Source organism: Podarcis muralis, chromosome 2 (genome assembly GCF_964188315.1).
Source record: "Podarcis muralis chromosome 2, rPodMur119.hap1.1, whole genome shotgun sequence".
Lineage (NCBI taxonomy): Eukaryota > Metazoa > Chordata > Lepidosauria > Squamata > Lacertidae > Podarcis > Podarcis muralis.
In genome coordinates, this window is record NC_135656.1 from 28,190,359 (window position 1) to 28,331,286 (window position 140,928).

General features: G+C 47.3%; 6 protein-coding genes across 8 annotated transcripts; 4 read left to right on the forward strand and 2 right to left on the reverse strand.

Moving 5' to 3' along the window:
* Positions 1–7,098: 7,098 nt before the first annotated feature.
* Positions 7,099–12,355, forward strand: PDE6G (phosphodiesterase 6G). Its single transcript, XM_028721004.2, has 3 exons — positions 7,099–7,276; positions 11,265–11,305; positions 12,123–12,355. Exons 1-3 carry the CDS (start codon positions 7,131–7,133, stop codon positions 12,197–12,199), a joined length of 264 nt encoding a protein of 87 aa, XP_028576837.1. The 5' UTR covers positions 7,099–7,130; the 3' UTR covers positions 12,200–12,355.
* Positions 12,356–14,194: 1,839 nt separating this feature from the next.
* TSPAN10 (tetraspanin 10) lies at positions 14,195–20,129 on the reverse strand. 3 transcript variants are annotated; one of them, XM_028714183.2, is made up of 5 exons: positions 20,029–20,129; positions 18,285–18,482; positions 17,814–17,872; positions 15,864–16,465; positions 14,195–14,923 (listed from the first exon to the last, which is right to left on the reverse strand). In XM_028714183.2, the coding sequence occupies exons 3-5, from the start codon at positions 17,847–17,849 to the stop codon at positions 14,554–14,556; spliced, it is 1,008 nt and encodes a 335-aa protein (XP_028570016.2). In that variant the 5' UTR covers positions 17,850–17,872; positions 18,285–18,482; positions 20,029–20,129; the 3' UTR covers positions 14,195–14,553. The 3 variants fall into 3 exon arrangements, with proteins under 3 accessions (XP_028570016.2, XP_028570025.1, XP_077780188.1); XM_028714192.2 differs by having other exon boundaries at positions 18,209–18,482; XM_077924062.1 differs by lacking the exons at positions 18,285–18,482; positions 20,029–20,129 and having other exon boundaries at positions 17,814–18,184.
* Positions 20,130–20,220: 91 nt separating this feature from the next.
* On the forward strand, positions 20,221–73,292 carry NPLOC4 (NPL4 homolog, ubiquitin recognition factor). The gene is made up of 17 exons (XM_028714172.2): positions 20,221–20,360; positions 26,570–26,650; positions 29,980–30,092; positions 34,520–34,702; positions 36,972–37,020; positions 37,817–37,911; positions 38,634–38,757; positions 40,025–40,204; positions 45,754–45,840; positions 47,145–47,216; positions 49,880–50,006; positions 51,000–51,160; positions 64,098–64,169; positions 65,709–65,804; positions 68,203–68,319; positions 70,326–70,428; positions 71,296–73,292. Exons 1-17 carry the CDS (start codon positions 20,346–20,348, stop codon positions 71,451–71,453), a joined length of 1,833 nt encoding a protein of 610 aa, XP_028570005.1. The 5' UTR covers positions 20,221–20,345; the 3' UTR covers positions 71,454–73,292.
* A 2,572-nt stretch (positions 73,293–75,864) lies between these two features.
* LOC144326911 (uncharacterized) lies at positions 75,865–81,234 on the forward strand. The gene is made up of 4 exons (XM_077924063.1): positions 75,865–76,067; positions 78,254–78,358; positions 79,516–79,645; positions 80,512–81,234. Exons 2-4 carry the CDS (start codon positions 78,259–78,261, stop codon positions 80,786–80,788), a joined length of 507 nt encoding a protein of 168 aa, XP_077780189.1. The 5' UTR covers positions 75,865–76,067; positions 78,254–78,258; the 3' UTR covers positions 80,789–81,234.
* A 6,034-nt stretch (positions 81,235–87,268) lies between these two features.
* On the forward strand, positions 87,269–109,468 carry FAAP100 (FA core complex associated protein 100). The gene is made up of 9 exons (XM_028714221.2): positions 87,269–87,958; positions 91,312–91,430; positions 93,425–94,353; positions 98,104–98,257; positions 99,501–100,300; positions 102,925–103,061; positions 105,641–105,757; positions 107,038–107,124; positions 108,406–109,468. Exons 1-9 carry the CDS (start codon positions 87,794–87,796, stop codon positions 108,529–108,531), a joined length of 2,634 nt encoding a protein of 877 aa, XP_028570054.2. The 5' UTR covers positions 87,269–87,793; the 3' UTR covers positions 108,532–109,468.
* Positions 109,469–117,192: 7,724 nt separating this feature from the next.
* On the reverse strand, positions 117,193–139,451 carry FSCN2 (fascin actin-bundling protein 2, retinal). Its single transcript, XM_028714235.2, has 5 exons — positions 137,793–139,451; positions 124,067–124,223; positions 122,111–122,232; positions 120,431–120,598; positions 117,193–118,627 (listed from the first exon to the last, which is right to left on the reverse strand). The coding sequence occupies exons 1-5, from the start codon at positions 138,610–138,612 to the stop codon at positions 118,422–118,424; spliced, it is 1,473 nt and encodes a 490-aa protein (XP_028570068.2). The 5' UTR covers positions 138,613–139,451; the 3' UTR covers positions 117,193–118,421.
* Positions 139,452–140,928: the final 1,477 nt, after the last annotated feature.

The window sequence follows — 140,928 nt, forward strand, 5'->3', positions numbered from 1 at the left end:
CGATACTGCAATTGGGATATACGGTATAGCACGTGGGTAGGTAGGCAAACTAAGGCCCAGGGGCCGGATCCGGCCCAATTGCCTTTTAAATCCGGCCTGCGGACGGTCCAGGAATCAGCGTGTTTTTACATGAGTAGAATGTGTCCTTTTATTTAAAATGCATCTCTGGGTTATTTCAGCCTGCCTGGTGTTTTTTCATGAGTAGAATGTGTGCTTTTATTTAAAATGCATCTATGGGTTATTTGTGGGGCATAGGCATTTGTTTGTTCTTCTTTTCCCCCAAAATATAGTCCGGCCCCCCACAACGTCGGAGGGACAGTGGACCGGCCCCCTGCTGAAAAAGTTTGCTGACCCCTGGTATAGCACGTGTTACAAATTCTATGAATAAAATACATGGAATCTGGCAGGTCACACCCTGGGATGGATGGGAAGTACTGGAAATAAGCAGCCGGGATATAGAAAGGGTTTAATCCATTTGTTTATGTTTTTGTTCTTGCTAGGAATGCATCTATCTATTCAGGCACTCGCACAGTAGTGGTACTGCAGTGCTTTTGCACAGATCCCATCACAAGTACTTAGTTAACATGTGGAGGTTTCCTGCAATGCTGATGGTCGATGGACGGCGGTACATGCACGCAGATGCACAGGGCAGTGGTTCCAAAAATGCTACTTCCCTGATGGGCAAGGAGCCTGGCTCCAAGGAAGAGGCTGCTTCTTCAGAGGACAAAGATTCTGCTTTTGCCATCCCTCCAACACTTCTCCCCCCCACAAACTGTTGCATGAGTGGATGCCACAACTGTGTCTGGATTGCATACACTGAAGAGCTTCTGAAGTATTACCAGGACGGTGGAGAACAGGCATTAGCAGCTGTGGACAAACACATACAGGATGAGAATATAAAAACGATCTTAAAGATGGAGATCAGATTCCGAATGAAGAAAGACTGAAACCTTTTTAAAAGGAAAACAACAACACTGTCACAGCTACATACCTCATGCCTGGTCTTGGGCCATAATCTATCCTGATTGTTTATTCTCCCTTTTCTGAAGTAGAAGGGGCAAGTCTAATTTTATACAGGAGTCCCAGTATTATTAAGCCTATTGGGATGATATGCAGTCCTAATATTCTGTTAAATTTAAACTACCTGTTCTTAAAAAGATGTCCTTATCCTGTATCCAATGATGATTATTATGTTTAACTGTATTTATTATTTAATAATGAAAAACAATGCTGGTTTAAGATTGGAGTTAAGCCTATCTCAGGTTGGCTGATGACTCTTGTTTTGAGTGCCACTCAGTAGGATGATAATGTTATTTACTATGACGATTCAAAATGCTTAAAAAGGTAAAGGTAAAGGACCCCTGACAGTTAAGTCCAGTCACGAATGACTCTGGCGTTGCAGCGCTCATCTCGCTTTACTGGCTGAGGGAGCCAACGTTTGTCTGCAGACAGTTTTTCCGGGTTATGTGGCCAGCATGACTAAGCCACTTCTGGAGAAACCAGAGCAGTGCACGGAAACGCCATTTACCTTCCCACTGGAGTGGTACCTATTTATCTACTTGCACTTTGACGTGCTTTCGAACTGCTAGGTTGGAGGAGCTGGGATCAAACAATGGGAGCTCACCCCATCGTGGGGATTCAAACCACCGACTTTCCGACCGGCAAGCCCAAGGCTCAGTGGTTTACACCAAAGCGCTTAGCCTACATTATTTCAGTAATCCTTATAGCTGCCCTGTTACATAGATTGAGGATGAGCCATAAAAGTGTATGGCTTCCATTGTCCTCTACTTTTCCCCATAAAAGGCCTACAATCAGCAGTGCTGCTAAGGATGCAGCAAAACAATATTGAGCAGGGCAGAGGGCTTGGCAGATTTTGTCTCCATTTCCAGCAGTGCTGCCAATTGTAGCTCTTACTTTTCCCCTTCGATGATAGGAAGAGCTTTTCTAGGCTTTTGTGGAAGAGAACTAGCACCCACAAAAGTGCATGCCCCTTCTAGGCCAGAAGGGGCAACCAACTGGAAACCCAGTGTATCAGAGGCATATATTTCTGTGTAATATTATTATTGGGGAGCTGCCTAGTCATGTGATACCTGCGTATAGAGTACTGCATATGATTGCCAACTGACCACCAAAAAACTGGCAAAACTGGCTTTGTACCTTTAAGATCACTGTTAACTGGCACAAATCTGCCAGTGAACCTTTTTTGCAGAATGGATGGACATTGTGCCTGCTGTTAAAGGAGCCAATTAAAAAGATGGCATTCCTAAAAAAGAGAAATTTCCATTTGGCTGTGTTAATTCCACTTAATTCAGACCAGCTAACAATAGCCTTGCCTCATCGGTAAAAAGCCACAAACTGCATTTCAAAATCCCAGAGAAGGATCTTGTGCAAAGCTTTGTATTTCCTCTGGCCCCTTCTAGAAAAGCAAACCGCCACCCTTGTCCTTGGTTTGCCAGGATAATATCACTTACGATCCTTTCCTAACCCCCTTGCTCTAAAGGATTTCTCAGACAGCCTAATCGCAGGTCACTTTAATGGAACTGCTGAACGTTCCACGAATTACAGCTAGCTAGACTTTAGCAAATAGGATTAAGCTACATTCTGTTAAGTGAACACAGCTGGATCACTTTGTGTACCAACTTTTTTTTAAAAAAAATGCTTAATTTGGTGCAAGTGGCGTGAAACTCATTGTACTGAAATTCATTGGTAGGAATTCTTGCCTGTGAGAAAGAAGGGCATCAGAAGCCTTTAATTCACCACGCCACCTTATGTTTACACAGACAGCCCTTTGTTTGTGATTTTTGCACAGAGTATAGCTGCAGCTATCTTCTTACTTTAAGATCACCAACTCTCTTTTTTTAACCAGTTCCCGTGGCAGAGCCTCCCAACAGCAACCTGATGGGCATATATTTTAAGGTGCAAAAGCAGGTCAGGACAGGTTTTGTTTTGTTTTCTAGCCAGATGGCAAGCTTACTTTCAGGACATTTTGCTTTGTAATGATCTCTGGTGTAGAGGAACATTTTGCAAGCAATATAGACCATTAGGTGGAAATGGCCTTAGCTCTCTGTAACCTACAGTTTCCTGTTGCTCTGCTGAACAGCTGATCATTAAAGCGAACCTCTCTGCATCCTCTTGCACCCTTCTCTGCCCCTTAGTGCAATGCATTGAGAAGTCTTGCTTGCAGCCATCATCTCCCACAGTCACTCAGCACTTGGTTATTGCAGATCTTGTTTGTACAAGTATTCCACAACTGCTGTCTAAACATAGATAACACTTGTATTAGACTACCGGTAATTTGGGTCGTTCTGCTGGATGCCTCCAACCTCCTCTCACTAAGCCTTGCCATTCCTGCCCAAACCATATAAAACAGAAGTGGATGTGCAGCCCCTGCAGGCCCAAATAGGATATTTTGATTTCCTATGGCGACAATGTCTGCTGGCATAGGAGTATATGAGCCAGTGTGGTGTAGTGGTTAAGAGCGGTAGACCGGTAGACTTGTAATCTGGTGAACCGGGTTCGCTTCCCCGCTCCTCCACATGCAGCTGCTGGGTGACCTTGGGCTAGTCACACTTCTCTGAAGTCTCTCAGCCCCACTCACCTCACAGAGTGTTTGTTGTGGGGGAGGAAGGGAAAGGAGATTGTTAGCCGATTTGAGACTCCTTAGGGTAGTGATAAAGCGGGATTTCAAATCCAAACTCCTCCTCCTCCTCCTCTTCTTCTTCTTCAAACTGCACAGAACACCACTGGGCATGTAGTGTCGTGGAAGCGCATTTGTCTACTGGTTCTAGAGGCAACAGGCAGATGCTGAGCCTATCACAATTGATCTGGAAAAATTTCCATACATTTCCCCCACTCCTCATGCTCTGAACATCCAGCCCACAATGTACCTGTCATTGAGGTTGATACCGGATTAGAAACAAGAGATATAATCCTATTAGGAGGAGCAGAATAAATCTAGCAAACCCCTTTGAAACCTCTCCAGAGTGTTTGCAAGCTAGAGATACACTCACTGGCAGCTCTTAATTCTTGCTGCAGTGGTTCAGGCAAACGTTAACACTGGCGCCTGGTGAGTAGCAGCCCCCTTATGTTTTTATTTGGCTCCTAGTTACTGACCCAGTGGCGTAGTGTGGGGGGTGCCAGGGGTGCCGGCCGCACCGGCCGCAACATCTGGGGGGGGCGCGAGTCCAGAGGGCCCAGCCCCGTCGTGCCCTCGGCCCACCCCTATTGTCAGAGCGGCCGGCCAGCCTCCGCCTGCTCCTACCTTGTCCACCCGAGGACTGCGGCAGCGCCCACCCCCGTGGCCACCTACCCCCGCCTCGCCCATTGGCTTGCCTCCCTCGGCCCCGCCTCTCTCCGATTGCCGCGGGGGTGTCCTGCTCGGCGCCGGCGCCTTTTTTCAGGAGGTAGGGAGGCTGGACGGGGAGGTGGGGTCAGAAGCGGGCAGAGAAGGAGGGGAGCTCGTAGCCAAAAGGGCTGCGCCACCGGCAAAGGGCCGGGGAAAGTTTGGAGAGGAGAAACGCACCGTCATGATTTCCCGGTGGAAGCGGCAGGATTAGGGATGGCGAAGCGTAATTACGCACGAATTTCACTGGGTGAGAGCTTCGGGGATTGATCGGCGGAAATGGGAATCAATTGGAATATGAGAAAGAGAGAGAGAGAGGGACCATCATTCATAGGCATAGATTTGTAGGGTTAGGGGGTGCAAATCCATGGGGTAGGGGGCGCAAATTACTTGCCTTGCCCCGGGTGCTGACAACCCACGCTACGCCGCTGTACTGACCTGTTTAGTCCACCCAACTTGCCGCTTCTGCTTTAATGTGGGTCCCGTTGTGGTTGTATTCCTGGGAGGATAGACCCAGCTATAGGCCCACAGGTGCAACAGACTGTGTGTTGAATTTCATTCTAATGCTTCCTCAGCCATGTGATGTCACTGGGTAGCTTTGGGCAAATACAGTCATATCTCGAGTTACAGATGCTTCAGGTTACGTTTTTTCAGGTTACAGATCCGCCGAAACCCAGAAGTACCGGAACGGGTTGCTTCCAGGTTTTGGCAGTCGCACATGCGCAGAAGCACTAAACCGTGATTTGCGCATGCGCAGAAGCACTGAATCGCAACCTGCGCATGCGCAGGTGTGCCACTCTGGGTTGCAAATGCTGTGGGTTGCGAACGTGCATCCCGCACGGATCATGTTCGCAACCCGAGCATCCACTGTACTGCCTTTCTGCCATAGGGAGGCTATTAGCATGCATAATATTAATAATTTTATTCTTTGTACCCTGCCTATCTAACTGGGTTGCCCAGTGTCTCTGGGCAGCTTCCAACAAATATAAAAGCATCATAAAACTGACTGATCCTGCAATGCTATGCATACTGACATGAGAGGAAGTGAGACTTCCAAGGAATAGCAAGGCAGCAAAAATAAAAAAATAAAAATGAACAGCTTTTTGTAGCTTGATGAGACAGCTTGGCGTTGGCAAATAACAATGAAGTTAATGGATACGGGAGCATAAAAGTAGATGTGAGAGTTGTGGCTAATTTTGTATAATTAAACAATGGGGTGAATGTACGCATTTATTTGATTGGCTGCATATATGAATCATAACTTTTTTAATGCTTCGGCTTTTTAGATACAAGGTGTGGGAATCCTCAGAAAAGCAATTAAGATGCTAAATCTTCCGTCATTTGCTAGAATAGCTGTGGAATAAATATCATGTTCTGGAAAAATTAACATTACTGAGACTGGGAGTAGCAGGGCTATGCAGGATATGCAGCAGTTTTCAGAGAGGGATGGTAATAACTAATGAACAAAAATAAAATCCTCTCCCCCTGAAATAATAATCCTGTAAACAAGTGCAAATATTAGCAAGCTTGTTTACTGGAGAGGGGGAGAAAAGGTTTAATCAGATTAGCATTTGTTTAGGGATTTATCTACGAACAAAATAAACGCAAGAGTGCACCAGACCAATGGCCCATTTATCCTAGTGTCCTAACGACAACAGCCGGCAGCTTTTCTTTGGCTAGGCTGTGCGATCTGCTGAGGGCACATAAAGCAACAAACCAAATTTAGCTCTCCATTGGGTGCGCATGGGCAGATTCTATCTGCACTGCCGTGTGTCAAGTGCATTGCCATGCCAGGTGCGTTTGGCACGCGTCATTCGCCGAGAATAAATTTCACATGGCACTCTCCAGTGCAACCTCATTCCAGTGTCTTCTTGCCTTCATTCCTAGGGATGAAAGTGAAATAGAAAACATCGGGTGAGTTGAACAGGGAGCGGCTTCTACAAGGCCACACCCAGACAAGGCCGAGATAAATCAGGTATTTCCTGGATCCTAGCCAGCTACTTTTTGAACATTATAATCTGAAGTTTCAGATGGAATAATGAGTGTTTCAACATCAAAGCTTGGTCCACACATGGGTTCCAGTCCAAGTGTAGAGATAGTCAAGTCGCATGAACTACAAACTAAATACAGTGGTACCTCAGGTTAAGTACTTAATTTGTTCCGGAGGTCTGTTCTTAACCTGAAACTGTTCTTAACCTGAAGCACCACTTTAGCTAATGGGACTTCCTGCTGCTGCCGTGCCCCCGGAACATGATTTCTGTTCTCATCCTGAAGCAAAGTTCTTAACCCGAGGTAATATTTCTGGGTTAGCGGAGTCTGTAACCTGAAGCGTATGTAACCTGAAGTGTATGTAACCCAAGGTACCGCTGTATTTCGCTCTGTGCTACTTAAAGAGTGAATGGTGATAAACCTGGAACTGTTATGTATGGAAATATCTGTGAGGAGTTGTGTCTTAGAAGGCAAAAGCATCTTCAGGTGAGTTTGGGTATGCCCCCTTCCTGAAACCCTGCAGAGCCGCTACCAGTTAGTATTAACTTCACTGGATTAGATGAGTTAATGGTCTGACTCATATATATATTCTGGAGTTAAAGATGTTACACCTCATTTGTTTCTCTTTTTAGAACACAAACTCAAGATGTAATGGAAGTTCAACAGCTGACGTAATTAGCTGTCCACAGAAACACTAGACCTGGGAGTATAATTCTTTTCCCTCCTTCCTTTCTTCACAACAGATTAAACCACAGGAATCGGAAGCCATTTTTGGTGCCACAGCGTTTTCACGGCAGTCATGAGCCTCGAACCTCCCAAGCCGGAAATCAAATCGGCCACCAGAGTGACTGGAGGTCCTGCCACACCCAGAAAAGGACCCCCCAAATTCAAGCAGAGGCAAACCAGGCAGTTTAAAAGCAAGCCACCAAAGAAGGGGGTCCAAGGGTGAGAGATGGAGACGTTACTTGGGTGAAGAGGACTGATTTCAGATTTGTAATCTGGTGAATCAGGTTTGCGTCTCCGCTCCTCCACATGCAGCTGCTGGGTGACCTTGGGCTAGTAACACTTCTCTGAAGTCTCTCAGCCCCACTCACCTCACAGAGTGTTTGTTGTGGGGGAGGAAGGGAAAGGAGATTGTTAGCCGATTTGAGACTCCTTAAAGGTAAAGGTAAAGGGACCCCTGACCATTAGGTCCAGTCATGAACGGCTCTGGGGTTGCGACGCTCATCTCGCTTTATTGGCCGAGGGAGCCAGCATACAGCTTCCAGGTGATGTGGCCAGCATGACTAAGCCGCTTCTGGCAAACCAGAGCAGCGCATGGAAACGCCGTTTACCATCCTGCCAGAGCGGTACCTATTTATCTACTTGCACTCTGATGTGCTTTTGAACTGCTAGGTTGGCAGGAGCAGGGACCAAGTGACGGGAGCTCACCCCATCGCGGGGATTCGAACCGCCAACCTTCTGATCGGCAAGTCCTAGGCTCTGTGGTTTAACCCACAGCGCCATCCACGTCCCTGTTTGAGACTCCTTAGGGCAGTGATAAAGCAGGATATCAAATCCAAACTCTTCCTCCTCCTCCTCCTCCTCCTCCTCCTCCTCCTTCTTCTTCCTCCTCACCGCTATCAACAGCTAGCATCCCTACCAGTTCCAGGAGCAGTTTTAAAACCATTGTTTTGTGTATAGGCAGCAGGGGCTGCCTGGGGCGTTTTGTCCCCTGAGGTGAAATGCCCTGCTGCGTACCCTCCAACATTCCTCCAGTAAAAATAGGGACGTCCCATTCCATAATGATAATTTTACTATTTACATCCCAAACATCTTACTGGGTTGCCCCAGCCACTCTGGGCAGCTTCCAACATATATAAAAACATAATAAAACATTAAACATTTTTTGGAAAAAAAATCCCTATACAGGATTTGTTGAATAGTGGGTAGACATGGCAGATGACACAGCGATTTCTCCAAAGCAGCTCTTTATTTTGTAAGCTGGAACAGAACTGAACAGCAAACAGCTCAGCCGGCCTGCTTTTATAGGCAGTCGGCTGTCAACATTGTAGCAACAACAACCCAGGGTTTCCCCTCCTAAAATAACTGACGTGGACCTGAGTGAAAACTATCTACAGTATCCCCCTGCTGGCCCAGGGTGAGAACTTCAGTACATAACAGGATTGCCTTCAGATGGCTCGGGAGTTGTAATAACTCCACACCCTCCAACGTTTCTCCAATGAAAATAGGGACGTCCTAACGAAAAGCGGGACATTCCAGGATCAAATAAGAAACTGGGACGGCTTCTCTAAATCAGGGATGTCCCTGGAAAATAGGGACACCTGGAGGGTCTGCTGCTGCCACCCCTGTGATGAGGGGCACAAACTCCAGAAGGGCTTCTCCTTGAGACAGGAGGGGAGGCATTCTGCAGAACTTTGACACTGGTCCTTCTCTGCCCCTAGAGGCTGGGGAGACCAGCAGCAAAGCTGGGTGGCAGAACATGGCTGTCACCCCTTGGGTAGGTGCCGCCTGAGGTAACCGCCTCACCCTGCTTCATGGGTGGGCCACCTTTAGAGAACACATTCAGTCTATAGGTCACACATTTAGTTCCAGTCTTCACAGCAGGTTTCAAAAACATTCCTGTTTCTCCTCTCCTGCTCCCAGATGACTCAAAATGGGAATTTCTGTGTTTGCCACAATGCTAACAATTTTGGGGGATTTGGACAAACCATGGTTTAGGGTCCCCCAAAATAAAGGAGAACTTTTCTGTGAGTGGAATTCAATGCAATGCTAAGTGGGATATGCAAATAGGGAACAAGGTCTGCTCACACCTAAATAACTGTATTTTTCCGTGTATAAGACTGTATTTCCCCCCAAATTTATAAAGTTTAAAATTGGGGGTTGTCTTATACATAGAACGTTGCAATTAAATATTCTTAATTTTGGGCTCAAAAAATAGTGGTCGTCTTATACATAGGGGCGTCTTATACACTGAAAAATACGGTACCTTCCTTCTCCTTACTCCCCTCCTTTCTTGCATGTACCCCCATACCTGTCTGGGTGTCCCCTCAACCTTCCAGTGCAGATTTATGGGGTACACATGGGCAAGGGAGGCGAAGTTCTGTTGCATGATTGGACCCTGCTCTGCACATGTAACACCTTGAATCCTGCCCTGGGATAACAATTGCCATCCATACACATTTTGGATCTGACGGTATTGGGATTTAAACTAGTGAAGCTATCCAGTTTGCACCCACAAGGAACAGAATGATTTCTTATGAGTCAGCATGCCAGCCTGCTATGTGGAACAGCAAGCCAGAATGCTGACTCATTAATCAATCTGTTGGTAACGGAGGAGACAGGTCCAATCCTGCTGCTTGTAATATTCTTCTCTCTGCCAGCAGATTTTTCTGGCTGGGAACGATTCCTTTACAAGCAGCAGGTTGGAACCTTTCCCATCAGTGAATCTAGTCATTTGCCTATTCAGGAACAAATCTCCTTCACAATGCCTCTTCCACTATCATTTTTCTCAATTAAGGAACTCACTTTCTCACTGCCAAACCCAGAGTTAGGGCACTAAGTTGGTGATGTGGTGCAAATTGTTATTCTGGGGAAATGGCTGGTCCAGATATTTGACAATGATGCAACGATTAACATGTATAGAAAATACTAAATAAATAAAAAAATTCCTTCCAGTAGCACCTTAGAGACCAACTAAGTTTGTTATTCTTCTGAAGAAGTGTGCATGCACACGAAAGCTCATACCAATAACAAACTTAGTTGGTCTCTAAGGTGCTACTGGAAGGAATTTTTTAAAATTTTGTTTCGACTACGGCAGACCAACATGGCTACCTACCTGTAACTAGAAAATACTAAGCTAGACAAACAACTGGCCTCACTTCCTATGTTCATTTGGAAATGCAGTGTACTTTAATATTCATCCATCTTGCCTTATCGATGCTGCAGCAGCTAGAACTCAACGATGGCATGCTGCATTGCTTTCGTTTAGGTTTCAAAAGTGCAAGGTTTGCCAGTCCGAGACATGGTTGTAATGTTTACCATGGATCTGGTTTTCTTCTTCTTTTCTTTCTTGATTTGTGCAAATGCAGGTTAATGAGCAAAAGATATTTAGAATATGATTAATATGTCAGGTGAGGGACGCGGATGGCACTGTGGGTTAAACCACAGAGCCTAGGACTTGCCGATCAGAAGGTTGGCAGTTTGAATCCCTGCGACAGGGTGAGCTCCCGTTCCTCGGTCCCTGCTCCTTCCAACCTAGCAGTTTGAAAGCATGTCAAAGTGCAAGTAGATAAATAGGTACCGCTGCGGCGGGAAGGTAAACAGCGTTTCCGTGCGCTGCTCTGGTTCGCCAGAAGCGGCTTAGTCATGCTGGCCACATGACCCGGAAGCTGTATGCCGGCTCCCTCGGCCAATAAAGCGAGATGAGCGCCGCAACCCCAGAGTCGGTCACGACTGGACCTAATGGTCAGGGGTCCCTTTACCTTTACCTTTAATATGTCAGGCACCATGGCAATAGTGTGTATGTGCCTTTTAGACTGTGTTTCGGTTGTGTCCCTCAAGGAATCTGCAGCAACTTTGCCCAAAGCTGGTGAGTGTTCTGCCATGTATGGAATTATTGAATCAGTGGCTGTCCTGAGACTTAAGGTCTTGCATGGGAAAATCACCATCCCGCCTTAAACTGCTCCACGTGGAGCCCTATAAAGAAATTATATCAGGGATAGACCACATGTTGCCCTCCAGATTTTATTGGACCACAATGCTCACCATCCCTGGTTGTTGGCCAGGTTAGCTGGGGCTGGTGGGAGTTGTAGCCCAACATCTGGAGGGCATCACATTGGCCATCCATGGATTATATAATGTGGAGGAATGATCCGGGTTGGATGAAAAAGCCAAATGCATCGTAGACTGCTCTTTCTCTTTTCCTTTGCAGATTTGGCGATGACATCCCTGGTATGGAGGGCTTGGGGACAGGTAACAAAGATTCCTATTTTTAACACACCACACACCATTAATCTGTACCTTTGTTCGTACAAAAGCTGCCTGGTTTCTCTTTATTGACGTTTTCCGCCTACCAAGGAGTCTATGTGTTTTGCCTAAGGATGGAGGCAGGCCTGGGAACCAGCTTGTGTTTGTATGTCCTGAGATTGTTTCTCCTTCTCAGAAGGACTTAGTGCAACCCACTACCTCCACAGCACTTGCAGCGCTTTATTTGCATGTCTACTAGCGCTACCTCCTGCCATTCATTGGTTGAGGACTGTTTTTAATCGCTCGTCTTGGCATCCCCACTTTTGGGTAAGGCCATGCCAACATACCATACAGTGTTTTGATAGAGTCCCTTCTCTCTAAAGCACCACTGTACAGAAACTGAAGTCCTTACTTCACATGAGCTACATTTATGATTATGAACCCCCACAATTGCTTCCTCGACCAGTGTGAGAGCCAGTGTGGTGTAGTGGTTAAGAGTGGCGCACTCGTAATCTGGTGAACCGGGTTCGCGTCTCCGCTCCTCCACATGCAGCTGCTGGGTGACCTTGGGCTAGTCACACTTCTCTGAAGTCTCTCAGCCTCACTCACCTCACAGAGTGTTTGTTGTGGGGGAGGAAGGGAAAGGAGATTGTGAGCTGCTTTGAGACTCCTTAGGGTAGTGATAAAGCGGTATATCAAATCCAAACTCTTCTTCTTCAGTTGTCACCATAGGCCTTTGGGGCAGATTTCAGCCTAGAAGCACAATGACCTTTGGCAATAAGCATATACATAGGTTGCCCTGATGCTTCTCTCTTTCTTTCAGATATTACTGTGATCTGCCCCTGGGAAGCCTTCAGCCACTTGGAGCTACACGAGCTGGCCCAATATGGCATCATATAAACAGAGGCCAGAAGTGGGGCTGCATGGATATTTGCCTTCCCTCCAGTTGAGGGGGCAGCTTCTGTGACCTTCCTTTTATCTGTGCTCCTAGCCTTTCCAAATCAACCAACTTTGCAGAAATCAGCTCTTGACCTCCAGCAGTTTATAAAACCAAAATAAAACCCACGTGAGCAAGTATTACGCTTGACTTTATGCTATTGTCTCTATCTGCGATGAACCTCCCTCCATTGCAGCTATAGTTTGCAAAAATAGACATCTTTACATGTATAGTAGTTTCTCCATTTTACTATGACATCATACCCTCCCAACATTTATCCAAGGAAAATAGGGATGTCCCATTCCATAATGATAATTTTACCACTCCACACATCTTACTGGGTTGCCCCAGCCACTCTGGGCAGCTTCCAACATATATGAAAACATAATAAAACATTAAACATTTTTTAAAAATCCCTATACAGGATTGTCTTCTGATGGCTTGGGAGTTGGATAACTCCATACCCTCCAATGTTTCTCCGATGAAAATAGGGACGTCCTAAGGGCATGGGTGGCACTGTGGGTTAAACCACAGAGCCTAGGAGTTGCCGATCAGAAGGTCAGTGGTTCGAATCCCTGTGACGGGGTGAGCTCCTGTTGCTCGGTCCCTGCTCCTTCCAACCTAGCAGTTTGAACCTTGCACATCAAAGTGCAAGTAGATAAATAGGTACCACTCTGGCGGGAAGGTAAACGGCGTTTCCATGCGCTGCTCTGGTTCGCCAGAAGCAGCTTAGTCATGCTGGCCACATGACCCGGAAGCTGTATGCTGGCTCCCTCGGCCAATAAAGCGAGATGAGAGCCGCAACCCCAGAGTCGGTCACGACTGGATCTAATGGTCAGGTGTCCCTTTAGCTTTACCTTTAAGGAAAAGCAGGACATTCCAGGATCAAACAGAAACCGGGATGAGCTTCTGTAAATCAGGGACTGTCCCTGGAAAATAGGGACACCTGGAGGGTCTGTGACATTCTCTTCCTTCTTATCTATTCCCTGGAAGTGGGGTGGTGGTGGTAGTGGGGAGGTTTAAAGCAGTGGATGCAATGCGGCTAGCAACCACTGGACCTGGTGGGGCAGTCAAGGAGTTCACCGGAGGGAGGGCAAATTTGTTCCGGTTTTCTCTCCCTCCTCCCTTGTGAAGATGCTGTGGACACGTAATCAAAGACCAAGTAAAAAAAAAAATACTGGTGGGCCTTGCCTGAGTGATCAGCCTCCTGTGAGCAGATGAACTCATGCAATGAAGGCTATTGCAGCACTACTTGTTGGGCTCAAACAAGGAAGCACGAGGGCAGGGAGAGAGACTTTATTTGCAACAGGGAACCTTTAAGATGCAGTGTGATGTGAGTGGAATACTGCAGTGGAAAGGAGTATGGTTGAAAACATGGATTCTGCACATATAGAATAGGATACAGTTTCTCCAGAGAGGTTGTAGTGTGGCCATAATAGGTTTGCGGGCTTGTAATCTCCGTTTTCACTGCCTGTTCAAAGGCATACAGAGAGGGGACAGGTAAGATTCCTACAGGAGTATGTTCCCTAAATCTTGCCACCACAGAGGAACACACCTTGGGAATGTTGGTTTTGGGAAGGCTGGGGGAAGCCGGTGGTTGGGCCGAAAGTGCTTTCTAGGCACATTGCAGAAACCGGCTTTGAGAAAGGGCTACAGGAAACTAATGGACGGAATTCCACAAGAACTTTCCACAACACATGGAGATCAGATCCTGAAAGGGAGCTGCTCTGCTGCAACACTCTTCTTCGTTCTCTATGCATATTTGGAGGGTGTGTCGGAGGAAGAGAGGCAGTACTGATAGAACAGGATGCAGCTGGAGGAGAATCAGGGACAGTGAGAATGAGGAGGAAGGGTATGACGTAAGCAAGAGAAATCCAAGCACAAAGGGTCTCCCTTTTCCTTATACGAGGTGCAAACCCTGCTCTGAGGAATATACTCAGAGTCCTGTAGTGATTTCACGCTCTTTATTGCAGCTTGTAAAACAGTGATTGAATTGCCCCCCAAACCTCAGGCTTTTATATACATTATTTACACAATGAGTCCAGTCTGATTGGCTGATTCTGCTTCCCTCCTGGAGCCTGATTGGTCTTTTCCTGCAGGCCAATCAGTTGTTGCATTCTACGATCCTACCAGCCTAATAGGCTGATTAACTTCCTCCTGGAGCCTGATTGGACTTTTCCTGCAAGCCAATCAGTTGTTGCATTCTAGGATCCTACCTGCCTATTGTTCTAGGATCCAAGCTTAGTACATAACACCCCTCCCCTCTAAGTTCCCATTGCTCTCAGAAGATTATTCTGGATTCATAGTTTGCAGCAGATCATGAGCAAAATCCCTTTTGTCTCTGATGATAGGAGAGCAAATATGTTTCCTCCCTCTCACTGAAATCCCAAGTCCTAGCAAGGGCAATGCCTGCCAGGAGCTTAGAGGTCAGTAATAAGCTTCCTACTTCAATCACAATCAGAAGCACACAATACAAGCCAATCACTCCTGCATGATTATTAAGCCATCTGCTCAGCTGGGGAACGCAGCCTCCGAGATAGACGGTGCTTTGAGCCACAAACTCCTCCAGGGCCAGGGTGCCAAAGCCACACTGGGAATTCGGGATGGTGCCGTTTTCCAGCGGATCCAGGCAGCAGGAAGCTGGGACGCCGCAGGCTTGCACTCCTGGAGAACTGCAGTTAAAATATCTGGAATGTAATAACAGGAAGAATCATTTCACCTGCTGCTAAGGCACAGAGGTTCTCCGCCTCTTCCAGCACACCCACTCCGTTTTCTGCACGTGAATGCAGAAGATATTCAGGCAAAGGATGGCATTCCTGCTGGTAAGGATGGTCTGCACATGGATTCGCTAACTTGACCAGGACCAATGCATGCAGAGGCGTACTTTGCAAAGGGAAACTGCATACCCAGCACTGTGTGCACAGTGTGATCCGTGCGTAATTGACTTTAGGCATGCATTGATGAATGGATGGACGGCAGCAGCAGGTTTGACACTGCCTGTTAGGGTTTGAGCTCACAGCAATTCTTGAACGGAGTACCAGAGAGGTGGCAGGTGTGGATTCAAGCTGTGCACCACTTACCAGCTCACACCAAAGGAGGGGAGCACAGAGAGAGACCAGATGCAGCAGCTAAGGAAGCCTCTTAACAAGAACAAGCCAGAGCAGCTCATACAGTACTTCCTGCCAGTGTTAAAGCCAATTGTGCCAAGTATCCGTGGGTCTGCACATGCAGGTCCTGAGTAAATACGTTAAATCTGTGCTTGAACGTTGCCTTGGAACAAAAGATGAGACTAAACTGACACAGCCTTAGAAACTGTCTAGCACTTCTTGCATTTACAGACAATAACATGGCACAATATGCTTTTATAAAGGCCCTCAGCACTGGACCTCAGCGTCTGGGCAGAATGATGGGGGAGGAGACGCTCCTTCAGGTATACCGGGCCGAGGCCATTTAGGGCTTTATAGGTCAACACCAACACTTTGAATTGTTGAAAACAGATGGCATTATTAGCAATTTTGATTGATGGGTGATGATGACGATGATTGGGCTACATTGTGCTGTGATGTGCTGCTGTTCTCCCACCTTTCCTAGGTGTTAACAGAACAGGGCAAGTAGGCTCATACTCACAAATTTGTTTTCCAGTCTAGGTAGGATTCCACCCCACAGCACTGCAGGCCCATCTGGATTTCATCCATGATGAATTTGAGATCTGGGTCATCCTGGTATCGTAGCACGGCCACCGTGAGGGACTCTTGCAAGGAGGTCTTGATTTGGCGTCTCAGAGAAAAGAAAACGATTCCACCCAGAGTTTCCAGGATCACAAACATCATGATTCCTCCCGTGAAAAGCTTCAAGAGGCAGGTGTTTTCAAAGAGGGCTCCTAGGCAGCCCAAGAGAGAGATGGTGCTGGCTACAAGACCCGCTAACACAAAAAAGAGCATGGGGTCGCTGCCCAAATAAGTTATCTGCTCACTTGCCAGTGACTCTTTGTCAGAGAGACCCCAGATCCCTATGGCCAAAATGAGCAATCCTGTAATGGAGGTGGCCAGATTCCAAACAAAGGTCAAGTATTTAACACAGCGGCTAAGTGAATCCAGAGGGTGATGGGAAGATGGGCAGAGGTGCCATTTTCTTGTCCGTTTCCTAAGATGCCATGCTTTTCTTCCTCTGCTGGGATTCAGCAGGGAGCCCTGTGCATCAGAGGGGCAAAATATGTCCACTTTGTCCGCCTAAACAAAGAAGAGAACCAAAGAAAACGTAGACCAAGCGTCAGAGATGAGGAACAAAACCAAAAAGGGACGTACAGTAAGCATTTCCCTTCTCAGAATATCCTGTTGTATAACTGGAGGCCTTTGGCATAACAGTAGGGTAGAGAGCAGAGGACAGGGCAGAAAAGAGATTTTTGATCGACTTATATGGCAGGGGGGAATAATACATTATGGCTGGGTTATCATCTAGTTAGCAAAGACTTGATCCCCTGTGGCTCTACTTTATAAGACAGCTGGAGGCAGAAGCATAGATTAAGGGAAGATCTACACCATACATTTAAAGTACAGTGGTACCTCGGGTTACATACGCTTCAGGTTACATACGCTTCAGGTTACAGACTCTGCTAACCCAGAAATAGTACCTCGGGTTAAGAACTTTGCTTTAGGATGAGAACAGAAATTGTGGTCTGGTGGCGCAGCAGCAGTGGGAAGCCCCATTAGCTAAAGTGGTCTTCAGGTTAAGAACGGACCTCCAGAACGAATTTAAGTTCTTAACCTGAGGTACCACTGTACATTCAATGAACATTTAATATACACGACTCCCCTCAGAGAATCCTGGGAACTGTAGTTTACCCCTCACAGAGCTGCAATGTAATAATCTACAGTCCCCAAATTTCTTTGGGGGGAGGGGGAAGCCATTTGTTTTAAATTATGACGGGGATCTGCCCTATGCGTAGTGATGACAGAGGTTTCTGATGTATCACTGCTGAGCTATAGTGGGCAGAGGGCAACATTATGGGGAAATCTGATGGGAAGGACAAAGCATATGTGATCCATTCAAGAGAGAGAAGAGGCCATTTAAAATGACTGAGGGAAGTGGCAGGCAAAGTGATTGATGGTGTGACTGAACTTGGAATAGAATAAAAGGTACGTATGTAAGACCAAGGAACGTCAAATTGTCATTTTAAGGCATTCTTCTTAGTAGACATGCTAATACATAGTCTTAAGTATATTTCATTAGAAGAAAGTCTGACAGAACTCAGGGGACTTACTTCAACGTAAACTTATTTAGGATTATTCTTAATATTTTCATATTGATGACCATGCAACATGATGGACTAGGGAAAAATTCGGTCTCTGCAGAATTAGGTCATCAGTCTTTCTTTCTTTCTTTCTTTCTTTCTTTCTTTCTTTCTTTCTTTCTCTCTCTCTCTCTCTCTCTCTCTCTCTCTCTCTCCCCACGTTCTATTAGAAAATCTCATTTGTTTTCCCCTCCACACAAATGGGAAAACGATGCGATATATATAGGACTAAATATCTCCAAAGACAAGGGTAAACTCAGAAACAATATGCAAATCAAAATAATTACCTTTGGTAGCAATGCACTGGTTTCATCAACTTCCATCTTGTTGTCCTGCAAAGATAGTCCTAGCAAAAAAGGATTTAAAAATGCAGCAAGTTTCTCTTTCATATTTCTAAGGCTGTAAAAGCAATTAATTGGATATCATTCTGCCCTTCTCCTGGCTAAGCAAGCGAGAAAGCTGCAAATGCTATGTGCTGCATGGGGGCGGGGGGGGGGGAGTTTCAGGGCAAACCCCGCTACAGTCATACTTGTATCATGTGAGAAATCACATTTCCTGGCTCAAAGAGGCCACCTTTGTGTTGCTTATGAATTATCCACTAAGTAGTTATATGTTCCATGCTATATAATTAATACCACACAACTGAATGCATTTCATACACATATATAATATTCAGACTTACAAAGATAAGGGTTGCTGCTGCACTGTAGCCTTCCACGACAGATAAAATTGCAAGATCAAAATGAGATTCACCTTACCCTGAAAATTAGCTATGTCTTTATTTGGCACAAACTCTTAACTGTACCGCCAAACAGGAGACACACTGAACATCAAAAAGAGCATCAAAGCATCACAATTTTACATTCTGCAGAATCTGTAACATATGGATTCAAGTTCCAATTCAGTCATGGATTTGCTGAGCGGCCATAAAGAAATTCCAAACTCTGGCTTCCCATCTGTAAAATAGAAATGTGACAGATCAGGGGTGCCAACTTGAATAAAATATGGAGGGGGGGGGCAAGCTGATAAGCCCCACCCTACATAATTGATCACATGACACGGTGCACACTCACCATTTGAATACCAATGCCCATGAACTGGTGTGGGAGGGTATCAACCCCCCTTCATACGGCCCTGTGCGTGGGGCGCTGGCACCCCTTTTGGTTGGCGCTGTGAGTTCCACAACTGTTCTAAAGGTTTTAAAGGTAAACAACTATTTCCTTAAAACAAGCCAACAACTTTAGGGTCCCCCCCCTAAAAAAAGGCCGACAACTCTGGGCAACCTAGGGGCTGGGTGGATCTTTGTACCCCGGTGCCACATATGCTGAAGATGCCCCTGTGAATGTGGCAGTTCTCTCCTCCTGTTCTGCTTAGAGTGTCTCCTTCTTTCCTCTTTACAGACTGTAGTTTCAAGGATGGGACTGGGGCAATGACAAGAAGATTGTCACCTCCACTTGGGTTGACTGTGTGCTGTAAGACTGGTCTCCTCATACTGCAGGGTCTTCCATTTTACAGAGTGTACATTCAAGAAGGGGAGGGGAGGGAAAGTGCTCTGCTGCAGGAATTCCTTTAGCTAATGGGGCCTCCTGCTGCCGCTGCACCGCCGCTGCATGATTTTTGTTCTCATCCTGAAGCAAAGTTCTTAAACTGAGGTAATATTTCTGGGTTAGCGGAGTCTGTAACCTGAAGCGTATGCAACCTGCAGCATATGTAACCCGAGGTACCACTGTATGTGTGTGTGTATATATATATATATATATATATATATATATATATGCAGGTTTTGGTGTCCTCGGGTGTCTTCCCGTGTAAAAGTTGGGGTGTCTAGGCGACGTTTCGACGAGGTCTCACTCGTCATCTTCAGGCTGGTGCTTTCGGCTTCTTCACCAGCCTGAAGATGACGAGTGAGACCTCGTCGAAACGTCGCCTAGACACCCCAACTTTTACACGGGAAGACACCCGAGGACACCAAAACCTGCATTCCTGTACCCGTGAAAATCTACGAAAGCAAATATATATATATATATATATATATATGTGTGTGTGTGTGTGTATAAATCGCTTTGGTTCATGCAATGCTGGTCTGTCAGTAGAACCAATGTTATATATATGTTATATATGATTATATGTATAGACACACACACTCACACACACACACACACACACACACACACACGTGGTGTGTGTGTGTGTGTGTGTGTGTGTGTGTGTGTAACAAAAATCCTAGATCAAGCACTGGGATTGCTATCGCTAGTTAAAACAGTTTCCCAGTCTGCCATAAGCCATGCTCAGGCAGGAGAAGGGAAAGCATGAATGAATTGCGACTGGAGAGAGCAGCTTCCAGAGGACATTTTGCAGCAACTCCGCGCATTACAAGACATAGGAAGCACAACTGCATTGAAACTTAACGACGAAACAAAACTTGCCAGGCGGCTTGCTACCTTTCTAAGAAACTTATCTTCATAAACAAACAAACAAACAAACAAACAAACAAACAAACACCTTCTGGCAGGGCGTGTCACGTGCGCGGCGTAGAATCCGCGTGGAACCTACGATCTCTCTCGTGAGAGACAAGAGACAGAGTCCTGAGTGGGCGGAGCCTAAGCGCAAAAGAAGAAGAAGAAGAAGGGGCGGGGGGAGAGCAGCGCCCGCATTCGACGCCGGACCGTTTCTCCCCCGGAACCTTGTTGCCTCCGCTTGCGTTACCGGGCCGGGAACGGTGACGCGGCACTATTGGCGGTGCACAAGCTGGCTGGCAGGCAGGAGGCGGCGCTACCAGTGCCGGGGCAGGACGCGGGGTCGGGAGCGGTGGCGAGGACATGGCGGAGACTATTGTAAGTTGGGTTTGAGGGGAGGGGAAGAGAAGAGAAGGGGGCACGTGGGGTCACCTGTCGTCGTCCTATTCCCCCCCCCCCAGCCAGCCCTGGGTTGCCCTGGGTTCCCCCGACGTGAGGCCTGTGAGGGAACAGGAGGCGCCGCCGCTCCCTCCCTCCCTCTTTGTCATGGTGAGGGAGGCGGCGAGTCTTGGGAGTGCCCCCCCTGCCCCGACTGCCTCGCCCTGCCCCTGGATCCCCACCCCAGTGGGGGGGGGGGTGGCACTGGCCAACTGGGTCTGATTCCCCTCCAGCCTCTCCTTGCAGGTCCTGTGAAGGAGGCGGAAGAATGATTTCTCCGTGGGGGATTCCTCGGCTCTTCTTTCTGAGAGAGGGGGGGGCGGTCCGGCCTGGGGATACTGGCACTGGCGGTCGCTTGCGTCCGACCTCCCCCCCCCAAAAAAACAACCAAAACAACTTGGAAGTATCAAGCGATCCCTCCCCTGCTTTCACCAAAGGGAGGAGGAGTGAGGAAAAGACGGGGCACCGCAGGCCTAAGCCGCTTTAATTACAATTTCTTCTTCTCTCCCCACCCACCCCCAAAGGGAGAACAGTGGGAGCTGCAGTTCCCGAGGTTGTGGGGGAGGGGCCGCGAACTAAGAATTCCCAGCACAGTACCAGACTACAATTCCCAGAATCCTCTAGGTGAAACCATGACATTTCAGCTAGCATAAAATTTTTTTAAAAAAACAGCGTGCATGTGCCTAGTTAGTCTCCCTTAACTTCTATCAAAAACCCGTGGAAGCGGGGAGCGTGTGTGGCCAGTGTGCAACCCACGGGAACATAGTTTGTGCGACAGCAACTGTCTTTTTTGTTTTGCCTTCGGTTTAGTGATCATTTTATTTCTCAGCGTCCAGGTTCAGTTGCTATTTTTTCAAGATCGATGTGCTGTTGGGCTATTTGGCGGCCTGCCCAAAATGCATTATGTCTTGTGTGTGTGCATGCGTGCAAGTGTGGGCATAGGGGTGAGTGGGGCAAGTGGCGTTGGATCCTTAATATTTTTCAGAATTAAGTAGGAGGCTAGCTCACAGGCTGTAATTGTAATTCTGTGCCTCATGAGATCAGTAACTCTTAATGTATGGTCATAAATAGCTGAGTTGTTTTCCACTTGAAGCTTTAGATGCATTTATTTCCATCTGACAGTACCCAGTTAGGTTGGGTACAAGGCAAAAAGCAACAAACCCTGGATTTAACTTGTAGAAAATTCATAAGTGTTCTTGGCTTAGCTCCAGTTGTAGAATGTCAGAGAATAATAAGGGAAACTTAGTTCATGCTAGAATGTAGGAATACTCCAGCGGTTGCCTTACATTAAGTTGTTCTTGTGAAGAAGCCTTCACATTGTTTTCCTATGTCCATGCGGAAAAGGTGAGAAATTAATCCTTCACATATAAGTTGAGTTAAGGCATTTTTTAATGGGACGAAGGAAGAAAATTTAGGGTGGTATTTGAGGCATTTGGGAAAGAACAGATTTATCATAATGCCATATGCAACATAGGAAGCTCTCTTGCACCAGGACAGTCTATACTAGGCAAGTATAATCTCTTAATTGACAGCATCTTAGACAAAAACCTCTCATGTTACTTGCTGCTTGACCCTTTTTTAATTGGAAATACTACAGACGAAATGCAGGACATTCTGTGTGCAAAGCGTGTGCTCTACTTGTGTGCTCCATCCTCTTCCTATGGATGTTTGAAGACTCTGAATGTTCCATAAGAGCACACACGTCTGAAGGTTGAATTACATATAGTGTGGGTGTATCCCTCCCTATGGTGCATACAGATTAATATCACATAGGCATGAACACATAATAATGAGAAACCATGGGCAGCTTGAAATGCTGTCTTTTGAATTATTAGGTCACTAGTACTCAGTTTTCTCAACAGCCTGGTCCTGTGAAGATTCAGGTGTATGTAACTGCATAGGATCGGACAGCACAAGTTATAGTAAAGTGTGTGTGTTAGCTAGACGTAGCTTATGCCATTGTTAACAAATTGTTGCCAGTATCTATGATCTTGACCATATGTATCAATATTCATTAATTGTCCCTACAAGTAAACGAGGCAGGGCCTTTTTGGGGGCATTTTTGGCATGCAGTCAGAGCCTTCAGTCTCTAGAGCGAGACTGGTGTGGTTTTAATGGCATTCTAGTTAAACCTGTTTTTGGTATGGTTAGATCATCCACTTTGATTGTAGCTAAACGGAATGTAAGTGCCACTGTTTAACCTGCTTAAAAGGTAGGTTGTTTATGATGTAGTCTTTGTGGCAATTAAATGCCCCACTTGGTTGCTGACACCTGGTTTTCAGTGTAAACCAAGTTTTAGCAGTAGAACTGAGTCAGCATAGTTTTCAGTAGGAAGTGCAAATCACATGAAAGACTTGACAGACGATAGTTTTAGGGAAATGCTCTTGCTGGGGCTTCTCTCAAAATTATCTGTCCTTGCCTGTCTAGGAAACAGGGTAGTTTCCCTGCTTGTAAAGGATTCTAATGCATGTCACTATTATAAGATTCTGACTTACAGGTGGCTTTTAATATTGGCAGGTTTCTTGGTTGGTATTCTCTGTGCTTTGGGCCATCTGCTGAGGCAGCTTATCTGCCTATCATCATCACCTGGACACTGCAACCTTTCAGTTTCAAAAACCTTTAAGGTTACTTTTCTAAAGCTACACAGCAAGCATTTTAAAAGTGTCTTCTAATAGTCTTTCATGTTTGTTACCACAATAGAGGAATATTACAGTTTCAGAGTAATTATGGACAAATGCTATATACTGTATTATTCAGATCCATTTTTTTCTCTATGTGTGATTGGCGTGTTAACACCCACAAGGTGAGTGCTGGTTGCTATTCTGTGTGCCATCTACACCAATGGATGAAGCTTTGGGGAATGTATCCTGCCTTTTGGACAGGGGCTTTCCACTCAAATCATTATTTGCCTGCTTCTGCTACTTGTTTCTAATTTGGGCATGCACTTTCTGTACTGCATGTGCACACTTTTGGAGGGGGGAAAACAGTCACGGAAGTGCACTGGAGCAAACATTACAAGCTCTTAGTTGTCATATGTCCCAATAAATTAAATATAGGCTTTCACTTTTTTGGAAGGTGGGATGCAGGGTTATACATTCCCATTTGGTTTTAATTTAAAAATATAGGGAGGCCTTGAACATAAGTGGCATTTAGCTATGTTAAACTGCTAATTGATTTGAGGGACAAGGTGGGGTGTGTCAATAAAAAACAAAACAAAATCCCATATCCATAAGGTGCACAACTGCACATTACTCCCCTCCAGAAACAAGTACTGCAGCATGGAATACTGGACATTCTGATAAAGAGGTCTTACCTAATTCTGTGTAATTCTCTTAAAAATAAATAAGTTATTGATTTTAGATGTACAAAAAAGAAAATACAAGCTAACATCCATTAACAATGTTTACATATGGTAGGTGCATCAGTGGGATGGAGCAGGCTGACTCAATAGTTACTATTTTTTTTAAAAAAAGATCCCAGTGTACCATGATCTCAGAAGTAATTCCCACATTTACTGTGTGAAAATAGTGAGCGAATTGATCCTGCAAACTGTGTGTGCCTTCAGCATGTGGCAGTCACAGGGAAGAGAGGTCTTTCATTTAGGCTGGTGGAAGCATAACAGTTAAGTTGTGTTCCAATGGGCAAATGGAAAATATGGGTTTGGTCACCATGGACTGCTAGACACATGACAAACCACCCATCCAAAAATGCACCAGTGAGCTTCCACACCAGCGATGACTGCAGTTTTTATAACTGCCTATTTTTACTTACTGAATTTTCCATGGTAAGGGAAAATCTGGATTCAACAAAGAAAAAGTATAGGCTGGCATTTTGATGGCAGCAGTGACATGTGGATGCTGTGAAAAGGTGTGTGTAAGAGCACCAATTCCCCCAGTAAATTCCCATCTGGAAACACCCACAAGTTTGAAGGTGATTTTTCAAATGGAAAAGAAAAGACCTGTTGCATGATGTTGAAATTCAGGGTTGGGCCTGGAATTAATAGTGTAACTTGGTCTTAGTATTAGTCATTCTGCTTTCACTCCAGAGTGGAATACTACAGAGAGTCACTGCATGTTTACTGTCAAGTAAGTTCTGTTGAATTCAGTGGGACTTGCTCCCAGGCAACATGCTGCTTTGTCATGTTGGATTTTGTTAGGTAATAAAATCAAACATCAGAAAAAATTGAATGTTAAGACAGTGTTACAAAACCACATTATGTTTATATACTTAAAACTCATAGAAAGTATCAAGGTGGTACAAAACAGTATGTGCCGGTACAATAAAACACTATTCACACAATGCAAGATATATGCCCTAACTGTATGTGTACATTTAAAACATGGGCAGAACAATCTAAAGAGGGTGAATGAGGAAGAACCCAAGACAGAGGAACCACCAAATCCAAAGCCCTGTCAGGTTTATGCCAACAGAATAAAAAGCAGTGTTTGCTTCCTTTCCTCTTTCCCTTTCTGCAGTCTTTTAAAAGACAAATCCCTTCCATTGGTCCCAGTAGATGGGAAAATAAGTACCGTATTGGCCCCAATATAAGCTGCACCCGAATATAGTCATACCTCTAGTTACATACCTCTCTGGTTACGTAACTTTCAGGTTACGAATGCGGCAAACCTGGAAGTGTTTACTTCCGGGTTCGCTGCACGCGCATAGAAGCGATCTGCACGCACACGCAGTAGCGGCCCTCTACTTATGGACTTTTTGGGGTGCAGGCAGCACCCCGGAACGGATCACGTTCGTAAGTAGAGGTACCACTGTATAAGTCACACCTTTGGAGGTGTGACTTATTGGAGGTGAAAAAAGAAGAAATACCAAAATATAAGCTGCTCCCTTCCTTGCTGCTCCTGGCTGCATACTGGGTAGGGTGGGGGAGCCATGCTCTGTTGCCGGCAGCCTTTCCCCTTCCTTCCTCACTTTCTCCCTTCCTGGCCTTGGGGGAGACTTTGCCATGCTCCTGGAGCCGTTTGCCCTGGCTGCATACTGTAAACTTGCGAATAGAAGCCACACTTTAACTATTCATGGTTGAAATTTTGGGGGGAAAGTGAGGCTTATATTCAGGCCAATACGGTATGTTGGAACCAGAGCCAATGTACTCACCCTGTCCCTGTTGTGTGTGTGTTGGGAACAGAAGGAATTTGGATCCAGCACCTCCCTCAACATGCTCACCTCCTACATGATGGGGGAGACAGCTGCAAAAATTTCCATGACTGCAGCATGGAGGCATCCATGCTCCACCCACCAAGAGCCAGACCTCTTGCTCTACCCATGGAGAGGTAGATCCACAAAATCCTGTGACACCCTAGGTTACCTTCTAGGGATTTAAGGATAGCTCTCCAGCTGAGGTTGCCCTTCATTTTTTCACAGGGCAAAGTTGCAAAGGGATATCAGATTATTTTTCTTGACCTCTATGTATGAAAGCTTCAGAAGTGTAAAACAAGGCAGCAGTGCTTCAGTCCCAGGATTACCTTCCTAGGGACAATTACCTTGAGCTGTTGTTTTCCCAGAGTAGATAGCTGCCTTTCTTTTTTCCATCTCAAGAGATTGCTCCATTGTTGCATGTCCCGTAGGACTTGCATGATTTAACGCACTGTACTGCTGTGGTGTTTGAACTCTAGCTGTGATTGGCCCTGCCACCATGTGCGGTGGTCGGAAATGATGGAAGTTGTAGTTCATCAGCATCTGGAAGGCCAGTTTCCCCACCCCTGTGCTAAAATGAGAGCCACTGGCAGTTAATGATGCTACTTGATGTAATTTTTTTTCTGCTAAGAGAACAGCCTGAAAACTCATGAATGTTTATTGCTGAGCTTGTATATAATTCCTGCTGTTTTTGATTTGTAAACTCAGTCTCTATCAGGAAAATAACTTAGAAACCTATTATTGTGTGTCTTTAAAAAAGATAATATGAAAATGCTTTAGATTTTACTATTCCACTTATTCCTCTTCCTGCCAGTTATATGTTCCTGCATTAAATTTTGTATTACTGTCCTCTTAAGGACTTTCAGGCTGCATTTGTGCTGGTTTATTTCCTACATTTAAAAGCCAGTTCTCTATGTTCAGTCTCTTTTGCCCCAGAACTCAGAACTTAACAGTTTTATTTTATTTCTAATTTTCTTCAAAACCTTTGCCATTCTTAATAGATAATTCGTGTCCAATCACCCGATGGAGTGAAACGCATCACAGCAACAAAGCGGGAAACTGCTGCAACGTTTCTGAAAAAGGTATTCTAGCTTGGCATATTCTTTGCTGTTCTTCTAAGGCAGTGTTTCCCAACCTTTTTTGGGCAAAGGCACACTTGTTTCATGAAAAAAATCTCGAGGCACACCACCATTACAGCCCCGTGACGTCAGCGCGCAGCGTCACGCCGGGAGGGACATGAATTGCTAGCAAATTACATAATCACCTCCTTGAGGGCTGGCTCATCTTCTCCGAAGGCAGAACCCCATTAATTAACAGCACAGACTTACACCATAGCCAAGACGAGGGGGGGAAACCTCAGTCATGCACAGTCATGCACATGTGGGGGCTAAATGAGGACGAAGACCGGGCAGAGAGCAGGGTTCAAATCACCCCACCTGGCCAGGACAATCCCTGGGTGCTCCCTTGGGCCACTCGCCTGACCCACCTCGCAGGGCTGTTGTTGCGAGGATAACACGGGGAGAACCACGCGCGCCCCCGGGAGCTCCTTGGAGGAGAAAGCGGGCGATGAATGCAATGCACGAAATATATGAGAGGCGACCAGGTTTTGCAGGTGAGGGGCCCCCGCCAGCCTCCGCTTCCAACACCCGGCGCAACGACGCCGAAGTTTTCCCCCGGGCTCGGCTCGGGGAGCAGCGCTGCTCCCCCCCGGCTCCCCTTCGCCCTCCCGGCTCTCTCTGCCGCCCACTGGGGACCCCCCTCACCTGCCAAGTCCAGAGCGCCGGTGGAAGTTGCATGCATGCATGCAGGGCGCCGCGTTGCCATTGCATTGCACTGCACTCCATGCAACGCCTGCACGCATGCATTGCCTTGCACGCCCGCCAAGGGGTCTCCCCGCGGTCCGATGCGTCCCCTCCGGCGTGGATGCAGCATTGCAAAAATAAAAAAACCCCGACGCAGCCCTACCTGGGGGGCAGCCTCCGCCGCTCCGCCTCCGCGGGGATCCCCGGGCTCCATCCTGCCGCCCGATCTCCGGGGGGCGCAGGCAGGCTGCGCGGGGTCTGCGCGGAAGAGCCCCTGCCCGCCTGGCTGCCGCCGCTGCGCTCATTCCATGGCCGGGAGAAGAGCGCTTCAAACAAAACGCCCGGCCCGCCAGGCCACGCTGGGAAACGTAGTTCGTGCACCCCGCGCGGGCGCGGAGCCCAAGGGCGAGAGGACTACGGATGCCGGCAGCCCCCGCGCCGGGGACGGAGGGGGAGAGGCCGGGTGCAGGGATGGAGGGACGGGTGGGCGAGCGAGTGAGTGAGTGGCAGCCGCCAAGCCTTGGCCGAGAGCCAGGAAGGGCCTCCCCGGAGGAGGAGGAGGAGGAGGGAGGCGCAGAGCGGGAGGGAGGGAGGGAACTCCAGGGGTCATCTAGTGACGGCGCCCCAATCGAAAATTTGACTTAAAAAAAAAAAACTTTCAATTTTTTAATTTTTCCCGCGGCACACCAGGCAACATCTCGCAGCACACTAGTGTGCCGTGGAACAGTGGTTGGGAAACACTGTTCTAAGGAAGCAACAATAGGGAACCTCTGTTTTCGCATCACAGCCAGTTTGTGCGCCTGCTCTTTAGGATTTGGTTGGATTTACCCAGAAGCTTTATTTGATGATGATTTAACATAATTAGAAGAGAATAGTGGTGGCTTTGTGGTTCAACACACATCACAGAAGAAGCTAATCTTTCCAAAATTAAACTCCAACACCCTTTGGTTGGAAACCCACATTTGAAACTTTTATCAAAGCCTAACCTTGGTACATCGTAAAATGTCACCAGTGCTGTTTCAATCAGAGGAGTATTTTTTAAAAAAAACAAGAACCTTTTGATGGCAGAGGATCAGGTGTAGTGGTTCAATACACCAGGCACTTACAAGCTTTGCAAGTAGTGTGGTGGCCTCTGTGTTTATGCTTGCTTCTTTGGGGACTAGTGGGATTGATTTGTATGCTCATAAGCCAAAACAGTGACTGTAGTGCAAAATTCATCTGTTAGTTGGGAACCTCTTCCATAATTTAGTTGCCAAGCAAAACAAATCAGATGTCTTGATGCAGCCTGAGTCTGTAGTCCAAAGCATGTATTGAATCCAGTGGAACTTGAGCAAAAATGGTTTCAGATTGGACTGTGTTATTATAACTTATTGTATGGCTGCCTTTTTAACTGAAATATAACCAAAGTGGTATGCGACATAAACAATATTTCATTTCCAAACACTACTCAGCAATAACATTTATGCTCAATATAAACTTCATAAAAACGGCCTAAAATTGCAATGCAACTGAAACCAAAACCATAAGTACTGTAATTCAGATTTTCACCTATAGAACCTGTACAGTGGCATACATCAAAATTCAGGGAAGATCTTCCAGTAGGCAAGGACCCACAAATACACTTGCAAGTGACCGATTTTTATTTTTATTTTGCTCTATCAAGAGGATGAGTTGGAGAGGGTCTCCACTGTTCTTGGAGAAGTTTGAGGACAGTCCCTGGCTCCATGTTGACTCAGAAGCATGGAAGAATGGCAGAGGCTTTTTCTGAGACTGCCCTGAACCACAGTGATCGTTGGAAAAGCCTGAAATTTCCTGTTGCTTTCTCAGCACCTGAGGCTTACTGCAGTGGGGTTAAGCTCTTAGCCCTTTTTCAGCAGGGGCTCTTCCCCACCCTCATTGTACTAAACTTTGTTTCCCACTGCCAATGGAGCAAGTTCTTTTTATGGGAAGTCGCTAGGTGAAACCCCACTGAGAGCAAATTCCATAATCCAAGACTGGCCTTTCTTACACTGAGCTCCATTTTCAAAGTCGAATGGCTGATTCGGACGACTGTTTAATTTATAACCATCTTATCAGCTCTAATGGGGTTTATTTTGTGCATTTGCCAGAGTTGCAATAAGGTACTTTGCCTAATTACCTATACAACTAAACCACAGATTATGTTTCCACAGTAATTCCCATGTACTTTTACCCATGAACAGGAAGAGTTGAAAGATCTTGGTGACATTTTACTCTTCTAATCTGTATTCCACTTTCATTTAGAAATTTCCTTTACCAGGTTTAAGCAATTGGAGGTGCACCAATTGGGGTTGCCTGCTCCCTGTTTTCCGGAGTGAAAATTATTCCCTGAAATGGGCCTAACCCTGTTTCAGCATTGACTTCAACGTTAATTGCTGACAAGTGTAGCTTAATTTGAAATTTCCACCCATACAATGTCTACATAATATGTATTGTGGATTCTGTGAGTGTGCATTTCAGATATTTCCGCTTCCACTTTTGTGTAATAAACTCCATGTGGAGATAACATCTGAGACTTGTGTTGTAGGGATAAACATACTGCAACTGTATGAGATTTCTGCTATAGACATTATGTTCTCTCTTTTTTCTAGGTTGCAAAAGAATTTGGCTTCAGAAATAATGGATTTTCTGTGTACATCAATAGAAACAGGACTGGTGAGATTACATCATCTCCCAATAAGTCCCTCAACTTATTAAAAATCAAGTAAGTACTTTGCAAAAGACATGGAGCCACTGTTGGAGTATAGTAGGCTCTGTTTCTTTTTGGGCAAGGCTGCTCAGATTTCTTGACAGTGCCTCTCTTGGCAACTGAACAAAAATACCCACTCTAATATTCCCTATGTGGTGTTGTCTGTCCTATTTATGTCTATGGGTTTAGATGAAGCTGATCTCTTGAATCGAGATTTTGAAAGAATTATGAGGTACTACTTAGTAGCCTATTCTATCTGTTACAGTGCATTAATTCTTTTTTGACCCCAAAAATTGTTTTCATCCATTTCTTTCTTTGTTTACATGCACTTGGTCTAGAAAGGAGATGGGAGAGCTGGGCTGCTTCTGCTGCACAATTTTTCCTTGGACACCTAATTTGATGATACAGTGGTACCTTGGTTTTCGAACGTCTCCGCCGATGAACATTTCGGTTTTCGAACACCGTAAATCCAGAAGTAAATGTTTCGGTTTTCAAACTCACCTTGGAAGTGGAACATGCCACACGGCTTCCATATTGAGTTTTCCGTATTGTGTTTTCAGTTTTTGAACATTTCAGAACTCAAACCGTCTTCCAGAACGGATTACGTTCGAAAACTGAGGTACCACTGTACTAGCTCAAATAAAACGGATTTTAGAATACTATATGCTCAATATTGTAAGAACCAAATTTGGAAGGTATGTTGCTTGCCCTCTAATGGCAATGCTGGATCTATTGGACCCTTCAGCTTGGATACAGACACGGGCCACTGTGTGTGTTGGCGGAGCATACATAAGCCCTGCCCCGTTCTGCCCTCTTCCAGATCTAAATGGTACACACATGTTGTTGGCAGTCATGATAGCAATTGACAACAGTTAAAACAGTAATAATTATTATTCTGATAAAATTAAAATGGGGTAGAGCAGTAGCTGATTCCCAGCGAAATAAGGAAGTTCTCACTTGTTTGTAAAAAGCCAGCAGGGAGGAAGCTGTTTCATTTCCCTTGGATGGATGTTCTATTTAAGGGCAGGTGACTAATTGGCTCCTCTGTTAGCTTTTCCTTTTCTTTTTTAATTGCCTTTTGCTTTGGAACGAAAAAGCAGCTGAACAGCAGCCAGATGCACCTATGTTTTCTTTAATTGCATGAGCTCTAATGGATAAGCCTCCTGCTTGTAGGCTAATTTGTGGCTTAGCAATAAGTTTCCTAGCTGTTCCTGGTGGTTTGCAGAGTATGGCATGCAGTCTTCATGTTTTTTTCACTTAACATTACATCCAGTCTGATGCCTCGTGCATTCAGGTTTACATGGGTTGAATAATGAGCCCATTGGAAATCTCTGCTTACCCACTTTTGTTTAGAAATGTAGTGGAAGCAGCAACAGTAGTAATATTTTACCATCATCCTGGAACGATATTGTCAATTAGGCAAACCATTTTACAGATAAGAGGAACACCAGAAAACATTGTTTTTAGTAATATAACGATCCTATTGTAGCAACTCGGACTTCCTGACTGTAACTGTCTCATTACAGTTAATAGAATAAAGAATTAAAAATAAACCCAGAAAATAAAAATATTAATAATAACATTAATTTCAGTGTCATTGGCAACTGGACAAAAATATACTATTGCCTTGGAGTAATTTTGACTGCATTCAAAGAAAGTGTTTGCAGTAAATTAATTTTGTCTTTGACCCATCTCATCAGATCTCAGAAAATACGTCAATTTTGACATTAAAATGAATTTCCAAACTTGATCCATTCATTGATATTAATTACTAAAGGGGACTTCCATTTCTGCACAAGCAGCATTATTCCAGGAACTGTCATGTATGAAACTAATTCTGTATGTTTTCTATTATATATTTTGTGTAATTTAATCGTAATAATAATGGAACGGTATTTCATATCCCAATACACTGGTTGTTTTCTGACTTGTTTGTGTGTAAGCCATATTTCCACCACATATGAAAATGGTCTCCTGGTTCCTTCCTACACCCCCAACACATTTTTGCATCATTTCTATTCTGCTTAACATCACAGGACTTAAATACCAGTATCACCTTACAATAGTTTTATTGTTATAGTCTATGAGAATCTCTGGGTTTTATGCCAGAGATTCTCCCAGACTCTCACGGAGATATTGCTACCAACACCTTGCACCACTAACCCAAGCACATTAGTTCACTTGCTCAAAAACAGTTGATATTTTCTGGATAGTAGACTTTTCCAAGTGTACGTAGCTTCTTGTTTTTTATTATTTTTGTAAATAGAGCATTCCTACAGTTCTTAAAGCTGTGGTCTGAGCCTACTAAGTCTGCTAAGCTTGGATGTTTCTGTTAGGAGAAGAAAAGTTAGGCTTGGTGTAGCAAGGTTCTTTCCAGAACCCTGGCACAGAGCCGGCTCATCTGTTAGGCAGACTGAGGCGACTTCCTCAGGTGGCAAAAGCCCGCAAGGTGGCAGAAGAGACACTGGAACAGAAGAGACACCGGTAGCAGCTGAAATTGTGTGAGATCTTGTTGAGCGTGCAAGATTTCAGCAAGATCTTGCCTGAAATTGGCGCTGTTTATCTGCCAGCAGTGAAGGTGGCAGGACAGGCAGAGAAGCAGCAGCAGCAGTAGGTATGGTGTTGGCAGCAGAAGGGCAGGGCAAGATGACACTTCCCGCTTTGCCTCAAGCAGCAAAATGGGATGTGCTGCCCCTACCCTGGCGAATAGCCTTCCCCCTGTCTGCTGTTCTTGGTAGCCTATCAATAATGATAGAAGGGAATGTGCTGTTTAGAAGGAGAATCTGGAAAAGCTTTTATGTTTTCCATGGCTTCTCAGTTGTTCCATCCCTGATTGAGGAGGAGAGATGGGAACATCTTTAAAATGTAGCACAGGACAGAAGTTGAGTGATTGCGCTCTGTTGGCTCATCTTGCGGAAACTGCATCACCAAAAACCACATCTTTAAAAAAGCATCATCATTGATTGGCGTGAATTAGAAAGAAACATCATGCAGAGAACCAGAGATTCTTTAAGACTGCAGTCCTCTGCACAGGTACTTGAACACAACTAGATTTAACTTCCAAGTTAGCATGCATATAACTGATACAGTGGTACCTCGGATTACAGATGCTTCAGGTTACAGACGCTTCAGGTTACAGACTCCGCTAACCCAGAAATAGTACCTCGGGTTAAGAACTTTGCTTCAGGATGAGAACAGAAATCGTGTAGTGGTGGCAGCGGGAGGCCCCATTAGCTAAAGTGGTGCTTCAGGTTAAGAACAGTTTCAGGTTAAGAACAGAACTCCAGAACGAATTAAGTTCTTAACCCGAGGTGCCACTGTACTGATTTAGGCTGGATTCGGAGCTCCTGCTTGAGGAAAGGTGGGAGCATTTCCCCCCCTGTGCCCCCCCGAAAAGTTGCTCTGAAGGGTTAGAAGGACCCTTCTACAGGGGACTACAAGGGGAAGGGAATGGGTAAAAAAATGTCTTCCTTCTTCCTTCAGTAGGAGCCTTCATAAGACCTTATTCCTTCTGGATTAGAAAAAGCCTTTCCCTTTGCAGACACTCTAGATCCAACCCATATAGTGTTAATGTCAAGACTGTAGAACAGGCAGGTGGTCCCCCAGGCCTCTGAATCTGGGCTCCTGTTCTCACGTAAGCCATACCCTCTTACCCCTAGGCGCTACCCCACCAGTCCTCTTCCATGGTGAGTGGCCACACAGGAGAAAATAGCTTCCTGTAAGGACCACTTGGTTTGTTGCTGTGCACTGAGCCTTCTGCTTGAGCCTCTTTCTCAAAGCTCGGTGAGAAAGCCAAGCTAAGAAATGATAGTGAATAGTGTGTGTGCACATGTATGATAGAAAATGGAGTGTATGTGTGATTTGGCCCTGCCCACTTTCCCCCAAGAAAACCCTGCTTTGCCGGTGTGTGAAAAGGATTCCACACCCTGCTATGAGTTGCTCAGCCTCCCCACACCTAGCTCATCCCAGCTGCACTCCTGCAAATATGGAGAAGAAGGTCCATGGGAGTCATTCTATCCGTGTTCCTTTGCTTTCTGTACATTGTGATTGTCAGCACCAAAAAGGTAGGGAGCAAGCAGATTCGTGATGGGATCGCTGAAATCCATTGCATGACTCCCATCTGCCCATGTGAGTGTCTGGCTTCTGTATATGTGGCCCGTCATTTCCCACCAAATGCAGCCCTTGGAGCAAATGTGTAGGGTTCACATAATTGCTTGTGAATTAGACACTGAGGCACTGGGATGATGTGGTACCTAAGTATGAAAGTGGTGCTCATTTTCATAATTTCATAATTCTCATTTTCCCCCAGAGTGGCTGGGGAAACTCAGCCAGATGGGCGGGGTATAAATAATTATCATCATCATCATTATTATTATTATTATTATTATTATTATTATTATTATTAGGTAATGTTTTTGTCACATTTTTGTCTCCACTTATAGGCATGGGGATATGCTGTTTCTCTTTCCCTCGAGTCCAGCTGGCTCTTCCTCTGAGAACATGGATACGTCATCAATGTCTCAAGGAGTTCGCCCTCTAGGTGTTCCCCAGGTGGTAGAAGATGAAATTGACCAGTACCTAATAAAACAAGATGGAAAGATTTACAGGAACAAAGATCAGCAACAGTAAATACCATTGCACTTTCTCTCTGGACTTTATAGAGCAGTTCTCAAAGTTCCATAATATTACACGGGGACATTTACTGTTATAAACTTTTCCAAACCTAATTAATGTCAATCCATGTGATTCACCTTGCAGCACTCACTCTTCTCAGGCTGCTGGCAAGCAGGTCATATGAAAGGGGGTTGGGGAAGGGGCTGTATGGGTCTATTTCAAGGTTCCTCGTCAGGGGCAGAACTTGGGGTGGTGGTTGTTTTTTAAGGTGAGGATTGCTGCATTGATATCTAGCCCAGATAGTGAACATAGTGGTAGGGACATTTTTAATAAAGCCAGCTTTGTGAAAATGCTACCAGTCCTGTTTCTGTGCTGTCCAGGCTGTAAATTAGTCATTTATACCACAGCGGTTGTATGACTTGACTCAGTAATATTTATTTTATTTATTAGATTGATACACCGTCCTTCATCATAAGATCTCAGGGCAGTTCATAGAATAAAATACCGGATAAAAACAAGCAAATAAGTAAAACAAAACAGCAAAACAATAACCCCCCTTCCCACAAATGCATTTAAAAGACTATAGAATATTAATCAGCCAAATGCCTAGTTGAAGAAGAATGCTGGCGCCTCAAAATATATAATGAAGTTGCCAGGTGAACCTCCTTGGAGAGAGCATTCCACAAACGGGGAGCCACTACAGAGAAGGCCCGTTCTCGTGTTGCCACCCTCCGGACCTCACATGGAGGAGGCACATGAAGAAGGGCCTCAGATGATGAACGCAGAGTCCTGGACAGTTTTATCTGGGGAGAGTTGGTCCTTCAGGTATTGTGGCCCCAAGCTGTTTCAATACATACTGGTACCCAGTCGATACAGAATTTGCAAAAGTTATATCATGTAGCATGTTAATGGACGACCCCCATCCCACCCCAATAATAAATAAATCATCTGTAATATTGTAAGGTAATGCGTATGGTGCTGCGACAGCCAATTACTCTTGCACAAAAAGTGTTAGTGTTTTGGAGAACAATGAGATGACTAGCCTTGCTAGTTGTCGTCACACTCATTTGAAGTTGGTTCAAATGTTGATGTTTCTTTAAATATGAAAAACAATAAAACTCGCATTGCAGAAAGGCTGTGTGTATATTTAGTTGTCGTTTCAAAGAAGCTGTGAAAATGGAACCCAGTGGACAGAGTAGCAGGCGTCATGATTCTAGAGTCTCTGCCTGGTTTTATGTCTTTGTCTTTATGCTGCCTTTTTTTCTTTGTGTTGAAATAGCCACATACCTGCAGAGATGTCACAGGTTTTGTCAATTATGTTGAGACTCCAGCTTAGAGTTGCCATGTATTTCCTTTATGGAAGCTTTAAAGAAGCTTGAAACACTCAGCTCTCAAGAGGAATATTGAAGACGTCCCGTGGTTTGACCTGTGACTGGGAAGGGACATTGTGACTACCTGTTGGCCACTTGTTCCCTGTAACGATCATCCTATTGGTAGTAACTCGCAAAAGAGTTGGACTTAAAATTTAAAAATGGCATGGTTCAATTTAAAATGTAATAGCTCCGTTTTGCCCCTTTAGATGACCTTCCGTACATGTGAATCATTTCTTCGGTGAAGATCAAAAAGTGGGAGCCCTTGAATAGTGAACTTTTGTCTAGACATTTTTAACAGCAGTTCAGTGATAAAAATTGTGCTCATAAAACCATCAAAGGCAAAATTCTCTGCTCTTTTGTTAAGAGACTATGCCTAGCTTTTCCTACATATATTCCTGGAGAATATATTATGTTGTTGCTAGCAATAGCGACAGACTAACATTTATTAAGGAAGGAACCAACAGTGAACCAAGAAACTGATTCTTAGAAGGTTATACGAGTTCTGAGCACTAGAGCTGTATTTCATTGAATGAGGATGCACTGCCTAGTGTTTCTCATTATCCTTTATCAGCTGGTATACACTGCACCTGTCCTAAAAAAAATAGCCAATCTGTGTATTGCAAAAATTTATGGTGTCTTAATTCAGTGCTCTAAATAATTAGTTGCTGATACCTGGTGGTGAAAATTAAAGCTAGATGATACAGTAATTTAATTAGCAGATGTAGGCTTCTCTGATATGTTGATGTCTGACCATTATGATTATTATTATTTTTAAAGCAGACTTGCTGCTGGTTTTTCCAGTTACTTCTGTTAAATTTGTTAACTCCGTAAAAAATGTATGAAAACTTCAGAGTGCTTTTCGGCTGCTAGGGAACATGGTTGTTGACTTTTGTTTCTCTTTACACAGATGTCGACATGGCCCGCTGGGCAAATGTGTGCACTGTGTACCATTAGAGGTAAGGAGTAAAACTAGCGCTGCTATGGTAATATTTTACTTGTTAAAATGTCCCCCCCTCGCTCCCTCTGAATATAGTTGCTTTAATGGCAGCAATTGAGAGGGCGCTGCTGAAACATTAATGTGTCCTGTCTGTGCTGATAATGGCCAAAGAGGCTAAACAAGTCCCTTGGATATATCTTGTCTGGGCAGTACCTGCATTTATCAGGCTTTTGACATCTGTTTTTCTGCAGTAGTGGATTGAGCAGGCTATATCACTAAATGCTCAAGCAAAGCTCTCCCCCCCCCCCCGCCCTCACTAAATTTGTGTGCACTTTGCTTTCTTGGCATTATGGATTTTCCGTTCGTTTGCAGAGGTGCACCTCAGAACAACTTGTGCTGTATTCTTATATACTGAAACAGTTCTGATTATTATTTCCTTTCTCAGTTGTGTAGAGATCTTCTGATAGAGACAAACAGGAACACATTCACCTGGGCCAGAGTTCTCCAGGCATGCTTGATCAGTTAGCCTTTAGCTCTGCCAGTTAAAAAGAAGAAGACTATTCTACCCATGAGACAGGTTGGGTTTCTGAAGACATTTTGAGTGGGGCTAACACTTCTACTGTCTGGAGAAAGGCCTCCACCATTCTTGTCAGGCTAGTAACAGCTGTGGAAAAGAAGCACGAAGCTTTCTGATTGTTTCCACATTGAATGCTAGCAAAGGAGTTCGGACAAAAACATCCATTTGTTCAGTGATCAATGTGTTATCAAGTAGGTGTCTGACCTGGTTTTCCTTTATGCCTTTCTTTTTTTGGCAGCCTTTTGATGAGGATTATTTAAACCATCTGGAACCCCCTGTGAAGCATATGTCATTCCATGCCTACATCAGGAAACTGACCGGAGGCGCAGACAAGTAAGAAACTTGGACCTTTTCTTCAGAGAAAACTCTTTATAGATGATAAAACAGAATGTGAAAATCCTTAAGGTTATTTATAGCCGGGGGAACTAATTCACTTCAAGCAGTGGCAAAAAGGTAATTTTCAAAACAGTTTTGCAGAGGGGAGGAAAGATTGAGAACTTCATAGTTATTTCCCTCCCTTGATCAGCAGATCTTTTCCTAAGCCAGGACCACAGATTGATGCCATTGGCATAGTTTTGTGAAGGGAGGTTGCATTTATTTAAGTCAATGATTTGTGATCTCTTATACATTGCAAGAACATTGCAAGGACTCTGTACACGTGCAAAAGAGGTGTGAAACATGCATTGCTTCCTAAGCACCTTGTCTTTCCATCACGACGAAAGCAACCTGCAGATGCTCTAGGTGATGTTGATCTTTCACACACAGACTCTAGTCCATGTGTCGCTGAGTCCTGTATCCCTGTTTCCAGCATGTCTTGACATTTTTGCTAATGTCAGCTATAATGAGGGGAGACAGGTTGACTTCTGCAATGCATTGCAAGTTACACCCCACCCCCAGATTTACACTTGGGCCTGGGATATGTTGTGTGTGCAACTATTAGAGCCCCGAGCCTGATGAAATGTTCTGATCTGAGGTCTGTTGCACACCACTCAGCATAGGAGCTTCTTTTGTTTTTATAAATACTTCAGTGGTATGTCCTTTTTTTCCCTGTTTAGGGGGAAGTTTGTTGCCCTTGAAAACATTAGCTGCAAGATTAAATCTGGCTGTGAGGGACATCCCCCGTGGCCAGAAGGCATTTGCACTAAGTGCCAGCCAAGTGCCATCACACTCAACAGGCAGGTAAGATCAGAACAGCAGAGGCATTTGTTATGTCTGCTGTTTTTCTTTTTGGAAATGAATGTCCAGCTTAGATTTGGGTGCGTTTTTCCCTTGGTGTAAACACGGTTGGTTAGCTTTTGCACAGGATGACAGGGACACGTTCTTATTCCTTGTAACTGGAGGACTCATGTTCTTGGCATGAGATAGGAGAGAAACCTTTAGTGGATTTGAAAACCACCTGCTCAGATTTCTTAATATGATCACAAAAAGCTGTGGACTTGTAAGAATGCAGTAAGTGGTTGGTGAAAAGGGATCTAGGTGTTATTTTCTTTGAATTCCTGTAACGTATACTGGCTCTGTTCAGTCATAATTCTCAACTGGGTTTTAGATTTAATGTGAAGGTACCTCAGGCTTATGAGTTTTGCTTCCTGCTCCTTTGGGTCAGCCACAGCAAGGGAGTTTGGAAGCTTTTGCTTCCATTTTCAACCAACTGCTTCATTATGTCCCAAGCCAGGCATACTGGTTTGTTGATTTGGGAGAACAAGCCAACTTAACCAAGTTTAATGACCCTGGTTTGTTTCTGTAAACTGTAGTTAATGCTAACCACGGTTTTAGCTTTGACTATCACCGTCAACCATGGTGAATTGAAAATATAAATGAAAGCTTCCATCTTGTTTCTCATGACTCCACCGGAGAAGGAAGACAAATATAATATGTCAGTCTAAGGCAGGGCTCAGCAGGGTTTATCTTGTCTGGGCTGGATCAGTCCCGCGGAGATCCCTCTGTGGGCTAGATCGCACGAAATTTCCGATGCTGCGGAAGCGAGTCCCCACTGCGCTGTGCCAGTTTAGTGCAGCGCACGAGCGGGCAGCTCAGTTCAGGGCGGCTTGTGGGCCGGTCAAACGAACTCCGCAGGCTGCTTCTGGCCAGTGGGCCTTAGGTTGGTGACCTAAGGCTCATGTATAGCACTAAACTATGGTTGAGCATTAGCAGCTGAACTAGATCGCTGATTTGCCGTGTGAGAACTATTGTGGTGGTGGTGGTGGGGTTGAAAAAGTGGTAGAATAGTAGGGGCAAACGATTTCTCTCCACTGTTTCCCTCACTGATCCATAGCCTATACAGCCTAGGCAAGTCTGTTGAGAATCAAGAGGTGTCAGTCTATGAGACAGAATTGAATTAGAATATAGCAAGCTCTGATCTTATGTAGCCTGGGTTGACTGTGTTGAACATCATTGATCCTTATCAAAGGGCTTTGCTTGATACATTATTATGCTTTTCAAATGGCAGAAATACAGGCATGTGGATAACATCATGTTTGAGAACCATACAATTGCAGATCGTTTCTTGGACTTCTGGAGAAAAACGGGAAACCAGCATTTTGGGTACTTATACGGGAAGTATACAGAGCACAAGGACATCCCTCTAGGTATCCGAGCTGAGGTTGCTGCCATCTATGAACCTCCACAGGTAACAGATGCTCCGCTGTAAAATGTCTTGGTTTGCTCCATTTGGAAAGGCGCCTGGGAAACAGAATAGACCTTAGCACTTGCTGACACTAGAGTAAAACTGTCAACTTTAAAGCATGCAGCTATTTTGTGGTGACGAAGCCTCTCCACAAATGGCACATGTGTCAGCTTTGTGACTTTATAGTCCTGATACTGTGCATTTATATATGCAAGTAAGTTCTCCCTGAGCTCAGTGGGGTCTACTTCTATGCAATTGTGCGGAGGCGAGGCATTGGTACTGCTTCACACCCCATGGAGAACTTGTCTTGTCCACAGCATTTGCAGCCATCTCTGCAAAGAACCTGTTTATTGTTTGCTTTGGCCACCTTGAGAGAAGCTACTGCCAGAGCAAACAACAATCAGATCAACATATTTTTCGCACTATAAGACGCACCAGACCATAAGACGCACCTAGTTTTTAGAGGAGGAAAATAAGAAAAAAAATATTCTGAATCCCAGAGACGTGTTCTGCTGCATATGCTGACTGTTTGTGGGTGTGGGTGGGTGTGGAGTACACACACACACACACACACACACACACAGCCGCACGAAGTCTCTTCAGGGCAGGGGGAGCCTTCATCCCGCTGCCCTGAAGAGGCTTCGCGCGGCTAAGCCAGAAGCTAGAACAGCAACAGGAATCGCTGCACAGCGATCCCTCTTGCTGTTCTGGCTTCTAGGATAGCTGCACAGCCTGCATTCGCTCCATAAGACGCGCACATATTTCCCCTTACTTTTTAGGAGGGGGAAAGTGCGTCTTATAGAGCGAAAAATATGGTATTTGCAAATATGGCTGCAACTGCTGTGGACTAGACAGGTTGACTGGGGCGAGGGGGCAGCAACAGCTCTTCTTTTCTCCTTCTCAACAGAGCTCTAAATGGCAGGAAAGGGTAATTGAAAGAGGCTCTGATCTTATGAATATTGTAGGAAGTCCCATTGAATTTGGTAGGATTTAGAGTGCAATCCTAATCACGTTTACTCAGAAGTCCTGTTGAATTCAAAGGAACTTAACTCCCAGATAAGTGGGCTTCATTTTGCAGCCTTGGGGAGCAATCCTAATTGACCCCCGCTTAGCCTTGCAGGGCCACCACCATATCCTCAGCCTTCATCACATGTGAAGATGTTGGGCATATTGTGGTGCAGTGATTGGGCCCAGTGCCTTCTGGATTCCCACTGATAAAAAGGTGGCAGGGGAGCGCCAATGCTTTGCCCTGCTGCACCAGCCGCTATTGAACTATAGCAGCTTATGGTGGACTGGAAATTTTTGAAACTGTACGGTCGTGTAAAGTCACTAGGTGGCACTAGCCGCTGGGTCTCATAGCTGCAAGAGGAGGTTGGGTAGTGTGATTCAGATGAATGTTAAGGGGGAACCACAACTTCACAACAGAATGGAATTTTCTAGTAGAATAAATTTGTATAATTTTCTAAATTAAGGTAAGAGAGTGTCTACAGGCACCAAGCGAAAACATTCCTCTTTAACTAGGCCTTTTGCTGTTAAACAGTCTATAGCCTTTTCAATATGGATGTGTGCTATTGCACATTTTATTATTATGTTATGTATTTTGTGTGGGTTTTTTGGTCAACTGCCCTACGATCCTTGAATGAAGAGCTGTATATAAATTTAATTAATGGTGATGATAGAGATCTGGTTGGATCAGTGGTTCATGAATTTTTGTTTGGTTTACTAGCCAAGCTCAGTCCTTGATGACACCCTTTCTTGTGACATGCACAGAGAACTCATGAGAGGGTGTTTTCCTCTATGGCTGGGCTTTTGCAAAAAAGTGCAGGCAGCACCTTTCTACTGCTCCCTCCTGCAAAATTTCAACAGGAACTAATAAAAATTAACTTTTATCTTCCTCTTCACTGAGGTGAGGGAGATGTTTTTCTCCTATAAGCTGGACTTTTGCAGAAAGCACTGTTTGTATGCCATGGCTTCTGCCAATGTGAAGGGAAAGAAACTATCCTACCATCATGACATACACACACCAGACTCCCTTGCAAAAAAAATAGGGGCCATTTATTTCCCTGCTTATATGGATTTTTCAGGAGGTAGCAGCAAAAAACCTCTGGCACTTTACGCAAAAGCCCACCTTTCAGGACAGAATCCATCTTTCCTTTCTTCCCCATTCTTGGAGGAAATGAAATGTGGCTTCACTCTCACAACCTGAGTTTGGGTGAATACAGAAGGCTATTCACCGAATGAAGACAAGGCACTTGCTGTTGACAAGGAGGCAAGTAGGTTTATGCAACTGTGCATTGGACAATCTTTTGTAGTTCAAATTGACTTAACTCCTTTCAACTGATGTTGCATCAAACTTAACCCAGCTGACGTGTTCGCTTTAGAAGGGCATTTCTGGATTTGAAAGCTGCAAGTGATGGAAAATTTTGGTCAGCTATTTAAATAAATAAATCCCACCCTCCCTAGCCAGAGCCGGGCTCACTGCGGTTAACGCCAATAAAATTACAATAAAACATAATGGGGGGGGACCCAGTTTATTAAAATACGGGTTAAAATACAATTTTAAATGCAGCCTCATTTTGATAGGAGCTCATAAATCAAAACCATAAGGGGAGGGAAACACAAGGGTCAGACTGAGTCCAAACCAAAGGCCAGGCAGAACAGCTCTGTCTTGCAGGCCCTGTGGAAAGATGCCAAGTCCCGCAGGTCCCTAGTCACTTGTGACAGAGCGTTCCACCAAGTCGGGGCCAGTACTGAAAAGACCCTGGCCCTAGTTGAAACCACCTTGCTATGCTAGGTTGCTATGATTATCATTCTTGTTCAAAACTACTACTACTACTATTATTATTATTATTACTCCACCCATCTGACTTGGTTGCCCCAGCCACTCTGGGCTGCTTTCAACATACATAAAAATGTAATAAAACATCAAACATTTAAAAACTTCCCTATACAGGGCTGCCTTCAGTTGTCTTCTGAAGGTTGTATAGTTACTTATCTCCTTGACATCTGATGGGAGGATGTTCCACAGGGTGGGTGCAACTACCAAGAAGGCCACTTGTCTTTATAGTTTCTCTGCCCATTATTAGCATCAAAATATATAGCATTTTCCACCATGCCACTTTAACATAGTGACCGGAGAGCAGCAAGTGAGGATACAAGCAGTTTTCAGAGTACTTACTAGTGTACCAGGTTGTAGTTTGAGGAAAGAGGACAGCCTGTTGTCCTATGATCCTCCTTTGGCCATTTTATAAAATGCTGTCTCAACACATAGTGACCTTGGAAGTGTTGGTGGGGAGCTCCTTGCTTATGCATAAAATATATGTCTGTTGGGTGATTTGAGACATGCAAGCAGTAATAATTCATTGGCGCGCTGTTCAGTGGCAAGATTCATGAGTTTCTGTTAAGTTACAAAATAAACTTACATCAGCGCCCTTGAATCCTCTGCACACCATGAAGCTAAGTGTTGAGCACTTTGTTCGCTTGCCAGTTTGTGTGTTTTGGTATTGCATCATGGTACAATGTGTAGAAACCAACAAGCAGCCGTGCTAGAGGGGTTGTTCTCTGGTTTTGTGGCTCCTGTGTGATTTATCAGAGCTGCACTAATGCTTGTTCAGCCCAAGATAAATAGATAGCGTCTACAGTTCCCATTTTAGACTCGTGATGATTGGCAGCTATTATGTCGCTGAAACCATGCGAATTAAAAGCATTGAGTTTGGAAGTGATGCAAACACTATTGCTGTGATTTGCAAGAGAGGCTGTGTTCCTTGGTATCCTGGCAACCCTTCAAGATCTCTGCTGGCTTGGCCAAAGGCAGACAAGAGTTACAGTAGATCTGAGACATCCTTGAACCAGTTCATTCGCCCTGTTAGTTGAGATACCACCTGATTTAATGCATCTGTTTCCCCAACGACAAAACTTCGGGTGGAAGGTGTAAAAATAGCTGATGTTGCCTGTCAGTTAAATACAAGCTTATTCTTCCTGGAAGAGAAAAGCCAGCTTGTCAAGTATGTAACAGAATATGGTAGTAGAGTTCTAAGGAGGAAGAATGGGAGGTGTCAATTCAAAATATTGATGGAGGATGACTTTTGATTGTTCCCCTACACACACACACACACACACACACATATATATATTTGCAAGTAGAACAGTGCCTCAGCAAAAAGTCAGCCGGGCTTTCTCCCTGATAAGTTAATTATTTACTTCCTGATGAACTTTCACATGGGAAAGCATTCAAAACAGCACCCCCACTATTCAGTCTGAAGTGGTACTTGGTCAGTAGAGCATGAGACTCTTAATCTCAGGGTCATGGGTCAAGCCCAACATTAGGCAAAATACTTAGAGAAAAACTCTGACTCTCAAAGCATGTTTGAGAGAGAATCCACAATCCAGAGAGAAGTCTCTGCACTCCTGAGATATATTCCTGAGTGCTTTCTCGTATTTTATGCTTCCATATGGCACAGAATTTGACTTTTGAGATAGAGACTAGCTTGAATGTGAGGTGCTTATGGCAGATTTTTATAGCATGCGAAAGGAAATTATCACTGTTAGCTGCCTGTTAAATTTTCCTATCAGTATTCATATAATACAAATAATGAATCAAGATTAAGGGGGGAAATCGTAATTAAAAGTTTAGTCCTAGGAAACACATATCGTACCATAGGGTGGTTCATAAGTATTTGGAAAGAAAAGAGGCTTCTAATAACTATACAGAATTATTGAAAATCCAGCCTTCTGTTTTCAGTCAGATAAGTAGGAAGCTAAGGAGCAAGGCAGAATTAGATAAGAGTGTCGAAGTTGGAAAGGGAGGAGAGACTAGAAGATAAGAAATCTGTAAATTAGAGACTAGAGAATAAAAGGTTGTGGGTCAGGTGGCTTAACTTAAAATTAATTAATACCTTGTGACACATTAATGTCCATCCATCAAAAAAATATTGCTGGGTGCCCTATATAGGTAGGGAATCCAATGTTAAGCAAACAGTGATGGCGAGGGTAAAATTGCCAATGTGTGAGATCCTAGAAGGATTTCTAGATCACAAGCTTTAAACACAATTTGTAAGAGGCTTTGTTTTTTTAAAAATACTTCATTTGCTCCTTGCCTAAGAAGATTTGATGCAACCCCAGTGGGGATCACAGCTGGGCAGAGTGCTGCTGAGCTCGGGTCCTGCTTCTGATCTTCCTATGGACATCTGCTTGACCAATGAGGATATTGGACTAGATGGATCATGACCTGATCCTTCAGGCCTCTTCTTAGATTTTTACGGGTGAAAGAATGTAGGTTTCTTTACAGTTATGTGTTGGGAAATGACTGGTTTTCGTAGAGAAGCACAGTTCATTGTTTGTTCAAATTAATATTCAATAGAACCAGCAGTCAATAGCCTGGTGTCACACGTATCAATGTAACTGCAGCGAGACACAGCAGCTTGTCAATATTCATTCTCCTGACATTTAGCATCGTTTCGTTCTCGAGAACGAAGCGTTTTGTCTCCTTGGGATGCTAAATGTCCACCCCTGTTTGCAAACTGGTTCTCTGTTGCTTTTCTCTTTATTTCCAGATTGGTACACAAAACAGTCTGGAACTCCTAGAAGACCCAAAGGCGGAGATTGTGGATGAGATTGCAACCAAGCTGGGCCTGAGGAAGGTAATAAAAACGTGTGTGGGCCGGCATATAGGGGGAAACCTTTTGTAAGGAGCTGCAAGGTTGGCAAATGTACGAGATCTGGTTTGTTGGGAGCTAATTGGGCTAGTGTTGCTTCAGCATGCAGGCTGTACTGGAGGTTTTGTGACCTGTGCAGCTTTTTCCTGCTGCATAGTGCTGAGCCAACATGAAACTGAGTGGAAAGTGTGGGTTGGTGTAGTTGAGCAGATCTGTGTTGCCAGTAGCACAAAGGACATACAGATGTGGTCACATAGTTTTGAATTCCTCAGTCTGCTGATCAGGCTCCTGCTTATCAGCTGTTTATTATAAAGGCAAGTGAAGCAGGAATCTTGGCGGAGCACCTTAAACAGTGCCACAGCTGTGCTTTTCTGAAATGACTGGGGTAGAGAAGATTTCACCTCTTGGAAATCTCCTCCTTAATCTGCAAACTGTCAGCTTTTAAATAAATTCTGACACCACCCTTACGCAGATGCCTTTCAGATCCATACTTAGTTTTCTTGCCTTTATGAAGATACTGCTTGTGTCGCAAAAGTAAAGGATAAAATACATTGCTTCCTCACCCCCAAAAAGGGTTGAATATTTTCAAACTTCAAATGAGTGGGTCAAATAGGGCAGATTAGTCATTCAATTTGGGCTTGTATAAGGCATCTGTGTTTAAGATATAAAACAATTTGTTTTTGTTTGAATCTAGCCTTTGTTTTATCCTAGTTTTATGGTTACTTTGCTATACAGATCATCACTAATAACATCTACAAAGCATATCAGGTTTAGCTCTTGATATTTGTTGCAAGTATAACAGCAACATCTGAACAACAACTGAGTGCTTGAACAGTGAGCAATGGAGATGAATACTGTATGGATCTACATTTCAGAAAGGCCTGCACTTCTTTAGCATGATCAAGTGGGATTCAGGAAATAGGAAATTTGAGAGGGTTCCCTTTTAGATTAACCAGCATAGAAACTTGATATCTTGAGAGCACTTCTGTGAACAGTGTGGACACAGAAAAGTAAATGTATTTTTATGGGTGAGGTGCGGAGGAGAATCCCTGCAGTCTCCAGATCTTTCCGTAAGGAGGCATAAAACTACCGGTCTCACCAGTTGTCACTGCAAATGTGTGAATTGTATTCAAATGAAGTCTGTGTAGCTAAGGGAGTAATTTCCTTCAGGCTGCTCTTGAGCAGGCTTTCTCAAAGAGCTTCCTCTAGCCAAGAACATTTTGTACCAATGTGGGAAGGTCACCTTAAAAAAAATGGTAGAAGAATAAAAAGAGCATTTGTGTTTTAAGGTTGGCTGGATATTCACAGATCTGGTCTCAGAGGATACGCGGAAGGGGACTGTCCGGTATAGCCGGAACAAGGTGAGAAGCGAGCTTTTTCTTTTTTGTCCTTGCACTCTTTTATTTGCAGGCTTTGAGGGGGGGGGACACCTTATGCAGAGAACTATGTGTGTAGATTGATGCCTTGCTTTTAAGGGTGGGCCTTGTTTATTAAAATTAGAATAATGCATGTGTTTGCTGGGAATTTAGAGGAGCCATGAATGATTTAGAATGGAGCTTTGTACGGATAGGATGTCAGGATGGTTTGAAATCTGTCTGGATTCTTGGATACCTGGAGAAGGTGCACTACAAACACAAAATCCTAGTTCGCTTTCCCTTAAATACGACTTTGCTTCATCTTGCTTGTTTTTAAAATGTTTCAGCAGCGCCAATACCATAAGATCCCATGGTAACTTGTTCTTGTATCTATCTAAGCTTACAAGAGTGCTTTTGTATACCATCCTTGATTTTCCAAATCTCCCGCAGCTGTGGTCACAGGAAGCAAGCTCTTATTTTGCAGTATGTTTCAACGCAGCACATAGCAATGTTCCACATACCTGATTATTGTTAATGCTTCCCTCTGCTGGATAATTTCTGTCTAGTTTTCCTCCTATCCTTCTGAATCCTCTTTCTAGACAGACTTAACACATTTGCTGCCCTTACCTGGACCTTCTATAGTGAATTACCGTATTTTTCGCTCCATTGGACGCACCGGACCATAGGACGCACCAGACCATAGGAGGGGGAGAACAGGGGGAAAAATTTTTTTCTTGTTCTTCCCCTCTAAAACAAGGTGCGTTCAAGGTACATTCACCAGAGCTTGTGGGGCTGGCGGTGGGGGGAAGCGCTGCTTTCCCCCACCGCCAGCCTCAAAGATCTCTGAAGCCTTTGGAGCGCAGCGCCCCGCTGCCCTGCAGAGGTTTGCGCGCAGCCGTCCCCAAGCTAGAGCAGTGAGACGGAGCCCTCCGTTTAGCTGTTCTGGCTTGGGAACAGCCTTGCTAGCCTCTGCAGGACAGCGGGGTGAAGGCACCCCGCTGTCCTGCAGAGGTTTGTGCGCAGCCGTCCCCAAGCTAGAGCAGCGAGACGGAGCCCTCCGTCTCGCTGTTCTGGCTTGGGAACAGCCTTGCTAGCCTCTGCAGGACAGCGGGGTGCCTTCACCCCGCTGCCCTGCAGAGGTTTGCGCGCAGCCGTCCCCAAGCTAGAGCAGCGAGACGGAGCCCTCCGTCTCGCTGTTCTGGCTTGGGAACAGCCTTGCTAGCCTCTGCAGGACAGCGGGGTGAAGGCACCCCGCTGCCCTGGAGAGGTTTGCGCGCAGCCGTCCCCAAGCTAGAGCAGCGAGACGGAGCCCTCCGTCTCGCTGTTCTGGCTTGGGAACAGCCTTGCTAGCCTCTGCAGGACAGCGGGGTGCCTTCACCCCGCTGCCCTGCAGAGGTTTGCGCGCAGCCGTCCCCAAGCTAGAGCAGCGAGACGGAGCCCTCCGTCTCGCTGTTCTGGCTTGGGAACAGCCTTGCTAGCCTCTGCAGGACAGCGGGGTGCCTTCACCCCGCTGCCCTGCAGAGGTTTGCGCGCAGCCGTCCCCAAGCTAGAGCAGCGAGACGGAGCCCTCCGTCTCGCTGTTCTGGCTTGGGAACAGCCTTGCTAGCCTCTGCAGGACAGCGGGGTGCCTTCACCCCGCTGCCCTGCAGAGGTTTGCGCGCAGCCGTCCCCAAGCTAGAGCAGCGAGACGGAGCCCTCCGTCTCGCTGTTCTGGCTTGGGAACAGCCTTGCTAGCTTCTGCAGGACAGCGGGGTGAAGGCACCCCGCTGCCCTGGAGAGGTTTGCGCGCAGCCGTCCCCAAGCTAGAGCAGCGAGACGGAGCACTCCGCAGTGCTCCGTCTTCCTGTTCTGCCTTTGGGCTTAGCGGCGCAGCCTGCATTCGCTCTATAGGACGCACACACATTTCCCCTTAATTTTTGGAGGGGAAAATGTGCGTCCTATAGAACGAAAAATACGGTATCTCAACCAACTACTATTCTGTGACCATAACCAAGTACCATAAGCTAATAGTAGGCTTTGCCTACTTCCACTATAGTGAAAATCAGACAGAAATCTAAAACAACCTGCTTGCTCATGATGAAGTACACCCTATTGCATTATTCATTTTATAGTTTGATCACACATTGGGGAAATTAACCTTTCATGGGGAAGTTATTGTCTGGGTTCTCCTTCTGCCCTAATTTTGCCACCTCCGTTCTTTACATCAACCAGATGTGAGCATGAAGACCTTGGACCATATGTCAGGCTCAAGATGTTTTTCACCTCAGCTTGTAGACTTTCGTTAGATTCTGGGCAATCTTAACTTCCGCGAATCTGAAAACCAGTAAATTTTTTAGTTGTCAGTTCTAAAGAGAGCTCATAAAACCCGTGTCCTAAAAGTTCAGCGACCAGAAGCCAAATAAACTTGCCTGATTTATTTCTCATTTTTTAAAAAAAATCTCCTTTAAAAAGCTTGGTTTTCCTAGTATGATAGGAATTGTTTGCTGAAACTACAGCTTTGCAGGTTGTAGTGCCTATGTGTTGTGATGATTTTCCAAGATGGTCATCTCTGCTAGATTTAGAAGTTACTAATCCATGCTTCATTTCAGAAAGCACTCCTGGGCTACCTTAAATTCCGCTCGTGCAATGGCTCCGTCTCTTTAACAGTCTCACCTTCTCGCCTTCTTTAGGATGCTTATTTCTTAAGTGCAGAAGAGTGCATCACAGCTGGGCATTTTCAGAATCAGCACCCAAACATTTGCCGCCTGTCCCCAGATGGTCACTTTGGATCCAAGTTTTTCACTGTGGTGGCTACAGGTAAAAACAAAACAAAATGCAACCTCTTTTGCAAACACCTGAAAGGTTTCATAACCCTCCACCCCCACTCCATTAAAGCAGCAAGCTTTTCAGAAATTGAGACCAGTAAAAGAAAACAGTGCTTTTGGCTTTCGGTGGTTTCTAACTGCATGTGCTTAGGAACCCTCTGCAGACTAAAAAAAGCCCACAAACCCAGGAGCAGTGGGGCTTGCATGTGTGCCCTTGCCCCCAATCTCTGTTTTTAAGCCCGAGTGTTTTCAACTTTAGTTGAAGAGGAAACCTCCTTCCCCTCCCCAAAATGAAGTTGGGTTATTTGGAAATGCTTATGTTAACAATGTTAAAACCGTATGATTTTTGTGCGCACGAATTAAGCCAGTCATTCTGCCTTCCCATTACGTCTTATGCTGGGTTGGGGGGGTGCAGTTGCTGATAAACAGTATGCATCTTTCCTTTCCTTTGGTTTAAAAATCTCCCTGACAAATGCCCCTCCATGTGCAATATTTAATAAAGCTTTTCAGTGGTACCTTTTGCTAAGACGAGGACTGTGTGAGATGAAGCTGAAATCTCCTAATTGTATGAGAAAGTGTTGCTCAGTGCTGCACACACAAAAAAAGTCTACAGCACAACATAAAAATCACAGTGGCCTGGCCTGTTCTGTGATAATGGTGGAAACCCAGTAAAATAAAACTATTTGCGGATGTAAGTGTATAAAACTGCGCAAATACATGTGACTTCTTCACTGTATGCAGTCATTTATATGACTTCTTAACAAATCCTCTTTTGGAAAGTTGTGTACTGTTTGCCATTTGAAACTCTCTTAAGCCAATAAGGCTCAGAAGAAGAGTCCTTTGTACTTAAGGCAGAAAATCTAGATTTGGTGCACTTACATTTATTGGCTCAGTGACGTTTTATATCCATTTTGAGTGTGCTACAACCTGTGTACAAATATACCTTCTCCTTCTCGAGTGTCTTAAAGGTACTTTTTCCCCCCAGGTGGTCCTGACAACCAAGTCCACTTCGAGGGCTACCAGGTATCCAACCAATGCATGGCTCTAGTACGTGACGAGTGCTTGTTGCCATGCCGCGATGCTCCAGAGCTCGGCTATGCAAAGGAATCCAGCAGTGAACAATATGTGCCTGATGTGTTCTATAAGGCAAGTGTGGATAACCTCCATTGACATATGGTCCTTTCTCATTTCTGGGAAAGGGGTGTGGTTCACGCTCTTCTTTTCTTTAAGGTGACTAAACAGTAGTGGCAAGCCATGGAGGATAGCCCTTTCCCAGTACTTAACGTCTGGAATTTCCTTCTGCCCTTGGGAGGGTGCTTAGCCTTCTCTTGAAAGGATGTTGGAAGCCTAGGCTATTGTTTTTTCATGCCCAAGCTAGCTGTCAAAGAAAAAGGTGCACTAGCTGTTCTGTCATCTTTCTCTGGGTTGATTGCTGCATAAGCAGCAGTTCTCCTGGCACCCTCTTCCTTCCTCTCCTCCCTAGCTCTGGAGACAACCTGTCTTGTCTGCCCTGTGCATTGGAAGGTGTTGCTGCTGAGCCATATCTCCTGTCTACATTGGCACATTTGGCCTGTGTTGTTCAGAGCAGTGCATCAGCATTGGGGAGCCACCTAAGTCAAGATTCTGCCATGGCTCCGCAGTTGTTGCTTTTGATGTTGTCTCTGTCAGATCCACAACGAAACCTCTGAACCTTGAAGTTATAGGGCAGGCACCCCCAAACTCGACCCTCCAGGTGTTTTGGGACCACAACTCCCATCATCCCTAGCTAACATGACCAGTGGTCAGGGATGATGGGAATTGTAGTCTCAAAACATCTGGAGGGCCGAGTTTGCCTAGGCCTGTTTTAGGGGGTCATCAGAACAGTAAGCTATTGCATTGATTGAGTATAAATTGGAGCGTGCATTCTTGCACACACACACAAGCTTGCAAACAGAAGTTCAGCAATATGTATGGAAATGCAGATTTGCAATAGTTTCTTGTATAAATAAGCTCAATTTCCCTTTTCTTGAAAATCCTCCTATCATACTCCAGATCCTGTTCAGCTTCAGTCAGAGTTAAGCTACTTTGTGCCCCCTATCGAGCCCTCTGAATTAATGATGCCACTTGTGTTTGGCTGTGACTGCCACCCCTCTTGTTGACTTCGGATGCCTGACTAATGTTTGCTGTTTCCTTTGCCCAATTATGCTTAGGTGAGATGCTCAGTGAAGCAAAACGATGCAGCAATAAAAGCTGCAGGTTTCTGACAGTCGGCGAGAATAGTTTTTGTTACGTAGGATATACTTATAAGACACCCGGTGAGCAGCATCAGTTGCTGCATAGTGACAAGTAGCAAAATAGAAAACGTGGATTCAGAGAAGGTGAATTTCGTGGTGGGGAAAGAGGGGGGATGAGAGCTTTGAGTATAGAACGATGTAAAAAAAGGCATAGGTAGATCCAGAAGATTGGGCAGCAGGTAGGTTATAAATAATTCCTCTGTTTTGTTACTACAAGCAGACAGCATTTTTCTCCCCCCCCCCCCCGCCCTTAAGTCTGCCTTATATGTTGTGATTCAAGAAACAAAAAAATTGAGATATTTTCAGTACTTCACTTTGTGTCTATGTGTGCTTTCCAAACCAGAAAATTCTGGAGCAGACTTTAGAAGACTGAAATCTGATTACTCTCTTCTTTTTTTAGTATTGTGGTTTTTTATCCTCTCAGCAAAAGTCTCCCTAAGATGGCAGCATTTTGTAAGCAGTAATTAGTATGTGCAGCCGACACCCAATGCACAAAGTGTTGACGGTGGCACTCTGGAATGGGAATTTACCAAGGCCTCCGCTATCAGTCCCACTTCTGTTTACTTGTACAGTGTGAAGCCATTTTGTGTAGGGTTCTCACTTACACTTTTCAATCCTGCAGTACAGAAATTTCCAGCTATGGCTTGTGACTCAAAATTACATTGCTTCTACTTTCTTTGAATACAACCTTGCCTGGCTATATAGCTGTCACTTGAATTGATCACTGAGCCTTTAAAATTCAGGCTGCTCGGAAATATACTCTGGAATTCAGGCAAGTGTTTCAATAATCCTTGAGCCAGATGCAACGTAATGAAATCACTGGAAAGTTTAGTAAATTCTGTGTTTAAGGACCATTTGGGCCTTGATAAATATGGAAGACCTGGCTCTTTAGACAATACTTTATCACAGATTTTGTGAGTGACAGCTTCATAAAGGATCGTTAAGACATTGTCTTGGTGCCAGAATATCTCTGGTAGGCTCTGGCCCTGTTAGAATATGAAGCACAGCCTTAGTCGTCAAGTACGGCTTTTCTTATTTTATTTGGCTGGTTATACTTCTATACATTTCAGTTTCTGCCTTGTACAGTAGGGGAGAGTTATTGTTATTGTTTATGCCATATGACTTTGACAACTTAGCAGGAACAACTTGTGGTCACCTTTTACTTATTCAGAAAGCAAGAGATCTGCATCATCCATTCACAGAAAACACAGGAGCAAAATAACCCAAAGGTTCTGAGAATAAAATGTTTTCTTTTTTGAAATCCATTCAGTGTGTTTTGAATTTTTCACTCTGTCAAGGTTATTTTAGCATTCTTTTCATAAAAGGCAGGTGTGTTGAACCAAAGGTGAGACTGTCTCAGAAGGCTTGCAAATGCCATTTGATGGGGAGTTGCTGCAAGGATGAGCTCACATATGTTCATAGATTCCCTTCCTTTTAATATACGCTATTGGCTCACTTTGATGCAGTGCTTATCTGGGATGCTGGGCTGTTGGCCCAGAGAGGGAAGCTATCTGTAAGCCTTGGATAGTTGCCACCTGTGCCCTCATGGCGCCAGGTGGATTGATGGGAGGTTCTGGCCAAACTGATGCATGCTATCATTTGTATAAGTAAAGAATGAATATTTTTCTGGGTGCAGACAAGTCATGGCGACACCTCACTGCTGTGGTGTCTGACCCACGTCTGTAGTGGCTTTGGGGGTTTTGCAGGCTGTGTTGTAAGCTTACATTTCCCTTTAATATAGCACTATTCTGGCGTTCTTGACATCCTCCTTTGGTATCCCTGCAGCAAACCATTTTTTGCACAGACCCTCCTTTGGGCCTGTGGTTCAGAACAAAAGGTTGCCTTATTTTCTCCGTATTCTATCCTTACCGTGGTATTAGGAGCACTTAACACTCAACGCCCCATTCTTGTGAGATGAAGGAATATATTTTGATCCAGGCTAGGGGTTTAGCTAAGGGAGGCTGTTGTCCTGCAGTGTTGGTTTATAACATGCCCAGAACAGGAAGACGTTAATGAGCTACTTGGGCTAAATTATTTATTGGGGTAAAAGCTTTTTAAAGGTTGGTCTCTTGGCAGCCAGCTACTACAAACCAGCACAACTACCTTTCCAGAAAATTAGGAGAGATCTGCATTGGAGGTTTTTGGAGTGTGTGTGTGTGTGTGTGTGTATGTGTATGTGTGTGTGTATATATACACACACACATATATATATAAATGGCTTAAGCACTCACATGAAAGAGCTTTTAGAAATTTGTTGGATCCGCCCCAAGAAGCCAATGTTTGTGTAATGTGGAGTACATTTATCTCGCAAGGTTAGCAGCAGTTTAAATACAGCAGAAGCTATTGAACCCCTGTGTCGTCTAGCTGGGTAGGAGAACAGATGCTCTTTAAACTCCTGCAGGCAGAGAAGAGGTGATGTATGTAAAATCAGAGAGACTTGAAGCGCTGCCTATGTGAAACTTTGCTCATTGCATAAAGTATCCAGTCCTGGTATATTGTTTCTATACTTTTGGAAAACGTTTTTCCACGAAGTTGTCTCAATTGCTTGCTGCACAAAAGAAGCCCATGTTGGGATCAAAGCCACACGTCTAGTGCGTTACTGGCTGCAGGGCCTCAGTGAGCCTAGAGGTGCTTAAAGGGCAAATAACAGGCTTCTTCTCTCTTGAGCCATCCTTGGGTGGTGCACATCAGTGCGTGTTTGTGGGACAGGGCCGGAGGCTGTTGCACCCATGACGGCATGTTCCAGCCATTGCTTGTTCCCATGAGAACAAGTATGACTCACTCATATCTCAAAAAGCACCAAAACAGGAAAACCAACAGCACCAGGTTTGCTCCAACTTTATGGAGCCAGGCATTTTTCTGACGCCTCTGGCCGTGCAAGACTTTTATGTCTTTACCACTCTCTTTATTTTGGCCCCTTAAAGACTAAATCAGCACTGGCAGCAATGCTTTTAACTGCATCTGGATGCTGAAATTTGACTGGTGTGAAGGGCTTGAGGCTAATGCTGGTGTGAACATTAGGAGTTTTGAGAACCAGAACAAAAAAAGCTGTTTAAATAGCTGTTCTCACTGTTGAAGAACACCTCCTCCCCTCACCCACCAATAGAGAGGGTGTCTGGAATGGAAAGTCTGATTCCCTGTGTTATTTATTTCATGTATTAATCACTTCCTATGAAGCATCTCAATACAATACAATACAATACAATACAATACAATACAATACAATACAAACATCTATAAAACAATTACAGATATAAAAACAATTTAAAATCCAGTACAGAGACTGACTGAAATAAAAAATTTCCACTGAGGCCTTGCTGAAAGCAAGAAGTCTTCAACCAGTGTTACAAAGACGACAGAGATTGTGCCTGTTCGATATGTAACAGCAGAGCATTCCAAGGGGCAGGTGCTGCCACACTAAATGCCCAATTCAGATACCATGTGGAATGGGCTTCCTGATAAGATGGCATCTGCAGGAGGCCCTCTTCTGCACATCGTAGTGATTGCTTTGGTACATAATGGCTGAGACTGTCTTTTGGGTATCATAGTCTCAAGTTGTATAGGGCTTTGTCACCGATTCCAGCACCTTGAACTTAGTCTGATAGCTAAGAATTAAGGCAGCCTTTATATCATTATCAATCATCCAACACCTGAGTAATCTGTAATGGGTTTTTATGCTTTATAAACTGCTTAGAAGCAGTTTGGCATCATGTAGTATATCAATTACTTGATAAAAGTACATTTCTCTGCTTTTCAGCTGGATGTGGGCAGGCAGGGTATTTGCAACTTCATGTAGCACCAGAAATAAGAGTTGCTAGGTTAACCATTTATAATAGAGAAAGGGCTAATTGCATTATTTTCAAGAATGTAGGAGGCTTGAGTATGCTATCTTAGAAGACAATTCTTTCCTATCTCAGCCAGTTTCCTCTTTCCAACTTACTTAAGCTTGGAATGTATTTTGCCCTTGCGAGTCTGAATAAGAGAATTTCCAGGCTGAATAATATGCTGTGTTCCTTTCATAGGTCTTTATCGAATGTCAACGGAGACCAAGCCTAGAGGTTTTATAGGGCTGGGGGAGAACTTCTGACAAGCAGATGTTGTTTGACTTACATTTCGCATAACACTAGATGTCTATAAATTTTAGATCTCCTTTCCTAAAATATATTGGCATTAGTTATCATAGCATAGTCAGATGAAATCACTGGAAGCCGTGAGAGCTGAACACTCTTTAAAATTTGGCATTTTCATCCATTTGCAATTTGCATTAATGGAGAGCAGTTCTCCGTTTTTATGTTTCTGGGTGTTTCAAACACCTCCTCTTCTTCCTGAAGCAGCATCCAGCCAGTCTGCTAAGTTTGACTTTCCATTATCTGGCTGTCATCTTATTGGGCACCCCTGTGAGTCTCGGGCTCTTGAAGTTGGTTGCTGCACCGCAGGACTCCAGCTCTAGACTTATTTCATGGATGTCTCAACATTCCATCAAATGCAGCGTGCCAAAAAAGAAAAGGGGGGGGGGAGAATCCAAAGGGGAATCTGAATTTTATGGATCCTTTGAAGCAGAGTAGCAAAGGTTTAGTGCTTTTGCAGGACTCTGCTCCCTTGTTGACTTTTGAAAAATACATACGATCTTAGGACCAATGCAAAGATGTCATCTTTTCCAGTGAGTTATGTTGTTATTGATGTTCTAATGTCCAGGAAATGTTTGGGGTTGGTAGAAGATGAAAGGCACTTGAGGACACTTGTGTTACCGATAGACATTTGCCCCTTGCATCGTTCTTTTACAGACTGAAAAACTGGATACGGTTTTGCATTTAGACTGTCGCTCCAGCTTTGTATGGTACGCTGGTCTAAAGAATTGCCAGCTGCTAGATTTTAGTATGACATATCAGGTTTCCTCTTGTCAAGTCATTCCAGTGGCAATACTGGAAGGCCAAGCACTCTCTATTAAGAGCTGCCTGGTACTTGTTTTCTTCTAAAAAACCAGGACTCCTGGGTATTGTTGAGTTATGAGCACTTGATATGTACGAGGCCTTTAATTCAGTCTGGGGATAAATTGAGAATCCTGATGTTCTGTTGATGTTGCCTTGAGACAGGGACATGAGACGCCGAGCACATACTTTCTTGGTTGTTGGAATCATTCAGAATACTCAGGATTCCTTTGCCCAGAAAATGCTTATGATATTTGTCCAGCCTCTTCCCACTCCCCCTTATTTATAGAGCTGTACAGGGTTCTTTATGCCAGATTTCCAGTGACATATCCACTGAAATGTTCTCATCAACTTTTCTAGTTCCCAGCTTGCCTTTTGCTTATGAAACATCTACTTTCTAGCTCCAAATAGCCTGTTGTGTACCCCATTGCTACAGACTAGTTTTCTGCCCCCTACTTACTTTCTCTGGCCCCAATATAACCCATTTATACACTTCGCTACTTTCTTATTTCATTTTTAAGAGGAAAGCAGAAAACTAGCCAATACCAGGATTGCCAGTTCAGCCGGCACTAGAATGGGGGCTATTTATTCCCCACATTTATTCTCAGTGCAACTCCTCTCTCATGTGGAAGAGTGACCCTGGTGACTCACATTTCAGCTTGTCATTCCACATGCCTCTCCCTCCTTCTCTGCAGTGCTACTGTCTACCGACCTGTATCGCCTATCTGTACTTGCACATTTAATTGTGCTGGGGATAGGTAGTTTCATCAGCCCAGAAAGTTTTCATGTAGTTGTGTCAAGGCACTGCGGACAGGATGGTGGTCCCAGACAGGCTGGACAACGCGTTGTACTTCCGCAGCTGGAATTTTTTAAATGTTTTGCAACACGTTGCATGTAAGTACAGAATGGTGCATGTTGATAAAGCTCCCAAAAAAAGGTTTCGTTTAGTAGTTGCTGTGACTGTTCACTTAAGGAAACAATTTCTCATATATTAAGCATAATTTGAGTCTCCTTTTCTATGGCTAAGGACCCCCGCCCACTCTCCTGCATGTGTGCTATTAGGTAGCCCAATCCCTGCTAAAACTCCAGGCTATCTGGGAGTCGGAGACTGAAACCACATTGCTATTTCCAGGGCTTCCTCAATCACGGGCAGGTGCTTTTTGGCTTGTCAAATCGGTTGCAACCATTCTCAGCCAGGTAACAAGCAGCCCTGTCACTTCTCGCTGGGGTCTGTGAAAACTTCTCCCAGCTGAAGCAGCAGGGTGGCAGAAGCATGCTGCTTCCAGACCAAAGGTGTAGCTGAGGTTTATGTGTGTGCATTTTAATTCAGGATAAGGTACATATAGCAAGGTTAAGACTCTAGGAATGTAATCCTTACTCAGAAGTAAGCCCCACGGAATTCAGTAGGACTTCCCCCACAAATAAGTCTGTATAGGGTTGTAGCCTCAGTCACTTACATATGGGGAGTATTTGGGAGCCCAACAAAGTCCCAGTGTTAAGTCATCTATAATCCTGATTACCCCATTTTTGCCTTTCATCACCATAGAGTGCTGCAGCTGCGACACATGCAGTTCATTAGGAAAGTAAATAAAACAGGAAGTATCACAATGCCAACCCATTAGTTTGCACAGTGCGTAATTTTAGCTTACGAAATGCATTGTTGCAGAATGATGTGATGGCAACTCACTGGGCTTTTAAACATTTGTTAGACAAATTCATGGATTATAGTAAAAAAAAATAAATTTATGGCACAAAAACTGAAAGGAGACCCATCCTGCCCGCAGCCTTACAATTTAGTATAATTCAAGTCCAACTGTAGGTCCGAAATGGGGTCTGTTCACAGCTGTGAGCCACGTTAGCTGAATGACATCTCTGCTTACCAGATGCTGGAGACAGTGAAGTGGCTGCCACCATATTATGTTGCTTGTGAGCTACCAAAGCCATTTAGCTGTTGCGGCTGGAAATCTGGACCTTGATATGACCCAGCAAGGCAGGTTTTTCCCCCTTTCCTGCAGCCATAGATCAAAGCCCCAGCACTGCTGCTGTCCTCTAATCTCTAAATCTTAATTATTTTTTCATATAAAGGGTTACCTCCTGACAGTGTGCTTTCATAGAGCATTTCTCTTTCCTGCCCCCACCAATAGCTTTGACAGCAACACTCCTGCATTTAAGGGCTTGCCAAGGGCCTTAGTCATAGATGCATCCTTGACGTTCAGAGATTTCTTGCCTCGGCTTGTTGGGTAGAGGAAGTTCTCTTGTAGCAGCTGCTTGCTGCTGTCATTTACTCCTTTCCCAGATATGCTAGTGGCCACGTATTGGCAATCTTTATAATATTGAAAAGATTGACCGGCTCTGCTTACACATTTTGGTTATGAGTGATCAGTTATAAGGACTGTATCTTCAGAACAATCCACGCATTTGTACAATGCTGGATCTTGAAATAAAATACTTAAACCCCACACAAGTTCTTGCTTTGTCTGTCTTTGTTCTTTCCACTGTACTGTTCTACTTCAATTGAAGTAGCAGATGTGAGGCACCATGATAGTGTCAATCGGTACCTGTACCTTGAAGCATTCCATCCCGCTGCTTTTGCCTATTCGCTTCTTGCTTAAAGATTCTGCAAGAGGCAAAAATATCCCGTCGGCAATACAGAGAAATGTTGCAGACCAGCTGCTGAATTTGTACCAGAGCTCTTCCTCAAGAGAGGGGTTAAAATAGGACGTTTCTCCTTGCTTAAAGTATTCAGGTGCGGTTGGAAAGCTTGGGTAAGAACTGAATGCCCCCACTTCCTTATCTTGCAAAAGCAAATCAAGGGTAGATGTTAGAACCCCTATATGAGGGTACTATCTCTGGTGGCAAATAGCTCTCTTTGGAAACCAGGTCTGTAGCACCCTGCACATTTCATTCCATCAGTCCCCAAATAAATATTTGCAAGGAAGGTATTGTTTCCCTCACTGTCTCCCAACCGAAGTTTGTTAAGGCCTATAAAAAAAGTAAATTGCTAATACAGTAGCTTGTGTGCGTGTGGCGAAGGTCATGAGTCCCTTTCTTTCTTTCTTTCTTTCTTTCTTTCTTTCTTTCTTTCTTTCTTTTTTAGGGGCAGGATTTACAAATACCACTTGCAGTGGAGAAGATAGAAGGTTCTGTTTTATCGATAGGGGATGCCATTCAGATTTTAGTAACTGGACTTTTTAAAAAAAGTGTAAAAAGTGTTTTTCATTTAAATCCCTGGAGGGAAATATGAAAGTCAACAGGTGCTGGGGAAAAATGTCTCTGCATATTAGAACTTAATTGGATTTGAAGATGCGTTCCAGGTGGGCTAATTATATGGGTGGTATATATAGCAGGTTGTTTCTTGCACGGGCAGATCTACAAGTTGGTTTCATTGGATTTGATCTTGCTCTTTGCAGCCTTTTCAAGATTAAGGGCTGGCGCGTAGAACAGCTGCTCATCATGTTCTGCTGGCTGAATGCTGCAATGTAGAGCTAGAAGTATGGGAAGTGTCCCTAGAAAAGGCATAGGCGCCTTTTCCTCCCTTTACCCCCTGGCCCCCAAAAGGGAAGAGGCATGGGATGAAATCCTGTGGAGCACAATGAGTACTGACTGCTCCTGTAGAAAAGCGCAAGATTCCCCAAATAAATGCTGTGAAGACATGCCCATAAAAAAGAAATTGGCTTTTAAGCTAGTAAATTCCATCAGAAAAATTCCATCCTCCTCCCATATCTCCTGCTAGAGCTCAAGATATCTAAAGGTTCAAGCCCCTGGGCTTGTTGCCGAAGATATTACAACACCAAACAGTCTGTCTTATTTGAGAAATGAAAAGTATCTGTGAGTTTTTCCTCTATAATCAGCATTTCTTTAAAAGAATGCCTACAGGCTTATCATGTTTTGGGCAGGTGTCTGATTGGAAATGCCATGGATTTTCCTACAGTGAGAGAGGTCGGTGATAATTAATAATATGCTGCGTGTTTCCACTTATATATAAACAGCTGCTTTTTTCCATGAATCTTTCTAGTCATCTTTACACACAAACTGGGTTGATGAAACTTGGCATGTTCATTGTTGCTTGTTCTTTGGAATTTTTAATTTTGAGAAGTGTTACCACCTCCCCCCATTTGGGAACGTGGTGAAAATTCACCAAAGAGCACCCCACAGTTTCATATCAGTAAATTGAGGAGCAAACCTTGGTCAATCTAGGAGAGGGTTTTCCGATTGCCCAAAAATTGTTGCTCTGAAATGGATTTGTATCGCAATTTGCATGAGGTACAGAGAAACTTCCCTAAGACCCTCATTCTCCGTGACAGCAGGCAAACAGTCGTCCTGGACAGAGCTATCTCACCCACAAGGGGCCTCATCTAGCAACTTCTCTGCCTCTCTCTGGGTCAGCTACCTTGGCCCCGAAGGAATGAGCTCACACCAAGCACACACCCACAACTTCTGTTCAGCAGGCAGATAGGCATAAATGTGACATTTTGTGTAATACACTAGGTAGCCCCCAGCCCCGATCTGCTGCCTTTATTAAGTAAGCTTACTTGGGAGGTTGGGATTTGTTAGAAAAAAATATTGGCAGGGGTAGTAGTCTGCCCTTGACTCCTTGCCATGCTGCCAAACTCAGCTGCTTAGCTCACTTGTTACCTTGGCTTGGCAATGGGGCTGAGATGGTGCTCACCTCTTGCTCATGGAACCACTTGGTTACCTGCAGAGTGAGAAATGGCTTTTCATACATGCATAGCACAGTGTGCTCCTGGCCACCTCTTTTGTTGAATATCAGAAGTGTTCTGTTCAAAAATTGAATATAGTGGTACCTTGGTACCCGAACAACTCGGCTCCTGAATGCCACAAACCCAGAAGTGAGTGTTCTGGTTTGTGAACGTTTTCTGGAAGCCGAACGGCCAACGCAGCTTCCGTTTGAGTGCAGGAAGCTCCTGCAGCCAATCAGAAGCCGCACCTTGGTTTTTGAACAGTTTCAGGCGTTGAACGGACTTCTGGAACGGGTTAAGTTCACCGTACATAGAAATTCAGTGTGATCTGGATTTTTCTTAGTTCTCTGGGTAAGAAGGCAACAGTCTTAAATAAGAAAAAGATGAAAATTTGAACCTGTAGCTTTCAGATATTGTAGTGATGACCGAAGCATTTGCCTGCATCTTGAAGTATTGATTAGCAGTTCTCATCAGAAATGTCAATCTTAGGACTTTGTCTCCCTTTCTTACTGCTCGCAATGGAGGCGTGTGTGTGTGTGTGTGTGTGTGTGTGTGTGTGTGTGTGTGTGTGTCTACACCCTCCCTCAATCTTCCTGGCAATAAATCAAACATGCAGATTGACAGCTGTGTCCGAGTACTTGTCCTTGGGATCTGTCTCATAGTCACATTTTGCTTTTGGAAGCTTAGCAAATGTAAACTTTTATGTAAGGTCTCTGATTGGAAATTACAAATGTATAATTTATATAGGTCTGAGTGAATGATTTATATCCTGTTAAGTGGTGATTTAGGTGGAAAATACAACCCCCACTTGCAGAATCTTTAATGAAAAGTGTCTGTTCTTACGAATTTATTTCTGAAGCAGTGTTTGAGCTCGGTGTGTTTGACATAAATCAGGTCTAATTGTCAGTTTGTGATTAATGAACATATGCTAGTCATCTCCCACCCCACCCCCCCATAATTGAACTTGTGTTCAATTCATCAGACAGAGCGCAACAGGTTTAGGCTTTGTCAGATTGTGTGCGTTTTCTATCCCCTGATTTCAGAGAGGATGGCTTGGGGCTTCTCCTTTTTTTGAAACTGCAGAGGGATGGGAAAATGAGACTTTATTTGAAGGATAAGGTTTTTGGATTCAACAGGGCAGCTTGTCAAAATGTCAGTTGGATTGGCAAAGTCTTGGAATGCAAAGGCAACACAGTCCAGGCTGATCTGCTAGACCAGGGTTTCCCGAATTTGGGTCTCCAGCTGGTTTTGGACTACAATTCCCATCATCCCTGACCACTGGTCCTGGGCGTAAAATCTGTAGAGGTGTGGGAGGATTCCCATGTTCTGTTTAAAATATGTGACCAACAGTACAATCTGTTCTACAGTGCAATGTGGAACAAGTCCTGAAAGGTCAGTTTGTATATGAGAACCAGAAGCTCTCTTCCTTGCTCCCCCAACCTACCCCCCCCTTTAAAAGAGCCTTCAAAAATTGCTGCCTCGTTAACACTAATAACCATTTCAGTAAGCCTAGTTCACATAGAGATATCTCCCTGCTATATTGCACAAAGGATGGCTGAGAGATGGGGGGAGCACTTGGTTTGCCTGGGCAGTACAATTGTCCAAACCTAGGATGGAATAATTGTGCTAGATGGGACATCTGTGTAACTCCATGAGGGGGTGAATTGGGAGGGCATGCTAAATCAGGCTTGGCATCACACCTACTTTTTTGTTGGTAGTAAGGCATCTTTAGTTGTTCTAGACTTAAGTTATTTCATATTACTACAAAACTCTTAACCTTACTTGGTTAGATATGCATTTGCTGCAGGGGTGAGTGGCTTCTGTCTTTCATAGTCTACACTGAAAAACAAAGAAACGCAGCCACAGCCTAGAATTCCCACGTTCCACTTGATATGTGTGTAAATTTCTAAAACAAGTGTGTGTACTTGGGATCTCTGTATAATTAGGGTGTAATCGATCTTAAATATATAGTCATGTTTAAGAATATAAGTTATTCCTTACTGGACCAGATCAAGATCCAGTTATGTAGCTTTCTTTGCAAGAATCCAGTTAACCAGATTGCTGTGATCCACTGAGAATTAGCCAGTAGCCCACATGCAGCACACCAACCCCTGATCTATATTTCTCCTTAGTAATTTTGCATTGATCATTCAATCTAACCAGTAGACTTCTGTTGTTTCAGGATATAGACAAGTTTGGCAACGAGATTACTCAGCTAGCTCGTCCACTCCCTGTGGAGTACCTAATCATAGATGTAAGTATCCGTTACGCTTTTCTTTTTTTTTACTTTTGCAGAGGGGAAATAAAAACGGGCTAACCTCACCCCAACACTGAAGTTGAAATTTTTCACTTTGTTCCTTTCTTTAGCCGCCCTGCCTTTGTTAGGAAGCTAAATGTTAGCAAGCAGCTCGTAAGTCAACGCGGTTTTATTTTGGACTAGTGGTGATGTGAAACTTCAGGAAAGCTTTTAGCCTCCTTGTTAGGTGCTGCTTGGAGCACCTCGCTGCTCTTGCGAAATGACATTTATCCATTAGATGAGTAGAAACTGTCACCCCCCCACAGAGATGCTGGTGATTACATCACCAGGAGCTTGTTAGCTAGTGTCGTTTGTACCTTTCACTGGAGTGATTAAGCAGTCTGCTGCTTATAGTGACCGAGCCAGACATGGTTTGACTGTCTGGCTGGAAAACGGGTGGCTTTCTGATGTGCAGTAAGGATATGTGTGCATGGTATCAAGGAGCAATAAATGGCCACGGAGCTTGGATTTAGCATTAAAATGATGGGATGAAACTAGTCTACCAGATGGGAGCGTGTAGTAGTACAGTGATGATTCATCAGCAGACGATATGATAGTACAGGCACTGGTCTGATTCACTGCAGCAGCATGTAATATAGGCTGGAAACTTGAACATGGTCCTCCTCCTTGTCCATGTATTTACATAGCTGCTCAAGCGTTGGGATACAGGCATTTAATGCCTGATTCATGCCACAGTGATGGCCATTGTGTTGAGCCTGCAAACTTTGTATTCCAATTGACAGCCCAGAAACATATTTATTACCCAAGCAGCAAAGGCATCTGTGTGTGTGTGTGTTTTGGACTACCTGGGGTATAATTAAAATGAAAGGAGATTGACAGAACATGCACTTAGGAGGCGTCTGAAAAAAGAGACAAAACCGAATTTCTGAAGCCTCTCTTTACGGTTCTGCTTTTTTGTTATTCTCTAATGACTTGAGCTATTTCTGCACCTTTGGTTTTGGTTGCAAATTTTGCCGATCCCCGATTGAAAAGTCCTTTATCGGTAAGGCTCCATAGAATTGCAGTTGGGATGTGATAGCTCTTCACTTTCAGATATAAAGCTGGTAATATTAGTCCGCCTTGGGCATCAAGTGGGAGAGCAAGCAAGCATGGTCTCCTCCCTGCTGGATCCAAAAATCACAGTCACCTCACGTTAGTAAAGTTTACAAGCCCTCCAGAAGATGATGTGATTTTATTATAAAAAACATGCAGTTTCAGGAAGGGCATTGCTAGTTTGAACTGCTGAAGACAGTATTTCTACCTTTTCTGCATCAGATGGACCTACTCTAGAACAGCCAGTTCAAGCTTGCATGTTCCTGAATCAGCCGTGCTTTTTGAAAATGAATTCCTTGTTGCACTCTGCTTGTTTAGCCATGCATGCTGAAGTATCTCCTTGGGAAATAAGGTGGGCGTTAGATTGAGGCCTAAGCATGGAACCCAACGCAAGAAATAAGGCAGTCATCATCTCAACCTTTTTTTCTTTTTTTTAAATTTAAGATTACTACTACGTTCCCCAAAGATCCCGTTTACACATTTTCTATTTCTCAAAATCCATTCCCTATTGAGAATCGTGATGTTCTGGGAGAAACTCAGGTATGTGCAAATCATATTTGGGGTGCCAGGGTAGGATTGGGGGGAGGGCTTTAAACAATTTAACTGACTTTAATGTTTAAAGATCATAGGATGTTGTGCAAAACAATAACAACAATGGTTGGTTGCAAATGCTAAGTAGTCTAAAAAGCTCCCATTTGCAGTTGGTTATTGTGCTGAATTTGTGTGTGGGAGTAGCAGTTCTGTGGGGAGAAATTGCACGTAATCACATAAAATGTACTCTTAACTGTGAAGTATGTACATCAGAAGTCAGAACGTGGCTTGCGTAGATGATTGTAAGAGAAACGTTCTTGCACAATTCCTCATTTCCCCCTTAGAAACAGAAATGTTGCATTTTGCATCCCAGTAATAGGTCTCCCCAATGCACACAAGTATTTGTAGGTGTATGCCCCTTCAGCTAACCTCTTGCCTACTACTGCTTGGGCAAAAGGTCCCCTGCAGTATATGGCGGAAGGAAAAGCATGAACACTGTGAAGAAAGAGCTGCGCTTGGGAGAGACGACACCCTAATCTGCCTTGCCCTTTCTGTTCCTGCTGCGGACACAATTTGAGCTTGTGTCTGTGGAACTGCTGGGTCCAGAAACAAATAAGACTAGCTCAGCTTTTCATTCTAGTTATCCTGGCGACTCCTGTCAGCCAGCAAGGTCCACATATAAGTAAGTACATTTTTATTTATACCCCGCCCTCCTCAGCCAAGACCGGGCTCAAGGCGGCTAACATCACATATCAAATACATTAAAACACAATCAAACAATTAATTAATATACAGCTTAAAAATTAGAATCAGGATACAATTAAATGACTGCCCATGAATTACAACCATGGGGGCTGAGAACCTCAAGTATTCATCAGGGCCAGCTATCCATGTTGGTCCCACATGAGCCGATAAAAGGGCCAAAGAGGTAAATTACAGGGTCCCATAGAGGGGGGGGGGGGACAAACTGGGCCCGGACCGAAGGCCAGGCGGAACAACTCCGTCTTGCAGGCCCTGCGGAAAGATGTCAAGTCCCGCAGGGCCCTGGTCTCCTGTGATAGAGTGTTCCACCAGGCTGGGGCCAAAGCCGAAAAGGCCTTGGCCCTGGTTGAGGCCAGTTTAACCTCCTTGAGGCCCGGGACCTCCACGATATTATTATTTGCGGACCGTAAGGTCCTCCGTGGGGCATACCAGGAGAGGCGGTCCCGTAAGTACAGCCTTGTGCATGGAACGTCCTTAGTTTAAGCCTCTGGTTAGAAACAGTGAATGCAAGTGAAAAGTAGTGTGTCTGTCCCTAGCTGCGCTTGGTGGCTGTTTCAAGTAGCTAATGGCAGATGCTTTTGAAGACTACTGAGCAAGATCAAGAATGGTCTAAACTTTCTCTGGCGGTCCATCCATTCGTTGTTGTTTTTCTGATTGTTTTCATATCAGAGAGAGAACAAGTAGCTTAGTACAGAAAGGATTTGCAGGTGTGTTCTGGTTGGGTTGGGGATATTACAGAACTTGGTGTCTTTTCCCCAATGCACTCTTTTGACTTGCTAGGACAGTATCGGCCATTTATTCACTCCTGTCGATGAGAGATCTGGTGTCATTTCACATCCCCTTATTCCTACACCTGAATAAAAATAATTGCTCTCTTGATTTGAGAATGTTTCCTGGTAGAGCTTCATTGACCAGAGTGATTAATCTGACAGGTTTTTATTACTATCATTGTTATTTGTTCACAACTTTTTTTTACAGAAAAAACTCTGAGTGACTTAACGCGAAAGTTAAAAACAATTAAAATTGGAAAATGTAAAACAATGTATCGTATTAGATATGGGTAGATAGTACAGGCAACTGCTGTTTTAGGCACATTCAGTGCATGCGCATAAGGGACGCGGGTGGCGCTGTGGGTTAAACCACAGAGCCCAGGACTTGCCGATCGGAAGGTCGGCGGTTCGAATCCCCGTGACGGGGTAAGCTCCTGTTGCTTGGTCCCTGCTCCTGCCAACCTAGCAGTTCGAAAGCTCGTCAAAGTGCAAGTAGATAAATAGTTACTGCTCTGGCGGGAAGGTGAACGGCGTTTCTGTGTGCTGCTCTGGTTCGCCAGAAGCGGCTTAGTCATGCTGGCCACATGACCCGGAAGCTGTACACCGGCTCCCCAGAGTCGGCCAAGACTGGACCTAATGGTCAGGGGTCCCTTTACCTTTAGTTCATGCGCAGCCATGCACACAAGCATCACCACAACCTGGAAATGGTCAGAAAAGGAGGCAGGGCAGAGTGGACTGGCATGCGCTCCGTTGCTGCCTTTGGAGGTCAGGAACGCACACTCCTCCCCACACAAAACAGTCATTCCTTGTAGTGCTGCCTATACCGACCAATCCTAAGAACACTGAAATGCTTATCCTTTTTACAATTTCTACAGGACTTCCACAGTCTGGCAACTTACTTGTCCCAGAACACGTCCTCAGTGTTCCTCGACATCATCTCCGATTTCCATCTGCTCCTCTTCTTGGTCACCAACGAAGTGATGCCTTTAAGGGTATGTAATGAGAAGGAAGTTAATTCTGGTGAACGGTGCGAGTTCTTGCAAAGAGAGTTCTGTATATTTAAGGGGATGGGCACCTCTGGCCTCCACACAGTGTGCCTTGCTTGCTTGCTTGGAGGCAGAAAGCTACATGCTTCTCTTTACATTCGCCTTCAGGTAGTTTGGCAAAGCATCTTTTCTCAGACACCACAGGCTGCCCTATCTCTTGAAGTGCCTCTTCAAGGTTGGTGGCAAAGATGCTCGTGGGATTTAAGTGCGACAGTCTCAGCTTGGCCTTTGTGTTGTTTGTATTGGTATGTTCTTGGACAAGACAAGAGCCAACTTGGATGTTACACTGACAACTGGAAGCACTTCATTTAATTTCTCTGAATCAGAAATTCCTGCAGTAAACCATTGCATGATCAGTTGCCCAGTCTTACCAAGGCCAGCAACTTCCTGTGTTTGCGTCTCCTCCCATGCCTCCGCCCTCTTTTTATTGGCTGGGCAGCTGGCAAATATAACATCTGGAATGCTCTTCATCCCTCCCCCCAAAAGTAAACACCAAATGGGGGGGTGACCAAGCCCTGTGCAATGTATGGAGAACTGCAATGATTCAGCATTTGCAGAACAGCTGGGTCTACCAGTAGGCAACTGGAGAACAGGACCAGTCAGATATGCTTTGTGTTAGATAACAAGTCAAACACCGAACAATGTATTTCCTCCCTTATTAATACTGGGTTTTTTTAAAAAAACAACACCTGAATACTTACATTTAGTGCAAAAAAGGTGGGGCAAGTGTGGTGACAAGATAGGCATGTAGCCCATAAAAATGGGGGAGGTACTTCACATTTTCACTGCATTTTGTCTTTTGGGATCATTTGCCAGTTTCTGAATTGGGCTGATGTATATTAGTGAGAGACATGTACAGAATTCGCACTCAAAAGTCTTTAAGTCTGCACCTCTGAAGTGGCCTCTAGCGCCCTCTGCTGTTTGGAGCACAAGATGTCCCCTTCAGCTAAGCTATCTTCATACAGCCATGCAAGTTTGCCACTTGCATGTGGCAAGTTGCGGTTGCCGAAAAACGAATGCATGAAAGAATGCAGCTGTACTGCAACCCACCAGTCAAACTCACTCCCGCTGCCACTGCGGTCTGGTTCCTTGGGGTGCTGTCCTGGCTGGTTGAAGGAGTTCACACTGGCAGTTCCTTTCCCCCAAATACAGCACCGTACCATGCAGGGTTGTGTTCGATGTGTGTGCGGTTCATCTTCTTGTTTTATAACATGAGTAGGCAAGCTAAGGCCCAGGGGCCAGATCCAGCCCAGTTGCCTTCTAAATCTGGCCTGCAGATGGTCCGGGAATCAGTGTGTTTTTACATGAGTAGAATGTGTCCTTTTATTTAAAATGCATCTCTGGGTTATTTGTGGGGCATAGGAATCTGTTCATTAATTTTTTTTTGAAAATATAGTCCGGCCCCCCCACAAGGTTTGAGGGACAGTGGACCCGACCACCTGCTGAAAAAGTTTGCTGACCCCTGTTTTATAGGGTTGCTGGCCCTTTAAGCTGGAAGGGAGGTAGAGAGCACGCCTGAGATGGCACTAGGATGCTGTTAGATTGTTGGAAACTGAAGTGTATCTTTACTGCCAGTCAACACAAGCCTTTCTGCTTGCCTGATGAGACAATCAGCCATCTCTCCCCCAGCCCCATGTGCTTCTTCTGGGACTCTTCCAACCCTCCCCCAGAGCCAGCTTGGGTGTATGGGGAAAGGGCGGGGAGCCCCACTGTGATATTGGTGGTCTTCGTGGGGACGTTTGCTGGCAAGACAACTTAGCTGTGTCTGGCCCTACAGATGTGTTCTTTGAAAGGATGCCTTATTGTTAAATAAGCAGTCATGTTACCACTACGGTTGGTGGATTTGGGGAGGTGGGGGCAGCTCTGGAGAAAAGAGATTCTTCCTGAACAGCCCCATGTGTCCTTGAGGTAAATGGGATTAGCTGTGACCTGACCCATCATCTCTCTTCCAGGATAGCATCAGCTTGTTGCTGGAGGCAGTCAGGACTCGGAATGAAGAGCTTGCACAGACTTGGAAGAAATCTGAGCAATGGGCCACCATTGAACAGCTTTGCAGTATGTCATGTCTTTTCCCTTTGATACTAGGATTTGGGCACCTCTGCAGAGATGCTGGAGAGCTTTGGTTTTATCTGTTATCAGATCACCTAGGGGTGTGATTTGGTGTCTGAGTTCCCTCAGTCACTTGGGGGCGGGGGGAGATCTCAGCAGGAAGGAAGGGGCTTGAGCAAGGATAGCAGTCTCCCTGGCCAAAGGAAAGAAATATTTGTGAAACAGTCTGCGGGCAAGCGTGTAATCCTTGTGGATAAACAACTCAGTGAACTTGATCTAGTGCAGGAGAGCAAATAAAATCTCTCACAAATAATACTATGAGGGGATTCAAAGCTGTACAGACCTTGCAGAAGAGGAGAAAATATCGTTGGCATATAGTAAAGGTAAAGAGACCCCTGACCATTAGGTCCAGTCATGACCGACTCTGGGGTTGCGGCCGGCGCTCATCTCACTTTATTGGCCGAGGGAGCCGGCGTACAGCTTCCGGGTCATGTGGCCAGCATGACTAAGCCGCTTCTGGTGAACCAGAGCAGCACACGGAAACACTGTTTACCTTCCCGCTGGAGCGGTACCTATTTATCTACTTGCACTTTGACGTGCTTTCGGACTGCTAGGTTGGCAGGAGCAGGGACCGAGCAACGGGAGTTCACCCCGTTGTGGGGATTTGAACCGCCGACCTTCTGATCAGCAAGTCCTAGGCTCTGTGGTTTAACCCACAGCGCCACCTGCATCCAGTTGGCATATAGCTCTGCACAAACTAGAGAAAGCTACCCTTTTCTGTAATGTTCAGCTGAAAATTCCCCCACTTTGTCAGAGCTTTCCTAACCCCCCTCCTGATTCTTGTTGTGTGTGTTTTTTAATCCCTTTTTCTAGGCACAGTTGGAGTTCAGCTTCCAGGACTCCAAGAATACGGTGCCATGGGTGGTTCGACACACGCCACAACCTCCGCCATGTGGGCCTGCCAGCACTGCACCTTCATGAACCAGCCGGGCACAGATCACTGCGAGATGTGCAGCCTCCCACGTAGCTAGGCCCCCTCTCGGCTTAGCATTCGGGGCGGCCCTTACAGACCAACTGGCGGAAATACAGAGGCAAACCCTTAGCCAGGCGGGGGACTGTTCTTCCTCCTGGGATGACGCACCCTGAGGGTCGGGGCAGGTGGGGGAGGGGCGGGGAGCGACCCACGTCGTGGGCACTCGGTGCCATCCAGCGGGTGACAGCTTGCCGGTGGAACTGGATGTTTTAGGGGGAGGGATACGGCACAGCCCCTCTGCCCGGCGCTGCCGCCTTGTCTTTTCTTTGCTCTCAGTATTGTAGAAAGCCAGCCAGTGGTCATGTTTCCCTGGAGCTGCCGTCACGCAACCCCGTGGGCACATGGCAGTGTGGTCATGCTGCGCCCGCCCCCCCAATCAGCTTGCATGCCACAAGCTTCCCCCAGCCTTAAGCCAGTCACAGTGAGGCAAGGCAGTTGTGTTGAAGGGGTCAATTGGGTCCCCAGGCTAGCTTGCCTAATGTTGCTCCCTTGACATGCTTTTTGCATTTAGCCCCAGAATCGCTGGGTCCCTGGTGCCTGCGTCACTTCGGTCCAGCCTCTAATTAGAGCTTCCAAATTGAGTGGCCTGCACTGGCAAAACATACAGTTGCTTTGTAGCCCCCCCGGGCTAAGTCCCAGACCGACTATCTCGGCTAGAGGAAGAGGAGGAGAGAACACACTTCTCAACTTGGTAGGGTGTCTACAGTCGTCCAGCCCAGCTGCAATGGCCACAGATTTAAAGAGCTCTATCAAAACATCTATCTCCTGGTCCTTCTCAGCTAGAGCTAGGTAACAGAGGGCCGTTCTTGCCCAAATCGGGCAGTGGGGACCAGCTGGCTTCCCAAACTGGAAGCGGGTCGCAATTTGGCAGCATCATCCTGGCTGTTTCAGGGCTGGGCAGGCAGTTCGCGAGCAGTTTGCTTGCCCCAGATTTCCATAATGCTGTCATCCCTTTGCATTTAAAGCCAATTCCTGGTCTTTGTAGCTGTGAGCAGGCAAACCTCGCAAGTACCTTTCCTCGTGCCTGTTAGCGACTTAAATAGCATCCCAGCAGGGAAAGCTAAATGGAACGTTTGTCGGTATCTTGAAAGGAGCTTTGTCTTGCTGCAGCGCGATCCAGGCAAATTGCAGCCGAGGCGCTGGAAATTCTCCTGCCTCCAGAACACTTACCTGCCTCCTCTTCCCATAACCACATTTTTAGCAGTGCCCTCGAGCTCCTCATGTCTTTTGATGTGTGAGCTCCTCCATTGCCATACAGAGATGTGCTTTCATTGTCCAAAAATTCCCAGCACCTCTGCCAGCAGTGTTAGGGCACATTTGGTTCCTCTTGCACAGCAGTATTTCTGCACCTAACTAGCCTGTTCATCCCCTAGGCAACTCCCATCAGTTTTATAGCAGAGAAGCAAGGCATTCATGCCATCCATTGGGTTATGGGGACAGAGGGCATCCCACAATTTTTATCTTGTTAGATGCCCACCCCAGCAAAATGTGCCTCCACCCCAGCTACCAGTTTTCTTTATGGGCCTGTAGGCTTTGCTCCCAGACAGCTGCCATGAGCGATGCAGTCTCTACATTTCCATGGCTGGAAATACCTAGGGCTTTGTCCATCAGGTGTTTGAACCAACACTTCACCTGGCCCTTGTTATTGCTGACAGGACGTGCGACTCTCTTCTTTCCTGGGTTTGTGTTTTGACTAGATTCCTTGGGCTCACCAGGCTGTAGCTACTCTTGCTATTCCTTTTCATTCTATGGGTTGCAGAGGTGTGTGTTTGGTTTGGACTGGAGTTGACTGAATAACAGCCCTGCAAATAAAAAAATATATTAAAAGCGTCTGAAATGGAAGCCTCCTGGTCTGTTCTTTTGCCCGCCTTGTCCTCTTGTGTTTGCTTTTCTTCCCATCCGTTTTGAACTTGTGCAGCTCTTGGATTAACAGAGCTTTCCCCAGACAAAGCTTTGAATATTCTTCAGGGCAGTGCCCCAGTGAGAATCTTTTGATCGGAGCTCCCCACTTCAAACCTTGTAGTCCTTGCCTGCCATAAATGCTTGCTAAGGACTTTGGCAACTGCAGGAGGGGAGCAAAATGTGGCATTTCAGCAGCCCTTCTGCTGAAGATGGTGAAGCTTTGTCTAGAGAAAAACAGTACAGTGGTACCTTGGTTGTCGAACTTAACCCATTCTGGAAGTCCGTTCTGGGAGTCCATTCGACTCCCAAAACGGTTCAAAAACCAAGGTGCTGCTTCCAATTGGCTACAGGAGCTTCCTGCACTCGATCAGAAGCCGTGTTGGACGCTCGGCTTCCGAAAAACATTCGCAAACCGGAACACTCACTTTGGGAGCTGATTTGTTCGGGAGCCAAGCCGTTTGACAACCAAGGTACCACTGTACTACTAGGCAAAGCTTTAGTATCTCATCTCCATTTCTTCAGAGCTCTACCAAGCAAAGCATACAGTTGTCACTTAGGTGTTTATAGTGTAGCTTTAGATCAGCCTCTCTCAACCTGTGGGTCCCCAGATGTTGTTGAACTACAACTCCCATCACCCCCAGCTAGCAAGGCCACAGCTCAGGGATGATGGGAGTTGTAGTCGAACAACATCTGGGGACCCACAGGTTGAGAACCGCTGCTTTAGATGAAGAGCTCACTTGAGTAGTCTAATGGGAAGCTTAGAAGGATCTCACTGAAAGTGCTTTGCAAGCCAGTCTCCCTTGTTTTGACTTTGTTTCTGCCCATACAACAAAGTGGCAGCAAAACATTTTAAATTGTAAAAGGGATTGTTTTATTGTAAAACACTCAATATTCCTCAGACTTGCAACTTAGAATTTGTTAGGCTTCCTGAACCTTACATGCATCCTGCCCAACATCAGTTGTCCTGGCTACAGCAGAAGCAGGTGAATGAGTGAGTTGCTTCTTCCAATGTACAGTTTTGTTAATTGGCTTCAAGGAACAATGGGCTTGCGGGATTCTTGGGTTTTCAACTCTCATTTGACCATGGTTTTTTTAGGAGTCAGACTTTTAATTTCGAATGTTTACAAGGGGAGGTAGTGAGTTTGGGCTGAAAGTTGGAGTGGGCTAATTCAGTACTAGCAGGGACTGAGCAGCTTTAATACTTATTTTTCAGAGAGTGGATTCCAGAGAGCCGGATTTCTGACTATTCAAAGCATACGCAATGGAAATAAGAGTGCCCAATACACACACACACACACACACACACACACACACACTGACTAGTAGGGATCCTCTGCAGCCTCCAGCATGGACAATTTCACATCTAGTTTGTTCCCAAATTGCCAAGTGGCAACTTGCCATAATTCTGAAAAATTGCACTAGCAATGGGGTGTAAGGTTAGGTCCAGCTTGTGAAATCCTTTTTTAAGATATTATGGACTTGGAAGCTGCTCAATATAAAGCTAAAAGAGAATTCTATAGGCAGACATGGGTTGTCTGGATTTCTATGAAGTGTCCCAACATTTGAACCCTTTACCCAGAAAGTTGCCTTCCTTGTACACATATCAACTGGCTTTGAAGAAAACTCCCTTGTTTGCATACATGCAGTAAATCCCCCTCCAGCAAGATACTGTATTCCTGCTTTTGCCCTGGGCAGTTTGCAGTGCCAGCTTTCTAGGAAAATCATGACCTGGCCCTGTCCAGATTTTAGGTTCTGGAAAGGGTCTTAATGCTGGGCAGAGCCCTAGCAATAAATGATGTTGCCACCCTCAAACACTGTCACTTGGCAGAAAAGGAAATGACACAGGAATGAGCTGGCAATTTCTGTCCCGTAAAGAAGGCCAGCATCCAAGATGACAGCTGAATTCTGGAATATCCACCAAAGCATTGACTTCAGAGTAAATGGGATTCTTGAAGCTGGAGAGAACTTGAGACAGGTAGAAAAGCCACATATTGGTGAGCATATGCACTTCCACTCCACAGCTCCTGTGAAGACCCACCATACCCTAAGTGAAAGAGATGAAGTTCAAGAGAAAGGTCAGAACCTCTTCTGATGAATATTTCACTCCATCCAAAAGAAAGCAAGTTCTGGGAGGGGTTGTTTTCTTCTTGTAGCCCTTAGCAGAAGGGCAGGGAGCCTGTGGTCCTCCCAAATGTTACAAGGCTCCAGCTCCCATCATCCTTGATCATGCTGATGGGTGTTGGGAGTCCAAAGACCACATGTTCCCTGCCTCTGCCTTAGCATCAACCTTGGACTCCCAAATCCAACTTGTTGCAGAGGGATTGGATTGCAAACTTTCTCTGAAGCTCTGTAACAAACCAAAGACAGTTCAATTGGGCAGGAGAGAGCTCTCTTACCCTCTTGCGCCACGTGTCTGTGTCCTGAATTGTACTTTTGCAATTTCTGGGAGTTGTTCCACTGTACTGTAAGCTTCCTCCTTCCTCCCCCCCCCCCTTTTGAAGGAAACAAGCCATGGCCTGGGGGCCTCTCAATAGGCCCAAAGGATCTGTTTGCAATTAGAAGACTGCTGTGTGGCTTGGCAGAATTCCAGGGCAGCTTGGCTATAAGGCGAAGAGAGGCAGACCTTGGCCAGAGAGAGAGCGAGAAGAAAACCCTTGGACTTGAAAGAGCAACTGCCACAATTTACCATCTCTGATTCTCTGTTCAACAGGTAAGAAGTTTCTCCTTTTTTTGCAGTCTATAAACCTAGTTCTGAGCATTGTTGGCTCTCAAGCTACTTGGGGAGAACGTTCTCTAAAGGGGTTGCCGTGTTTGTGGGGTACCCTTTAAAAGGTAAAGGGACCCCTGACCATTAAGTCCAGTCGCGGACAACTCTGGGGTTGCGGCTCTCATCTCGCTTTACTGGCCGAGGGAGCCGGTGTTTGTCCGCAGACAGCTTCTGGGTCATGTGTCCAGCATGACTAAGCCACTTCTGGAGAACCAGAGCAGCGCACAGAAACGCCGTTTACCTTCCCGCCAGAGCGGTACCTATTTATCTACTTGCACTGGTGTGCTTTCGAACTGCTAGGTAGGCAGGAGCTGGGACCGAGCAACGGGGGCTCATCCTGTCATGGAAATTCGAACCGCCAACCTTCTGATCAGCCAGCCCTAGGCTCAGTGGTTTAGACCACAGCGCCACCCGCGTCCCTTGGGGTACCCTTTGCTAGTGCCAAACCTCTGCCTCTTATTCGGATGCAGTTCCCAGCAGTGTCTCCTGTATGTTCTTGGAGCCCATTGCAGTGGCTCTGATGTCTTGGAAGAGAATTAATAGAGGAGGCAAGGAAGGGTCCGAGGATGAAGACAGCACACAAAAATTCTGAGCTGTCGTACCGGCTGTTCTTAGCCTCTCATCCAAGCAGCTTGTCAGCACAAAAATCACAGGAAAGAATGGAGTTAACATCCGAGAAGATTCTAGTGTATCCAGCCCTGCAAAGTATCTGCTGTTTCTTCATGTGTTGGATTAAAATGGTGGGGTCACCCTTGAGATCACGGGTAGGAAGCAGATGCAAGGAAAGGATAAGCCAACATTTTCCAGCAACCAAGCAAAAGCATGTAGAGCAACCCAGATAAACAGCCTGACTACACAGATAATTATTGTTGGGCCGGTCAAAATGAAGAGAGCCTTCTGTTACTGGTCCCAAGGCTACAGATTAGAAATTCTGCCTTGCTCCTTGTCTTGCTGCCTTGCTACTACTGTAGATGCAGGTTTGGTGTGTATCCTGTCCAATGCTGCCAGCCCTTCTCAGCTCTTGTCTCCACTACAAGGATGTAGCAAATGCTTTTCTGGCTGCTCCAGACCCTCCAAGTGTCCCTATTTTCCAGGGACAGTCCCAGATTTACAGAAGCCATCCCAGTTTCTGATATGATCCCAGAATGTCCCGCTTTTCCTTTGTTGTTTAGTCGTTTAGTAGTGTCTGACTCTTCATGACCCCATGGACCAGAGCACGCCAGGCACTCCTGTCTTCCACTGCCTCCCGCAGTTTGGTCAAACTCATGTTAGTAGCTTCAAGAACACTGTCCAACCATCTCGTCCACTGCCGTCCCCTTCTCTTTCCCAACATCAGGGTCTTTTCCAGGGAGTCTTCTCCAAAGTATTGGAGCCTCAGCTTCATTATCTGTCCTTCCAGTGAGCACTCAGGGCTGATTTCCTTAAGAATGGATACGTTTGATCTTCTTGCAGTCCATGGGACCCTCAAGAGTCTCCACCACCACTTTTCCTTAGGACGTCCCTATTTTCATTGGAGAAATGTTGGAGGGTATGGAGTTATGCGACCCCCAGGCCAAAGAGATAAGTAATTATACAACCTTCAGAAGACATTTTTTATATAGTAGAAACCACCCAGAGTGGCTGGGGCATTAATAATAAAATTATTCTTATGAAATAGGTAGGACATCCCTATTTTCATCGGAGAAATGTTGGAGGGTATGCCTTTCTCTCCTCCCCCAAATGAGAGTAGAAGGTTTAATGCCATACTTGTGGGTACACAACATTGGCATGTTTTGTCCAAGGTGGCATGGAAACAACTCAGGAAAACCTGGGTCCAGATTCTTGCATCACTGGTTCAAACCACTGGGCCGCATTCCCTTTGTGCCTGACGCACACAGACTTGCCGGGATCTGACCTATAAGTGGACACATGTGAATGTGACGTTGCTATGGCTGCAGAGCCAGAAAGGCCCTTTTCCCACCCCTGTTCCATTTGGTATGAACAGCTTGTGACCATCCCGGCTGGGAAATGTCCATATGGGAGCCGTCAAAGCGATAGGGGTGAGGAAAGGGGACTGTTGTTGCGGAACTAGTACTTGGGGAAGGGAGGCTTCTCTGACGCATTTTCCCTTCTCCTGTCCCTCTGCAAAGGCACCATGAGACAGATCTTCTCCCTACTGCTTTTGGTGGCAATCTGTTGCGCCGCCAAACCAAAGAGGCAGCAGGCAACGTCAGAATGGGACTACAGATCTGAAGGTAAGGTTCCAGATTTGCTGGGTGCCAAAGAGTGGGCTGATGCCACCCAAAGCTTGTTTTGTCTTTTGTTTCATTTGCAAATGTGCATTTGGGGCTGCAGATTTCCCGGTTTTACTATCCTTGCTCAGGTCCTGCCTTCTTGGCTTTGCAAAGCTAACACAAAACTAATAGGGTACATGGGCTCTAGCCATCCAACTCGCACTGGACAGATGAGAAAGTAAGCTTGGTTTCTGCACTGTCAGCATAAAAAACCCACTTTTGTGAAGGTTTTGAACACAAGACCCAAATCTCCCCTGCATACATTCACAATGTTTTTGAAACTGTGGACAGAAGATTAGACTCTTCCCCCAATCCTGTAGAACTTTAATCCTGTTTGAGCATTTTTTGATTTACCCATAAATCCATTCCCACTCTCTATATCTTGTCACCACGATATACTTGAGGATATACTTCCAGGGATATACTTCTAGGGAAACAAATTCCCTGAAATTAAATGTTTAAAGAATGGCAGTTCTGTATATTCCCCTCCCTCTCTTGGCATATGCAGTCTCGACATCGCATATAATAACACCTCAGTTTCTAAAGTGGCTTCCATGTTCTCAGTTGTGTATGTTTTGTATTAGAATGTATTTTTGGTCTTTATATAAACTTCTTAATCCATCAACAGATGTGGACAAGGTGGGCTACATAGTTTTAAAATGCAGCCGATAAACCAAGTTTATTCTAATTCCATCTGTCTTAGGATGGATTTCATATGTGTGCTTTTTGTTTGCAATTATTTAGTCTGACAAATGATTCAAATTCTGGTCTGATGGAAATGGTGGGGGAGCCCTCCCTTTCAGAGCCAGGAAATGGAACTGCAGAATGCTATAGTTCAGAGAAAGGTGTATGTTCATCTATATTATTACAGTCACACTTTGGATCCCAGACGCCTTGGTACTGGGACGTTTTGGCTCCCAAACACCGCAAACCCGGAATGAATGTTCCAGTTTGCGAACGTTCTTGTGAATGCTTCCTGCAGCCAATCAGAAGCTGCGTTTGGGTTTCCAAACATTTTAGAAGTCGAACGGACTTTGGGAACAGTTTCTGCTTGACTTCCAAGGTACGACTGTATTACTACTATGATATTCTCTCATACTCCCAATTTTCTCTTCCAGCTGAAAAAGTAAACATGAGGGGATGTGCCAACCTCACTGTTGTTCTGGACAACTGGAAGTTTGCTATTGTGTCTCAAATGAAGAATCTCCTCCTCTTTGACCACCAGTCTGTGTTGCCTGACTATGGAAGGTGAGCCAGCGTAGTAAAGGTGGCAAGAAAATGGACTTCTGCTGTGATCTGTGCAAACCTGCTGTACAGTCACCATCTTGGGTTCGGCTGGTCATGTATGGCCGCCTACTTGGGCCACCATGCCGGATCTCGCCCTGCTGGGGAGTTGCGCACCGTTACGCTGTGTTCCCGACTGGAGGAGGCAGGCAGGCAGCTAGGCAGGGGAGAGGACGGGAAGGAGGCGGGTGAGCAAAAATGGAGGGGGGCGGGAATGGGTGCCGTGCCCCCTGTCCCATCCCTCCCTATGGGCTCTGCGCTCCCTGTCCCATCCCTCCCTATAGGCGGGTTGTGCTGCCCAGGTGCCAGAGAGGTTTCCTCCGCCATTGCTCAGGTGGGCACCATTAACATTATAAGAGAACAAGGGAGGCACCTCTTTTTCTAGAAAAATAGCACAGATAATGAAGATGGAAGAGGACATCCCTGTTTTCATTGGAGAAACGTTGGAGGGTATGTTATTGGTTGCTGTGGAAGTGCTCCTTGCTTTGGGCGGAAGCGTCTCCATGTAGCCTACTAGACAGTGGTATCTCCGGTTACAGACGCTTCAGGTTACAGACGCTTCAGGTTACAGACGCTTCAGGTTACAGACTCCACTAACCCAGAAATAGTACCTCAGGTTAAGAACTTTACCTCAGGATGAAAACAGAAATCGCACAGCGGTGGCGTGGCGGCAGCGGGAGGCCCCATTAGCTAAAGTGGTACCTCAGGTTAAGAACAGTTTCAGGTTAAGAACGGACCTCCGGAACGAATTAAGTTCTTAACCCAAGGTACCATTGTAGAGGAATTTCTCTTGTTTGTTTTACACCTTTCCTTGCCTCTTTCCTTTCTAGGATCAAGCCACTTTCCGACGCCCTCAACGACCTGTACCTAGAATTCAATGCCCTCAAGGAACGGCTTGGAGAACTGACCACGCGTTTTGAGGGAGTGGAGTCTTTTGTGGATGAGATGAACAAAAAAGGCCAGAGCCAGCCTGCTGCTAAGACCCCCCTCAGGGTCGCCCAACCAGAGGTGGAGAAAGCAAGTTTCCCCTTGCCAGCCAAGCGCCGGAGAGTCCTGATTCGGAATGGGAGAAAACCCACAGAACCACTGACAGGTGGAACACAGTAGAAACTTTGCTGTGGGGTCTCCTCCTCTGTTCCGGAGTGTTCCGGATCTTACCGACTCCTTTAGAGACCGAATGTATCTGTCTGTCTATCCTTTTCCCCCCCTCTGAAAGTCTGGATTCAGTGAGAGACAGAGACCTAGATAGAAGCCTTTCCTTGGCTAGTGAGTCTGCGGCAACAATTTCACTCTGTGCTTGCATTGCAAAAGGTATAAGGAGGATGGATTCTGGGGACTGTAGAGTTTAGCTGCATGGTTCCATCCAAAGAGGGTGGTTTGATTCTCAAGGGGGCCTGTTCCTTGAAATCCTCTCACACAGCTCAACCTGACAGGGAACGAGGCACTTCTCAGTATTATCAGTATTGTACGGATCTCAGAAAAGGTGATGTCCTGCACTTCTTTCACATTTCCAGTGTCGTAGAACCTTGAGAATAAATATTGCAGTGGCCACAGCACCAGGGTCACAGGTAATCGTTGTAGTTGAGCACAGTCAAAGGAAGTGCCTCGCAGTTGCGTAGGAATCTGTTCATTTCTGACAGCTGCAGCCAACGCCTTACATTTCGTCGTAGGATGTAGTAATGCTTAGACTTCCAGGGTACAGAATCTTACGGAGGATGCCAGTGCATAGGTTCTTGCCTTCCAGATGTTGTGCTCTAGAGTTTCACATAAGCATTAACATGTACAGCCTCAAGAAATACTGAACGCAACTGAGGAATAATCGCATCTGTTCCCCCCGCCCGCCCTCTTGCTAGTGGGAGCAAATGAAGGCAGTTGATAAATAGCAACGGAACTGTGCTTGCACATACTGCAGAAGCAAGCAGATAACTCTAAATTCAGACTCTAAATTAGCTTTTCTCCACTGTGTGTCCATTTTAAAGTACAAACCCAGTCTCTTCTCGCATACCAGAAAGAGTGTTCAATCAGGAGCGGCTTTGCTTTTCCTAGATGTAGGTTTATTAAAGTGACAGACGCCATAAACGTGCGTGCAGACCCTATGCAGGTTATGTAAAGGAGTGTGCAGAGGCCATACTTGGTGATAGCGCACTGGAAATCTCAGCCACGTTATGCCTAAATGGCACCTTGGACGGAAACCTAGTCATGCTTTCAAAGCGAAGTCATGCCATTTGAATTAGGTAGTCGGCTCCCCTGGCTGCCATTTGCTTTTTAGCCTGGAATGTTGCTTTTCCTTTAAATTAAAAATAAATAAAAGCGACCCACCTCCACCCAGTGTCACGAGAAAACCAGCAGAATGAAGTGTAAACAGGATCTGTCTTCCCTTGCCGCCCACCCCCAACTTGGCTCTACAAGCCGAGGCCCCTTCTCAGAAATGGGAAACGCCGTGCCAAAATGCCAGATAGCCAAATATCACAGATTAGCTGGAGCCAGATTATGAGTAACTGAGTTTTATATAATACTCCCCATTCCCCTGGGGGGCTAACAGACACTCCTCTCTCTCAACATTCAGTATGGCTGATGGGAACTTGCCCTTCATTCCCCTGCATCTTGCCCCCCCCCCCCCAGGGCCAGCATGTTGGCATTTGGATGATGGGAAGGCAAGGCTGTGGAGAATCGTTGACATTCCCACCCCCACCTGCCCAGCAGGTTTAAATTGCTGCGAGGCACAGGGGATTTCAAGTGTCAACGCCTGGGATTCAGCATACCTGACAACACCTCCATACCAAAAAAATAAGTGGTATCAGCCAGTGTTAGAAATATATATATATGCAGCGGTACCTCGGGTTACAGGCGCTTCAGGTTACAGAATCCGCTAACCCAGAAATAGTACCGTACCTCGGGTTAAGAACTTTACCTAAGGATGAGAACAGAAATCGCGCAGCAGCGGGTGGCCCCATTAGCTAAAGTGGTAGCTCAGGTTAAGAACGGACCTCCAGAATGAATTAAGTTCTTAACCCGAGGTACCACTGTGTGTGTGTGTGTGTGTATATATAAATATATCAACTAGACGTTCTGTTTTGGTGACTGCAACCTTGGTTTAAACCAAGGTTGCAGTCACCAAAACAGAACGTCAAGTTGCCATTTTGGGCCAAGACAGCTCCAACGTCTTATTTTTCAAATGATGGACTGTGACTGATTATCAGTTAAGCACCTGGCCAAAGAATTTATGCTTTTGAATTATGGTGCTGGAGGAGACTCTTGAGAAGGCACCCCCAACCTGCGGCCCTCCAGATGTTTTAGCCTACAACTCCCATGATCCCTAGCTAACAGTACCAGTGGTCAGGGGTGATGGGAATTGTAGTCCAAAACATCTGGAGGGCTGAAGGTTGGGGGTGCCTGCTCTTGAGAATCTCATGGACTGCAAGAAGATCAAACCTCTCCATTCTGAAGGAAATCAGCCCTGAGTGCTCACTGGAAGGACAGTCCTGAAGCTGAGGCTCCAATACTTTGGCCACCTCATGAGAAGAGAAGATTCCCTGGGAAAGACCCTGATATTGGGAAAGATGGAGGGCACAAGGAGAAGGGGATGACAGAGGATGAGATGGTTGGACAGTGTTCTCGAAGCTACAAACATGAGTTTGACCAAACTCAGTGGAAGACACTGAGGCAGTGGAAGACAGGAGTGCCTGGCGTGCTCTGGTCAATGGGGTCACGAAGAGTCAGACACAACTAAACGACTAAACAACAAAAAATTTAGATGACAACCTTGAGCTAAGTTAAATACTTTGAAAACTTAAAGAAGAAAAGTCACTTGCTCCAGGGACAGTCCACATATATCTTGGCCTATTCTGAGCTCTTTTTCTTAACGGTGACACAAAGCACTCATAACCTAGGGATATTCTTCACAACCGTGAGCAGAGCATTGGGGTGGGGAAAGTGACAACAAGCTGCATCAATTAACAATAACATTCACTGCTCCTACTCAGGCTGCACAGAAAAAGCATTTCGGTTCCTGGAATTAATTCCGATTTTGCAGATAAAATATAATGGACAGAATTCTACAGGGTGGCACATTAGTGTGTGAAAGCCGTCAAGATCCGATTCACTTCCAGATGGTGGAGATGGCAGGCCCCATCTTCGTGCCCAGGCATCTTCACTTGGTCGCAAGCAGCCGATAGCCAGGGGCAAAATACGCCTGGTTATCAGCACAATCCCAAGCATACCTTTTCTCAAATGTAAGTCACACTTGTGTGTTCAGTGGAACTTGCTTCATCAAACCAAGCGCCCATCTGGCATCCTTTTCTCATGGCACCCAGATGGGTGCCTGTGAGTGTGAGGTGCCCGCAACTCATGAGCACAACAGCATACGAGTTTAGGGTTGCAGCTTGGTATAAGCTTTTGTGTGCATGCACACTTCTTCAGCTACAGTGAAGCAGAAGTCACCAGACCCCAGGGAGGGTGGGGTGGGGTTTTTCTCAGGAGGGTAGTAGGAGATGGGTGATTGACTCAATGGGTATAGTAAACCTGTTGATGACTGCAATTAGTCCTACAGGGAAAAGCAAGGGATAGTATGCAGATGATTAGCATATGTAATGAGGCAGGAATCCAATATTTCTATTCAGACCAGGTCTCTCCATAGCTTTCATAGCTCCATAGCTTTAGTGATAAATTGTCATTCAGCAACTTCTCTTTCAAGTCTGTTTCTGAAATTCTTTTATAAGACAGCTGCTTTGAGATCCTGTACTGAATGTCCTGGGAGATTGAAGTGTTGTCCTACTGGCCTCTCTGACTTGTGATTCCTGATGTCAGATTTATGTCCATTTACTCTTTGATGTCGGGTTTGGCCTGTTTGTCCAATATAGAGAGCTGAAGGGCACTGCTGGCATTTGATGGCATACACAATGTTAGAAGATGAGCAATTAAATAGGCCTGAGATGGTATGTTTGATGTTCCCTTATGAAAAATTTCACCGCACACCGCTGGAGATTTTGGTAAAAGTTTGCTTGGAGCATGTCAGCTATGCAATTCATGCCAGACATTGGTTTGTGCATGTTAAAGCCTCCAAAAGCACTTCCAGGTAAACTCTTAAAACAAGTCAAAAATCATACGGGATAAAACTGCAAGAGATTCAGCTCGATAACTGCCATAGTGGAAGGGTTTCCATATGGAAATAGGGAATAGGGTGTCCTCCAAGCTTTGCTATGTTTAGTCTCACTTTATATTGCACTATGTCCGCAAAGTTCTCTACTCACTTTTCTGTTGTTGTTGCCAAACTTTCAACAACATTGCAGGGCAGGCGATTTTCTTCCAGTTGTACAAGTGAGTGGATTTTCAGCAAGGTATCGATAAATGGCGCCCTGTGGCCAAAGTGGAGAGTGCAGGATTTCTCCTGATGCAAGCTGTTAACACAGAGCTTTCCAAACCGTGTCTCGGCTGCAATGTGTAGTTAGGTGTGTCGTGCAAACGCTTCCCCACACTCTGAGAAGGGGTTAATTTAGCCTCCAGCTGGCTAGCAAAACTGAATTAGTGCCGCAAAACGATGCATGTCTAAAAAGTGTGTCACCAACATGAAACGTTTGGAAAGCTCTGCTGTAACAAGTCTCCCAACTATTCAAGTTCAGCTGGAGCATTTGGCACTGAAATCCCTGTATCCGTATTTTATTTTTATATGCTTTCCCCACTATCTTTTAAACTGTAACCTTAAATAAAGACAAACGAGGCAACACACTGTCCCAATAACAGTTGCTTTGCTTAGGAAGCTAGAAGCCAAAGTACACCCGTGTTTTGTAGCAAGATGAAGAATCGGTCTAACATTTGTACGTTGCCAAGTGGATCAAGTCTAAGAACATTTATCAAAGCTTTCCTTGGAAACTTCCTTAAATGTTGCCCTTATTTCAATATAACACTTCCCAAGCCACTTTGTTCCTGACCTAATGGACAAATCTAAGGCAGTACAGAAGCACCAAGGTGCAATCCATCATAGTCACTATGTCACAGTGTTGAAGTCCTTTACTTGTACAGATGCAGCTCTTGGCCTGTCCGAAGTGGAATGGCAAATCTGGGAACGAATCATTCTGTAGCTTCTCATATGCTGTACATTTACTCTAAATGAATACATGTTTTAAATAGGGCTTTAAAAAATCAGATTACTGCCTTTAGCTCTGATAATTTTTATAATACCAGGCTCTCTCTCTCTCTCTGTCTCTGTAATAGTTCCACATGAAAAATCCCCAAAGCTACAAAACTTCCACACTTGTGTACATCTAACCTTTTAATAGTCCCTGCCCTCAGGCTGAAAATCTTACTAGTTTCGCAAGCCATTCTGGGAGACCTGTTGTTGTTGTTGTGTTTTTTTTTAAGAACAGACTAAAAATACTTCTAATAATAATAATATTTGCACTTTTTTATTTTGGCCGTGTGATTTTTGTGACTGATGCAAGAGCATTGAATGGTTGTTTTTGGTTTTTAAGAGCAGCAGCTACAGTGGTGAGATGAACAAGTATGGTTTATTACAGCATATGGAAGGCACAATGGTCAGAAGTAACAAGGACTTGAATGACTGGATTCTGTGCTGAAGGGAGAAGCCAGCCTCTGGATTAGGCTCAAACGCACCTGATTCATCCGTTCCACATTTCTCCCTGCTCCCCATGGCTCAGTCTTCCTCTTTATCCTGGTTTATTTCCCAAATATAGCTCTATCCCACGGCGGACAGTGATGCCCTCTGCTGGTTCCACAGTGCTATAACTCCCTTTTTGCTTTTTACGCCAAGAATCGGAGGCACCCGCCTGTACCACCAGCTCTTGAAACCTATTTTCTGCAGCCCTGAAAGCTGGGGATCGACCGGAAAATGAACAAAGCAGCTTATAAGAGAACAAAAAGGAGGGATCTGCCGGGCCAGAACAAGGGGCAGTCTAGTGCTGCATGCAAGCCTGGTATTGAGGTAGACTGCCTCTGCACATGGGCGCTCCATCCCTCTCCCGGCTTGCAGTTTTCTTCAAGCAGATTTCCCTCCCGGCCACGTTTGCATTTATAACTCCAATGCAGTTTGAGCCCTCAGCCCTATGCAGGGCATGTGAACCAACCTCTCGTCCGCTAGCCCCCGCCCCGCCCCGTCGTGTCCCCTCCTAGCCCGCGAAGCCGTCCAAAAACAAGACAAGAAGTGCAGCTGGCAGCTGCCTTTGCGACGGGGCCAGCTCCACGTCCCTCTCCTTGGAGAGCGATCCAGGTCCTTCGGTTGAAACGCATTGCATTGCATTGCACGGGGATCATTGCAGCGGGTTGGGCTGGATGACCCCCTGGGTGCCCTTTCCACAACCCGACAGTTCTCGAGAGTCCCCACCTCCCCATGCACGCAGCTTCGCCCTCCCCCCCCCTTAGCAACGCAGAGCCTACTCTCCACTCCCCCCCCCCACTCCGCCCTTTTTAATATTTTTTTGCGGCATGCCGTAAACCATCTCTTCCCGCTACAGGCAGACGCAGGGCGAGGAGACGAGAGACGGGGAGAGCCTGGAAGGGGAGGTGCCGCCCGTGCCCGCCAGCTGCTGGGGGCATTAGAGCAGCGGCGGCGCCCCGGGGGGTGGGGGGTGGGCTGCGGAGGCGGGGCCACAGTAACAACCCCGCCCCTTTTGCTGGGGGTGGGGCGGGAGGAAAGGGAAAGCTGGGCTGAATCGCTCGCCTGCGTGGGAACTGGTTGCTTAGATCCCCCATTGGGGCGTATTGGTTTCCCCCCCTCTCCCTTTTACCTTATTGGGAGTGGCTTTTGTTGTCTCCGTGGGAGGGGTGCTGGTGGGGTTTGCCCCCTCCCCTCTCCCCCTTGTGGGTTTCTAATTCATCCCCCTTTATCTCCCCCCTCCCTTGAAAGCAAGAGGGGAGGGTGCTCACGTCGGGGTGGGCTCGCCTCGCCCAGGTAGGCTGGTCCCTTTGTGTGGCTGGGGAGGGCGCCTCCATCGTTGGTTCTCCTCCTCCTCCTCCTCCCCCTCCCCCCCCCACGTGCTTTAAGGAGAAAAGGGGCCGCCCCAGGCAAGACTCTCGCCTCCTCGCCCGACCCTGCTGCTGCTGCATGCGTGTCCTCCTCCGCGTCCCTTTTCCAGGCTGGCACCGGGGGGGGTCGTCGTCATGGCACAGGTGGGGCACCGGGTGGATTACCTGGCGGGCTTCTGTTGCCCGGTGGGGGGGCTGGCGGCTGGCAAGCCCCGCGTGCTGTGCCATGAGAACCAGATTTACCTCTCCAACGGCACCGAGTTCGTCTACGTTTACGACCAAGAGGGGAGGTTGATGAAGGTAAGCGGGGGCTCTTTGATTCTGCTGACCCAGATTGGTCCCTTTTGCTAGAGGGGGGTGGGGTGGGGGACACGAGCGGAGAAACTGGGTCAGATGCTGTGAGGCAGGCAGAACATCCCCCCCCCCCCTCGGCTTGATGCAAACTCTTTGAAACGCTAATGGCAGGTGCACAGGATGTCACACATCTGCAGGCTGCACGAATTTATCTGGAATTGCTTCCTCGCCTTGCTTCTAATTGCTAACCTCGTCTAAAATTGCCCCATCGGAGTGCAGGAAAAACCCCCACCGTTTTAGGCACCCAGATTTTGTGTGCCACGTAACGTTTTGGGGAATGTGAGAGGTCAGTTCGCCAGCAAAGTAAAAGCTTATTCTACCGTTTCTGTGTGGTCCTTTTTTTGGTTCATCGCCCCTTAGAAGGTGGCAACAGCTGCTGGCTGCTTCTATGCATGGGCAGAAGATATAGCTGTGTGTTTTGTCTGTCTGCCCTTTGGTGACTTCACAGCAAACCCAAGTATTGCATTTTAAGCATATAACCCAGAGGGTGGGGAAGGTATCACTGTATGCACGGTTATGTTTTAATAGAACATTTCTATTCCCCCCTCCCCGCTGCCCCCATTGTGCTCAGAGGAAGAAGACTATGGCTGTATTGTGGCAGAGCAATTGGCATTTCTCTAGGAGATCTGGTTCAGAGACAGCTGAGAACCAAAGCCCTGGACTTGCACGAACTTTGCTGTGTGCACCAGGGATGTGGAACCTGTAGCCCTCCAGGTGTTGATGGACCACAGCTCGCATCATTCCTATTAGCTATGCTGGTTGGCGCTGATGGGAACTGACAATCCCAACAACCTCTCAAGGGTTACATGTTCACCATGCCTGGTGTAAAGAGAGTTTACACATATGTATTCATGTGCCCGTGGAAGAGAACAGAGTGCCAGGCTCTGTACATCTGTTCAGCCACTGAATTGTAGCCAGTACCTTTTCTGGGACCAAATCTGGGTTTGCTTTGCAAGCTTCTAAGCAGATGTGCATAGGCGTTTAGAGCAAGAAGCAGAGTGAAATGGATTCTGTGTGGCTACACATCCAGATTTGGTGTGCCTTGTCACCTGTTTGCCTCGGCAACTGTAGCATGAGACAGAGCATCCTAGTTCCTCCCCTCCCCGTCCCTTTATTTCTGTGATGAGATTACATAATGATTTGGGGATTGGTTCTGCAGAGGAGCTTGTATATTACCTGTTGGACGCCTCATCTCAGCATAACCACCTGTGGCTTTTGGATGTTTGTCTCATGTGCAATTGACAGGCAAGGCTCCCTGATGTGCCAACCTGAGCTTAAGCATCTAAATCCTCAATTAGGTCTTCTGCTGACTTTCCAATTCACTCTCTCACTCTTAGCAGCCTTTTTTTGCAGCAGGTCGGTTGTCTGTACTACATAATTGACTTACATATGGCATCCAGTTTTTGACATCTGCCTGTGGTGGTCTGGGCTTGTTTTTGTGTGTGTCATCTGTCAAATAGAAATCTGCCTCTACCCTCTGGGGGTAGTTCTGTTAAACCAAAGTTTAGAACTGTAAAATATGGGGTCTTCTTTGTTCTGTTCATTTGCACTGTCTATCGTCCCTGTTGATGAGCGACTGAAGTCTTTTTGTAGGGATTCTATCATTTCCCCCTGTTACTGCCTGTTGGGCCCATGACAAGGCTTAGCACAATGCTAAATGTATCCCTTTAATTTATTCCCTTGATTGTTTCTAAGGAGCCCGTGATTATGGTAATATCTGGCTCAGCCTCCCACACTATTCTCTTGCACAGAGAAGTAGGTCACAAACGGGTTAACACTTCTTTTTTTTAATGCTGCTGATTCCCCAGATCACATGTGATGCTGGAAAATCTAGCGTTTGCCAGATTTCTCATCCTTAAGAAGGTGCTCACTTTGCAATCCTCCGAATTGCTGTTGCAGCTTTTACTGCAGACAGACACGTGGGGCTACTGCCTGCTCCTTCGCTCCCGAAATGGAGGCCCATCTTGCATGAAATATGTCACTTGTTCATCAGCAGAGCGCAGCAGCAATGGCAACTGCTAGCAGCTTAAAATGAGGAATTACATATAGACTGCTAGATAATATAAACTCCGCTTATTGCAATGGATGCTCCTCAGAGAAAATGGCAGGAGTTGTACATCCTCGGCACAGAAAGGAAAAATAAGATCCTGCTGATTTATGTGAGGGAAGCCTATGTTAAATCAAAGTGTGTGCAGACATAACGGCTTCGGATGACACGCCACTGGGTATACGGAATGGTACCCAGAGGATGTTGTGTCTGGCCAGACTCAGGATAGGATACAGGAGGCAATAGATGCTCCTGGGAAACTTGCTTCTTTTTCATGTGGCTACAGCATTTGGAGGAGAAATTCCCAGGGTACCCTTGGGGTGGAACCCAACGTTGCACTGTTACAAACGTTCGGCGTGCTCAAGAATTGCAGCCTGCCAGATGGAAAGATGATTTTGGGGCATGTGGGAGCAGCGGGGTGGGGAGGCCTCTTGCACAAGGCTTCAACTGATGAGGTGTGTTACGTGAACCTCACCCCTTGTGTTATTACAATGGGGAAGCTCTGGGATAGCTCAGTCAGTAGAAAGCACGAGAATCTTAACCTCAGGGTTGTGGGTTCAAGTCCCACGTTGGGCAAAAGATTCCTGCATTTCAAGGGGGTTGGACTAGATGGCCCCTTATGATTCTGTGCTTCTATTGATTATTTTCGAACGAACTGCGTGGCATCTTTGAAAGCAGACAGGTGCTGACTTTGTACTGGCTTTGCACCCACGCGTTTGACCGCAGAGCAACGTGGATGAATTAAGGTGAAGCTTCTTCTGTTGTGTCTTCATGACGGGCAAAGCTCCACTTCCTAATTTTCACCATGCCAGGCTGCTGCTAATAACACAGGAGATTGCCAATCTTTTATTTTTCTCTTAGTGGCCAATCTTATGTGTTAGGTTTTAGCACTCATGAGGAAGCAAGACTGGTGTTCTGCCATTTTGGCTTCTTTGGAGTGAAGAAGGTTTATATGAGGTCATTTTAGACCAGTGTTTCCCAAACTTGGGTCTCCATGGATCATCCTTAGCCAGCAGGACCAGTGGTTAGGGATGATGGGAATTGTAGTTCAAAAACAGCTGAAGATCCATTTGGGAAACACTGCTTTAGATGATCAACAGCCTGCTCTGGGCCTTCCTGTGGGCTCAAAATCTGGCTCAACCAGCGGATGGGGTTGTAGAGGTGGCTCCCAGTGCCCTCCTTCCCTTGTAAGATTACTGAAGACCTTATAAGTCCTTTTCCTTTCCCTTTCCTTGGCCTATTTCCTTCCTAGGCTGTCTACAGGTTTCCCGATCAAGTTTGGCACGTGGAGCTTCTGCCTCTCCACCAGCAGCTCTATATCCTCTGCGCTGGAGTTGGTATTTACTGTGTTTCCTTGGACTACCAAAGCAGGTGAGAGACAGGGCGAGGGCGTTACCTGGCAGGTGTTTCATACCTGTTTCTGAGGACTCCAGGTTCTTCCACAAGGCTGGATTAGTGGTCTGGGCTGGGAGGCTCCTACTCTATGCTGACTGTTCCCACATCCCTGGAAATGGAGATTTCTTAGGAATTAATGCTCAAGTTGCCACCCTTGTTGGCGACCAGACTATCTTCTTCCTTACCAGGGTTAGAACTTTTTCAGTGACATGATCCACTCATTTGTCATGTTGATATTGCTGTCCTGTACCCACTTACCTGTGGGTAAGTCCCAGTGAGCTCAGTTGGGCTTAGTTCTGAGTATTCACGTACAGAATTGTGTGTTTTTACACTTCTCTCTGTGGCCCTTTCATGGTTACCAACTGTCATTTTGTAGTTTCTTCATTCTGCTTTTTAAGATAAAGCGGTAGACCATCTGATTTGCATGCAGAAGTTCTCAGGTAGGGCTGGGAGAGGCGTCCTATCTGAAAACCTGGAAAGCCACTGCCAGCCAGCGTAGCAATTATTATTATTATTATTATTATTATTCTGCCCTTTATTGAAAGATCTCAGGGCACTGTACAACGTTAAGAGCATGTTTTACGGTGCATAATAAGAACAACATAGCATAAAGCATAATAATAGAATACCGTAGATCCCGGCGTATAAGACGACTTTTTAACCTCGGAAAAGAGGTTAAAAAGTTGGGGGTTGTCTTAAACGCTGGGTATGGGCGGTGCAGAAAGGAGCACGCCCCCCGCTGCTGCTGCAGCGGTTCTGAAGCAGCAGCAGCGGGCGGCGGGCTCCACTCCGCACCGGGTGGCTTTCTCCCGGCGCGGAGCTGCCCAGCGTATTAGGCGACTGGGCTTATAAAACAAACCCCCAAATTGCAGCTGCCAATTTGGAGGGTCGTCTAATATGCCCAGTCACCTAATATGCCGGAATCTACGGTAGCTCAGTTGGTTTGAGTGTAGTGCTGATAATGCCAAGGTTGCAGGTTCAATCCCCGTATGGGGTAGCTGAATATTCCTGCGTTGCAGGGGGTTGTATTAGATGATCCTCAAGGTCCCTTCCAACTCTGCGATTCTATAATAAGGAAAATTAATTTATTGGTAATAAAATAGTCATAATTATTATTACTGAGCTAGATGGACCAATGGCTCTGACTCTGTATCTGGAGGTTTCAGGCAGAGAATTGGCACACACACCAGCAACCTCTGTCAGTATTTATTTTTTTAAAAATGGTAATAGCAGCCAGAAAGAGGGGTGATGGTGTTTGCGTTTGCAGCACTAGGGAAGCTAGTCTTTAGCATTCTCCACTCTCTCTGTACCTTTTTGCCTAGTTAAAATTGCCACCCCTCCATTTTGCCATATGGTACAGTTTCTAAATGGGAAAATGGTGAGGGGTGGATATTAAACCCCTCCCTCCCCAATGCTGCAGCCCCAGTCTGAATCTCTTTGAGTCGTAGCCAACGGAATCATTGCATGTGCAGGACATCTTTCCTGAGCAGAACTTCCCCTCTTTGCATCTCCCCTCCAGGCCCCCCCCTCCCCATTAAGACTCTGGGGGGAGGGGTCCTCTAACCCTCCGGAGCCGATTTGGGCAGCAGCATGGAGAGGAAGAGGGAGCCCTGTTCCACTTGCAGAAGTTGTTCCTCGCATGCAGTGATCCAGTTGGGCGCACGCTCTCCTTTTGGCCAGCCACTGTCCTATTTGTGGTTCTCTTGCTTGACATCTGAGGTGCCCATTTGCCTTCCTGTGCCTCTCTGCCACAGCTCCCCATCTTCCCAAGCTGCTTGTGAGTCTTCAGGGCAGCAAAAGGGTTAAGTGGAGGGAGGGGGGGTTGCTCTCCCTCCAGAGCAGTAGCTTCCCTCTCCTTTACCCAGCTGGCTGCTCCCGAATTCAGCTCTGTGAATCACTGCCACCTCCACCTTTGTTTCTGAGCTATACCCTTTGGCTCCGCTGAGAGCTTTCCCTTGTTTGCTTTGAAGGTTAGCAAAGCAGGCAGACGGCGAGGAAAACGACTGCTTCTCCAGCGTCCTCCCCATGGGCTCCGACACCTGCACCTTCCCCGACGCCACGCTTTGCACCTTCACGCTGCTCAACGACGTCCTGGTCACCCTCTCGCAAGTCCAGGGGAAGTGGTGCATGAACCTACACAACCTCCCGGGCCCTGAGGACCAGGGGAACTTGCCACGCCAACCGATAAGCCATGTGGATATCACCACCAGCACCAACAACGACGGGGACCTGTCTCTGGCGCACTTCCTCCCCGTCCTGTGTTGCGCCTCATCCCCCAGCGCCACCGACCACAAGGAAGGCCTGCGCCACTCAGGGGGCTTCGTGCTGGAAGAGCCTCTCTTCAGCCTCCTCTTTGGCGTCGATGCGGCCATGTTGGATTCTCCCATGATCCTCTGCGGCTTCCCAGACGGGCAGCTCTGCTCCGTGCCCTTGAAGGCCCTGAGCTCTCCCGACAACCGAAGCTGCGAAGATTCGCCCGTCAAGATCCTCCACCACTTGGAGGAGCCGGTTGTCTTCATCGGGGCCCTGAGGACAGAGCGGAGGTCCCCAGAGGCAGAGGAGCTGCCCGCCTACGGAGACTTGGGCTGCGACTGTGTCGTGGCGCTGGGTCACTATGGCAAAATGGTGGCCATCAAGGCGGCTCAGGGAGAGGAAGTCAAGGTCCCGGAGCTCCGCGAGTATTGCCTGCAGGGGCCCGTCCTGTGCGCGGCCTGTAGCGGGGGAAGCCGCATGTACTACAGCACCCATTCCGACATCTATGCCGTCGACTTGGACAGCAACATCCCGGAGGCCGAGAAGGTGGAGGACGCGGCAGGGACCCTTCCATCCGCTCTGTCTCCCGCCAGCTTGAGCATCTGCAGTGTGGTGGCGCTCTCCTTGTCTTCCCGGGAGTCGGAAGGTACTGCAATGTGTCAGGGAATTACTCTGTGGGCTTAAAGTATCAGGAATAACTTGGGCATGGGGCCATTGTGAGCATGCAGCCCTCAAAATGGCTGCTTGTAAATGGCGAGATGAAGGCGGATGAGTTGTGAGGAAGTGGTGGCCAGGGTGCACCTTAGCTGGGGCCTGGCTGTAGTCCCTCCCACTCCTTACATCAGGCCTGCACTGCTCTGCGACACCATTGGCTCTCTGTCATGTGGGCAGGATTTGGTTCCACAAACAGGCCAGAGAACCAATGAGGATGGGATTTGGGTCCACGAAGAGGCCAGAGAACCAATGGGGGCAGGATTTGGTTCCACAAACAGGCCAGAGAACCAATGGGGGCAGGATTGGTGTTTGCGTTTGCGTCTGGCCCTCTCCTGGGCCAGATGTGGCCCTGAGAGAGGTGCCACTTGCAGCCCTTTCAGTTGCCAGTACAGAAATAGGAAAAGGACCGGGGAAAGGAAGACAGTCTTGTGACTCTGGGCGGAAGCTTGGGGCCTTGCTGTGCCCACCTTCCCTTTCCTTTTCCCAAGTGCTCCCCACCCTTCTCCTCAACAACGTTAGCTGCTGGTCAGGGCTCTGGAGACTCTTGCCCCCACCCACAGTTCCTGTCAGCAAGCTCCTTCAGCCCCCACCACTCTGAGCCTTAGCACACTGTGGGTGAGCTACAGCCAGCATGGTCCCCGGGCTGCAGGCTTTGGCCAAAGGTGGGGCCTTTGCCGATGAAGCAACCTGTGGCCCCCTGAGAGCGAGTGTGGGGGCCGTATCTTCAGGGTCTGCCCCAAAGTTCTCCTTTGCTACCATCCCTCCTTAAGGCCCCCATTTCCCTGTGAGCCATTCATGCCAAGCCCCCCAAGTTGGGCCTAGCCAGTCAAGGAGTGGGGAGTTCTCTTGTTCTGAGGAGAAAATGGAAGCATTTGCCTGCCAGCCTGCCTGCCTGCCTGCATGTCTCCAGCCTCATCCCAAGGCCTGCTTTCTTCTCTAGAGAGAGAGAGAGATGAAGGCCTCTGGCAGAAGCTGTGCCCATCCTGTGCTGGCTCCAGGGTGCCACGATTCTCTCTCTCTTCAGCATCCTGCACAGAGGGGAGTTTAGGGCCAGCACAGAGCAACCCCAGGCGCTAAGAGAAGCAGAAGGAATTGAATGGCAGTTCAGGAGCTCTGCCTCCTCTGGCAAAATGGCTCTGTAACGCTGTAGCCATTCAGAGTCTTGGTTTTTTTTCTTTTTCTTGTGTGGAACAGCTGCATTGTGCTTGCTCACCATGCAAGAGGCATTAATATCCTGTGTGCAGGAAGCAGCCTTCCTCTCGCCCTCGACGAGGATCAATAAAGGCTCAGCGGCTGCCATTTGTCTCTTGCCTTCAGAGCAGATCAGGAGTGGGGCCGCTTAGCCTGCCAGGATGGGATTAAGAAGCGTGGGGCTCTTTGCACCCACTCTTCCCATCAGGGGCAGCATCAGGGATGTTGCCCAGACTCAGAATTACAGCGTTTACTTCATTGTGAATATTTGGGTTTCTACAATGCTGGAAATGTCTTTCGTGTGCTAGATGTTGAACTGAGCAGGAAAGGAAGATGGCGTTGGCTGAGGGGCAGACAAAATAGCGTTGACACAGGGCACCTGCGATCATGAGAACTAGGACCTTAGGTTTGTTGGTTTGTTAATTGAATCCTGAAGATCTCAGGGAGGCAGATTTTGCCCGTAGCCTTGTCCCATATCCTGTCCGGACACCACCCTGCCCGCAGGCCAGTTCTCTCATCTCAAGAGCTTGCAAATTGGGAGATGGAAACAAAACTGAGGAACAACGCGGCCACACAGAACCAAGTGAAAAGAGGCCGGCTGGCCCCTGTGCGCAGTCGAGACAGGATTCTGCAGGGAGCACGTATGTGTGAGTTTGCACGTCTTCTCCCGAGTGCTGCTAAACTCTTCTCGGAAGCGGATTCTCCGTGCCCTCACAGCCCACCCCCCTTCGGCTGCCTGTCACTTCGCTTCAGCATCACTCCCGACAGCGATCCTCTGTGGGGACCGAGCAGCGGGAAGCCGCCTGTGCCTGCCTGTGCCCCTGGATAAGGGAGCACAGTTTGCCTGGCAGCAAGGAGCTGCGCGCTTCCTTTGTAGCAAGGTGGCTGGTGCATTCGCAGCAAGGATCCTTTCCCCCTTCCTTTTGCTCCCTTTCCTTTGTGCGGTCCCCAGGGCTGCTCTGCATCTTTCTCACTCCCCCTAGGAGTGCTGTCTCCTGGTGCCATCGCTTTCCACCACCCCCCATGTGATCGGTTTCCTAGTGAGGGGCGTGGCAACTTCCCAATTTGCTTTGTTCCCACCGATGCAGCCGTGGCGGCTCCCAAACATTCAGCACAGGCTCATAAGGTTCATGGTCTGTCTCACCACACCTTGCAGCTACTCCTGCGTGCAGATAGGAAATTGCAGCCTCATGATTAGCACTCCAGTGTTTTTCAGACCTCTCCCCCTCCCCCCCCCTTTTTTTTAAAATATGGCTTCGGAAAGGATTCTTGTCTGACTTACCTTTCTTCCCCTGAAGCACCAGTACAGTGGTACCTCCGGTTAACTTAATTCGTTCCGGGGGTCTGTTCTTAACCTGAAACTGTTCTTAACCTGAGGTACCACTTTAGCTAATGGGGCCTCCCGCTGCTGCCACACCGCCACCACGCAATTTCTGTTCTCATCCTGAAGCAAAGTTCTTAACCTGAGATACTATTTCTGGGTTAGCGGAGTCTGTAACCTGAAGCGTCTGTAACCTGAAGCGTCTGTAACCCGAGGTACCACTGTACTGGAATTCTAGACCAAGCATGGGCAAGAAAGTCGATGGGGGATTATTGCTGGACCTCAGGGTGGCAAGGATTCACGAGTCCCAAGAGTTACAACAAAATGAAACACACACCCCAGAAATATACTGCTGAAATCAAGAAAGCAGTAGGCAGAGCTGGGCGTAGGTTATTGTCTGGAAGAATTGCGATCTCAGTTTAGCTCTGACGCTGAAAACAAAATGGTGGACTCAGGATTCCTCACTGCAGAGGTGGAGAGCCTGTGGGTGCAGGGGCGGAGGAAACTGGGGGCGATGGGGGTGCTCCGCCTCGGGTGTCATCACTGAGGGGGGTGACGTTCGGCACGCCCCCACCCACGACTCCCAAGCCTACCCCGAGCCGTTGGGGGAAGGGGCGGAGCTGCGCTGCTTTGCCGGTGGCATTCCTCCCTTCCCCCTTCATTTTGACAGCTCGGGAGAGGCTTGGGAGTCACAGGTGGGCGGTGTGCCATTGCCCCCACCCTGCTCCCGGGCTGCTTCCTGGGGAGGGGAGCCTCCCCCAAGCTGTCAAAAGGAAGAGGGAAGGGAGGAAGGCTGCTGGCAAAGTTGCGCGGCTCGGCCCCACCCATGCCCAGGAAGCAGCCCCCTGGGACGCCCGCCCTGCCCCATGGCCCCACCCCCAGAGCAGCTAGCTCCGCCTCTGTGTGGGTGTTGCCCTTGCACTGCAGCTCCCATAATCCCTTGCCAATGGCCATTCTGGCTGGGGCTGATGGGAGCTGGGAGTCTGACAACATCCCTGCTTTGATCCGAAGTGTATGACCTTTGCACCTGGCTCTCTGATTGGTAGGTCTCAAGGTCCTCCTGAAAACCTTAAGGGTGGTTGAGGTGAGGCCAACATCCTCCTGATGCCGTTTTCTAGCACCCCACCCTCCGCCCCAATCTCCATCTCTTGTGTGCGTTTCTTTCCTCAGGCGAGTCCGAGCTTCTGGCGTTATCTGCCAAAGGCCGCCTCATGACCTGCGGCTTGTGCAGCCCGGATGATACGCAGCCTTTCAAGATGAACCCTGACAAAGCTGGGCAGAGGATCAAGGAGCTGCTGTCTGGGATAGGCCATGTCTCTGAAAGGTAGGAGCTGTCTGGTATTTGCATCCCTCTGCCTCCCTCCCTTCTCTGTCCCTCATGCACACAACATACTGCACACACCAGATGCTTTGTGTGTTTTTTTCTTTCCTTTTTCTTAGTGCATATAGAGAAAAATTCAAAACTTAGTATCAAATCATCTTTTTTCCTTTTTTTGGTCCAAGCTAAGACTTTGATCTAAATAAAATAAAAACATAGAGAGGCGGAGTTTGGGGGGGGGAGGGAGAAAGGAATAAAGAAAGAGAGGGAGAGAAATAAAGAAAAAGAACTAGAAAAGAGGTTAAAAGAGAGAGACGAATAAAATTCAGAAGGTAAGGGACTTCCGATTCTTTGTCCACTATATATAAACAATATTCACTTCATCCACCCCAATATAACACCCAATGAAGTCATTTTCTACAAACAAACGTTATCTTCAACCCTCAAATCCTAACACCGTTCTTTCATTTTCTTTTTCACGCAAAATGTTTATGAGAGGATTCCAACCTTTAACAAATGTTAACAATGACTTTTTTTCGTATCAACCATGTCAATTTCGCCATCTCAGCCAAGTCTGTTAGTTTTAGCAGCCGTTCTTCCATAGTTGGAAATAATGAATCCTTCCATCTTTGTGCATGTAAAAGTCTCGCAGCCGCAACACACTCGGTGTTTTCATATGAATATCTTGCAATGCCAACGGGATTGTCCTTCCTCAGAAACTGGTATGGGGAGGTCAGCTTTGGCAATCTGATAGCAACATCCAAGGATCAAAAGCTGGCCACAGGTGCCTTGCAAACAGGTTGGCAATTATAGCTCTGTTTGGGCATGCAGCCCATCATTTAATTCTGTTGGCTGGGCTCCACCATTGTCTGCAACTGGGGACTAAAACAGAGAGTTTGCAGGCTCCCTGCATGATTTTGAACCCTGGGTGTGCTTGTACAGCAGGTAGCCTTTTTCGGACCGCACCCATTTCCCCTCCCCACCTGAAGAAAAGGCATGGCAAGCAGCAGATTTGGGCAAAAGGAGAGTGGCAGTTCTTGTCTTCTCCTGTGTTCTTGCACAGGATTTCCCGTGCATGTTCATTTCTGGCAGGCGAGTGCCTTTGGCCCCCTGTTAATTCCTCTTTCCTTTTGTGTGTCTATCCACACCAGCTCTTGGCCTTCCCTGTAATCCGTTAGGACCTTCAGGCTCCAGTAGCAGCGCCGGCATGACTGTGTTTCTCTCCCCCCCCCCCCCCCGGTCTCTGCAGAGTGTCATCGCTGAAGAAGGTTGTGGACCAGAAGAACCGCGCTCTGACGTGTCTGAACCAGGTGATGAACGTGAGCGCGGCTTTGCTGTCCGGCCAGAGCAACCAAAAGCCCATCACTTGCACCATCACCACCCACTGGAGCCACATCCTGGTCCAGGACAGCTTGGCCGTCTCCTGCGTTTTGGAGAACGCCAGCGAGTGCACCCTGGAGCGCGGCTGGACTTTCTGCGTCCAGCTCTTCGCCAGCTCCTGCGACTTCGAAGAGGACTCGTCCGATTCCGCCACCACCTACACCTTCCCCATAGACCAGCTCCTCCCCGGGAACAAGACGGAGGTGACTCTCCCGCTGGGTCCCGCTGAGGGCTCCAAGCTGGAGCTGCCCTTCATGGTCTCCTGCTCCCTCTACTACAGCCTGCGGGAGATCCTGGGCACCGTCTCGGAGTCCACCGACCTGCTGGACGACCTGCTCTCCGACGACTCCACGGGCCTCTCCCCGGACAGAGAGGGCATCTGCCTGCCCCTGAAGGAAGTCACCATTGACCTCCTGCAGTGCCTCCGCTTGGGCGCCACCAACGGCAGCATCTCTGAAGCCTCCCCTCCTGCAGCTGCCCTCCCCCTCCCTGCGGACCCCCTCGACACCTTCCTGAAGCTGTCCCAGATGCAGTCTGAACTCGAAGGCGGCGGAGAGCTGGTCCCAAGAGCTCTCGGCCCTCTGGGAGAGGCGTACTTGGCTCCCTCCGTGGCCTCGATCAAGGTGTCCTCTGAGCTGCTGAGAACCACCCTGAAGGACTTCTGTGCAGGTGTGTGATGCTTGGGGGTTACCGGTGACCTCCTTCCTTTCTTTCTCTCTGTCTCTCCCTGGTGAGGGTTTTTAGTGCCTGCTGAGCCCACCTGCATTGGCGGTTCTTAAATGCTTATTCCCCCACACAAACACATGCTGGAAGAGGTGGCTTGTTTTGCGTGCAGAGGAGACTGTTTGCATGATGGGGAGCTTCCTAGTCAATGGGCTGGTTTTATCCCGTCCCTGGGCAGCAACGTGCAGCCAGCTGTCGTTTTATTTCGTCGCATCCCATTTACAGCCCCTCTCGTCCTCCAAAAAGAGTTCAGAGCAACTCCCATATGCTTCCTCAGGGTGTCCTCACCCAGATCTGGCAGCTCACTTGGCCAGCCCCTGCTTTAGCCTCTCTTTTGGAAAAGGCATTTATATCTGCCTTTGGGCTGTTCTGTTTGCCAACTCACCCCTCCTGGCGCAGAGGAGAATAATGCAAGCTGCCCGACTCGGGCTCCGGCTCCCGCTCTGTCTCCAGGCCAAAGGCAAGCTGTGTAGAAACAGTTTTACTTAAAACTCACAGTGGCCGTCTATCCCCAACAAACCTTGTAGAGAAAATGCTGGGTTTGTGCTCATACCTTCGTTTCCAAGGATGTTGTTGCAGGAGCCCGCTTGACCCTGGCTGGTTAAAAACAACCTCAGAAAACACCCATCCTCTGGCTGTTAATGAGTAGCATGTGGCCATGTTTATTCCTTAGTTTGGGTGTTTTTCGTTACTTTGAATTCCAGAGAAATCAGTGCCACAGCGGTGATGTTCTTGCAAAGGTATCCCCAGGGGCATATGTCCCTTGAGAAAGACTTTCCTAGGTTGAGTATTCTGTGCTAAGCCTAGGACTGATACTGGAAGAAGATTATTATTCTGTTTGTGAGCTGTTGGCCTTGCAGGACCCCAAACAACTTTTCTAAGCATCTTTTCCCACCTAAGTATGCCCCGCAGAGGACCTTAAGGTCAATGAATAACCATAGTTTAGAGGTCCCAGGCCCTAAGGAAGTCAGACTATCCTCCACCAGGGCCAGGGCCTTCTCAGTGATGGCTCCAAACTGGTGGAATGATCTGTCCCATTAGACTAGGGCTCTGCAGGATTTAACCTCCTTCTGCAGGGCCTGTAAGACAGAGCTATTCCGCCTGGCTTTCAGTTTGAATTTTATTCCCCTCTCTTCCCTCCCCCTCCCCTTTTTATGAAAATTACCCACTCTGGGACCCCACAGCTAATTCTCCCCTGGCCTCCTCGCTGGCCCAAATAGGACTAATTTTGCCAGCTAGACCTGGTGACCATCTAATGTTTATTGGATGGATTTTTCCCCAAATTGATTTTTGAACTTTGAATTTATTGTTATTCACGCTTTTATACTGTATTTTATGCTGTTTTTTGTTGTATCACAATTAAGTGTTTTAAATTTGTTGTTAGTTGCCCTGAGCCCGGTTTTCTGAACCAGGGAGGGTGGGGTATAAATAACAAAATTATTATTTATTATTATTATTATTAAGTATGAAGGCAGCTAATTTCAAGGCCAGGCAACTCTGCAGTGAAGATTTTCAATTGTTGGCGGATGATCCCTGCAGAATCCTTTATGGAACCATAGTTACATCGAACCAGAGAGGCAAACTTGGGTCTTCCTCTCTTCCCTGATATAGTGCTCCATACTAGCACCTTAAAGTTTGAAAATGATTCCCAAGTTCTTCAGCAGGATGGGGAAAACTCTGCTGCCAAGCGAGGAGTTGCACCTGGACCCAACTCCCCATTTGAAAGAAAAGGGGGCTTTGAAGTAAAGAAATGATAACGCCATTGGCACACACTAGCAAAAAAAACGCAGGGTGTCCCTCCTCATCTGTAGCTCCCAGTCTGCAGATCTTACTTCCAGCCAAGGCTGGCATGCAAGGTTTGCCAAAACAAGCAAAAATATTTTCCCCAAGGAGCATCAAATCCTGTATTTACAGTTAATTACGCTGGGTATAAATTTGCATAATTGTCCTCATTGGGTTGGGTTGTTGTCGTAGTAAGATTCGAATGCCTTTGCCAAGAATGATGGCCGTGGTGGCGAGATTAGGATCTGGGGGTTCCCTTGATCCATCTGCTGGAACTGTGGATCCAGCTCCTGCCAGCTAAGGCGGGGTGCCTTTTGAGCTGCCGCACCTGCAGCCAGGAGAGCAGCCTGGGACAGGCACATGTGCTTTTGCGAAGCACTAAATTTGGGATTGGGTTTTTTGTCTACAAACCAGGTGTGTGCCCTAGCCTTGGACCGTCTGCTGCAACTGGCCGCTCTTTGCACCCCACCAAGTTGGCAACCAGTATCAAATCACCCCTTTGTTTGGCTTGCAAATATTCTGCCCCCTGCCATATTGCACTGCGGGACAATCAGAAGAACCGGCGGGGCTATGGGGTCTTTCGCGCTCCCTGTTAACTTGCATCGGGAACAGCCCTGCCTTGTGCCGCTGCGGCAAATAATCCCGGCCAGCAGCTTCCCAGGCGCTTCAGGTGGTTGGTGCAGGGTGGAAATCGGGGAGAGGGGCAGTCGATGGCGCCTGCGAGCCGCCCACAATTCACACGTGCTTAATGATGGTGTCTGCTCTTCTTCTCCATTGTCGCTGCTCAGATGTCTCGCTCTGCTGCGCTGTGCTACGATGGCTGCTGGCGGAGAACACCGAGGCGGACGCCCTGCAGAGCCAGGATGCAGCAGCCGTGCGGGGGCTGGCCCCAGATGGAGGCGAAGTGCAGTTGAACATCCGAGAGGCAAGGCATGAGTCGTGGCCTGGGCCTAAGGGAGAGGGCGTAGGGTTATCCTCCTGCGGGCACCTTGGCCAAGCCAAAACCTGGCGTGGTTGTGGTTAGAATGTTGAAAAGTTCCGTACAGCAGCAGCCTCTGCCCTTGGGTCAAAGGTCTCATCTTGCATTCCCCCTTTCAGGTACCTGTAGTAGTGTCTCTGCTGGCCTCATAAGATCCCTGAGCTTGACCTTAGATTATAAGAAGCCTGAATATGGCAGAGGGAAAAGAGATCTTGGGAATACCTGGATAGGAAACTTGAAGCAATTGAATTACAGCTTTTCGCCAGGCTTTTCTGCACGCCTTGCGTGACCTGTGGGGTGAGGAGACCCATAGCTCTGCACAGGCCTCGGTACATCTGTAGACCTCTGCATGTCCTGCCCACCCCACGCCCCTCTCTCACGTCTCCAAGTTGGGAAATTGCTGCTGTATATGCAGAAGATAAATGGAGCAACCCAGCATGGAATTTCTGCACGCTCACTGCAGTAACTGAATCACAGTGACTAGGTTGGGCTGAAAGCATCCTTTTCTGAGTACTATAGCACTAGGTGTAAGGGAGAATTCCCTATAGCAAGTTGTGTCTGTATGTGTCAGGCAGGCAGGCAACCTATTAAACAAGAGCAGTGGAAACTGCTGGGGCAAATGCCCTGGTTTCTGACCCCTGTCATTTTTTTCTCAGTTGCTTCACTCACAAAGTAAAGTCTTGCAAGTTTAACCTTGGAAAGACGGGTGGGTTTCTGGCAAATGAGAATCGGTGGCTCTCCAAATGTTGCTGAAGTCCCAAGTCCCACCAGTGCCAGCCACCATATCCCACAGTCAGGGATGATAGGAGTTGCAGCTCAACACCACTTGGAAGGCCACAGTCTCCCCACCTCTCCTCTAGTTTACAAAGTAAAGGTAAAGGGACCCCTGACCATTAGGTCCAGTCGTGGCCAACTCTGGGGTTGAAGTGCTCATCTCGCTTTATTGGCCGAGGGAGCCGCCGTACAGCTTCCGGCTCATGTGGCCAGCATGACTAAGCCGCTTCTGGCGAACCAGAGCAGCGCACAGAAACGCCGTTTACCTTCCCGCCGGAGCGGTACCTATTTATCTACTTGCACTTTGACGTGCTTTCAAACTGCTAGGTTGGCAGGAGCAGGGACCGAGCAACAGGAGCTCACCCCGTCGCGGGGATTTGAACCGCTGACCTTCTGATCGGCAAGCCCTAGGCTCTGTGGTTTAACCCACAGCACCACCCGCGTCCCTCTCCTCTAGTTTACCCAGAGGCAAATTCTACAAAGTCATGCTGTGTGCAACAGCCTTCTATCTAGTCCAGGGATGGGGTACCTTTTGCAGCCCTTTTGGGCAGACCTTCCAGGGCCTGCATTCCAGGGGCTAGAAGCAAACATGGACAGGGCAGAAAATGTGGGTCCCACCTTTGTAGAGTAGGCTGCATTACTCTCTCTCTCTCTCTCCCTTTCTCTTTTCCATTCAGGCTAGCAAGACACATCACAGTTCAAGGACTCATTCTAACCAGGCAGGAGTGCTTGTTAATAAGGGCATGGAAATGGGGCCAGGGAGGGGTAGTCTGAAAGGGGGTGGGCTGGTTTGGACAGAGTCCCGGGGGGCCAGATGGAAAAGGCCTGAGTTTCCCCAACCCAAGGGCTCAGCTGCGTTTGGTCTCCTTTGCCCTCGGTTACTGAGATATGAACATTGCTACCACTTGACTGCAGGAGCCCGGTCCAGGGCACTAAATAAACGGGTTTCTCTTGCTCATCAGCTCTGCCGCATTTCAAGGGGGAGGGTGATCAGACAGGCGCTTTGGCTGCCCCCCCTCCCTTTAATCCTCTTGCCGCGGCACATAGCCGATGTTAATTGCTAGCTGGCTCTGCCACCGTGGCCGGTAAACCCCCCGAGAGGGGTGGCGGAGCGCTTGCAACCACCCGGCCCCTCTGGCTTTGCGCATGGGAGCGTTAATAACGCCAGCAGTGATTAGTGGCCGTGCTAATTCTGCTCCGGCTGGCCCTTGCAGATTAAGCTCATCGGGGTGCATTTCAGTGGGGCACGGACAACAAGCCCTCTCCTTTCGGCAGGGGCTTCTGGCCCAGCGTTTCAGCTGGCCACCGCCGGGGTGCCAATTCATGCCCATCTTTGGTGGGTCTCAGCATCATCTGGGTAAATTCAGGAGAGGGGAGAAGTGGGCGATCTGTGGATCTGTTAATTAAAGCTACTCCCCTGGCATCTCCTTGGAGTCTGGGAAGTTACTGGGCACTGTCTTGCCACGGTTGGAGGAGAGATAATAGTGGAAGAGGGTAGGACGGGAAATGATTAATTTCCCCCAGAATCTGCAGAAGCGTGCAACAAAATATTAGACCCAAGGGGACCAAACGCCGTCTTCGCCACCAATATGGCAAGCTGTGCCAAGCCACCTGCTTGCATCCCTTGTAAAATGGAAATGGATGGTGGGCTTTTTCTGAAAACAGACCAGTGAGGTGCTTTGCCGCTGGGCTTTTTAATTTGCACTGTTTGGATGAATTTGCGGCAATGGTGTGTCCTCCTTATCCTCCAGGTGGCTGTCAGTGACCTGAACCCAGCAGGCCCCATCCAAGCGGTGGAGATCATAATCCAGAGCTCACCGATGGAAAACATGTCCCAGCTGCACCATGCTGTGGTCAGGCGCATTCAGGTACCTGAGATTTCAGATAAGTGGGAGGGAGAGAGATGCTGTTTTGGGGTTCTGGCATCCATCGGCTTCGGCCAGCATGGGCTAAGAATGGTCAGGGATGGAGGGCCACAGATTACATGTTTACTATTAATGTTTGATGTTTTTAATTACATCTTGATAACATGCTCTGGGACGCGGGTGGCGCTGCGGGTAAAAGCCTCAGCGCCTAGGGCTTGCCGATTGAAAGGTCGGCGGTTCAAATCCCCGCGGCGGGGTGCGCTCCCGTTGCTCGGTCCCAGCGCCTGCCAACCTAGCAGTTCGAAAGCACCCCCGGGTGCAAGTAGATAAATAGGGACCGCTTTCTAGCGGGAAGGTAAACAGCGTTTCCGTGTGCGGCTCTGGCTAGCCAGAGCAGCGATGTCACACTGGCCACGTGACCCGGAAGTGTCTCTGGACAGCGCTGGCCCCTGGCCTCTTAAGTGAGATGGGCGCACAACCCCAGAGTCTGTCAAGACTGGCCCGTATGGGCAGGGGTACCTTTACCTTTACCTTTAACATGCTCTGGTTATCTCCTGCTTGGACTACTGCAAGGCACTCTTTGTGGGGCTATCTTTGAAGGTGACTCAGAAACTACAACTAATCCAAAATGCAGCAGCTAAACTGGTGACCGGGAGTGGCTGCTGGGACCATATAACACTGGTCTTAAAGGCTCCTCATTGGCTCCTAGTACGTTTCCGAGCACAATTCAAAGTGTTGGTGCTGACCTTTAAAGCCCTTAACGGCCTCAGCCCAGAATACCCAAAGGAGCATCTCCATCCCCATTGTTCAGCCCAGACACTGAGGTCCAGCTCCAAGAGTCTTCTGGCGGTTCCCTCATTGCGAGAAGTGAGGTTGCAGGGAACCAGGCAGAGGGCCTTCTCGGTGGTGGTGCCCACCCTGTGGCACGCCCTCCTATCAGATGTCAAAGAAATGAAGAACTATCTTTTAGAAAACCCCTGAAGGCGGCCCTATGTAGGGAAGTTTTTTTGTTTGCTGTTTGACTGTGTTTTTAATATTCTCTTGGGAGCCACCCAGAGTGGATGGGGCAACGCTGTCAGATGGGTAACATATAAATAATAATATTATTGTTATTCCCCACTCTAAAGGGTTTGAGAAACAAACAGGAACCCTGTTCTGCCTCATTCCAGTCATCTTTGAAAAGTGTGGGTCCTCTGATTCTCTTATTCGAAGGCAAGGAGCCTGGATTTCTCCACTGGTTAATCTTGCTTTAATGAGCCCCCCCCCCCTTTTTTTTAATGCAGACTCTGATTCTGGAGCAAGCAGCCGAGGACTCTTCTCCCCCAGATATCCGTGTGCAATACCTCCACCAGATCCAAGCCAACCACGAGGTAAGAGGCATTTCTCTCCCTCCCAGTCTCCCAGGTGTCCTTAGGTTCCAGGGGCCACAGAAGCAGATCTTGTGCCACATAGTTCTGCCTGGATTGTTGCAGGAAGGCTGGAGAGCAGAGTGGTGGTGGCGGCAGCAAGGGAGGTGGGTGGGTGAGGCGAATCACATGCAATCCCAGGCCTTTTGCTGCTTGGGTTGAGCTCTGGAATTGCCTCTGCCCAGAGCAGTTAACCAGGGCTTCTCTTTCGACTCTCGCCCGCATCAGGCCACACAGAGACACCTAAACGGAGGAATCCGGGTTGACAGACTAAATGACAGCAAATGGATTTATGGCTTGTTCTGTAATTGCTGGGCTGAGACAGGCAGTTGGGCTGACCCAATCTGGCAGTGACTGCGTTCCGTTCTATTTACGCTTTCCCTGACTTGATTAGCAACCCCCCCTCTCTTTCTTTCTCTCTTCCTCCCTCCCTGTCCCTCAACCCTCCCCTCATCCCAGGGCTTCAGGCAGACATTTATAATGCATTCCATATGATTTCAGGAACTGGAAATGTTAAATCTCTTTGGCACTAAGGTTTTCACTCAGAGCTTGTCTCCTCTCTCCTCTCTCTCTCTCTCTCACACACACACCCAAATTCAGCAGCAAAGAAAATTAGATTCTACAATCCGAATGAGTTTTACGCAAAGACTTCCGTGCTTGCGTAATTTGGGGTGGTGGCGAAAAAGGGGATAACCGGGGGTGGGAGTTGGGGAGGCATCTGGTTCATAGTGGGCTAAACGGGGAGTCATGGAGAGCGGAGGACTGTTACATCTAGGAGAGGAATGAGGGAGCATGCCACAGGATGTGGTAGACCGGTTGGACATCAGCCCGCCTGTTTAAGCCAGCCTTCCAACTCAGTTGGTTAGGGAAAGAATGCCAAGGTTGCAGGTTGCAGGTTTGAGCCCCATATGGGACAACTGCAATTTCCTGAGTTGATGATCCTTCCCCCTCTATGATTCTATTACTGTGGTACCTCGGGTTACAGACACTCCAGGTTACAGACTCCACTAACCCAGAAATAGTACCTCAGGTTAAGAACTTTGCTTTAGGATGAGAACAGAAATCGTGGGGCGCCGGTGGGAGGCCCCATTAGCTAAAGTGGTACTTCAGGTTAAGAACAGTTTCAAGTTAAGAACAGACCTCCGGAACGAATTAAGTACTTAACCCAAGGTACCACTGTACTACTTTGCTGCTGCCTCTCACAGCAACTGCACTCCTCGCCTCTCTCTTTCTTTCTTTTGGAAGGTGCTGCTAAAAGAGGCACAGTCCCTGCGTGACCGCTTGTGCCTGGGGAATGATCCGGAGGCGACAGTGGAGAAGCTTTTGCACGTCTACCAGCAGCTGCGCAACCCCAGCCTGGTGGTCCTGTGAGCGGGGCGTGCGCCGTGGCTCTCTGTCTTTAGTGCACCTCGGACGGCTGCGCACACTCTCTTTGCCCTGTGCTGGTGGAATGAAGGGAGCAGCTGGCTGTACACCTTGCAGGCGGACTGAGGGCTGGAACAGAGGCATGGCAGGGAGGAGGAGGAGGAGGAAGGGGATTCCAGCTGGACATGCCCTGGGGAGAGGGGGTGTCTGGCTGGGTCTGCTCTGTGGAGACCCGGCCTTTTTTAATTTATTCTCTTTTCCCCTGTCCCTTTCTCCACTCACCCGCCCCATTTCAATGTGATTTTTCCCACCACCGCCACCACCCCCCGGGTTCTGAATCCCTGCCCATTCCTGGCAGATCTGATTGGTTTGTCTTGGCAGCCTCGCACGCAGGCAGAGCCGTCCAAGCAGACGGCCTCTGTGGATGCGTGTCTGTGGTGTGTGTGTGTGTCACGCGTGTGTGTACGTGCGTGTGTGTAACTTGGATGGCCGACAAGGTGCCGTTGGTGGGTGTGGGTGCCGTGTTGTGGAATCACACTGGACCGTTGCTAGTTTAGCTTCTTTCGCTTTCAGTGACAAGTGGCTTTGCTGTGCCAGGCCTTGGGGGGGGGCGGGGAGGGAGGGAGGGAGGCGGGTTTTGGGGGTGAAGGGGGAGGAGGAGGCCTGTTGAGTTGTGGGGGGGAGGGGAAGGGGGCAGATTTTAACCGAGTTTTTGTTCCCTTCCGAGCAAAACGAACAAGCCAACAGTGGGGAAAAAGGGCTATGCCTCTAGCTGTGTTGTGTATTTCGGAAACACTGTGGAAAAACAAGACTCAAAAAAACAGGATGCCACATGCATAAGTAACTCAGGGGTGCTGTTCGGATGGTGCCCCTTTTTCTAATGGAGCGCTTTGCTCCTTTTTCCAGTATTTGTCCTTTCTATATAAACAACTTGCTTGTCTTATTTCCATGGTGGAGACTCGTGCAGGGTTGTTTGTGGGGTATGTGGGGTGCGTGGGCGGTTTTCTGGGGGGTCTTTTTTGGGGGAGGGGGTTGTGCACGTGTGTTTAAGCCTTCCTTTGCAAAAAGCCACATGTCCGAGAGAAAAAACACCCCGTTTTCCTAAAGCTGCACGACAGCCTCCCTTTGCTGTGCAGCCTGTCCGCGTCTCCCTCTTCCTTTCTCCTGCTCTGCTGGCAGCCTGGGGCCCCCCCACCCACCCACTTTCGCCCCCCGTGGAGCTAATGCAGCTTCCGCTTTAAAAGCTGCCTCTTTTCCCGATGAATAATTGAGAAGCCATTCGGCGCGCTCGCTGGCCGGCACTAAAGGCCATTAGGAAATGCTCCAACACTTGGGGGTGAAAGATGCGAGCACTCTCCCATTGCCTGATCGGGAATAATTGATGTCATGCCTACCCTCTGACCTCCCAGTAGAGTCTCTTCACCTTGAGCCTCTGAGAGCTTCACTTCAGGCAGATGGGGCTGCTTCCTCTCCCCCCCCCCCTCCTCTGAAGCTACTGGTTCAGCCTGAAAACGGATTGGGGCGGGGGGGCTGTTGTCACAAAAATAAAAGATCGCTGGGTTTTCTTTTTCCTTGCCCAGGCCTGCATTTTGAATCCCAGAGGTGGCCAAAGCTGTTTTCTTTTTGCAGAGCTCTACTACATCTCCCTCTCCTATTACACTGCTATTAATAATAATAATAATAATAATCCCACCTTTTCTCCATGGACCTCAAGGGTGGAGTGCATGGTTCTCCCCTCCCCAGTCTGTCCTCACAATAACCCTGTGAGGTAGGCCAAGCAGCCGACAGCCCCAAGGCAACTTGGGAAGCTTGAGTGGAGGATTTGAACCCTGGTCTCTCAAGTGCTCCTCCGGCACTCTAACCACTACACCATGCTGCCCCACATCGGGCAAAACCAGGCCTTCGAAAGCGAGCCTCTCTGTGTGCTATTCCCTGCTTCTAAAAGCTGAGCCTAGCTAGGGGCGCTTCTGCCTCTACAGCCCCCTTTCCACAATGAATAGGGAGCGCAGGGGTCAAGGGTGCCTGTTGAAGGGGTCACACAGAGCCATCCCTTCCTTTTGGGAACCAATGCAGCCAGGCCAGGGGTTTGCGGCGCGGTGGCCTGGGTCAAGTGGGGAGGGGCTGCTGCGTGCCCCACGCTTTGCGGGTGTGGGGAGGGGGCCGCGCGGCATCCCTCCTCCCGCGCGCCTTTGGAAAGGTTAAGTCTCAGGCGGCGGCTGGTGCCTGTGTCGGTTGCGATTACGCACTCGAGCGCGCCTGCCGCCTGCCTCCCGCTCCTGCTCAGCGAGTCTTGAAGGGAGGAACTGACAGATCTGGGTCTTTGGGTCTCCTCCGTCGCCCTGCAGGGCTAACCTAATTGGATTGCAGCCAAAGCCGCCCAGCCCCGCTTGCTCCTGCGATTGGAGGAGGGAGCCCGGCTCGCAGCCAAGGAGCCCTTTTGCAGAGGTGCTCGCAGCGCAGGGGTGGGGGGAGCTATGGCTGTGATCCTGCGGAGAAGTCCTGTCTCCCCGCACTCCAGTTGCAAAGGCGACAAGCAGAGCAGGAGCTTTAATGAAGCAAGCGGCCGTCTGGCCATAAGCCTGTGAGTCCTATTCGCTGCCAGCCTGTGTCCAAACTGGAGAGAGTTGCTAACTGGGGCGTTATTACTAGCACTAGCTGGGTTAATACTAGCAAAAGAACCCGGGAGCCAGAATAACCTGCTATTCTGTATACCCAAACCTCTGCCCTGTGAAGAGGCTCCCCAGCATCCCAGAGAAAATACTGGGTCTCTGCTTCCATGGCATTTCTCCCTGTAAACTAATTGACTTGGAAGCTCTCGCCTGCTTGCAGCTCTGCTGCTGCCCCACCGATTCCTGCCCGGCTGCTGCTTCACCGCCCCGTGGCAAAACACAGCCGAGGGGCTTCCGGGAGCGCGTGCGCCTCTGCCTTGCCTGCCTCTTGGATTTCCCAAGAGCCGCGCGCAAAGGCGGCCCTCATTCGGCCGGATAGCAGCTCCGTTGCTTAAGAGTGCTGCGCTGAAGACGCCAAGCTTGCAGGTTCGATCCCTATAAAGGACGGCTGCATATCCCTGCATTGCAGGGGGTTGGGCCAGGACTAGGTGATCCTCGGGTTCCCTTCCAACTCTCTGATTCAAAGCGCTGCGCTGGGAGCTGTGCGCCAACAGCGGCACTGGGTGCAGCCGGTTTGGGTGCCCTGCCTGCATGGGTGCTTCCAGCAGGGCAGGGTTAATCATGCCACCGCGATGCTGCCCTTCTTCTCCCGCAGGCGGAGCGGTTTCCCTGCAGGCAGCGCCGGTGCTGAGCCTGCAAAATAAAGAACCCACTTGGAACCGGGAGGGAGGCTCTCGGCTGCTTAGCTGAGCACGGGAAGTCGCAGCACAGCCCATCATATATTCTAGCGTACATGCCGCACGTCTCATGTTCGCCGTCCCTGGATCTGATAACCTGGAAGGTGATCGGTGGGGCTTCCAGCCGAAGCCACTGCCGTCGAGCCGTTCCCGGCTCCAGTGCTCCGCCTTATGCTGCAGGTGGCAGCACGTTCATTACGCACGGATCTCTCTTCCTTGCTACCGTATCGGGAGAGGCGCTCCGCTCGCATCAGCACCACGAAAGCAAGCAGCAAAAAAAATGCTGGAAGGAACCTGTTGAGCGTCAGAAGTTGAATTGCTCCTCCCCTCCCACAGCTCCTGCAGCTATTTTTTACAGGCCTCCTTTCCAGGTCCCAGGACAGGTATGGGGAACCTGCGGCATGGCAGAGCTGTTGCTACCCACCGTGCAAACGCTCCTCTTGACCTCCCTGGCCTGCCATGGTCTCCAACAAACTGGGGTTACTTATTGCTGTGGCACTTCGAGGAAAAAAAATATGGGCAAAGGCCACAGTTTGCAAGGATGGCTTTATCATACTGCATTTGGGCAGCGGGGGGCGCTATTATCTGCACAGCTTCCTTCTCCCAGTCTTCACAGCAGAATGCTAACCGCGTTTGCTCTCACTTATGAGAGTTTTAGTGCTTAGGATGGCAGCCATACTTTGCAGAAAGCCGTCACAATCCTGCGTCGCGCATTGGATCTCTCGCTCACTTGTCTGTATAGCTCTTCCGATTGTCCCTTAGGTGAACCGAAGCAAGCGGCTACCCGCGTACCCGTTTTGGTGTCACTACTGACATAGGCATAGAATTACAGAATTGTAGACCCCAGTCTAGTCCAACCCTCTGCAGTGCAGGAACCATTTTTTGCCCGACGTGGGGCTCAAACCCACGACCATGCTCTACCGACTGAGTTATCCCAGCATACCTTTATGCGCAAGATCCTGGGAACTATAGTTTCCCCCAAACAGAGCTGCGATTCCCAGCACCCTGGACAAACTACAGTTCCCACATTCTTATGCAGGAAGTCATCCGCTTCTAAGCCTAAGGTGTCCACGCAGCCACCGCTTTAAATTATATGTTTGGGTTTTCAAAACATGTGAAAGGGGAGAACGGGGTGCGTAACAGTACGCGAGCCATGGTCCAGCTTAGCTCCATGCGAGCCTTAAAATGACTGTGGTTGCAAAACCTGCATTGTGTCCGGGGTGCCCATTTTTTTCCTGTCAACATTATATATATATATATATACTTTAGGACTTCTACGAGCCGGATCTGATGTCTCCCTCGCAACAAAATTTAAAAATCGGAGTACAGTACTTATGTTAGACTCCCTTGGTATCTTGCCCAGCAGGAGACCAAGGAGTAAAACTCATCTTTCAACTCATGGAAATGCCACCAAGTGAAAAGGGCAGGGAGACCCTCTCCGGATTACTGGAGATGCAACAGCCACGGTGGAAACTGCCATTGTGGATAAAGGGCATTGCTGGCGGTGGGGTGGGGGTGGGGGGCGGCTCTTCGACCTCACCGGCTGAGCGACAGGCTTTTCCGAGTGGCCTGCAACGCGCACCAGCTGCCCCTAGGGGGAGTCGCCGCTTCTTTTTGCAGCTCCGCTGAAGCTGAACCAGTTAACCCGTCAATTGCCGTAACTCCAGTTTGCTTCCGGGATCCACATTCAACATTTTAGCAGACGCGGGGGGTGGGTAGGAGGGGGGCAATGTGCCGGCGATCCTCTCTCCGCGGACCTGGAGCCAAGTCGCTCCTCCTTCCACGCGCCGCGCACCCAGGCAGTGCTAAAAAGAGACCTGAAGCCGGCAGTGGACGCAGCTGCAAGTTTGCCCGCGATCCTCCACCCTGCGCCCCCCCTCCTACACGTTGCACCAGCTGCGCCCCACTTTCTGGTTTCATGCCGCCACGAAATCCAGCAGTAGCAGCCCCTGCAAGTGCGTTTAAAAGAGGCGGGGACAACCCAATTAATAAAATGCAATTGTTATTATTATTGTTGTTCGTTTTTTAAAGCGTGCAGCCCGATCCTCCCCATGCGTCGGCAGTAATTGCCGCTGAGTGCAACGGGGATTCACTTCCATATAAGTACAGGCCTTGTGCCTCGTCAGGCTTCGCCGGGTCTGTTTCAGATTTGCACATGCTATGATTTTTCTGAACAGGAAGCGCAAGGGGTGGTTTGATTCGCCGCTCACGGTGACTAAACGCCCTCGTTGGTATTGTCACTATTTTCTCCTTATATGGCGCTGTCCGAGCTGGTTCCATTTCCCTTTCCTACAGAGATCGCCCTGGAGTTGCCTTTATATGGGCTGTGGCCAGCTGGGCCAATGAGGAGAGCCCTTCGGTCTGCTGTGCAAGGATTTCCCCTTCTGAGTACTGTATAGGATCCTGGAAATCGGGAGGGAGGGTGGCGGTGGGGGCCGCGGGGGCTCCAGATATTGCAACTCTCCTTGTCTCTAACCATTTATCATACTGTCTGGTTGAAGACAGTTGGAGTCCTAGCCCATGGGCATAGCCAGGGGGGCAACTGCCCCTCCCAATCAAGTAAATAAATAAGAATACTTAACTAAAAGCAGAAATATTCAGAATATTTGAAATGGAGGTCAAATGTGTGTTCTAGCAGCGACACAACTGGCAACCCAACTGAGCCATAGGCAGAGCCAGACAGAAGATGATGACAGGTGGGTGTCCTGCCCCCCCCCCAACATAAATCCTGGCTACGCCCATGCCCTAGCCCAGGCATCCCCAAATTCGGCCCTCCAGCTGTTTGGGGACTACAACTCCCATCATCCCTAGCTAACAAGAGCAGTGGTCAGGGATTATGGGAGTTATAGTCCCAAAACAGCTGGAGGGGCAAGTTTGGGGGTGCCTGCCCTAGCCAGTGGCCACATCTGGAGGGCCACAGAATGCCCCTTTCCCTGTTTAGATGAAATCACCTCCTGGGGGAGGTTCACTAATACACAACAGGGAAGAGCAGTAGCAGAGTCCCACTCCCCCAAGTGTGTGAAAACAGTGCATTTAGTGAGGCACGGGTTATCTGCATTTTATTCTGACTGCCCAGTCGTATTACTCCGTAATGTTGATGCACGCCTCAGGTAGCTTATCAGGCTTCTGTGTGTGCCCCTTTCCCCACCCCCAAAGGCCTGCAAACGTGTGGGGGGACACCTGGGAAAGAAGTGGCAGCAGTGGGAGACACATGGAATGGCTGTGGAGTGACAGGCCCCATCATTTAGTGCAGGGGTCTGCAAACTTTTTCAGCAGGGTGCCGGTCCACTGTCCCTCAGACCTTGTGGGGGGCCGGACTATATCTGGGGAGGTGGAATGATGCAAGAGCCCCAGGAGCCCCAGTGGCTGCTTACCTGTGTCTTGCGAGAGGCCAGGGCTGGCAGTGGCGGTGGGACGATGAGTGGCGAGCAAAAGGACTCCAGAAAGGGGCTGCTTTAAATGGTGGCCACTCGGCGCTGCTGCTGCTGCTGACACCAACAAAGCCCAGCCCCCTTCCTCCTCTAGGCAGGGCAGGGAGAAGCCAGGAGGAGGGAGGGAGGAGACGGTGGCGCTGTAGGAGGGAGAGGGAAAGAACACACACGCTGGCGATCCATGCAGCAATTCCCGGACAGTCCATGGGCCGGATCCAGAAGGCAATTGGGCCTGATCTGGCCCACAGGCCTTAGTTTGCCTACTCATGATTTAGTGTTTGGGAGCAGAGAGAGAGCCAGAAGTCCCCTGGCTGCACTAGCCTGAGGCGTTTTGTTCCTGAGGGGGAGGCTCAGGCTGCATGGGCTGTTTCTTCTAACTGGTGAAAAGTTAAGTACCCGTGGTTCCTCACCCCATCATGGGACGGATGGATGCTAGAAAACAAAGCAGCAAAGCCACCCCTCTGCCTAGGGTGCTCACTAGCTGCTGCTGCTAGGAATAGATGCTGCTATGCCTTTTAGACATTCAGCTGCCGTACTTGGGTGACCGGTGCAGCTGTGAACCAGGTGTGAGGGCCTTTCCGCAGGATACTGCCATTTGCTTTTGCACACACACAAAAGGAAAAATCTGTATGGGTCAACAAAGTTAATACCACTCCGGCACCACCTAGATGCAGCAATGCTTCTGAAGAGAGCAGGGTTAGAGCAGGATGCCAAATACAGTCGTACCTTGGAAGTCACACGGAAACCGTTCTGAAAGTCCGTTCGAGTTCCAAGATGTTGGAAAACCAAATGGCAGCTTCTGATTGGCTGCAGGAAGCTCCTGCAGCCAATCAGAAGCCGTGGAAGCCCCATCAGACATTCGGGTTCCAAAAGAACCTTCGCAAACCAGAACAATCACTTCTGGGTTTGCGGTGCTTAGGAGCCAAAACGTCTGAGTTCCAGGGCGTTCGGGATCCAAGGTACGACTGTCCATAAGTCACACAGGAGCCAACTCTTAGGGTCCCAATAAAATATTTGAGGGGGCTGGGCCCCCACAAAGTTGATGGGCATTCCCATTCAAATAGTGTGTGTGCACTGTGTCATGTGATTGATTATGTGGGGCGGGGCTTACCTGGGCTTACCCCTCAATATTTTAAGTTGGCACCCCTGGTAAATCACCTGTGGCTTGGGAAGCTATGACTTCTACTCTTCCTCCAGCATGGAAATATCTATATATCTCTCTGAATTTTATTTTTAAATATAATATGGTGGGGATGCCATCCTTCCTATGAAAACTTCCTGCCCCCCATTGGAACTAGATGGGGGCTCATGGGTGTAGCCGGGGGGGCCAGCTGCCCCCCAATTCAAGTAAAGAAACAAATAAAACTAACTGACCAATTGTGTCACACATAACTCGGTCCTGTCCCCTACACACATAAAGCCTGCCCCCCTAAAATAAATCCTGGCCACGCCCAGGTCAGGGCTAGCACCTTCTTAATACTAAGAGGAGGGAAATCCACAAGGGATATAGATTTTGAAAATGGGCAGAAGTGGGAGGGGGGGTTGAGTGAACTTTTTAAGAAAATCCTTTCCAGCACGATTTTCACAGGCCTTTTACTTGTTCGACCCCATTGTCCTCCTCAAGCAGGGCCTCCTTTCCTGACATTGCGCTGTGCATCAGGTGGTGACGAGGGAAGTTGTGTCTGTGGAAAGGAGCTCCTAGCCAGCCGCCATATGCAGCTGTCAGAACGGGAAGCTCTATATAGAGGCAGCTTCCTTCCCCTTTAGGTTATTTGTGGAAGGTGTGCAGTATGTGCAAGAGGGGGAGGCCCTTGAACAGAGCAGCAGGACAACGGAGGCGTTTTTGGAGACCACGCGTAGCTTAGGACTTGCGCAAATGACTTAGAGGGGTGGTCATACCGTAGACTTTATCGTATCACAGAATTGGAAGGGACCACAATTGTCATCTAGTCCAACACAATGCAATTCGGGAATCTTTTGCCCAACATGGGGTTTGAACCCACAACCCTGAGATTAAGGGTCTCGTGTTCCCGGGCCTGGGATTCTCAGCTGTCATACGAAGACCTCTGCTGGTCTAACTACGGTTCCTCTTCCTCCAGATCTTTGCATCCTTTGGAGACCAGCTCTGTCTTCCCCCTCCTCTTGGAATGTTACCCAAAACGGCCCATTGTCTGTGGCTAGACCACCCCATGGAAGATGTTCCAGCCCTGCCAAGACCCTCCTGACTGCCTTGACTTCTAAACGGCACTCAGCTTCCATCTCCGCACATGCAGCCGCTGGGGCCCACAGCCACTGCTCCCCCCCCAAAAAAAACCCCCCTCAGGATACTGTTTTTGTTCCAGAGTTGTAAGTGAAGAGAGTATTAGAACTAGAGCTCTTGCTAAAAAGGGAAGAGAAAATTGGGGAGAGGGGGATCTGAGGAGCTGCCGGTCATCCATTGGACAGAGCAGAGAAAGGATTAGGGGAGAAGGTTTCCTCCTTCTTGGAGGAGACCTGCTTGGTATGCAGAAGGCCCCAGGTTCAGTCCTCGGCATCTGCATGTAACGCTGGGAATTTCCACTGCCTGAAACCTTGCAGCATTCTACCAGTCAGCGTGGACAGTATTGAACTAGATGTACCAATGATTCTGGCTGAGTACGAAGGCCGCTGCTTTCTATCTTCTACTGCTCTCCTAATTTAGAGGGAGTGGGGAGAAAAGGGCTTCCAAGGCCCCCTGAAACCTGCAACTTGTCGTCTTCTGTTTCAGGTGCGGAGCATGGGAAAGGGAAGACAGCCACAGGCAATGTTGCGCTGGTTCTGAAACGGAGCCTCTATCGCTTTAATCCTGGGTACATCAGTGTCGCACCCTCCCGGGAGCTGTGCATTAGGGTGCTGCTTCTAAGGTTAGACAGATTAAGACTATGGGAAATAGGGCAAGAGGTCCCCACCCCTCCTTCCCAGCAAGGTCCTTTTCCACGGAGGAAGATGGGGGTATATTACCGTGCCTCTGGAGTCCAGGTGGGAACACTCAACTTTCCCCTCCCCGCCAAATACCCCACCTCTGTGTCCGCTCTCAGCTGGCTCGGCTACCGTGGCGGAAGCTAGAGCATCTACGGTGCTACTCAGCAAGTGGCACGGCGTCAGTACTCCCAGAGGGTGGCCCGGTGCAGGGTGTCGGCATCGGCGCGCAGGGTCCCGGCTTGGTCGCCGCGGAGGTACTTGCCGTTCTTCCCTTTGATGGCCACCCGGCTGCACTCGCAGAACTCAAAGTAGAAATCCTCCGACATCTCGCCGTCACTGCAGACAGTGCCGTTGGTGGCCACATACCAGAACTTGCCACCGAGGCCTAGGAGCATCGAAGGAGCAGGTGTCAGTGGGAAATAAATAATAATAATAATAATAATAATAATAATAATAATAATAATAATAATAATAAATTTATTTATAACCCGCCCTCCCCAGCCGAAGCCGGGCTCAGAGCAGCTAACAACAAGTGATACAACATTCTAAAATCATTTCATTCTAAAATCAGTTCAAATCAGATGAATGGCAACCATTGGACTAGAGTTCTGTGAAGGCCAATGGCCTGGTGGAACAGCTCTGTCTTGCAGGCCCTGCGGAAAGATGTCAAGTCCCACAGGGCCCTAGTCTCTTGTGACAGAGCGTTCCACCAGATCGGAGCCACAGCCGAAAAAGCCCTGGCTCTGGTTGAGGCCAGCCTAACCTCTCTGTGGCCCGGGACCTCCAAGGTGTTTTTGTTTGAAGACCGTAAGGTCCTCCGTGGGACATACCAGGAGAGGCGGTCCCGTAGGTACGAGGGTGCTAGGCCGTATAGGGCTTTAAAGGTTAAAACCTTGCATGTAATCGAGCGCATAGAGGCACCACCACCTCCCTCCCTCTCTTAAAGGTGCATGGGATTGAAGTTTGTGGCAGGTAGTGATCCGTTTGGGGGACAAATCTGAAGTTCTAGGAAAGGAAGGATAGAACAGGGATGGGGAACACGTGGCCTTGCTGATGTATCTGGGCTCCCAATGCCCATCATCCCTTGGCCACAGGTTCCTTAAAAGAGCTGCTGAGTCATAACTGGTCCAGTCATCCACACACACACGACTGAGACCACAGCAAAGAACTGGCGGAACCATATCATGCTACCTGGTGCAGAGCAAAGCAAGCCAAGCTGGGCTACAGGGGAAGTCCAAGCAAATACAGTGAAAAAGCAGGGTCCTTGGATTTGTAACAGGGGGGCTCTTCCAGTTGCAAACGTAGCCACCCCCCAGGTCCACATCGAGGCAGTCCCACATAGCTGACTACTTGTGAGGCTCCCCATGTGTCTACAATCCCGAATCGCAGCACGATAAAAGGCCGTAAGTGCTTTTATTAATTTTGAGAAGGTTCTAGGCACTTTAGGGGGGAAAGTAAATTCCGAGGGCCCACCCTTTTGCTGTTCTGCTGTCCTCCCCAGAGAAGGCATCTGAGTGGCTGGGCTTGCCGCCACTCTTCTTGCACTCAGGGGAATTTTACTGTTAAGGAAACAGGGCAGCTGCAGCTTCAGGTACTAGCCATGCCACTTTCTAGAGTGTGGCTGCTTGTCATCAATGGCCAGCTACCATTGAGGGATGAGAGGGCTGCAAAATCCCTAGACTTTTGCCTAGCAGTCTATTGCTTAAACAGTGCCACTGCCCAATCCTCACTGGGCTGCACCCGCATAAATATATATTTATTTGGGTACTCCTGCAAACCTTGGGGTTCCCCCCCCCCCCGTCTGATGATAATTTTTTGGCCTTACACCCAGGATTTGTTATAGGATGGCAATGGGTTCTAATGGTGAGGTTAAAGTTCTCCAAATGGTAGGAACTGCTTTGCACAAATAGCTTACTGTGGTAGCGCATGGGAGGATCTGACTTTGCAGTCAGTTGGAACATAGGAACTTGCCTTATACAGAGATAGGCCGCTGGGTCCACCTACCTCATTATTGTCTACACTGGCTAGCAGAGGCTCTCCAGGATTTTAGGTGGAAGTTGGAGGGGCTGCGTTCACAGCTGGGAAACAAATGTTCTCGTAGCATCCCTCCGACATATGGTCCAAAATTATTTCACTATGTGATGAGCTCCCTCCCCAGCTCCCAGTTTGCAGCCAGTTAGTGAGTTACCTTTGATCTGGTAAGCGCCGTCGTTGAAGATGATCTGGAAGACATCATAGACGGAACGGTTGGCGTCTAGCAAGTTGGAGTTGCGGTGGTAGCACACGAAGCCATGAGCCCCGCGAAGGACCAGGATGGGCCGGTTGATCAGCTTGAGAACAAATTCCTCATCCTCCCCTGTAGTCAGATAACTGTAGGTCAGTGAGTTCGGAAGCTAATGTGACTGTGATGAGCTAGGGATCCAAAACGTGCATTTGTGAATACATTTGCATCAGACTTCAGCCCGAGTGAGTCCAGGATTGCTCTCCCAGCCACATACGTGCTTTCAGTAGCCTGAATTTGCAGATTTCCAGCTAACGTTTTTGCTTTTCTCTAGGAGTTCTGTAAGCAGGATCAGTCCGCTTTCAATTCCCCCTTCCAGTTAAGTTTCTGAGGTTACAACTGGGCTTCATCCTACTTCTGCGAGCTCCTTGCCTTTATTGATCCTAAGAGTTGCAAATGCGGAAGAATCCTGGACAAACTATGTCATTGATTACTCGTTATTTTGAAACTGCTCTGGCATCACCTTAGTGCTCTCCTCCTGCTTTGGCATACTGAATTGGCATCTGCAGCTAAAGCCAGAGTCCGACCGGAGTGGCCTTCCTGCTATTGGGCTCATCTCAGGTGCACCTGGAAGCCATCCAGCTTTAAGCCGCACTAAACAGCTGTGTCACTTTCAGTAGGACTTTGGTGGTCTTTTCTGACACCTGGTAATAGCCACCTGCTCTCCTGACTTGCAAGGTGTGCCTGAGGACCTTACAGCTGCTTAGGATAAGACCATACTTGTTGGCCTGCTGCTGCTCCCTCCCCACTTCCAGTCAAGTAACTTCCAGTTTCAATCTTGGTTGGCCTGTGCTCTAGCAAAAGTGACTTCCTCCCAACTGCCCTGCAAACTCTTCATTTCATTTGTTCTCAATATAGCCTCCTCTGGAACTGCTCAATATCTACGCAGCCTTTTCTCCGCTCTCAGCTTCTGACTGTCCCAGCCACAAAGACCCAGCTATACTTGTAATATATTCCGTTGGCTCATTCGTTGTGATCTTGCCCCACAATGTTCCAGTTTCCATATAACACAGATTTAGGTACTCTCCTGATGCCCATCGAGCATGGTTTTGGCTCGCCTACCTCTTCCAGCCACCATTCTCAATAAGGAAGCTGCAGCAAATGGCGGAAGACGAGCAGCTTTATTGACAACACACAGACTGTGGTCCTTGGTTTATCAGGTTTAAAGGTAAAGGACCTCTGACAGTTAAGTCTAGTCGTGGACAACTCTGGGGTTGCGGCGCTCATCTTGCTTTACTGGCCGAGGGAGCCGACGTTGGTCTGTAGACAATTTTTCTGGGTCATGTGGCCAGCATGACTAAGCCGCTTCTGGCGAACCAGAGCAGCACACAAAAACACTGTTTACCTTCCCACCAGAGCGGTACCTATTTATCTACTTGCACTTTGACGTGCTTTCGAACTGCTAGGTTGGCAGGAGCAGGGACGGAACAATGGGAGCTCACCCCGTCGCGGGGATTCGAACCGCCGACCTTCTGTCCTAGGCTCTGTGGTTTAACCCACAGCACCACCCGCGTCCCTATCAGGTTTAGGCCCCCGTAATTGAGGCAATGGCAAAACCCACCCCCAGCACCCCACTTTAAGACTCACCCACTGCATCACTGACAGCTGCCAGTTGTCCATTCTTCTTGGTGCAGATATATTTGCCATTGCGAGCTTTGAGGGCTACCCGGCGTCCACGCCACTCCATATCAAACATGGTGCTAGCAGATCTGGGGGAACAAAGCAAGGGGGGGAGAGCACTGGTCAGATCGTGAATGATCATTTTGCTCTTTCTTCCCTTTTGTGTATTTAACATACAGAGAGTGCAGCCCTACACACACCTGCATGGGCGTAGGTCTTGCTGAAATCAACAGGGTTTTGTGCACAGGACACCACATTGTGTAGCAGGTGCAGCAAATTGCCACTCTCCCCCATTAGCTTGCTGGCAGGGGCGGGGAGGAATACCTGTGGGGAAATGGGGAGTGGATCCTTGACTGGAAGAACTTGTAAGCCTGGTTCTGGTAATTCCTAAGCTAAGAATACGCTGAGAGGCACCCTGCTCCATCATTCGCAGTGTGCGACTGCCTGGCTCCGATTGGTGAATCTCAGGGTTCTAATAAAAACCAAAATAGATCCCACAAGTCTGTCCACCCGAAGTTTAGAATCTGCAGATAATTCTGAGCTAGATGGACCAATACTCTGGCTCAGTGCAAAGCAACTTCCTAGATTCCCCTAACTGCTTGAAGTTACTGACAATGGCAGTCCTCTCTCCCTCTCTCTCTTACATTCCACTTCTGTCGCTAAAGGTGCTGCTATAGGAATAGAGGACACACAGCAGATTACCCTGGGCTGGAGGCAAGGGCACCAGGGCTGAGGATGCCTGCCTTGTCTGTGAGCATCTAGCACCTTGTTCTTCAACTGGTGAGTTGGGTCCCACTGACTAGTGGCTTGCGCAGCCAACCTAAGATGGGTCACAACCGCTGTAGAGATGTACTATCAAAAATTTAGTAGTGAGCTATATGTCCTATTTTGCAGTATTATTTGTTTCTTATAAGTATGTTTCAAAAAATCCAGCAGTGAGTCCCAAACTCTGTGTTCGAGCTGACAGTGGGTCCCAGGTCTGGAAAAAGCTTGCAAACATCCTAATTTAGCCTGGTTTTGTATGCACACTTTTGCCTGAGACTCGCTAGCTACCCTTGGGAGATGCTGCTCTGCTGCCTTCCCAGTTGGTATCAACGTTGGTGCCGTACTGAACATTATCCTGGATTATCCTGCCTTCTCTGAACGGCTATGCTGTTCACTTCCAGGTCCCTGATTCTCAAACATATGTGCAAATTCTTGTATGCCTGCAATGCTGTGCCCAAACCATGCTTTTCCTTTCCAGACACACAAAAGGAAGCATTGATGGACATTTGTTTAGGCAACTGTATTTGCCTCAAGTCCTGCATGGGGGCAAACCAGAGTCACTGGCTTGCTGCTGTGAAAAATGGGCTGCAGGAACAGATAGCCCCTGATCTGACTCAGTAGAGGTCTTCTATGTGCTTATGCACCCATCACTCCTTCCCAGAAGCCCTGTTCTAAGTCTTGCATCCATTCTCTCCATGCCCTGGCTCCATAGGCGCCGACTCCATGGGGCTTGAGGGGGCCCGAGCCCCCTCAAAAATTCGTTTGGGGGGGCTCTGCCCCCCCAATAATCTCCGGCGCCCCTCCAGCAGAGCGCCATCGCCGCCCCTCCCCCAGCCCAAAATGCACAGGGAGGGGCGGGCTGCATGCCTCCTGCCCTCCCTCCCGAGCAAAAGCTCCACCCAATTTCCTTTGGAGCTGATTAATAGGCGCAGCACGCTCTCCCCTATTCGCTCACGAGGAGGCGGTGCCACTTTATTTGCATATTCATGAGCTTATTTATTATTCATGAGCTTTCCCGGGCCCCCCCAATATTTTTTATAAGTCCGCGTCCCTGCCTGGCTCTCCTTCTGCTATGTCGAGCCAAAACTGCCATCAGACTTCCAAGGCCCCAAATGCTCTAGGGCCCCATTAGTGACATGAGGACATAACCTAACTCACACTTCTGTGGCCGTGGCCTGAATTCCCCCATGCGACACCAAGGTCCAGTAGTTGCCCGTGTTGGAATGGAAGATACACTTCTTGGTTTCTTTATCAATCTGTATCTGGAAGGTTTCGTGGTGTGTCTCTTCATCCTGATTGGCCGAGACGTTGACACCTAGCAGGAAGAAAGGACATGTTTTCATATTGTTTAGATCCGTCGTGCTCCACTGTCAGGCATGAAACCAGATATGAAAACCTGTGAGAAGGGTTCAAGCAGAGGTCCATCTTAGAATCATAGAACTGTAGAGTTGGAAGGGACCCTGAGGATCATACCGTCCAACCCCCTGCAATATGCAGCTGTCCCATGTGGGGATCGAATGTGCAATCTTGGTGCTATCAACACCACACTCTAACCAAACTGAACTATCTAGTTGAAGGCATTCCTTCAGACGCACAAAAGAGAGATGGAGAAGGTGTAACTAATTATGGGGGGGGGGATAAAAAGTAAATATATGGTTCATTAATTACGGGCAGCCCCATAAAATGTGAGTAACAACCAACAGTAAATTCTGAGAATATGAACAACAGAAAAACAACAACACTCTTCCTTTATTTTTGCCTTAAGGGTCACGCTAAATGTGACTCTGTTCACAAAAAATAGCAATTACATGAATTAAAAACAAAAACCCACGTAAATAGGTGTGGGTGGTTGATCCCGATCAAGACCACAGCAATGGGCAATAGGTTAAATCCCTATCCCTCCCACCAGAGTCACTTTTGAGATTGAGGGCGTTATACACAGGAGCCGACTCCTAGGGGCCGAGGAGGCTTTGGGGCCCCCCCCAATAAAATACCTGAGGAGGGCAGCCCCTCAAGTTGATGGGCATTGCCATTCAAATGGTGTGTGTGCACCGCATCATGTAATTGATTATGAGGGGCAGGACTTACCTGGGCCCACCTCCCAATATTTTATTCTAGTTGGGACCCCTGCCCCTATACCTACTACTTATGCAGAGGTGGGGGGAGAAGTTCACACAATTGCTGCTTGAATGTTTAGTTTGGGGCCCCCACTAACTTGCCTCTGCCTCTCCATCCTCGCTGCCTTGGAGGGCTGCTGTTGGTCATCACATCCTTGCTAGCATTCCATAAGGGTTAGGGCACTACACAGATAGCAGGGCTTTATCTCATTCACCCTCACAAAAGCCCTGAGATGTGTGTGACTCACTTTCATTCCATTGTGATGGGGATCTGCAGTAGAGATATAATTATTTTCTCTAAGCCACCCGGTTAAGTCCACGACAAAAGCTAAACTTTAATCCAGGTCCAACATCCTATATGCTAATAGCAAATTCGTTCTCCAAGTGGCGGTGCTTATGCAGCCAAAATTCGTAAGAGGAAGGAATCGGTAATAGGCTTGAGGAATCCCGAAGTTTGCAGAAATACAAATTAAGGAGGGGAGGGAAAGAACCTCAAAGAATCTAATCAGGGCTGAGCATGCTCAGTTGCCATAGAATGCTGAGTGTTTGTTTAGGGGTGGGGAAACTGAAAACTGGGAGAGGATGGAACGGAATATCCTGGGAAAGGGCTGGCTGGAACACTGAACACTGAGCACTCCACGCCGCCGTACTTTGTTGCAGGTCCCTGGTTCTGTCTACTGGACAACGCCAAATAGAAGACAGGTGTGTAGTTTTCAAGTGCATCTCACTGATTTGATTGTCATAGTTGGCACTTGGATTTGCCTCCTGATTGGCTAGAAACCAATTGGACATGTCATTATCTAGTTCTTAACATTCTGTTGGCAAGCATGGGCAGGAAACCACCCAAGAAAACACTTGACTATTCTCTGGTCAGCTCTAGCCAACTCGGGCCTGAGCCCTGTCTACACCACCTCAAATGCAGCCTCCCTACAAACTGCCTATTTTTTTTTTATTTATTAGCCATAGGTGTGTGGTTCACAGAACTTGCTTAGTCAATTCCCCATGAAGCTCACTGCTGGCAGTCAGATCACCAAAGAGTGACTGCAGGCGATTGATTAAGATCTCTCTCTTGCAACCTCCCTCCCCGCCCCCACCTCATGGATTACTCTTCCCCCTCCCCCTCTCTGAAACTAAATGTGATCTGCAATTGTTTTAAAGCTCCAGTTGGGAAGCTCCAATTATATCCCCCCCCCCCCCGAATAGCAGTAGTGGGAAAATTCCCCAAAGCTCTGATCAAAACCATAGCTTCCACAGCTGCTTCAAAGTAAAAGCTGAAACATCAAGAGACTTCATCTCCTGAATCGGTTTCAGCTTTCCTATGCATGCAATGTACATTCACTTACTCTGCAAGCCTATTCTTGACCTGTTCTTTCTTTCTTTCTTTTTAAAATTCCTTGTTCATCTGGCTATAGCGCCACAGTCAGGCTGGCTGGGATGTTGTGCCATTCCTCAACCTGCCCTGATTATTTCCAGGAGGCAATTTCAGCCTGGGACCAGAGATTTTGCAGATCTGTGATCTTTGTCAAAAAAAATAAATGGCCTAATGCGAGTGCTATGCCTTGCTGTCAGCTGCTTCACCCAGGACTGGTTTTGTCCTCCTACCAGATTTGTGACGTAATTTATGATTCCAACAACAGGCAAGTTAGAGGAACTTATCTCTTTAGCATCCCATGTGCCTATTGTTTTAAACGTATGAGGAGCCTAAAGAAATCAGAGGGAAAGAACTAAGTAGCACGTACCACAATCTCCGAAGTAAATAAATTGCCATAAAGCTGACAAACCAATGAACTAACATTAACAAATTTATCCAAATCAAATTGATTTATCAATGATAAATCAAACATTTCCACACACCCTGGCTTTGTCTGTAGCAAAAGGATAGATGATGTCATTCCTCCAAAGATGGCATACATACATTGATTTCCTCACAGCAATGACACTGTAAGGAAGATAATGTTAACAGTGGGCGAACTAAGGCCAGGGCTATGCATATACACTAGCAGCAGTGCTGGATTGGGTCTGCCGATGCAACCACACAGTCCAAGCCTTGCCTGGTTCCTGACCTCACCTTCTCAGTATGCAGAGCTGATGCTACTGCTGGCTAGTTATTGTTGTGGCTTCACCCCACCAGACACTATTCTTCTAAGATACAGATACTGGCCCAAGGTCACCCAGTGAGTTCCATGCAGAGCTGGGGAAATAGCAGCCTAAAATAAATAAATATATGAGGGCCAAAAGTGTTATGAACCTAATGGTTCATTCAACCCTGGTTTTCTTCCCACCAGCCCCTTCAGCCACCACACTTGCAACGTTAGCATGGCGGCTCAGCACTCACCAGGGATCCTCCTGGCATGGTAAAAGTATACAATACAGGTAAGGCCAACCTGGTTTAAATGAGAAGCCACATGGGTAAGTCTTCTCCCTTGCCTGGCATTTAATCAGCTCTTACCTCTGCAACATAGGTCTTTTCAAGTGGATTGTATGATCCACCATAACCAGCTCCTCAGGAGCACACACAACTGGCCAGTGGTTCACTCCCCTCTCTCTCTCCTTCAAAATTCCTAGGAATTTTGATGGGCTACTAAATATTTCCCCCCTGCAGATCAAAGCACATAACTTGTATTTTAATAACTTTTTTCATTCGGCACCAGTATCATAATCAAAACCAGCACCTTATTATGAAAATCTCAGGCTGCAAGTTAGGCCACTGAGGAATAACTCTTTTAATTTGTTCATTTCTAGAAAAAAGAAATAGACTGTGTTAGTCCCTATTATGAAAATCATGGGCCCTCAGCAAAAGTCTTGTTTACCTGCTTGACAATCTGACCCTGGTGAAAAAACTCTGTCATTAGTAAAAATAACTAAATCATGTGCAGGACCATGCATAAACCCATACCCTCCAACAGATGAAAATAGGGATGTCTCATTCCATAATGATAATTTTACTATTTATACCCCACACATCTGACTGGGTTGCCCCAGCCACTCTGGGCAGCTACCAACATATATAAAAACATAGCAAAACATTAAACATAAAAAATTTCCCTTTACAGGATTGCCTTCAGATGCCATGAGGGTTGGATAATTCCATGCTCTCCAACATTTCTCCAATGAAAATAGGGACATCCTAAGGAAAAGTGGGACATTCTGGGATCAAATCAAAAACTGGGACGGCTTCTCTAAATTGGGGTTGTCCTTGGAAAATAGGGACACTTGGAGAGTCTGTAAACCCTTTTCTGTGGACCACCTAAATGGAGCTTGCAGACCACCAGTGGTCCATGGATCACAGTTTGAAAACCTTGCAGTTTGACAATTATACTTTCTCCTGATTGCCTTGGGAGTGTTGCCTTGGGGAAGGGAAAAGTCATGATTACTCATTGTGTGTGTGTGTGTGTGTGTGTGTGTGTGTGTGTGTACTGATATGACACACAGAGAGTCAAGGGTAACTTGTACACATGTGGTGATTGTGGGATCCACAATCTTATCACTTTTTAAAACGACTGTCACTCACTTAGAGACAGGAAGATGGGACTTCCCAGGGCCAGCCTCACCATAAGGCACTCTGAGGTGGCCGCTTCAGACATCAAATGCTGAGGGAGCAAAACTGTATGCCATGTGGCATACCCAGTGAGTATCCCCTAGACTGGCTTGATGCTTTCAAGTGCAGTAGAGGCCTCTGCGTCAGAGTTGAAGCAGGATTCAAATGCCTGTCTATTCAGCTTTGACGCACAATCAGCTTTCGTACACAGAAGGGGGTAGCACTGTCTCATCCTTTGCCACAGGCAGAAAAACATATTGGGCTGGTCATAACACCTTCCTTGGAATCCTCTGCCTGAATCAGTTTTGCTGCTTCGCATTGTTGCTGCCCTTGTCTGCAGGGTTTCATTTACCAACAGACTCCACAGCCAACCTTAGTGGGCAAGCTACATTTTCTCGATGCATCCCATAAGCACCAGCCATGGTCAAGTCCACTGTATAGCCTTCTCCATCCTGATGCTCTCCAAATGCTTGGGAGTACATCTTCCATAATCACCAGCCAGCGCGGCCAATGGTCAGGGATGATGGGAGTTGTAGTCCAACAACATCTGGGAAGGCTGGTGTGGTGGACCCCTGCAGGCAAACTACTTTTGATTAGATTCCTCAGTGCAAGGAACCATATACCTGGAGGGAAGGTATTCATCAGAATCTCCACACAAACTCTTGTCAAACAGGTTACAATTGACAAGGAAGATGGCTAACCCTCCAAGCTGAAGGGGCATTAACGATCCCTGCTAAAATTATGCCCACCTCACTGAGCCATAGGCACCCCCTTCTCACACTCCTGCGTTGCTAGCAAATCCTCCAACAATCACTTTAATTATCCTCATTAATCTGATTGCTGTTGTTTCCATCTGGCTGACACACAAGCCCCCTATTAATAACTTGCCAGCCAATGTCACCAGCTCCTAAGTGGCTTGGAACAGGCAAAGGAGGTCTGTGAGCCTCTGTGTTGGCTGTTGCTCACTGCCAACAAAGCAAGTCTCTTGCCAACCTACTGATATCTCTGGCATCCCACCATCCCAATGGGTATGGCCAGACCTGGCAAAAATGCAGAGGGAAGGCTGTGGCTAGTATCTATAGGGCCAAGCGGGATGAGATTGTAATAGTTTGACAATATAATATTAACCCTAGCAGAAGAGACTAGCTTCTGGGCCTGTCAGCCACATCCAAGCTCTTCCCGCCGGAGGGCAGTGATAAACATTGCTGCGTTTCATCAGCATAAGACAGGTTATGACTGAACTTAAATTTGGGATAATCCTATTCAAAGAGATGAAGTGGCTGGTTGGAACAGCTGGCGGGGGGAGACTGGGGCAAAGGGGGTCGGAGGCTGGGATTAAGGAGATACAGAGGGAACCATTTAGGAATTCGCAAGCACATCCTGTGGGTAGCTTCAAATCATTCAAGTTGAAGAGCCCGTGCAGACCAAAGTGCAGTTGATTAATCCCCGTAAGTAGCTGCTCTTGTAATTGGCCTACTCATATGAGCGGCAAAGCTTCTGAAATGGGGACACAACACAACAATAAACCCAACCCCCTCCATATAATCTATGGAGGTTAGCCACTACGACCAGGACCCATATGTTGGTTTTGCAAGTATAGGAGTTTTGTTTTGTTTTTAATTGAACATATTAGAGTTTCTGAAATAAGAGGTCACTGACGGTGACAATGGATTAAAAACAAAACATCAATATGCTGAAGAAGTGTTGAATGCTGCAGCAGCCTACTAGGGGAGTTGCCAATGAATTAAAAAAAAGTCACTAAACAGCAGAGAAGAATTGGCCTCACTCATCACCAGCAACGTCACGGTCCCTATTCAGAAGGTATCTGCAAGAGGATACTGTACCTGCTTGATCAATGCAAGAGACTACCTGGTCCGACCTTTCGTTACCCACAGTGGCCAGTCAGATGCTTCTAGGAAGCCTGCAAGTAGACTATGAAGAAAACAACCTCTGCCACTTGTTTCTCACTCCCCAGACAGTCCACACCAACTAGTATCAGTGGCAGCCAATTTGGTGGGGCAGAACCGACACAGACACTGCTGCAGCTTACTATATCAATTTTTCAGGTCACTTTCTGTTCCTTTTGTCTCTCATCTCCCTCTGACCTCACAACTCTACATTCCCCAACACCTCCACCATGTTTACCAATGCAGGGTGATACTTCAATGCATCTGATGAAATGGTCTGTGGCTCCTGAAAGCTTATGCCACAGTAAATGCGTTTGTTTTTTTAAGGTGCCACAATACTCTCTGCTATTTTTAGAACTGCCTTCCATGCATTTTCCTAATCCTCTTTGTAAAGCTGTCTAAACTAGTGCTCGTTGACACATAGTGTGGCAGCAAATGTAGCCTAGGACACGCAAGAAGACACACCATGGAAAGCATGCAAGATTAGAAGTGGGCACGTTGGCCATAGGAAGACGACTGCTTTCCCAGAGACAAAAAGCTGCATTTTAGGAGTTGAAGAAAAGCAAAAGCCACCTGGGTTCCATGCTATGAATGAATAACAAGTATGCTCTACTTTTGTTTCGCCATAAGCAGATGGTCTGGTGAGGCCCACTGCTTTATAAGTATACAACTGTGTGCACGTTCAGTTTTAAGAGGAATACACACCACAGCAATTTCTACGTAGGGTCAGCTACATCTGTGTTCACACACACCCATGAACTAGAAGACATTTTTAGGCTAAAGTGGAAAAGAACGATTGGTTCAAGAAAGCATGGCTATACTGTACTGTAAACAGCCTATTAAATGACCTAGGGAGGAGGGGAAATAATAAAGTTTCTTTTGATGATCATGGTGGGATTGATTGATTGATTGGGGGCATTCACTTGTTTCAGCTTCTCCACACACGTTATCTCAGATCCTTCTCAACACTTCGCAACCACCCTTCAAAGCTAAGGCGTGTCCGCAGGGGTGTTATGTCCATATCGCAGATGAGTAGCTGAGGCTTAGAAAGAGCAGCTTGCCTAAGAGCCTAGTGGTAAATTCGTGGCTGAGGAGAGGTTGGAAACGACAACTTCCTGTCTAACAGCTTACAGTGAAATTTCCCCCTCCCTCAAAATAACAGGTGGGAAAGAACCTTACTAATTTCTGCGGAGGGATAAGCACTATTTTTGCAGTTTGATGTATGACACTTTGGGCCACAAAGTAAAAAAAGTTCCCTTCCCTCACAAGACTTGGATTTCCCCCTTCCCCGTTCTTTCATTGGGTTACGGACGGAATGGCCTTTCAAGCTTGACCGGAAGATCACGTTATACAGTGATCTTCTGGACTTTTTGTTCATGGGAGACTGGGTAGCTCCTCTTTCCCCCAGAAATTGGCTTAGGCCAGGTTGCTATAGTAACGGACACAAGCCCTTTGGCAGCGTGGCATTTCCTGTTGCCACCTGTTACTCACTCAGCTCCCATCTGGTTGGTTTATGTACCGCTAGGGTTTGTTTGCCCATCGCATGATTCCTAAGCTAGCTGAGGAAGAATACCAGTGTGGTGTAGTGGTTAAGAGCCAGTGTGGTGTAGTGGTTAAGAGCGGTAGTCTCGTAATCTGGGGAACCGGGTTCGCGTCTCCGCTCCTCCACATGCAGCTGCTGGGTGACCTTGGGCCAGTCACACTTCTTGAAGTCTCTCAGCCCCACTCACCTCACAGAGTGTTTGTTGTGGGGGAGGAAGGGAAAGGAGAATGTTAGCCGCTTTGAGACTCCTTAAAGGGAGTGAAAGGCGGGATATCAAATCCAAACTCTTCTTCTTCTACAATGAAGTGGGTCATCTTGAGGAAATCAGACTGCATCATCTGATTTTCATACAACATGCAAATACATGTACAGTTCATTTCAAAAGCGCTCGTTGGCTGTTGTAGAAGCTGAAGATCTTCCTTCTTAAGCTTTAAATAAAGCAATTTTTCTCCAGTTGATGACCACTGACCACTTGTGTACTCTTCGGATCATTTAATTCATTAAGGATTGAAACACACACGACTGCAACCTTTTTGCTGGCAAAACGTATTTACCCAAATTTTAAAGGAAAAACATGCAATACACACCAAATCCCCTCCTTCACCTCAGAAACAAAGCAACCTCCTGCATATTTGCCTCCACAATGTCCAAAGAAAGAAAAGGGAGAGATCAACATGTTGTTTTTCCAGAAACAGCTACCTTTGAACAAGGCATCTAGAGTCTTACCACACAATGCAAGATTTAAATTTCTAGTATAGTTCCCTTTTCAGAATATGGGTTTCTATTTGATTTTAAATTAAGGTTCCTGTCCTCGTGACCCTCATGATTCCACACAGAGAAAAATGTAAAATGAGGATGGTATTTGTCATAGTTTTGGAGATCATATCAGGGCAGAGTGAAAATGAAAAATTTCAGGACATACGTTTCATGGCCCTAGGATGACCAGGCGAAATTCCTACTTCTACTAAGCTGTTAATAAAGAGTACAGAAGCACTGTTCTCTTTTGCATCTGGACACCCTAGAGGCCCCCTATTCCTTGTTTTTCCATATTTAGGTCCATATTTGAAATCCCATAAGCACTTCCATGTGAGTAAGTCCCACAGAATGCATATCTCTGAGTAGATATGAATAAATTTACACTGTGCTTAATCCCCTCCACATTTTCCCACTCACTTTCCAAATTCAAAAAAGGTAACTGGAAGAAAATGCAAAGGTGCTTTATATAGATATAAAATCAAATTGCACTCCATTGTCACAGCTGACAATCACTGTTGTTAAAGGGGTCCCTATAGGAGCCAATTCAAAAGTTGACAGCCTTAACCTGCTTCTGAATTGGGGCATTTAAGAGCCGCCAGAACCTCAGAAGAGTGATGGACTAGAATCATCTCCCAGAGCTTGGACTCTTAAAAACAGCATTAAAAAGAAGAAGGGTCCATATCCGATCACTTTTCTCTGGGGCAAGAGGAGCGGCTTCTGGGAGAGCATGCTTAAATCAGTCTTTTTTCCTCTGGTTGGGAATATTTGATTATTATTATTATTTTTAAAAAGGCTAATTATCAATGCCAGGCAATGTGAATTTTAAATTTGCATTTATTTAAATGAATTAACATGCAAACATCTGGTAACTCTGCGGGGAAGCTAAGAAAATAATTACGCTAATCACTGTGAGAGAAGAGGCCCGTACTGCATTACAGTAATGAAGGCCAGATAAGCAACTAAGGGCAGGAATACAGTGGATTAGCTGCCCACCTAATACAGTTTAGACACACTTTTGTAAAACAGGACAAAAGGGGTATATTAAACAATGGCCAAAGGTGCAATTTTCCCACTCTTTTAATGCATAGTTAATCCAGACAAGCTGTTGTGTAGATAGGAAAGCCGATCCGGACATGGGGCTACAAGTGGTTGGGATGGGGTGGGTGTTGTGCAGTCCCCTGTAAAGACCAAGTGTAAAGCCTGGGCTTGGTGCTATCTATGGAAGCACAAATGACTGTGGTTGCTTTTTACCTACTGCACTCTTATTTAGAGAAAGCAGACCTTGCCTCCATCAAACATCCAGACTAGACTACTGCAGTGTGTTCTATGGGGTGCTGCCCTGGAAGACAACCCAGAAACCTCTGCTGGTATTCAGGGTGTCTTTTGAGGGTGAACATTTAGACCATATTATATACCAATACTGTGCCAGCTTGCCGGAGCATTTCCAAGCCAGATTCCAAATGTTAGCTTCGAGTTCTAGAGCCGTAAACCAGGTGGGGTCACTAACGTGGTGTCCACAAGCGAACATGGGATTCACAAACACCTTCCCTGGTGTTTCCCCTCCCTCTGCTGAAATTAGACTTGAAATAAGCACTATATTGTAGCCCATAAGTTAGGCTGCAATATGTGCTTAGTTGCAGTGTGTATGTGAGGCCCACAACAAGTTTCTCTCGTTTGCCTATGTATTTGCCCTTAGGGCCCCCAAAGGCTGGCCACCTATGTCTTAAATAGCCCAGGACTTGGTTCTGTGAAGGACCATGTAACAGTCTGAGCCTTAAGATCAGACCACCAACACTGCCTGGAGATGGCCCCATAAGGCAGTATATAAATATTTTACACAAATAAAGATCAGTTGTGTACACACCATACATTTAAAGCATACGCACACACACAAAAAGAATAATGGGAAATACAGTTTACCCTATGCTGAGCTACAATTCCCAGCACCCTTAACAAGCTACAGTTCCCAGGATTCTTGAAGGGGTGTGTGCTTTAAATGAAAGGTACATAAGCAGGTGTGCACCAGATATAGGGCCTTTTCAGTGGTGGCATACCGGAACTGTCTTCCAAGGGATTTGTAACTGGCCCTGTCAGGGCCAACCTTGAAAAAGCCTTTGAAGAACCATCTGTTCTGATTGGCTTTTAATTAAGATTATTTTATTAAGGTAGCTGTTCTCTCAGAGTATTGGTTTTAGGCTGCTAGTTATTGGAGATTGTTCTTTTAACTCTTTCTATGTTGGGCTGTGTATTATTTTAAAGATTAGTTAATTTATAGTAACTGAATGCTAGTTGTTTGCTATTGTGCTGGTCAAAATTTGTGTTATGTACATTATTTTATTGGAATTGCCTTTTTATCTGGTATACATTTGCATGCCACCTGGAGAGGACATTGCCCTGCAAAGCAGCCTAAAACCCTTTAAATAAAAATAAATTTAAAAATAGAAATAAATGAACACGTGGGCTGGGAATTCTAAACAACGTTGGCACTTCGGAAATGAAGCCGATAAGAGACCAGCCCATCAGTTTGTCTTCATGTCACAAAAAAGTTTCAGCTATTTAATTTCTTCCTGCCAGGCTGCTTTGAAGGCACAGGATCAGGGCCAGCTTTTCTTTAAAAGAACACAACCCTAGTTTCAGAGTCCAGAAGCAGAGTGTGATTACTCCAGATCAATTTGCTTCACCTGATTCATTTGTCCACCAGCTTTTTATCCCTCTTCTTACTGGCTCATGAAGACAGTGAAGCTTTCCCTGTCGTGAAGATAGTGATGAGGAAAGCTTGACTTGCTTAAGTTTGTGTGAGAACCCTGTTTGAGGCACGGGAGCTGGGTTAGCATAAAATGCGGCAACCATGGCAGAAACAGGGCACAGCCTTTTCTGTTTTCAACAGACTGTTGGTGTTGCAGTTAAGCAAATGGGTTGGGAGGGCGATTCTTTGGTTATCGTTAGGTGTAGTGTCAAGGCTTGCATGAGGCCTTCCAAATCCTGTGGTGGCACTTGAAGAGAGAGAGAGAAAACGAAGGAAGAGAATGAATGGAGAATGGATGGATAAAGGGAAGAGACGTGGGTGCTTGTGTACACCTGTGGTAGAGGAGGAAGAGAGAAAATGAAAGGATGGTGGATGAATAGAGAGGGAGAGGGAGAGCTAGAGAGAGAGAAGGGCTGTCCCACCCAATTTTTGCATTGGCCTCACCTGCCACCTGCAATAGGCATCCTCCAGCCCCAATTGAACAAGGCCCTCAACCCCAGAAAGGTTGCCCCCCTGTGTTTAAAGCTATAGTCCGTGGCCACTATAATCACCCAAAGGTGCCACAGGTCAGGAAAAAAGCATGGCGTAATGGTTAGAGAGTTGGACTAGGACCTGGAAGACCAGGGTTGAAATCCCCACTCAGCCATGAAGCTCATAGGGTCACCTTGGGCCAGCCGCCATCTCTTAACCTAACCTACCTCACAGAGGATGAAATGAGGGAGAAGAGAACCATGTACACCACCTCAAGATCCTTGGAAGATCAAGGTGGTATATAAATGCAATAAATAAATGAAAATAAATAGGAGACTACAGTTAGTTTTCTCTTAGATGCATGGGAAGTTATGGGGGAATAGCCTTCTCCCTCTGGAAAGAATTTCAGAACGGGGGGGGGGGGGGACAAACCAACCTTGGGGAAAGAATATTTTCTCAACGTGAAACCATCACTCTGTAGCACCTTCAGACATTTGGGACATAGCTTTGTTGGGGATTGCTGCTGCTCTTTTGTTTGGGGGCTGATTGAAATGTGGTCCTTAAGGGCCAGTTCTGGAGCCATATGGGAAAGATGTAAGGTTGGAGTTGCCTTTCATTCTTTACCCATAAGGCCTTTCGGAGCGCCATTGATCTCTGGGCAGGGGGAGGTCGCCTAGAATGGTTCACTGAAGAACATTTCCTAGAAATGTTGGGGTAGGACATGGGAATCGTAGGAATGGGCAACTACAGCTGTGAATGTGAACAGCCCCTTCAGGGACACTGGGCAGATGTTTGATGGACGGCACTAAAAGCAACCTAGGAAGAATGAAAGAGAGATGGCTGCACCGACTGATAGGAAGAAGGTTATAAAATTGATTATAATTTTTTAATACCAAGGACAGCAGTAGATGATGGAATCCAAGTGCCATTGCCTAATTGTGTTGAAGGAAGTTAAATGTAACGAGCACATCATCTGTCCACACGCCACTCAGATTAATAGTTGTTGCTGGAGAGAGCTTGTAAAAATCTCAATCCATTCCAGCAGGGCCACTCTCTGGTGTACATGCACAGAATCAGAGGCCTGTAAATTCACATGAGTGTCGTTCTTGCTAAACAGCCGCCAGACCCACTGGCTTATCTATGGAGCCACCATGCCAGTATTAGCAAAACCACAGGAGAGTGGGTTCTGCATCTGTCCCTGTGCCCCATCCTTTGAATATAAGACAGAGCCTGCAACTGTTCTTGTTTCTTAGGCAGCAGGGATGCCTGCTGACATACTGATTATCATGTGGACGAGAAGCACTTCCAATCTGACACGCTGCCATAGAAGCTGTAGCAAAACATACAGAGCAAAGCAGACTTTCCTCTTCTCCACCGGCGCCACTGCACTTGTCCTTGGCTTTCAGACCCTGCACTCATCTCTTCCCCACAACATCTTCCTAGATCCTTATTTGTGCAAATGAGCACAACACACCTGCCCTGTACTAGAAACAGATAATCGACTTGATGGAGACCAGCAAGGAACCATAATAGACGCCATGAGACACATCTTTCCTTCCCTATCCAAGCATGAGGATTAGGGAAGCAGCTCCTGAAGCAAAGAAGCATCAGAAAACTGATGGTGGCAACTACCATCATCAACACCCCCCACCATATGCATTCAGTGAGTCACCTGTGGCTAAGAACAAGCGTATTACTATTGTACAAAGCGGACGAACAAACAAGACCCATATTATGGCTATGGAACTAGAAGGGGAGAGGAATATTCCCTGGCTATGCGTAGTCCCACAGAGCAGAAAGGTTTACCTTGCCGGATGGAGACATATCTGCCATTGGAGGCCACGAAAACTACTTGCGGGTGGCTCTCTTCCAGATCAAAGAGTTCATCTTTGCCCGGCTTGGAGCTCCTGCCAGATTTTAGAGTGCCGGTAGGTCCCATGGGCGCCAGGTATTTCCCATCGCAATCCTTGAAGGCCAGCTTGCCCGCCTTGAATTCCAGGGTGTAGCCTGCACGGGGGTCAGGCTCCTTGACCAGAGTGCCATCGTTGCGCAGGTAGCGGTTGTCGCAGGTTCTCAGGCAGTACTTCTTGTTCTGGAAGGTGAGGGTGATGAGCGAGTCCACACCCCAAGGGATGTTGCTGTCGGTGGAGATCTCGTCCTCCTGCGCGCTGAGGTGCGCATACCTTCTCCTGCTCACGCTCAAGAGGTTGGCCTGGGGGTGGATAGCCAAGTGCACAGCCCAGAGCTCCGTCTCTGTGATGGTCTGGGCAAAGCAGGACAACCTGTCTTCGGAACCGCCAAAGAAACGCTTGTAGGGTTCCGACTGGAGCGCCCAGCGCCCGTCCGACTGGGTGACAATGACAAAACGCCCATCACCTCCCGGCTTCTCGGCTTCACACGAGACCTTGCCGTCCTTGTCGGCAGATAAGTACCTACCTAGGTGGCTCTTCAGGAAGACCACGGAGCTGTCTCCGTCCTGCTCCAGGGTCCATATCTGCTTCCTTTTCAGGCTGGGCGCTGAGGCGTTGACCTTGTAGCCAAAGCTCTCTGCCGTCAGGTACCTGTTGTCAGAGTTAATCAAGCCAAACTGGATCTTCAGAAGCTGGTGGATCCCATTCGTTGGCATCTTCTGTCCGGACAGCGGATATAGTCCCAAGGACTGGGGTGGGCGCCTAAGGTCTTCCCAGTCCTTCGTTGGGGGTACGGAAACGTGCACGCTCACATAGGCACAGCCGAGTGAGCCGAGCGATCTGGATTAGTGCAAACGAACCTTACACCTCAGTCAAAGACCCAATGACGTGCACCTGCCCCAGTTCCCAGTCTCTTTCTCTCTCTGTGTGTGTGCACCAGCTCTTCCTACATTTAATCTTCTGCCCGTAAAGCCAATCTCGTTTGTCTGCCTCGTCCCCCCTGCTGGCAGTGCTGCTGCCTCCTGCGTGGCTCACACTGACCTCTTCCTCCTCCTCATCTTCTCCGGCGTGGCGAGGGGGTGGGGTGCGGATGGAGAGGAGAGAATGCTCAGGAAAAAATGTACATGCTTAAGCACCCGCAGCCTTGCTTAATTAGCGCAGCTAGGATTACAAAGATTTCAATGAGCTGCCGGCCTCCTGTAACCAATAGTGGGGCTTCTACAGAAGCCACAAAGAAGGGAGGGGGGCTTTGACAGGCTACACAATGGCCTTTTGATGAGACCTATTCTTCCGCTCCGGCCTGCTCTCTGCGCTTGTAGCGCTCTGCACTGTATCTGTGTCTCTTGTTTGCGTTGTCTCCCTTCTTCTAAGGCTTGATCCACCCCAAACGCCTTTCCATCCCACCGCTAAGGCCAAAACGCTCAAGCGGCAACTCAATCTGCCGCCTCTCCCTGGTGGAGGATTTATTTTTCTTAGCGCCGCTTTGGTTAACGTTACCGTGGGCTCTCTGATTCCATGCGGCAGGTCACCTCCAAGCCGAGAGTGCCTGCCTGGCCCAGCCTCTAATCTCCTTAACAATTAGCTGGGCATTTCTATTAGTGTAAACCTTTCATCCTCCTTTGGCCCCTTTGCCTCCATCTGTTCCGTAACCCCAAATCCACAGCTCTGTCAAAAGGATAATAGTGGCCTGGCCCCCCCTAGGAAACCGATGGGGCAGCCTAGCTGAGAGGCCTAGCTCAGAATCGAACCAGGGTGGGAAGAAGGCAGGCTGGGCCGTCCGGGGCTACACTGCAGCTCAGATAAATGCAACTTGAAAGAATGGGGATGGATTTAGACCCAGCAAGTTGGAATCTGCTGAAGTAGAAGTTGTTGAATGACAGAGGTGAAAGCCACCCAGAATAGCTTGGCTGTCCTAGCTGCCTCTGTAGACAACAGCAAGGCCTGCTCTGCTCTCCTCCACCACCCGCCGCTGCCATGACTTCAGAACAGATACTTTTTAAGATCCTTCCATTTAGCCAGAGAGAGAGTTGCTAACATATGGGAGGGTTGGGTTGACAATACCACAGTTGACAGTTAGCAAAAATAGGGTTGGGGAAAACATGTCGGCAGATGGCGAAGGCCCAGCGGTTCTTATGAAACAGGCAGCAGCGAGATCCCAAACGATCGGAATAAATCTGACCCACAAAATGCACCACTCCTCTCTATGTCCCCGACTAAGGCTGATGTCCTATGTTCACTGAGCCCCATTGAACACAGTGGGACATATGTCTGAGTAAACATGCAAGTCACGCTGTGCAAGGGAACAACTTGTTTGGATCCGCTGACTTTCCTTCTGTCGATGGCTTTCCCGACTCCATCTTCGCTCTGCAGTCTCTTGAAAATCTGCCTCTGAGACTTTAAGTGACACTGAGGGGCATGGTGTCTGGATGCAAAAGTGGCCAGGGTGCCTGCAACTTTAATAGTTGTGTAGAAGAGGGGATTTTAGCGGGCGCAGCTTGCATTACACAGCTATTAAAGGTGCAGAAGTCCTGCCTGCTTTTGCATTTGGCTACCCTTATTGAGAATGTTGTGGGATATGGTGCGAGGGGGCTGCAGATGAAGGAGGCTGCAGACATCACCTCCATCATTGCATGGAGGCAAGAGAGATTTGCCCAAGGGAAACCTAACAGGTTCCTTGTTTGAATCAGAAGTCTATGAACTGCATCCTAGCATGGGGGCTCTTCCACTAGCTGTTTGAGTGAGCAGCTCATGCTTTGCAAATATATCCTGCCCAATATGTCTCTAGTCCACCGAAGAAGATGCTCAGGTCCCAAACAACGGGATTGGGGGAATATGAGTGGTATGTTGTGTGTGTGGGGGGGCTCTCTTCAACAACTCCATTTAGAAAATCTTTTTTATTAAATAGCAGGCTACAGCTTTCTCAAATAAATTAAATAATGGAGAGCTTTTGACGTTGTTCTGCAATACCCCATCTCTCAGGAAACATGCCTGATGCAAGTATTAAAGCAATAGGAACCTTTTCATTTATTGCA

Coding starts and splice junctions, on each gene's coding strand:
- PDE6G (XM_028721004.2), top strand. CDS start 7,131: ATGAGCCTCGAACCTCCCAAGCCGGAAATCAAATCGGCCACCAGAGTG. Junction 7,277..11,264: donor CCAAAGAAGGGGGTCCAAGG/GTGAGAGATGGA, acceptor TTTCCTTTGCAG/ATTTGGCGATGACATCCCTG. Junction 11,306..12,122: donor TATGGAGGGCTTGGGGACAG/GTAACAAAGATT, acceptor TCTTTCTTTCAG/ATATTACTGTGATCTGCCCC.
- TSPAN10 (XM_077924062.1), bottom strand. CDS start 17,915: ATGAAAGAGAAACTTGCTGCATTTTTAAATCCTTTTTTGCTAGGACTA. Junction 16,466..17,813: donor CCAGTGCATTGCTACCAAAG/GTAATTATTTTG, acceptor TTCTTTGTTTAG/GCGGACAAAGTGGACATATT. Junction 14,924..15,863: donor CTAGACTGGAAAACAAATTT/GTGAGTATGAGC, acceptor ATTACATTCCAG/ATATTTTAACTGCAGTTCTC.
- FSCN2 (XM_028714235.2), bottom strand. CDS start 138,612: ATGCCAACGAATGGGATCCACCAGCTTCTGAAGATCCAGTTTGGCTTG. Junction 122,233..124,066: donor CAGGCCACGGCCACAGAAGT/GTGAGTTAGGTT, acceptor TTGTTCCCCCAG/ATCTGCTAGCACCATGTTTG. Junction 120,599..122,110: donor AGCTGTCAGTGATGCAGTGG/GTGAGTCTTAAA, acceptor ATCTGACTACAG/GGGAGGATGAGGAATTTGTT.
- NPLOC4 (XM_028714172.2), top strand. Junction 26,651..29,979: donor CTGCAACGTTTCTGAAAAAG/GTATTCTAGCTT, acceptor TCTTTTTTCTAG/GTTGCAAAAGAATTTGGCTT. Junction 65,805..68,202: donor ATGTTCTGGGAGAAACTCAG/GTATGTGCAAAT, acceptor CAATTTCTACAG/GACTTCCACAGTCTGGCAAC.
- FAAP100 (XM_028714221.2), top strand. CDS start 87,794: ATGGCACAGGTGGGGCACCGGGTGGATTACCTGGCGGGCTTCTGTTGC. Junction 100,301..102,924: donor CCTGAAGGACTTCTGTGCAG/GTGTGTGATGCT, acceptor GTCGCTGCTCAG/ATGTCTCGCTCTGCTGCGCT. Junction 105,758..107,037: donor CTGTGGTCAGGCGCATTCAG/GTACCTGAGATT, acceptor TTTTTAATGCAG/ACTCTGATTCTGGAGCAAGC.
- LOC144326911 (XM_077924063.1), top strand. CDS start 78,259: ATGAGACAGATCTTCTCCCTACTGCTTTTGGTGGCAATCTGTTGCGCC. Junction 78,359..79,515: donor ATGGGACTACAGATCTGAAG/GTAAGGTTCCAG, acceptor TTTCTCTTCCAG/CTGAAAAAGTAAACATGAGG. Junction 79,646..80,511: donor GTGTTGCCTGACTATGGAAG/GTGAGCCAGCGT, acceptor TTTCCTTTCTAG/GATCAAGCCACTTTCCGACG.